General features: G+C 43.4%; 3 protein-coding genes across 4 annotated transcripts; 1 reads left to right on the top strand and 2 right to left on the bottom strand.

Annotated features, from left to right (window-relative positions):
• Positions 1-31,009: 31,009 nt before the first annotated feature.
• NASP (nuclear autoantigenic sperm protein) lies at positions 31,010-47,957 on the bottom strand. The gene is made up of 15 exons (XM_066625693.1): positions 47,896-47,957; positions 44,950-45,006; positions 43,844-43,954; positions 42,576-42,656; positions 40,782-40,885; positions 39,039-40,001; positions 36,139-36,209; positions 34,631-34,707; positions 34,465-34,538; positions 33,863-34,051; positions 33,422-33,588; positions 32,775-32,831; positions 32,619-32,690; positions 31,631-31,759; positions 31,010-31,168 (listed from the first exon to the last, which is right to left on the bottom strand). The coding sequence occupies exons 2-15, from the start codon at positions 44,997-44,999 to the stop codon at positions 31,124-31,126; spliced, it is 2,190 nt and encodes a 729-aa protein (XP_066481790.1). The 5' UTR covers positions 45,000-45,006; positions 47,896-47,957; the 3' UTR covers positions 31,010-31,123.
• A 7,478-nt stretch (positions 47,958-55,435) lies between these two features.
• Positions 55,436-84,715, bottom strand: AKR1A1 (aldo-keto reductase family 1 member A1). Its single transcript, XM_066622882.1, has 9 exons — positions 84,639-84,715; positions 76,025-76,117; positions 69,800-69,919; positions 67,728-67,879; positions 66,940-67,135; positions 60,410-60,609; positions 58,758-58,830; positions 56,713-56,799; positions 55,436-55,589 (listed from the first exon to the last, which is right to left on the bottom strand). Exons 2-9 carry the CDS (start codon positions 76,109-76,111, stop codon positions 55,524-55,526), a joined length of 981 nt encoding a protein of 326 aa, XP_066478979.1. The 5' UTR covers positions 76,112-76,117; positions 84,639-84,715; the 3' UTR covers positions 55,436-55,523.
• Positions 84,716-92,893: 8,178 nt separating this feature from the next.
• Positions 92,894-105,811, top strand: PRDX1 (peroxiredoxin 1). 2 transcript variants are annotated; one of them, XM_066623827.1, is made up of 6 exons: positions 92,894-92,990; positions 97,361-97,523; positions 100,100-100,253; positions 101,390-101,512; positions 102,663-102,793; positions 105,394-105,811. In XM_066623827.1, the coding sequence occupies exons 2-6, from the start codon at positions 97,418-97,420 to the stop codon at positions 105,477-105,479; spliced, it is 600 nt and encodes a 199-aa protein (XP_066479924.1). In that variant the 5' UTR covers positions 92,894-92,990; positions 97,361-97,417; the 3' UTR covers positions 105,480-105,811. The 2 variants fall into 2 exon arrangements, with proteins under 2 accessions (XP_066479924.1, XP_066479925.1); XM_066623828.1 differs by having other exon boundaries at positions 92,942-92,990; positions 97,357-97,523.
• The last annotated feature ends 315 nt before the right edge of the window (positions 105,812-106,126 follow it).

Here is a 106,126-nt window from a genome sequence, read left to right as displayed (position 1 = left end):
ATCTTATAGATTAACAGATGTATTGCAGTATGAACTTTTGAGAACTATATCAGACTTGATCAGATGCAATCAGACTTTATATCTATCAGACTTTATCAGATGCAACTTTATCAGATGCAATCAGATAAAAACTTAGGCTACATTAAATTTGTTTGTAAGGTGCCATAAGACTCTATGTTGTTTTAGTGGGATAACACAGCTGTCCCACTAGAAAAATTGATTAAAGGTTCTTTCATACCACATCATACCAATTTTTCCAGGGAACTTTCCCTGAAGCTACTAAAGGTCCAAACTCTCCTTGCATGTTCTGAGAGCACATAAGATGAGGAGGATGGTCTTAACCCTTTCCAGCTTATCTTCTCTTCCAACTCCATCACCGCAGCAGCTGCTGCAATCCTTTTCTTGAATGTTCTCTTGGGCACTTGGGAAATGGGCACAATCCTAACCAACTTCCCAGCAATGAGGTAAGGGCAATGCAACTCTTAGGTAAGGGAACAAACATTGCCTTACCTTGAGGGGGCCTCTGTGACTGCCCCCCCAACTGCAGGATGCAGCCCATGCCCCATTGGCACAGCTATACCAGTGCTGAAAAGTTGATTAGGATTGCGCCCTACCTTGCTGTTTCTTGTAAAGTGGCAGGATGGAGAAGAGCAGGATCCAGAAATTTACAAAAAACCATGGAGGAGGTACATGCTGGTGGGGTGTGTATGTGCAGACAATGGTGCTGGCAATGGTGCTCACATGTGGTGGGGTGCCAGCACTGCCATGTATGTTCTTGCACACAGGCAGAAAAGGGCAGCAGAATTTGGGGGGAGGTGGCAAGTCGGCTGCTGTTTTGGGAGGCAGATTAGCTCAGGCCACTTCTAAATGTGGCTGCCATTCTTTGTTCTCTTGTAATTATAATGACCAACCTACATCATCAATGGAGAAACTCTTTGTCTGCAGAAAATAGTAGCTTTGTAGGGAGCAGGAAGGATTTTCTTCAGGAAAATGGTATGAGGAAAAAACCTTCCCCTTCATTGTGATTTGTGGTCTCCTCAACCCAGATCAGCATACACAGCATAGTGGCTAAGGCTGCAATCCTGTGCATACTTATCAGGAAATAAGTAGACATACATAGGATTGCACTGTGAGGCACTAAGCTGAGAAGCTGGTTGTCTGTGGTTCAAATCTCCTCTCGGCCAGAGGGACACTTCTCTCAGCCTCCACTCCCCCGCAGCAATGTGGAAATAGTAATATTTGTTTAACTTACAAGGTTGTTGGAAGGACAACTTTAAGATAAAACACTTTGAACACTCAGCGCTATACAAATATCAAGGATCATTTTTAGACCAGCCCCCTCCCCCCTTTCACTGCTGCATTTTCTTTAGAAAGAGAGCATACCCAGCTTACACACACACACACACACACACACACACTCCTTTAAAACACATCTAATGTAATATTTTTCGACTCCGACTGACCGTGTGGTGAGTGAGCGGAGAGGGAACAGCCATCCAGAATCCTCCACTGGATGCTTTGACACTGGGAGGGGCCAATAAATAGCTAGGAATGTGAATTTTTTTTTAAACTGAGCCCATCATGCTGCAAAGGGAATATACATAGCTGTAGCAAGCAGTCTGTGAAAGAGGAGGAGAGAGGAATGAAAGAAAGGCTCACCGCATTTGCTTGCTCTTCCCACCCTCACATCAAGGCAGCCTGGTGTCTCAGCTGCAGCAACTGGACTTGCAGGCCTCCACGCTGTTGTCTGAGTTTGGCTAAGCAGCCAGCTGCCCTTTAGTGTGGCTCCCTTTGCACAGAACCTAGAGATTTAGAAAAACAAATACTGTAATAACTAATACTATACACTAGCTACTTTTGTATTCCTGCCCCAAAGCTAATCTGAGCCAGAGCTGGAATAAAGAGGAAAGTGATTCTGAAACAATTCTGCATAAATTGTTCAGAAGAAGCAGGCTCACTAGCTGCGTCCTTCCCTTTAGTCCAAAAGCAACCTCTTTTTTTCCTGCTCTGTTCAAGTCACCGAACACTCTGAACTGCGCTCTCGCATATCCACTCTGCTTGTGTTCTGGTGTAGCACTGGAGCATACCTTAATGGTCTTGGACCACTTGTCATTCAATTTTGTTCATAGTCATTCTGATCATTTCTCATTTTTTTAGTTCTGGAATTTGTTGTAGAATGTCTGATTGAAATGGGGGAGAAACAAAGTTGAGGCTAGTTCCCAAGTACAAAAAGGAGTGGGGTGTGTAGCCTAGGTAGGTCAAGCAGACTGGGGCTGCAATCCTATACACACATTCCTGGGAGTAACCCCCACTGAATTTAATGGGACTGACTTTTGATAGACATGCATAGGATTGTGCTGGGACTCAATTCAACTTTCTGGCATTTGCTCTAGTTTGCCTCTTCGTTAGTCTCCAGTTTATGGTGGTGGCTCACTTGAATACCATATACTGTAGTCAGAACTGTCTTGGTTTTGCATGTTGTATAGATATCATGTAGTGTGACAATGAAATACTCTGATGACTTATCAGATCCTTGAAGAGAAATCTCCTCCTAAGGTGTATAAATGCATACTAGCAGTTTTTTCTATGACTTCCTCTCATCACATATTACTTATCCTTACATTTATGCAATCAATTACTTTTAGCATTCTTTCTGTGCTCCCTTAACACCTAGCTGGATAATGTATTTGCTTCTGTCCAGTCTTTGCGCTGCAAACTGCTTGTATTCATTCAGCTTCCCCCTTTCACTGCATCTCTTCCCATTTCTTCCTATACTCCCTTCCTGGCTGTGGCACTGGCAGCACCCAGAAACAGACATCACAGGCTCCTCCATGCTCTTCCAGGTAAACACCATGCCCAGTTTGGCCTTTCTTCTGTATGTGTGTGAGAAGATTACCTCTTATCTCTACCAGCACAGCTTTTGTAATGGCTGAGCAGTGGTAAGACAATGAGATACTGCCTGGCCCTCTTAGCCCCATAAATAATCATTGTGTGTCTGATGGTGCTAGAAAACATCCTTCTGCTGGCCAGAGGAGCCACTTCATGGTTTCCTGAACACAGCCTGTTTGCAGAAAGAATGGATCCAGAAAGCACACTGCTTCAGGCAGGGACAGTCCAATGTGATCAACTGCCAGACCCAAAGCACCTGCTGTGAAACTCAAAAAACTGCATAGAAGGCAACTATTCTGCCCCCTACCTCATTACCTTGTTCCTTCCTGATGTGGTCCCTTTAAACAAATCAGGAAACACATAGCACACTGGGAGAGCTTCCAGCATGTCCCATACTTTCAATTTTGTTTAAAGGATGAGGAAGGTGATTCAGTAGGAAAGGGGATCTGCACAGCTTGAGGGGGGGAGTCATGTGTGGTAACAGCAGCAGCAATACCCTATCCCCTTACCTCATTCTTTCCTTGCGCAAAACAAGAAGTGGCAGAATTCATAATGTGTCCTACACTTCCTGTTGTGTTTACAGGGACTCTGAGAAGGAGTAACATGAGGAGGGAGGAGGCTGGATTGCCCTTCCCAATCTGCTTCTAGCAGATTGGAGTAGTGCTGTCCATGGCAGGTTGAAAGGAGGCAGCTACAGACTCAGGGTGAAATGTATCCTCAGTCTGTTTGCTACTCCCCACAACCTGCCACTCCATGTAAGCAGCATTGATTGTGTCATGGATGGACCAGCTGTGGCTTCAGAAGTGGTGGTGGTAAAGGGAAAAGCTGAGATGTCATCATTACTCTGAGGCAACTGAGATGGGTGTACTGTTCTCTTCCTTAAAGGAGCTCTGCAGCTAGACAGCAAGGTTCCTATTTGGTGAGAAACAGCCATGTGTTCGCATAGGAAGACAGTTGTAAGGATCTATTACAGTTTTGGAGTATACTGGTAGTAGACTTGCAAAAGTAAACATTATCTGCCCAAAATTCTCTGTCACTCCATCTGTTACAGCAGGATGACCTGGGCCTCCTGTACACAATCTTTTCCAACAATTGTTATATAATGACTAAAGTATGTCTTGTGTAGCTCCACCTCCAACCATGCAAACAACATTGGGCCAATAAGATGTGGGACGCTACATCAATGTATTCACTTATTCAGCTGGTCCAAATGGCAGTCTGAAGAAAGACATTGTGGCTGCCTGATTTCTTTTCATAATGGATGTAGAGACTCTCCCAGCCTCAAATCATATCCCAGAAAAACACTGATGCAACATCACATAGGACCAGCACAATCTCTTTTCATGAACCTGGGTTCCTCCCCCGTCTCATAGCCTCCTTATTGCTTTGGTTACCCCCACCCAAAACCCCAGCCAAGATTATTTTTCCTTGTGAGCGTCTTTGTCTTTTGTTTTGGTTTATTCTCTTCTATGGTTTTATATGTTATCATAATGGTTATAATGTGTTTCTCTACTTGTCATGTTCTAAAATGTTTCAAAACTAATAAACATCCCTTGTTTAGAAGAACAAAATTATTTCAGGGAAGGAAAAACAGCTCTCCAGAGGCCACCGCTTCACCATGAAAACTCCAGGCAGCACAAAGGAGAACTATTGGGGTTTATCCTTGATAGAGTGAAAGATGCCCCAATGGGAGATGGGGCCATCCGATTGACAGGCTACTATCAGAAAACTGGCCAGGTAGGGAACAAATGAGTGGCTATGTCATGAATTGGCAACTAAACCAGCAAATGGTCATTATGGGGTAATGAGAAAAACTGATGGAACCATCGTAGAGCTTCTCACAGTCACAAGGAAAGTATTTCATAAAACCCACTCAAATCATTTGAGCGTGAGCTGTACCGTCTGCCTTTTTTTTTTTTTTAAATCTCCCTCCAGGTGATTGGCACCAGGGACTCAGGACTGAACTACTGCACTGATTCCATCAGATCCAACATCAAACATGGCTACTTTGTATTTGGAGAGCAAGAGGTACTACAGACCGAGTGTTAGGTTTGAAAGTGGGGAATAGATTTACATTCATGTTGAGCTATGAAAGTCACTGGACAAGTTAAAGTCACCGGACAAAGCCTTGGACAAGTGAATCTATTTCAAATGGTTGTTTTGAGGATAAGAATGAAATTAGGCAAAATTACTACCTGCCTGAAAAGGTCACAGAAGGATGCTCTGGTTCACAGATCCTCCTGTGAAACGTGTTATGTGTGGGTAGTGCCATATGCAGTATCAGAAAAAGGTACTATAGGAGGCTATTGGCAATATGACTATAGGTCTGTTGAGGTGTACATAATTTTCATATAGAATCCAGGTTCAGTCCTTGGCCTCATTGGGTAGTTCTGGGAAAGACATTTTTCCAGTGTCACTACCTGCTCCAGTTCTTGGGCATGTAGAAGTATACCTACCTCCTCTACCCACATAGAATTTCTTCCTGCATCTGTGAAATAGCATCCAATACTGACCTATGCATGGAGAGCATCTCTTGAATCTGCTAACTGATACAGTGGGATGCAGTGCTGTTCTGGGCTTGCGAAGTCCCTACAATGTACTTTGAGATTTGCTGAACCAAAGCAAAATCTAAATTACTTTTATTCAAAGTTGCTGCCTAGTAACCTAGGGGCCAGTAAATCTGTTTCTGCAGGGTTTCCCCCCCCCCCATATTTTACATCCAGAAAAATCCACTGTACTACCTTTATAAGCCTACCTGAAAAGATAAGTATAGATACTACACTTGTGTTTGCACCACACCTTTTGTTCCAGTCTCTGCATCAGCAACTTTCCTAGGTGAATTGCTCCAGCCCTGGATTTCCAGCTATCAGTCCCGTCTCCCCCCCCCCCTTTTTTGGTAAAACATGGACTTTGGGTCCTCCTAAAGTGAAAAGCAGTGGTAAGTTGTGCCCAGACCAAATGTCACCCACTCTTAGGGTGCAATTCTAACCAGCTTTCCAGCACTGACCTAGCTGCAATGCAGCCCCAAGGTTAGGTAACAAACATGCCTTTACCTTGAGGAGGCCCCCTTGACTGCATCCCCATTGCAGGATGCAGTGCATGCCACATTGGCACAGCTGTGTCAGTGCTGGAAAGTTGGTTAGGATTGCGCCCTTAGTGAATGAGTGTGCTGCACACACAGGCATGGGAATGGAAGGTGCTGATGGCTGTAGCATTGACGCATAGTATCCAACATAGCTCCCTTCTCTCTCTTGTAGGTGACTTTCTGGGATGTTGTGCCACAGCAGGACATGATCCTTGTTGCTCGCTTTTACCACTGGCCTAGTGGGACGATGGCACCTGCTCCCTGGGACAAAGGCTTCAAGCCTCAGCGTCAGCCACTATTGAGGAGCGAGGAGTGGCTAGCTGCCTGGGCTGTGCTCTGGCTGACCAAGCTGCCTACATCCCATCAAGTGATGCTTGCAGGTAAGCTGCAGGCATTTTGGGTGACCTGGTACAAGATTCCTGCTAGAGGAATTCTTCTTCATACTAGCATAGCCAGTATCTCTGCAGGAATAAAGATCTCACTGCTCTGCTCTGCAGGCTCAATCAAGAAAGGAGAGCCTAAGAGGCCTACCTGGAACACAGGCACTCATACACTGACTCTGTACCATAGCCCTGTGCCTTCTGTAGCAGCCTTGTCAGCCTTGGTAAGTCTCCTGCAGGACAGTACTCCAAGAATACTTAGGTAGATAGGGCACAGCACACCAAGGTAAAATGCAGAGTAAAATGCTTGGATAGTGTAAAAGCCAATGATGGGTCCAATTCCGATGTTGATTTTCACTGCCCTGCTTCAGCATGACTTTTAAAACCTGGCTGTGTTTAACATTTCATATAAACTATGTAGTTATTGTAGGATTGCCAACTCAATCATATCTGTGTTTACTCTGAAGGGTGTAAGCCCCATAGTTCAGTAGGGTTTACTCCTAAGTGAATGTGCGTAGGCTTGCAACCTGATCATGTCTCCATTCTGCTGTGTGTGTGTGGATCCTGTGTTTCTTAGAAATACCTTCTCATGTTTTCCTCCTGTTCCATTCCTATCAACACCCCACTGATGCATCCTTCAGCTATCAGATCAAAAGCACCAGGATTTCAAGAAGTATGGTGATTCCACCCTGAGGCTACACATCTTTAGTACCCAGAAACCAGAGCAGCCTTTTCCACCAGAATCACCACCTCCCCTTGACCCTTCGAAGACCTGGCCTAATGTGAGTCCTTGGGACAGACCCCTCTGGCAGAAGAAACAGAATCCCTTTCTTTAGAATAGCACATAGGAACTCCTTCTGCTTACACTGTTCTGGTTTGCCCCAGTTGGCTTAAGAAATACAGGAGTTATATGTGCATTGCTTTCAGGCACAGTAAGATAAGTGGGAAGTCTCTGCTTCACAGCTCAGCTATGACATTGGAAGGGTTGCTTTAGGCAAGGCCATCTGTCTCTCAGCCTTCACTCCCTGCCCAGTATTATTCAGAAAGACTGTAACTGTTGGCTGAGTGCAGAGCTACAGTTTTGGGGAAAACTTCATAATGCAGGGGCTTGAGGGGGTGTTTATAGTGGAGAGGAAATGAGGAATCCCCCTCCTTCTGAAAATGGAAGGAAGTCCTGCTGGGGGAAGCTGCTTTGGGAGGAGTGTTTGCAGGGGGGACTCAGAGGGCATGGGAGGGATTCAGTGCTTTCCCTCCCAATTCTTCCCTGAAAATGTTTCACTTTCATGTGATCCCTGCAAAAGCAGATTTGGGAACAGGTGTTTGCCAAGTCAGCAAACACACTCACTCTGAGATGATGTTTGTGAAGTGCTTTAGGAAGTCAGGAAAAGCACTATGCAAGTACTAATTCATTTGTAATTAACATATATATAAAAATGTACAATGCACGTGTGTGTTTTATATGATTCATTTCTTGTTTGACTTGCTGGGGCTCAGCATGGTATATGAAACCAGTCTCATCCTACTCACTCACTCACTCACTCACTCGGAAGTGTTTCCATTTGTTCTGTAGAGCTGGCTTGCAAGGTATCTGTCACAAAGTTTATGGGTTGTCCTTGCAGGAGGCTTTCATTCATCATGTCAGGGAGAGACCTTCTGTGGAGCCCTTCAGTGCCGGAGATGGCTTTGACCTGTACATTGATGGATGCCGCTTTCTGCCAGATAATGTCACTGTTACCAGGGTTGCCGCTCGCATCTTCACCAGTGGTTTCAGCCAGTAAGGAAGAATAGATTTCTGCTTTTCCCTAAATTCTAGGCACCCTCCACTCCTCTCATGAACATATCCTGCTATATGTATAAGTCTTGCCAAAAACTTGCTCTGATGTTACCTGTGTGATATGGAAGCTGCTCTTTCTGACATTGCTTGGATAACATTAGGAGCCTTGGAGAGAAGCCTATGATATGGCTCCTTCTCATGCTATAATTACTCCAGTCTTGAGAGGGCAAAGTCACTGTGAGCAGCAGGCTATGTCATGGACTTCTTGCATATAACATGAGGCTCCTGATGTTATCCGAGTAGGGCAGGAAAGAATAATGCTGGAGTGGCTCCCCTGCCATGAAGATGACATCAGAACAGGTCCCTAGTCACCCAGCAGATGTGTTGCATGACGAAGAAGTGCATAACTAGTATATTGGTGTAGACTCTTGTCCCTGAATCAAGTTTTGTATTTTCAGAGATTGAAAAAAATATGAATTACTATTGCATTGTGTAATCCCTTACTTAGAGCCTGACCTGAATTGGTACAGTCCAGGAAGAGTTTTATCGCTTCATCTGGTCTTTCTGTGAGTTAAGCCCAAATTAATGTAGTTGAAGTATTTTGAGCACTGAGAAAAAAGTATCGTATAAAAATTATATGAGAAGGAGGGAGGGAGAAAGGAGAATGGTACTCATGAAGAACTTCATGATACCAGATTAGACAATCTCAGTCCCCTGACACAATTGCAGAACTGTCTCCTTATAGTCCGCATATGTAAAGAGGCAGACATCGAAAGGCATACTACATATTGAGTGTATGTGTGTAATTTGCCATTGCTTCATGAATATCTGTGAATTTACATGAACCAAAGGTGAACATCATTCAGTCCATAAAGCCAGTCCTCTTCCCCTTCCAAATGGACTGCATGTCAACTTTCACCCATTTATATTTTATGGTGTTTTGTTGTTATTGTTAACAAATGATCAGAAATACTCAAATAGCTCATCATTGTTACACTAACACTCTGTGTTCATAGAATAATGCTCAAGTTTAATTGATAAGAACATAAGAAGAACCCCACTGGATCAGGCCAAAGGCCCATCTAGTCCAGCTTCCTGTATCTCACAGTGGCCCACCAAATATCCCAGGGAGCACACAAGACAACAGACACAACCTGTGTCCCAGTGCCTTCCCCTGCATCTGGCAATCAGAAGCAGCCTGCCTCTAAAACCAAGAGCTTACACATACCTACTATGACTTGTAGCCCGTAATGAACTTCTCCTCCAGAAATTTGTCCAATCCCCTCTTAAAGGCATTCAGGCACCATAAATACTTCTTGTGGCAAAGAGTTCCAGAAACTAATTACACACTGGGTAGAGAAATATTTTCTTCTGTCTGTCCTAACTCTCCCGACACTCAGCTTTTGTGGATGTCGCCTGCTTCTGGTGATCTGCTCACTGTTTCTGGTTCACTGTACTCACATTTAGCTTAGGTGAGCAAGGTCTCTCCCTGATTTGAAAAACAAGTAGATTTTATGTACAGGCTTTCTGTGAAATCTCTGATCTAGTCTTCATTCATTACCTCTTGTTTTGGTGCCTCAATGGCTGTGTCCTAGATCCTGTGAAGGGTTTTGCTTCAGGCTATGGTGCTTGGAACATAAGAACTGCTTGATTATCTGTTCTCATGGGAAACTTCACAGTTAAGTTTATGTCTCTGCCTTTTCCCTTTCCCTTTCAGAATTGGACCCGATATTTCCACTGGAATTGACTTGAATAGCAGTATCTTTGACCCACTTTACAACTACTTGATTGAAATCCGAGAGCCAGTGATACCACCCTGTGCTACTCTCCTATTGAAGGTTAGTGCCAGGTCCAGCTCCCCAGATGACAGATACACAAAGATCATTTGTGGGGGAGAAGGGCAGGGAGAGTTAATGAAGAAGATAGGGAATTTTCTGTACCTGCAATTGAGAGTGGTGACCAGCTCTGGTGTAAGATAAACCGGCCCAACCCCCAGAACTCTCACACACATTTGGGTGTGGTGTTCCACTATCACTGCCTCTGCCTCCTCCCTCTCCTTGCCGACTAGGCTACTTAGAAAAACAACAGGGTGGGCAGGGGAGAGAGGCAAGGCATGGCAATTCGGGGCCTGTTCCTTTACCTTCAGCTCCAGCACCACACCATCCTATTTTAAGTAAATAGGATGAGCAGAGCATGCTGGGAGCACAGAGAAAAGAGGCAATATTGGAGCAGAACTAAGGGGAGGGGACAGACACTAGAACACCTTCACTCTCCTAACCCCAGCAGTATCTTTTCTAGTGGTTGTAGGCTGGTGTTCTTTTGCATCTTTTTAGATTGTGAGCCCTTTTGGGACAAGGAGCCATTAGATATTTGATTTTCTCTGTGAACTTTTTGTTGAAAAGTGATATATAAATACTGTTAATAATAATAATATCATCATCATCACCACTCTGTCTCTCCTTGTCAACCCAGCTGCTTTTCTAAGCAAGTAGGCAGTGGCAATGACTTGTTTTTCCTCCAATGCTGCTGGAGGATACACTTGGCTGACACTGCCCCAATTCTCTTTTTCAAGCGGAAAGATGATTAGAACATAAGAACAGCCCCACTGGATCAGGCCATAGGCCCATCTAGTCCAGCTTCCTGTATCTCACAGCGGCCCACCAAATGCCCCAGGGAGCACACCAGATAACAAGAGACCTCATCCTGGTGCCCTCCCCTACATCTGGCATTCTGACTTAACCCATTTCTAAAATCAGGAGGTTGCGCATACACATCATGGCTTGTACCCCGTAATGCTCTGAGCATGGGAGGATGGAGGCCAGAATGTTAAACCAGATCGGAGTGTAACACCTTGAATATGTAGTGGTTCTTGAAAGAAAGAACCTTCTTTCAATTTGTAAAAATCCCTGCGTGGATTTAATAAGCCTGCCTATGTAAACCGCCTTGAATAAAGTCTTGAATAAAGACCAAGAAAGGCGGTATATAAATACTGTATATTATTATATTATTATTAATGGATTTTTCCTCCAGAAACTTGTCCAATCCCCTTTTAAAGGCGTCTAGGCTAGACGCCAGCACCACATCCTGTGGCAAGGAGTTCCACAGACCGACCACACGCTGAGTAAAGAAATATTTTCTTTTGTCTGTCCTAACCTGCCCAACACTCAATTTTAGTGGATGTCCCCTGGTTCTGGTATTATGTGAGAGTGTAAAGAGCATCTCCCTATCCACTCTGTCCATTCCCTGCATAATTTTGTATGTCTCAATCATGTCCCCCCTCAAGTGTCTCTTTTCTTGGCTGAAGAGGCCCAAACGCCGTAGCCTTTCCTCATAAGGAAGGTGCCCCAGCCCCGTAAACATCTTAGTCGCTCTCTTTTGCACCTTTTCCATTTCCACTATGTCTTTTTTGAGATGCGGCGACCAGAACTGGACACAGTACTCCAGGTGTGGCCTTACCATCGATTTGTACAACGGCATTATAATACTAGCCGTTTTGTTCTCAATACCCTTCCTAATGATCCCAAGCATAGAATTGGCCTTCTTCACTGCCGCCGCACATTGGGTCGACACTTTCATCGACCTGTCCACCACCACCCCAAGATCTCTCTCCTGATCTGTCACAGACAGCTCAGAACCCATCAGCCTATATCTAAAGTTTTGATTTTTTGCCCCAATGTGCATGACTTTACACTTACTGACTTTGAAGCGCATCTGCCATTTTGCTGCCCATTCTGCCAGTCTGGAGAGATCCTTCTGGAGCTCCTCACAATCACTTCTGGTCTTTACCACACGGAAAAGTTTGGTGTCGTCTGCAAACTTAGCCACTTCACTGCTCAACCCTGTCTCCAGGTCATTTATGAAGAGGTTGAAAAGCACCGGTCCCAGGACAGATCCTTGGGGCACACCGCTTTTCACCTCTCTCCATTGTGAAAATTGCCCATTGACACCCACTCTCTGCTTCCTGGCCTCCAACCAGTTCTCAATCCACGAGAGAACCTGTCCTCTAATTCCCTGACTGTGGAGTTTTTTCAGTAGCCTTTGGTGAGGGACCGTGTCAAACGCCTTCTGAAAGTCCAGATATATAATGTCCACGGGTTCTCCCGCATCCACATGCCTGTTGACCTTTTCAAAGAATTCTATAAGGTTTGTGAGGCAAGACTTACCCTTACAGAAGCCATGCTGACTCTCCCTCAGCAAGGCCTGTTCATCTATGTGTTTTGAGATCCTATCTTTGATGAGGCATTCCACCATCTTACCCGGTATGGATGTTAGGCTGACCGGCCTATAGTTTCCCGGGTCTCCCCTCTTTCCCTTTTTAAAAATAGGCGTGACATTTGCTATCCTCCAATCTTCTGGCACCGTGGCCGTTTTGAGGGACAAGTTGCATACCTTAGTCAAGAGATCTGCAACTTCATTCTTCAATTCCTTAATAACCCTTGGGTGGATGCCATCAGGGCCCGGTGACTTATTGATCTTTAATTTATCAATGAGGTCTGAAACATCATCTCTTTTAACCTCTATCTGACTTAACTCCTCGGTTAGGAGGGGCCGTTCGGGCAGCGGTATCTGCCCGAGGTCTTCTGCCGTGAAGACAGATGCAAAGAACTCATTTAATTTCTCTGCCATCTCTAAGTCTCCTTTTATCTCCCCTTTCCCTCCCTCACCATCCAGAGGGCCAACCGCTTCTCTGGTGGGTTTCCTGCTTCTAACATATTTGAAGAAGCTTTTAGTATTCCCCTTAATGTTGCCGGCCATGCGTTCCTCATAGTCTCTCTTGGCCTCCCATATCACCTTCTTACATTTCTTTTGCCACAGTTTATGTTCCTTTTTATTCTCCTCATTAGGGCAAGACTTCCATTTACGGAAGGAAGCTTCCTTGCCCTTCACAGCCTCTCTAACTTGGCTGGTTAGCCATGCAGGCACCCTCCTGGATTTAGTGGAACCCTTCTTTCTTTGCGGTATACACCTCTGCTGGGCCTCTATTACTGTTGTTTTAAGCAGCCTCCATGCACTCTGGAGAGATTGGACTCTTTTTACCCTCCCTTTCAACCTCCTTCTAACCAGCCTCCTCATTTGAGGGAAGTCCGCCCATCGGAAGTTAAGGGTTTTTGTTAGAGATTTGCCTGGTATTCTTCCCCCAACGTGCACGTCAAAACGGATTGCAGCATGATCACTGTTCCCCAATGGCTCAGTAACGTTTACATCTCTAACCAGGTCCTGCGTACCGCACAATATTAAATCCAGAGTCACCTGTCCTCTGGTGGGCTCCGTGACTAGCTGATCTAAGCCACAGTCATTTAGCACGTCAAGAAATCCGGTTTCCTTATCGTGACCAGAACACAAATTGACCCAGTCAATATGAGGATAATTGAAGTCCCCCATGATTACAACCCTGTCCCTCCTTGTCACCTCCCTGATCTGTTTCCTCATTTCAAGGTCCCCATCAGATTTCTGGTCTGGAGGTCGATAGCACGCCTCCAGTATTACATCGCTGCACAAGCCTGGTAATTTAACCCACAGAGATTCTACGGTGGAGTCGGACCCACCTTCAATCTCTACTTTGCTGGATTCTATCCCTTCCTTAACATAAAGGGCCACCCCACCTCCAACACGCCCCTGCCTGTCCCTCCTGTAGAGTTTATAGCCCAGGATTGCGGTATCCCACTGATTCACCGCATTCCACCAGGTTTCCGTTATGCCCACTATGTCAATATTTTCCCTTGTCACCAGACATTCCAGTTCTCCCACCTTTGCTCGCAGACTTCGGGCATTCGCATAAAAGCATTTATACACGGAATGCCCCAGGATGGGCTGCTTATTTGCTCCTTTGTCCCTGCATCCTCTCATTGTGCCAAACCCGTCTATCACATCCCATCACCCTACCTTTCCCAATTTCTTCTCCTACCCTGCCTTTGTCTTGTTGTTCTCTAACCTCCCCATCCTCATCCCATAGGGATGAGGAGTCCCGAACCGGATGCCCCTCGGCTCCTGTCGGCCTTCCCCCAGGGATCAGTTTAAAAGCTGCTCTGCCACCTTTTTAATGTTATGCGCCAGCAGTCTGGTTCCATTCTGGTTCAAATGGAGCCCGTCCCTCTTGTACAGGCCCCGCTTGTCCCAAAACGTTCCCCAGTGCCTAACGAATCTAAACCCCTCCTCCCTACACCACCGTCTCATCCACGCATTGAGACCCCTGATCTCCGCCTGCCTAGCTGGCCCTACACGTGGAACAGGTAGCACTTCAGAGAACGCTACCTTTGAGGTCCTGGCTTTCAGCTTCCTGCCTAAAAGCCTAAATTTGGCCTCCAGGACCTCCCAGCTACACTTGCCCACATCGTTGGTGCCGACATGCACCACAGCCGCTACCTCTCCCCCAGCACTATCTACTAGCCTGTCTAGACGAGAAGTGATGTCCGCAACCTTTGCACCAAGCAGGCAAGTCACCATGCGGTCCTCACATCCGTCGCAAACCCCCCTCTCTATGTTTCTAATAATCGAATCCCCCACTACAAGAAGCCTCCGACCCCCCTCCCGCCGAGGAGTATCCCGAGTGCGCTCGGATACGGGCCCATCCCCTGGAGAAGGGGTCCCCCTTAGGGGATTGTTTCCCTCCTCTCCAGGATGACATCCTCCAGTCCCGAGACTTCCCACCCGGGCAGCCGAGGAGCTGCACGCCTGAGGTTGGGACGAAGCCTGATTGTCCCCGGAAGTTTCCCCACAGTCCTCCTCTGGCTGCCTGCACTTCTCCAGGTCGGCCACCAAGGCTTCAAGGGAGCGGACGCGTTCCCTGAGAGCCTGGAGCTCCTTGCACCGAGGACACACCCATGACTTATGCCCCAGAGGCATATAATCATACATGTGGCACTCGATGCAGAACACTGGATAGCCCCCACCCTGCTGCTGGCTGTCTGACTGCATAGCTTTTTTGTTGTTGTTGTTGTTTTATTTAGGGGTCCTTTTAAAAACTGTACACTGGATAGCAGCCCTTTTCTCAAGGGAAGAGGAAGGGCAGTGTATGCGGCCCTGGCCTCCTCACCCTGCTGCTGAACTTGCCCAGATGCTAAACTCGTGTGCCTTACCTGGAACTTAGTTCCCGAGGCACTGGGTTCCCAGAGGCCACACGCATCTGCATAGAGCCTCACACGATGGCCCGCCTAGCTTTATACTCCTGGTTGGCTCCTCCTCCCTCCTCCCTTCCTGATTGAAAGGGGGCTGGCCTTCCCAGGTGAGTTTACAAAAGCTCAGGAAGGCAAACGGCTGCTGATGGGCGTGACCTACTCTGCAGGCTCCTGAATGGACTGCTTGGATTAGCCTAATGGGGCTCTTAATGGGTTGGGAATTGGCCCTTCCTAGGTTCTTTCCCTCCTAGTTCTGTTCTCTTAGGCTGGACTGTTTTTGTTACCTCAAGCTAGTTTTTATTTGGGTTTGTTTAATTATTTATTGCTCTCTAGATCCTGTGTCCCAATTTACTGACCTGTTTAGGTTATGTTCTAACTTAGATTAAGTTTAACCTGGGTTAAGTATAGGTTTAATTTAAACAAGTAGAAAAACCTGCTTTCCACTTTATCCTCCTCCCTTCCTTCGATTAGGTGCTACCTTAGGTGCAGCTAACTTTCAACTTTGATTTAAATGCCTGACCCTTGGGCTCTTACTCACGAGTAGGACTCTGCTCTTACTCACAAGTAGGACTCTGCTCCTGCTCAGAGTAGACCTATGTACCTCCCTTAGGTGCTAACTTTCAATTTTGATTTAAGGTTGCTTTAAAGGTAAGGTTAAGGTTAGAAGACAGGGAGTTAGAAAGACAAAGCGTTAGAATGAGTACACTTACCTCCTCCTCCTGCTCCTCCTCCTCTCCTTCTCCAAATCTCAGAGGTCTCCTTGCCTTCTCCTCGCCCAGATGCTAAACTCTTGTGCCTTACCTGGCACTTAGTTCCCGAGGCACTTGGTTCCCAGAGGCCACACGATTAGAGAGTTGATTGAAGTGGCTTGGCAGGCTGAGGTGTGTGTTTGTGTGCCAGTGGGTAGATATGAGGTGAGTGAGGCTCTTTGTCAGTTCTCAGCATGTAATTAGTTTGTGGAACTCTTTGCCACAGGAAGTAGTGTTGGCATCTTGCCTGGATGCCTTTAAGAGGGAATTGGACAAATTTCTGGAGGAGAAGTTCATTATGGGTTACAAGTCATAGTAGGTATGTGCAAGCTCTTGGCAATCAAGCCTCTGATTGCCAGATGCAGGGGAGGGCACCGGGACGCAGGTTGTGTCTATTGTCTTGTGTGCACCCTGGGGCATTTGGTGAGCCACTGTGAGACACAGGAAGCTGGACTAGATGGGCCTTTGGCCTGATCCAGCAGGGCTCTTCTTATGTTCTTATCCCCTCCCCCCAATTTGCTACTCAAAATGGCCATTTCAATTAGCCTCATTGCTAGGCTAGCCCTGGTGCTGATAATGCATCTGCCTGCTGCCCACCCCACATCAAACACCCAGAATAACTATGGGCTCAATCCTAACCCCTTATGTCAGTGCTTTCCAGCACTGACATAAGGTCAATGCAGCTGTGGGGTAAGGGAACAAACCTTCCCTTACTTTGAGGAGGCCTCCGTGAGTGACACCCAACTGCAGGATGCAGCACATGACCCATTGGCACCCCTGTGCCAGTGCTGGAAAGTACTAACATAAGGGGTTAGGATTGCACCCTATGGGTGCATAGGATTGCACCCTATGCAATCACAGCAAAAATGTGATTTATCTCTCTTGATACTTCACAGGTTTATTCCATTGATCGCTTAAGCTCCAGGCTTATCCTGATTGGCTGGGCATCTCTCAATCTTTTTGTGGAATCTGGAACACACACAGCTCCTGAACCAGGGGCCAAGGGGATCCGGGTAAGTCAAGTAAAGAGTTCAGGGGAATCAGCCTAAGTTCTGGAGAATGCTACAGAAGTAAGCTGCAGACTCTCATTGGAGCACATGACTTGTTGCTCTGGTACCTGGCAGCAGGAGGGTTCTGGCAAGCTCCAAGCAGAAATACCCAATATAACTGGTTTCTTATCTGTGCCTGGATACCCCACTAGACAATGTTACTCTCCCTTTACAGCTCAAATACAGAGGGGGCAGGGGGGTAAAATACATTTCTCGGGAATATATTAAAAGGATGACTCATGACCAGCTGATTTTCCACTCTTAGTATTGGCAACCTTCAGTCTCGAAAGACTCTTGTATCACGCTCTGAAAGGTGGTTCTGGAACAGCGTCTAGTGTGGCTGAAAAGGCCAATCTGGGAGTGACAATCCCTTCCACACCGGGAGCAAGTGCAGTCTGTCCCTGGTCTGTCTCCCTGGCTATGGGCCTTCCTTCTTTGCCTCTTTGCCTCAGACTGTTGGCAAAGTGTCTCTTCAAACTGGGAAAGGTCATGCTGCACAGCCTGCCTCCAAGCAGGCCGCTCAGAGGCCAGGGTTTCCCACTTGTTGAGGTCCACTCCTAAGGCCTTCAGATCCCTCTTGCAGATGTCCTTGTATCGCAGCTGTGGTCTACCTGTAGGGCGCTTTCCTTGCACGAGTTCTCCATAGAGGAGATCCTTTGGGATCCGCCCATCATCCATTCTCACAACATGACAGAGCAAAGCTTTGCCACTCTTAGGGCAAAGCTATTACAACAAGTACAAAGCAAAAAAGGAAGCCCTGTGATTGTAACTATTGTTTCTATCAGGTCTCCCTAAATGATGGTGCTCATCAGCTCCGCATTTTTCACAACAGTCCCTGCCCAGATCAGCCCTTCTCTACTCATAATCTGACCATAACAGGCCGGTAAGCTTCTCCCCCTGTATTCTTTCCAAACTCTATCCCACCTCACCTTTAAAATTAGTCTTTCCTAATAACTATTCTCTCCTTTTCTCTGTAGGTATGTGCCCTGTGCAACCTTGCTGGTGAGGATTTACAAGGCTCCTGTAAATTCCAGCCATCAGACCTTGCAAAGAAACATGGTCCCCCAGAAAAACTGGGCCAAGCTGGGCCTATTCCAACCCCGGCCTGACTATTCTGACAGGGTCTATTACTCAGACTCAGCCAAGCCCACTGCAGGAGAAAGCTGCTTTTATGAAGCCATGGCTAACAGGTGAACAGAGCTGGTCCTGGAAGAGTATAGGCTTAGAGACTGAGCTAAGAGTCCGAAAAGGACCCCCTGCCTCTGCCGTGAATTCATTAGGTGGCCTTCTCATAGTTTAAGATCAACCAGTGGGAGAAGCTGTGCTTGAGATGTTACACTTTTTTGAGTTCTTGGGGAGCCTGAGGCAGGGTTTAGTCACAGCAACTGTAGGAAAACATTCCTAAAAAGCCCTGCCAGACTCACACTTTACAGAATTTCAAGCATCATTGTAGTAAGCTCTTATTTTTCAAAGGTTTTAAACCAGGGGTGCTCACACTTTTTTGGCTCGAGAGCTACTTTGAAACCCAACAAGGCCCGGAGATCTACCAGAGTTTTTTTTACAATGTTCGTGCCATCATAACATATAACATTTATGTGTACAATGTATGTTGGTGTACCTTGAGCCCCACTGAGTATAACAGGACTTACTCCTGAGTAGACATGCCTAGGATTAGGCTGTGAGGCTGCAATCCTAGCCACACTTACCTGGGAGTAAGCCCCATTGAGTACAATGGGGGCAGTGTTTCCTCCCAGAGGCACCTGAAGGGGGGGTTGGTACTCCACGATCTACTCATTTTGCCTCGCGATCTACCGGTAGATCGCGATCCACCTATTGAGCACCCCTGTAATTTAAACTATTAAATATTTTTTCAATTTGCTTATAGTTTCAAAAAAAGATAGTTACTATTTAATGATTAATTTATAGCAAGGTCATTTATCAATAATCATAACAGAACCAATCCCCTACCCAGCTATTTCTGCTGATCTTTGCTGGCCCCTCATCAAGCCACCTCTAAATAGCTCTTTATACTTCTGGTGGCTATATTTCTGGTGAACAAAACAAATAATGTAGTGTATTATTCTCTCGTGGTATGTATCTGGTTCAAAATTCTTAATTGTGCAGGACTTTGATTGCATGTAATGAGTTATTATGTGCCGAATAAAAGAGGCTTTGTGGGTTTATCTAATGCATTGACCTGTGGATTAGAAAGGTTCTTTTGATGTGAATATGGATTATGGCAAGAGAAAATTTGAAAAGACAATTCATGGATCTATCTATATATAGAAGTAAGAACATGACAAACTTCCTTGTGAATATGAACATAAGAAACTGCATTATACAAAGTACGTGCATTAGTCCATCTGTTTGCATTGTCAATTGCATTGACAATCCTAGGACCTTCTACAAAGCAAGTACTCTTCAAATGAGCTATAGCCCATCCATAAATGCACTTTGGCTGAAAATAATTTTAATACTGAATGTATCTACTATTTATTTAAAAGATTTTTACCCTGTCTTTCCTCTTTCTGAGCAGATGCCCAACTTGGCTTACAATTTACAGCTAAAATATATTAAAAATAAAAAATAAAATCACAAAAAATAAATGAAACCATTTGGAGGAGGGCGAACTGTTTACCACCAAGGTACTGCTACAGATGCACAGGAGGCAGACAACCTATCACCCAAATGCCAGACGGAACAAAAATGTTTTGAGTCCTTGCCAAAATACTATGATGGACAGGGGTAGATCTTAATTCCCTGGTAGGGATTTCCATAATTGTGGCACCGCTACCAAGAAGGTTTGCCCCTGTGCCTATGCAACTACCCCCATGACTATACCCCGTATTATCACAGGTTTCCTAAATCTGTACCATATTGAGAACCATAGCTTTTATTTCATATAGGCCAGCTGTTTCAGTTCGGGAAATTGTTCAGGAGCTTGCTGGATATAACAATAGCCTAATCACTAATGAGGAGCTCTCTTCCTGGATCCACCAGAAGCTAAGCCGAGTACCAGGCAGCAGCCCACAGCCATTCAACCTCACCTATGTCTCCAGCTACATCACAGCCTATGGTGTCAAGGTGATTAGCAGTCATGCTTATAGTAATAGCATGGCTAGGGCATAAAGTACTATATACTACTAGATAGTATACTAAAGGAGCAATTCTGTGTAAGCTGTTCTGAATGTAAGCATCACTGACTCCAGTGAGTCTTACCAATGGACATACATAAGTTCAAGCTGCAACTATGCTGCACCAGCATGATGTTTTTTGACAGTCACATCTATAGTGTTGCGTTCTTTTAATAAGCAGTCTTTTGTAATGTCTGCACTTGAAAACAGAGTTGCCAACTTTTCAGCTGGCTTCTGCAACTGTCCTTTTAAGCACGAGTTTGAACTACAGGAATTTACAAATGAAGCTTATCCTAGCATAAATATTATCATCTGCTAAGATCAAATTTATGCTGAAGATACAGCTATAGAGGCCAGCAGGGAAGCTGTCAACCCTACTTGCAGACTCGCACACCCATGTGTTTTTATACATAGCTGATGGAAGCCCTCTGCAGTCTTGGCACACTGTTGCCATGAGGCTGTACATGCAACATTTTCTATTTAAATAAGTACTATTTCTCACACTCCCTTTCCTGCAGTTGAATAAGGTACAGATTTAGTGAAATAAGCCCAGGCATTCTGATGTATGTAACTTACCTTACTGCTGCTATATTTTCCCACTGCATACTATTAGTACCAAAGCCCTTGTCAGTAACAAATTTTATTTAACTTTGCTTTAGCACAGTGTTTCTCAAACTGGGTCAGGCCCCACTAGGTGGGTCCCCATTCATTTCAATATTTTATTTTTCATATATTTGACTTGTTCCTACCATGGTATGTGACTGCATTTGGGGAAATGTTACAGATCTGTACTTTTAAGAGGCTACTCTGTATATGCTTTTAACAATGATAGTAAATGGGCCTTACTCCTGGGTAAGTGTGGGTAGGATTGCAGTCTAGGATTGTTAAAACTCTTCCTGCTTGATGATGTCACTTCTGGTTATGACATCACCAGATGTCATATTCCATATTAATATTCCAGTGGGTTCTGACAGATTCTCATTCTAAAAAGCGGGTCCCGGTGCTAAAGTTTGAGAACCATTGCTTTAGCAATATAACATGAAGAAATGCTTCCCCATATTCACTGTACTTACTGCTTATAATAGAAGAGTCTTAACATTGCAAAACTCAACCCCAGAGTCATGAATGAGTGGAAGATAATTAGCGAAAACACAAGATTCCGTAAAATAAATTTTCAGGCATTCTGAAAAGTAATCTTTTGAATGTAACTACTGCAGTCTCATGTGGGGCTGAGGATGCAACCCATTAAATCACTAGAATGGAAATAAGGGAAGGCTGCCCATCGCTGGCCTCCCCCCACCCCCGAGTGCCTTCTTCCCACCTCCTCTCCGCCCTCCCCAAAGTCTTGCATCGGCCCAGCCTTGCATATTTGGCCTCCACGCGCTGGCGCGGCTTGCTCGTGAGGAGGGGCAAACATGCTTTACAGCATGTTTGTGACCCTCCTGGGCCAGTGCAATATAACTACTGCGGTCTTATGTGGGGCTGAGGATGCAGCCCATTAAATAACTAGAATGAAAATAAGGGAAGGCTGCCCACTGCCCGCCTTCCCCCGCCCCAGAATGCCCTCCTCCTGCCGCCACCCACCCCAGAGCGACGCAAGGCTTGCCGCACAAGCCATCACAGAGGCCGTATTAGTTCTGCATGTGCTGGCGCAGCTTGCTCATGAGGAGGTGCAAACGTGCTTTACAGCATGTTTGCAACCCTCCTGGGCCAGCGCAAGGGATTTACACCGGTCCAAGTTCTAAGACTTTTTGGCTCAGCTCCCTATTTCTTTAAAAACTGTGTCAGCATTAGCAGTTTGCTGGTCAGAAACTAATTTAAAAGGACCACTTTGAGAAGGGTAGCTGGCCAAAGCTCAACCCTCATGTCTTTGACATGGCTTGCCAGCAGGTCCTATTGTGTAAAAACTATCCCTTCCTCTGCAGCATGTTTTTATTTTTAAGCTGGCAGCATTTTTCAGGGAGCAGGAGTTGTTGACCTTTAATGTAGTAGGTATATTAAAAAAATTGTTAGAACAGAGTGTGAAGGGAAGGCTTATCCTCTGCCTTGCCCACTTTGCTCAGCTGCTTTAACCCATTTCTGCCCAGCCCACAGGTGTACACATTTGGTCCCAGTTGCGTATATGCAATGTTGGGCAAAGATGGCTTAAGCAGTTTTTGCCTTACCTGACTCAATTCTGTAATGCTTCAGACTGCAGATAGGGACTCCCATGAGTGAATATTTTCTCATTAAACAAATTCTGCACATAGAAAACTGCCATGACAAAGACATGAAGTGGTGCCGTTGAGAAACAGCTTTATTACTTCAGCTAAGAGAATGAGGCCTTTGAAGCTTTTGTTGTGTGTACTGCCATTTAATTTAATTTCATTGTTTTGTTCTAGTTTGCAGTGGACAGAGCCATGAATTTACCCTGGTCTGGCTTGACTATGGCCCACTTCTGCTTTAACCCACCTGGGGCATTTTACTTTGGGAGCCAATGGCTGAAGTATGACTATCCCATCTTTGTTGAGGAGCTTGATATAAACAGCTACCAGCAATGGCCTGCATGGCTTGATGGATTTAAGGTATCACATCTTGTGGAAGTCTCCAAAGTACATATAAGAACTACCTTATTGAAAGGCAACAATCCAGGGATGAACCCATCTACATTTTAAAATTGGTTTATCTTCTCTATATACCTTGCCTTGTTTGCTATCTACTGATCACTAATGAGACTGTTTCAGGTCTAGTAATCCAGATCTCCAAGATGAAACTAGAAGATCATGAGCTGAAGTTTGAAGGAAAACTAGCCCTAGAAAAACTTAAGCCCAGTAGAAAGGCTTGCTATCTGTATTCCTGAAATTAGGCTGATGGTTCCCTACTGCTCACTCCCTCCAAACATCTGCTCAGATGTTTATTTGTGCTGTATACTGTAAAACCCTACCAGCAATCCACAAGGTTTAGATGGACATGTTAGCAAGGTTCAGCTTTTCCATCGCCTGCTCCATTTTGGAAATGTACTCCCTTTGCATTTTTGTATACACTGGCCAATGATTTTCCTAGGGAGAAGTAACAGCTAGGCTGCTACAGTTTTTGTATATACCTTGCCCTCCAATCCTAAGTCAAGACACAAGATTCAGACAGGGAATCAAAAAGATTCATTTTGAAGGAGGCTGTCTGCTACCCTGCACTGCTAGTAGTTTTAAACATTATATTCCAATAGTGGGAGTACAGTATATGAAGGCCTTTGTTGCTAGTGACCAGAATTAAATGTATAGGCTTCTTTAGAACAATTATTGCCTTCCCTTTTAGGACCTACAATTTCTGCTTTTCAGTCCTGTCCTCATAGGGTCTACCATGAATATTCAACTGTGATTATTCAGCTGTATGAAAGTGTGGTGAATCCAGCCCGAGATACTGTGGGTCAAAATGAAGATGTTCGAACAGCACAGAGAAAAGCCATGCCAAAGCGGGACCAGTTACTTTACACTGTGGGAAGTGAGGCATGGACTGCTCTCCAGGTGTTCTCTAGAGGTTACTGCAACTTTGGCATTTACCAACTGCCCCTATATCAAGGCTCTCCCAGCCAGGTATGAGCAAAAACTATTAACCAAAGTCTGGGGCAAGGTGCATTTTAAGAGTCTTTACAGATATAGCTATATTTGGAAATTGTTCAACCTAGTTTCAAAACAAGACACTATTCTGAAGATGTGTATGCACATCTTAAGAAGCATGCAGATATGCATGTATATGGTACAGTGTATTTACTTCCAAAAATACCCATTCATCAGAATTTTGGCATTTAGGGAGTGTCCATATCCTTGCTGGCATAGACAAGAGTTTCATGATTTGCTCGCAGCATTGGTACATCTACAATTTACTTCAAAGTGGGAAATTGCTAAACTCATACTTTTTGCTTTCATCTGGAGAGTACATTTCAGTAGTTACATCAAAAAAGCATTAAAATGTGAAAGCAGCTTCTGTTAAGGCAGGAGGCTTCTAAGAATTTCTTTTATGTTACAAGGCTTCAGACCATCTGGCCTCAACACATCTTAAGAACATAAGAAGAGCCCCACTGGATCAGGCCAAAGGCCCATCTAGTCCAGCTTCTTGTATCTCACAGTGGCCCACCAAATACCCCAGAGAGCACACAAGACAACAGGCACAACCTGTGTCCCAGTGCCTTCCTCTGCATCTGGCAATCAGAAGCAGCCTGCCTCTAAAACCAAGAGCTTACACATACCTACTATGACTTGTAACCCGTAATGAACCTTTCCTCCAGAAATTGTCCAATCCCCTATTAAAGGCATCCAGGCAAGATGCCATCAATACTTCCTGTAGCAAAGAGTTCCATAAACTAATTACACAGTAGGTAAAGAAATACCTGTATTTTCTTCTGTCTGTCCTAACTCTCCCAACACTAAACTTTTGTGGATGTCCCCTGGTTCTGGTGTTATGTGAGAGGGAAAAAAGCGTCTCTCTCTCTCCCCACTCTGTCCATCCCCTGCATGATTTTGTATGTCTCAATCATGTCCCCCCTCAGGTGTCTCTTTTCTAGACTGAAGAGGCCCAAACGCTGTACCCTTTCCTCATAAGGAAGGTGCCCCAGCCCAGTAATCATTTGGTTGCTCTCTTTTGCACCTTTCCATCTCCACTATATCTTTTTTGAGATGTGGCAACCAGAACTAGACACAATACTCCAGGTGTGGCCTTGCCATCAATTTATACAATGGCATTACAATATTAGCTGTCTTATTCTCAATGCCTTTCCTAATGATCCTGAGCATGGAATTAGACCTCTTCACTGCCACCGCACATTGGGGCAACACTTTCATCGAACTCTCCACAAGGACCCTGCGATCTCTCTCTTGATCTGTCTCAGGCAGCTCAGAACCCATTAGCCTATATGTAAAGTTTTGATTCTTTGCCCCAATGTGCATGAATTTGCACTTACTTACATTGAAACGCATCTGCCATTTTGCTGCCCAGTCTCCCAGTTTGGAGAGATCCTTCTGGAGCTCCTCACAATCACTTCTGATCTTCAGCACTCAGAAAAGTTTGGTGTCATCTGCAAACTTGGCCACCTTGCTGCTTAGCCCTGCCTCTAGGTCATTTATGAACAGGTTGAAAAGTACAGTTCCCAGGACAGATCCTTGGTGCACTCCACTTTCCACCTCTCTCCATTGTGAAAATTGCCCATTGACACCCACTCTCTGCTTCCTGGACCTCAACCAGTTCCTAAACCAGGAGAGGACCTACCCTGTAAGAACATAAGAACAGCCCCACTGGATCAGGCCATAGGCCTACCTAGTCCAGCTTCCGGTATCTCACAGCATCACCAAATGCCCCAGGGAGCACACCTGATAACAACAGACCTGCATCCTGGTGCCCTCCCTTGCATCTGACATAGCCCATTTCTAAAATCAGGAGGTTGCGCATACACATCATGGCCTGTACCCCGTAATAGATTTTTCGTCCAGAAACGTGTCCAATCCCCTTTTAAAGGCATCCAGGCCAGATGCCATCACCACATCCTGTGGCAAGGAGTTCCACAGACCAACCACACACCGAGTAAAGAAATATTTTCTTTTGTCTGTCCTAACTCTCCCAACACTCAATTTTAGTGGTTGTCCCCTGGTTCTGGTGTTATGTGAGAGTGTAAAGAGCATCTCTCTATCCACGTTATCTTTCCCATGCATAATTTTGTATGTCTCAATTCATGTCCCCCCTTCAGGTGTCTCTTTTCTAGGCTGGAGGCCCAAACGCCATTTTGGCATTTGGCCTTTCCTCATAAGGAAGGTGCCTCAGCCCAGTAATCATCTTAGTTGCTCTCTTTTGCAGCTTTTCCATTTCCACTATGTCTTTTTTGAGATGTGGTGACCAGAACTGGACACAATACTCCAGGTGTGGCCTTATCATAGATTTGTACAACAGCATTATATTAGCTGTTTTGTTCTCAATACCTTTTCTAATGATCCCCAGCATAGAATTGGCCTTCTTTACTGCTGCCGCACACTGGGTTGACACTTTCATCAACTTGTCCACCACTACCCCACGATCTCTCTCCTGATCTGTCACAGACAGCTCAGAACCCATTAACCTATATGTGAAGTTTTGATTTTTTTTGCCCCAATGCGCATGACTTTACACTTTCTTACATTGAAACACATCTGCCATTTTGCTGCCCATTCTGCCAATTTGGAGAGATCCTTCTGGAGCTCCTCACAATCACTTCTGGTCTTCACCACTCAGAAAAGTTTGGTGTCGTCTGCAAACTTAGCCACTTCACTGCTCAACCCTGTCTCCAGGTCATTTATGAAGAGGTTGAAAAGCACCGGTCCCAGGACAGATCCTTGGGGCACACCGCTTTTCACCTCTCTCCATTGTGATTGCCCATTGACACCCACGCTGTTTGCTGGTCTTCAATCAGATCTCAATCCAGGAGAGGACCTGCCCTCTAATTCCTTGACTGTTAATTTTTCTCAGCAGCCTTTGGTGAGGGACCGTGTCAAATGCCTTCTGAAAGTCCAGATATATAATATCCACGGGTTCTCCCGCATCCACATGCCTGTTGACCTTTTCAAAGAATTCTAAAAGGTTTGTGAGGCAAGACTTACCCTTACAGAAGCCATGCTGATTCTCCCCTCAGCAAGGCTTGTTCATCTATGTGTTTTAAGATTTTATCTTTGATGAGGCATTCCACCATCTTACCTGGAACTGATATCAGGCTGACTGGCCTATAATTACCCGGGTCCCCTCTCCTTCCCTTTTTAAAGATTGGTGTGACATTTGCTATCCTCCCATCTTCTGGTACTGTGGCCATTTCAAGGGACAAGTTGCATATTTTAGTCAAGAGATCAGCAACTTCATTCTTCAGTTCCTTAATAGCTCTTGGGTGGGTGCTACCAAGGCCCAGTGACTTACTGATCTTTAATTTGTCAATTAGGTCTGAAACATCTCTCTTAACCTGTCTGACTTTTAACTCCATGGTGTGGGGGGGGGGCTGTTTGGGCAGCGGTATCTGCCCGACACCTCCTGCAGTGAAGACAGATGCAAAGAACTCATTTAATTTCTCTGCCATCTCTAAGTCTCCTTTTATCTCCCCTTTCCCTTCCTCACCATCCAGAGGGCCAACCACTTCTCTGGCAGGTTTCCTGTTTCTAACATACTTGAAGCTTTTTTTATTCCCCTTAATGTTGCTGGCCATGTGTTCCTCAGTCTCTCTTGGCCTCCTGTAGGAAGGTGATACATTTCTTTTGCCACAGTTTATGTTCCTTTTTATTCTCATTAGGGCAAGACTTCCATTTACAGAAAGAAGCTTCCTTGCCTTTTATAGCCATTCTAACTTGGCTCATTAGCCATGCGGGCACCCTCCTGGACTTAGTCAAGCCCTTCTTCCTCTGCAGTATACAGTTCTCCTGGGTTTCTATTACTGTTGTTTTAAATAGCTTCCACGCACTCTGGAGAAATTGGACCCTCTTTACCTTCCCTTTCAACTTCTTCCTAACTAGCCTTCTCATTTGAGGGAAGTCTGCCCTTCAGAAGTTCAGGATTTTTGTGTTTGATTTGTTTGACACTCTTTGCCCTAATTGCAGCATGGTCACTGTTCCCCAATGGCTCAGTAACACCTCTCTAACCAAGTCCTGAGTGCCACACAATATTAAATCTAGAGTTGCCTGTCCTCTGGTGGGCTCTATGACTAGTTGCTTTAAAGCAGTCATTTAGTCATTAGCATTTAGTCATTTAGCATCTTGTCAGCAATAGCAAGGATTACAAATGGAGTATCATTTCTGGCTTTATCAGTTCTGTCTGCTTTTTGAGAAGCAGAGGCAGGAATGATGAGCAATTGTTTGCAGCTGCCCTGCATGCACCATGGCCAGTTTGCTGGGACTCTCTCCATATCTTTTTCAATGTTAAACTCAATGGCAAGAAAGGTAGATAGGTCAGTTGCTCATACTCAAGTGAAAGAATGAGTAAACTCAACTATTTTACTAAAGTGCATTTGTTTTTCCCTGAATAGATCATCCTGCATTCCTTAGCTCAAGGGAAATGCAGCGCTATTATGAACAGCCTGCACCATAAAAAGATGGTGAGTGATTCAAACACACATGCAAGTCTCCATAGAGACTTGGAATGAGGACCTCAAGTTCATGAAAAGAACAACATGGTGTTAAGGGAAATACCCCCTTGACAGAATGCTCCATTCTTTCCTACCCTCTTATATGGGCCAAAGCACTCAAGAGATCTGCCATACTGCAACCAAGACAGAACAAAAATGGTCCTGTTAGCAGAACTGGGATAAGACCTTTACTTGAGCCCTTGGAGTCACTGCTGTATACCATGGACCTAAGTAAACCAATCACATGTAGTTTCTCTATAAGCCCTGTTTAAATTTGAGGCAATATAGACCTGGAGACCCATTTAATTGCTCTTGTGCTCTCTGAAGTGACACCTCAATAGAAGCAGCACTGCTGAAAGGGCAGCCCATGTTATTAGGCTCTCCCAGAACCCCTGCAATGTCTGTCACCCCTCTTGGTTTGCCCCTTTGGCCATTGCTCACTCTGAGGCCTTCCTCTGTCTCTCCCTCCCAGCCCCTTAGAAGCAGTACTGATGAAATAACAGTACAGGGAGAATTCAACATGCAGTCCACATGTTAGCCTGGCTCTACCACACTGCCCCTTCAGCAGTGCTGCTTCTGACTTTTGCAAGTCAGCAGCTGATGGCTGTGCTGGAAGAGTCCAATCATCATGTGAACCAAACCAAGCTTCTAAGAGCTGTATCTGGTCCACAGGTCTTGTTTGTCATGTCTGCTAAAGATGTCATCTTACTCAAAGATACTTGCAGTCCAAGTGTGGACTGTCTTGTCCTCCCTCTGCCAAGAGTTGCAGTAACAGTGTATATTGTATAAATTTAAGGAAAATTGAAATTCTCCTACAGATCCAGCTGGTACCAGGTGCATCTGTTATTGTGCGCATAGCTGATGGAAGGTGGGACGAAGGAGTTTCATATACAACACAGGTAAATGTAGTTAGTGCTATGCCTCCTTATAACCACTATTCTACAACATAGGTGTACTGTCCTAGAGACAGTAACTATACCAACAGTAACTCAGATGATAAAGACTATTCCCCATTAAGCCATTATATTCCATTCAGACTTGTCCATTTCTACTGCCTCAGGATACTGATGACTCCTACCTTCCAAAGAAAGCTCTGGGTCTGTACAGCAAGGAGCCATCTGGCATCAAAATTGCAGAATTAATGCCACAGGAGACATCACAGAAACAGGTAAAGGACTACAAGCCCAGTCTGATTAGTGCTCAAATGAATGCAGCAGTCTAAACTCATCATGACATAAGTTCTATATAGTAACTTCCAATGCAGTGTTTCTGATACTCTGGGTCAGGATGCACCAGTGAGTCGTGAGACTGACAAGCTGATAGCCGACAAGAAAAGTGTATTGAGCATCCAGAAAGCAAAACTGAGCCACTGTACCTTGTTCCATTATGAAGGGGAACGCAAGGCCACCAGAATGATCCTTATCCTCTTAACAAAAGCTCCAGCAGGGGGGACCCCCCCCCAATAGTAAAAAATGATAAAACAGGCTTGACTGGCTGATAAAGTGAAACTGTTTTTAGTCTCAAAGATTAGGTGGTTCTCAGTGTTTTAAAAAGTGGGTCCCAGTGCCAAAATGTTTGGGAACCACTGTTCTAATATATCCTGATCTGATTATCTTCACTGCAAGGTCTATGCAGAAATTAATGTAATGCACTGGATATTATTTTGTCAACAGCCATTATGGTCATTCCTCAAAGCTGATTCTGGTATAAGCTCAGTTCTCACTGCTGTTTATTATTATTATTATTGTTTGTTCAGTAATACCTTATCCTGCATGTATGGTACCAAATTAATGTTAACAAATTTCTGTTTTATTTCAGACAAGGCTATTGGCTTTGGAACAAATGTGAGAAGCAAGCTGGCATTTGCCATACAATCTGTCAGCATGAACACATTGTTTCACTGCTCATTTTATCAGAAGATACATGCTAAGTTTATCACTCCCCTGATTAGGAAACTCAGGCCTGTCTGACAAGGGGATAGCCAAGGAACTTCTGAAGCTAACCTGCAGTCCACAAGGTGAAGTGCTAGTTTCTTGGCAACTGCCTGCAAAACCCACAAGGGTATCATTAGTTGCAAGAAAAAATTCTAATGGTCACCTTTTCTGTTTTCCTGTCTTTGGTATGATGTGTGTTTAACTGTTAAAAATTTTTAAATTTTGTTTGACACAGGCAATGTTGCTGTGTTCTGTCTACGCTGGCCTTTGACTGTATTAATAAAATTGACTGATCTGGCAGCATTTAAAAAAAACAACACTTTACTGTGCACCTCTTTTATATACCTGAAATAAAACTGTTAACTGCATTATATTCCTGTTCTTAATCAGATTTGCTAGTTGTTATAAGTCATTTGCATTCTCTTGTTCTGCCAGACTTCCTGTCCTGCAATTTTTAAAGTTCAGTTGCTAATTTAATATTAGCATTGTGTTAGTCCATTCAGAGCAGGACGTTTCAAAATAAGCACAGAGAAACAAACCCATAACTACTACACTCAAGTTTCTAGTCTGACATACCTCACTCACCATTGTCCCATAAATACTACCTAAATGGTTACCAATCCAACTTCAAGCTTGCTGTACCAGTGTTAAGACTTGCAACAGCACTATAACCGTTTCTTGGAAACCACCCTAAAATAATCCTCAATTCAGCTGGTGTAGAAATGGTTGAGGCAAATGCAAAGGTCAGGTTATTTGAACAATGCATACCCAAGCATTATATATGTATCAAAATAAGGCAGAGTTAATGTTGAGTACATCTTTATTGAATAAAAAAAGTTGCCAAAAGTGAAAAAATACATTATATACAAAACCCTTTGTCCTTAGGAGGGAGGGAGTGTCCAATATTAAAGAACTATCATACAGCACTTTGAACGGTTTCAACTTGTGGCCTTTCTTCTGTCTGTAAAGAAAAAAAATAATTTAGTATGTTTGTTTCTTTTACCAGGCCAGTAAATTCATGCAACTTGTCTAAAGGATATTCTTAAGCAGGGCATTAACTGGTCACGTAACTTGGCTGCATTAACTGGTCATGTAGCATTGACAGAAGCCATTATCCAACAAAAAATGAGTTTTGTTGCACTTCAGAGTTATTGTGCAGAATACCCTGCCCAATAGCACTTCAGAAAGGCAAGTGCTTTCCAAGTATTAAGAGTGCTGCTATCTGCAAATGTACAGAAATATAGTCTAGCAGCTAGGACTTTTCAACTAAGGCCAGACACAAACTGCAACATGCATTCTAACATGGGCAAAACTCCCAGTTTTAAGTAGTGTGGGAGAGAAGACCAGCAGGCAATTAAAGCTAAGCAGGAAAGGTATGCCTGGGAAGGGAAAATATACATATACTCCTGACTCAACTGCCCACCTCCTCTTCCATTTTCTCTGCAACCTCATTTCCACTGGGGGCAGCATCACCACCACCATTGACAGCCGGTTCTGGTTTAGATTTCTTAGCTTCATTGTCTCCCTGTTGAGTTTCTTCCTCTGGTTTCCTCTGAAGACAAAATTGTTTAGTCTTCACCAAGTTCAAATTCAAAGTCTTAATAAAAAACATCTAGGTGCCATCGTGCATGGCATCAACTAATGATTGTCAACTGGATTACAGTAAGATTGTGTGTTACAGGCCACAGCAGGATATAGGGTGGGGTGGTGGGAGTTACATGGTGCATGCTGTTCTAACTAGGTTCCCATCACTGTCAATTTAGAAAGCATCACCATGTAGTTCTGGAGCTACCTAGCAGCTTACACATCAAAGCTTTTGTCTGCCAGGACTAGAAATGAACATTAAACAGATTGCAAAACAGATCAAACAGCATCTCAAGTAACATTACCTAATTTCTAACACAATACTATAGGATGCATTGCTCACAACTTTCACTGTAGTAATCCCTAAATACAGATGCAACTAAAAAAATGCAGGTACATGGCTCATTTTGGAATGGTTTTGCCTTTTTTTACAATTCTCCATTTCCACTTGAAATAAGGGAACTCAGTTCAGCCTGGCTTGTTTGGTTGTGAAGTTCAGCTTCTATGGATTCCATACTACCTTTTGCAATCTGACCGCTACCATCAGTCAATTCTGCAGGTCCTTAACACAGCCAAGCTCTCAAGTGCCTGCAGGACCCACAATTAAGCTCTGAAATTAAAACCAGAGTGGGTCAGCTAGGCAATGAACACCACAAAAACCATCAAAAGCTACCAAGCAAGCAGGATGGTTCCCAGACTGATTGGCTCCCAGTGGAAAGGATCATATGCAGGATTTGTAGACTCTTAAGCTAAGCCTATCTATTGCATGCCAGTGATTATTACATTTTAATTAATTTATTTAATTTTATAGTCTAATGTACACATACCTTTTTTCTAACAAGATGAGAGATGTCTGTAATACACTGAGATGCTCCATCAGCTGTTTGTCCAACTGGGGTCTATTTCAAAAAAGCAGAAAGTGATTATCAAATATCACAATACAGCAGCATTAAACAGTCTGCTCTTGGGTCAGTGCCACTTACTGTTGAAGCCAAATTGCTTTCAGTCCCTTGTGAAAAGCTAGACGAAGATCCACCAACCTGGGAACAAAGAGATCCATCAGTCGCCCATGCTAGAAGCAATCTGGCCACCAGAGCTCTAGAACCCACATGGGGAGAAGATGCTTGTTGGCAGTTTAACTTCCACTATCACCTATGGATCCCCTACTTTTAGTCTGTATTGTGAACAGGTACACATTCTTGAAAGTTATATATAGTAATCACACACTTGTTTTGAAGTTAGTAAAACGTATGGCTTGAAAAGCTAGTCTGCGAAGTTTTTGTGAACAGATTTCCCGTGTCATACCTTATGGGCAAAATTGCAAGCTGCTTTATGTAAGAGCTTGCACTAAAGCCAGCCACTATGGGTTTCATGATTTACCTCAGACCAGATGCCAAACAATTGTTTTGGAGTTGAAAAAACTCCCTGTGAACATAGGCTTTTAGACATACCTGCCTAGCTTTACCTGCAACTAAAAGTATTTAGGCATCTTCCCCCTGCTCCCAACATTAGCTTTCTTGCTCCATCTTGACACAACAATTTGCCATTTTACAGTTCAGCTTTCAAAAGCCATGTGCTTGCTTTAAGACAGTCATTCTTACTAGTACAAGTTCAACAGAACAGAACTCACCAGAGTTGCTTTCAGAGCCAATTCAGCCACTCTTGCACTTTTCTGAGACTCCTTGGAATCCTCTATCTTTTCTTTAATTTCAGGAAGCAGTCCCTTGAGTTCTTCAATTTCCTTCTCATCCTCAGCTGAACCCTCCCCCTTTGCTTTTAGCCGTTCTGTCAACATTACTAGAAACAGGGGACAAAATGTTAATTTTTTTGCAATCAAGTCAGTTCTGGCCTTTTCATCATATTTGTGGGTCCTATCAGACACATTGCCCTCCTAACAGTCTTTCATTACAGACTTCACCTGAATCCTTGAAACAGAATTATGCAAGACCACCAACATTGCACTAAATGTTTAGATTCCTTTACATAATATGGGTACTAAAACCTCCACTACAACTGTAGATATTTTAACTAAAACTGCACAAGGTAGACTGAAAAATGCCAATATACTTACTCATTCTTTTATCAATTACTTCCATTGATTTGGTGAATTGCAGTACTGCTTCATCATACTGATTGTTATAGTGATAGGCCAATCCCAGGTGGTAGTGAGTCTCTGCAAGAAGGCGGTCATGAGACTCTAAATATTTCTGCTGAAGCGTCAGACAGGAGTGGAACTCTTCTATAGCTTGGGTGTAGTTTTCTGCACAAGATATCAAAGTCAAGAGATAACTTTTCAATACATACATATTCCTCTAGTTTATTCTCAATCATAACTCCATTTTTCCATTGAATTGAGCTTTAAGCAAGCATATATTTTGAGGCATACAAAAGGAGCATCAGGACAACTACTCCATTCCCTAATGCATACAATATGCATAGGATATTATGCCAAGAAATAGGTATGTTCAAGATACGGAAATTTTAGTTAATGCTCAAGTCTGAGCAGCTGCCAAAATTGGAGCAAGTGTTAATCACTTTACCTTCACATAAACATGCTCTCTGATGGAGACCTTATAGAATAGGCAATGCACATGCAAAGTAGTGCACAGATAATATGCAGAATACTATTAGTAGTTAGTCCTCTGCATGCCTGAGCAATTTTAAAGTAGTTACCAGATTCGATGCTAACTTCTCCTAGTTTTAGGTGAGCCTGAGCAGCATGGAGCTGAGCCTCTTTAGTGTCCTGTCTAGATCAAGAAGGCAGAGTTAGCCAGTTTGTCACAGCCCCCGAACACTGATGCTTAATCAACATTAACATTAATTCATTGCCAAGACATACCTTTTGTATATTACTTTTGCCAACTCCAGCATATCCCAGGCTAGTTCAAGGTTGCCAACTTCATCTTCTTCACTCTCCTGAAATAAAGTTATTTGAAAGTTGAACTAGAAGCAACAGATAACACACCTGCTCCCTATCACCTAGGCGAAACAGCTGCAACATGCAGCAGAAAGCAAATAGATTTTTAGAAAAACAAGATTAACCCCAAGTAGGAAATCTAGCAGTATACACAGTTTTCAAGTGTCCCACAAGTTTCCCAGAGATAACTCTGGTCTCATATACTGCAACCTTTGTCTACATTAGGGATCTCCAAACCCCAGACCACATCTGGTTCACAGGACAATTGTATCCAGCTAGCTTGTCACCCTGCCACCAGTCCCCACCAAGAGGACTGCTTGACAGCCAGGGCCTCACCGCTGCACTGCAATGCAAGGAGTACACACCTGTCATGGCTGAGAGCCAGTCCCCAGGCTTGTACTGACTCACAGGAGCCAGGAATGAGATGGGTCTGGAGTTTCAGCAACAGGTGCCAGGCCTCAAATGAGGCTGGGTAGTTAGGTGGAGGGGAGGCTCACTGGCTTCTTGACTATGGGGCAACTTTGTGCTCAGGCAAGGGAAAAACCTGTAGCAGCAGCCGTGAACAACTGGTTCCTTTGCCTTCTTTTTTTGGGGGGGGAGGAAGAGTGAAGGAACTGGGAGAGTGCGCACACACACACATATGTGCGCATGTGAGAGAGAGGAAAGCCGAGTGGAGTTCAGATTAAGCTCAGGAGTAGAATTGGAAGGAGGAGGGGTTGCTACATAGCTGGGGCAGGGTGAAGGACCCCAGAGACCTGCAAAAGAAAAACCATGTCCTCCTTTCCGCTGGGAATGTTCTTCTCTAGTGAAGTTTTAACCTAACAGCAAGCATCCATCCTCCCCTCTTCCATTTTCTCTTCATCCCTCATTTCTCAACTAGTGGTTTAATTACCAAATCACTTAGATAGCATTATCAAAATGCTAGGAAAACTATATTCCTTTCCAACAAATGGGATTCAGGTCAAGTATTCTTGTAATGCAATTCCCATATTGGAACAAGTAGAGAAAAAGATCACTTTGGATCTTCCAACAGCTGTAGTTCTGGACTACTTAAATTCCCTCCCATACAGTCTTCACATTCACAGTAGTCCTACCAAAGTAATCAACTTTTCCCATGCTTCCTTCATGGGCATGTTCTGCTTGGATAGGAGGTAAAGCATTTGCAGGGATCAAGTTTCAGATTTATTTAACAGTCTAAAATCCCATTCCAAGAACACTTGTAGCAAGAATGGGACTTCACTGTCAACAATCAATTTTTCAGGTGTTGTATATCCTATCTGAGTAGAGCCAAGCCTAGTACAATACTCTTCAATTATATTTGTTTATAATTATTTGTGACCCATTCAGAACTACTAGAGATAATTGTTTCATGACAAAGTTTGAATCAAGTCTTGTAACAAGCTGTATGCTTGTTCAAGTTTATTCTTTACCTTCTCTTCAACAGCAGAGTCATTTTCTCGGTCTTCCTCAGCTTTGTCATCATCTTCTGACCCTTCTGCCTCTACAAGAAGAATTGCTCATTAACATATACTGATTTTACTTTGCTATTTCCATTTCATTGATCTAGTCTCCCCACTTCCAATCTACAAGTGCATGTTGCACAGTCTGCAAGAATAGATAACTGTGGCAAGTATGCCTACACAAGAGTCCTAGTGAACGACAGATTTCATTTCAAGTCTAGGTTATTCTAGTACACTGTGAAGACTTGCCAGGTCACTTTACGGTGAAATTTCTCAAAACTTTTGCACTCTGTGCCTCTTCTACACTTACTGTAGTTTCCAAATTTCCTCCCCAATTTGTGTATCAGAAACGCTGCTAGAAGTATACAGAACCCTCATATATGCAGTTGCAAGCATTCACAAGTATCTATGGATTGGAGCAGTGATCTAACATTGGAACTACAAGAGGATCAAAACAGATGACCTATATTAAGCTGCTGAATGAGCCTATCCAAATATTTAATATTTCAGCTTCTGTGGTAATCAGCTTTTTCTTCAGTTCTTAGGAAGGTTGTGGAAGTTCTGAATCTTTATCTAAAAAATGATGACTGGAGGGACAGAAATAAACTTAACCCAAACAAAAGACGGAAGTAGATGAAAGCATATCTTATGTAAGATTAAAGTTTTTAATAGGGCTGTATTCCTCCTTAAAACTCAGGATTACAGTTCAGTGATATGTGGATGTTCTGTGAAACAGTGCCTTTTATCAACCACAGTCACCAAGTCTGTTTGGAGAATTCCTTCCTTAGGGAAGCTAACCTGCTTCTACCTTTGCTTATTTTCCAGCAGATGCCTAACTTAGAGGGTTTTTGAAGATTCATTCCAATTACTGGATTTCCAGTTTTCCCAGCAGTTTGTTCTGGGCTGCCCTCTAGTGTGTTTGATCTGTACTTTATACAATTGTTCCCTTTAACTATATTGTGTGTTTAATATAAATCAAGACAGGACATGCTTTAATAAAACTGATTCTCTCCAAAACCTAGCTGGGGAAGGTAGGCATGGCTCCCATAGCTCTTTGCCCTTCTGTATTTGTATTGTATTGGCAACCTTCAGTCTCGAAAGACTATGGTATCGCGCTCTGAAAGGTGGTTCTGGCACAGCGTCTAGTGTGGCTGAAAAGGCCAATCCCGGAGTGACAATCCCTTCCACACCGGGAGCAAGTGCAGTCTGTCCCTGGTCTGTCTCCCTGGCTATGGGCCTTCCTTCTTTGCCTCTTAGCCTCAGACTGTTGGCAAAGTGTCTCTTCAAACTGGGAAAGGCCATGCTGCACAGCCTGCCTCCAAGCGGGCCGCTCAGAGGCCAGGGTTTCCCACTTGTTGAGGTCCATCCCTAAGGCCTTCAGATCCCTCTTGCAGATGTCCTTGTATCGCAGCTGTGGTCTACCTGTAGGGCGCTTTCCTTGCACGAGTTCTCCATAGAGGAGATCCTTTGGGATCCGGCCCTTCTGTAATCTCTGTGAAAAACATACAGTTTTAATGACTGCTGGGAAGAAAGTAGCCCAGCGTCTTTTTGCTATGGAACAACTTCCAACCCCTGGGTATCTTACACATCGCAGAGGCCCACTTCATAACCCAAGAATCACTGACCTATTCTAGTCCTCTTCTGCCTTGTACTGCTGAATGTACTTTCTGCATGGGGCTGATCATGAAGTTGAAAGCATTTAACTGTCATTATCTGACCCTTTGCTTCCTTGACACAATGTATTTATATAGGAACAGAAAAGGTCAGTAGAAAACTAATGCTTGCACAAGCAGCATTTTTTCCGTTATCAATCCATCCAGTTTGCCACTCAGGAACTCTAAACAACCAATTTCTAGGTGTGATGTATGTAGCTTCCTAGAGCAACTGATCAATATTTAGCACTGACAAACTAACATCAATAAATTCAGACAAGCTAGCTCAAGATAGCTACTCTTGACTTTTGGGAAAAAGATGGATCCAACATTTACTACAAACTATTCACCCACTCTGAGAAAACAGTGCTTAATAATCCACGTGATTAGAAGCAGCAATTTGGGACTGCAGGCAAGACCAAGATGTTTGTCAAGCTTGGCCATTGCAGTAGCTATCTGATTCAACAGTCAATAGCTGTTTCAGTAGACACAGGATTACTGAGCCAAATTCTTGTCTAATCAAGAATTTAAAAGTTCTAAGATCAAGTTCATAGGGGACATAAGCAAGAGGAAGTATATGTGAACCCTGAAATTAGAACACAGCAAGGTTGCCTCTGCATTTTATCCATGATTTTTAGTATCCTTTTGTCAAATAGGTGCATTGACAATAGCTTATGTTACAGCAATTTCATATAGTTTAAAGTTTTACCTAGATAAACATTCAAGCCATTATAAGGTATTAACAGCAATGCTGAAGCAAGAGAAGCAGCAATCAAAAGCTATGAAGTTTGTGCTACTTAGCTAGCTGCAGTCCTAAAACAAGCTAGATACAAGTTCTATAAAAGATCTGTGTATAGAGGTCCATTAGCCCCACTTTATTTCAGTGAATCTTGTTGCCCAGGTGTCACATTAGAACATGAAAACTATGCTCTAAAAATTATTAAACTTGCACTAACACAAAAGCATGCAGTGAATATCCATTCAGCATTGTCTATCAGCCAGTTTTCTATAATTGCCAAATAGTTTCTATAATTGCCAATAGTTTTGCTAAAACTTTTAGTTTGAACATGTGAAGTCTTTGTTTGTCACTCCATAAGTGTTCCCTGTTTGAGCCCTTCTGTTAGTCTAAGACAGAGAGAAAATTCTGAATGGATTAATTTTTACTAAGGATTAGCTCTCTAAAGTAATTCACCCACAAGTGTCTTCTGTCCCTGTTACCTTCGCCCTCTCCCATCTCGTCATCCTTTTCTTCCTCCTTTTCTACCTTAGCAGCTTCAGGGTTTTCTTCAGCATGTACTTCATTGGATGGCTCCGTGTCCCCTGCAGGAGTAATTTCATTTGCAACTGAAGATACTATTTCGCTCAAAATCAAGGGCTCTTTTAACTCTTCCTTTTCTTTTGAATCCTTCACCTGTTCTGCACCAGTCTCCACTTCCTCCATCTTCTTAATAGCTGGCTCTTCTTTCTCTACTGTTGGCACTATCTCACCTTCAATTTCCTCAACAGCTTTCACTAGTTCTTTTTCTTCTACTGCCTCATCTGAAGCTTTTACCAATTCCTCTCCTACTGGATTATTTTCTACAATAGTCTCTGCCTGCTTTTCAGCAGCCAGATCTACAAGTTCTTTTGCCTCTTCTTCCATCTTTTCCAGTACACCTGCCTCAACTGGTTTTTCATTCCCACTTGTTTTTTCTACAGCCACTGGTTTTGTTTCTACAGCCATATCTTCCCCAGGTGTTTCTGTTGCTGCTGGCTTTTCTTCCCCAGCTGACTTTTCTTCAGCCACAGTATTCTTTGCAGATGCATCTTCTTCAGCCTCTTCTGCTGCTACCTGCTTCTCATTCCCAGTTGTCCCTTCTGCAGCCATTGGCTTCTCTTCTATAGTAGAGATATCCAAGTCTACCTCTGCAGCTACTTCACTGGCTTCTTGCTTGTTTTCCACAGCCATCTCTACCTGCTTTTCTGCTTTCTCCTGTTCTTCCTTTTCCTCTTTATGAGTTGCTTGTTCTGCATCTATAGCTTCCCATTTTTCTTCCTTAACTTCTTTCATTTCTGCATCTTTGTTTTTCAGCTGTGTTTCAGTTTCAGTCTGTGCCACAGACTCTTCTTCAGTTTTTCTGGATTCCTCCTTTTCCCCCATGGCATTATATACCTGCTCTCTTAATTCCTCCCTTGCTTCTTCTACATGATTAAGGAAGATCAAGCACAAACAAATCTTCGCATTTAGTGATAAGCATTCAAGATCTTCACATCCCACCCTCGGTCCCACTGATGTTTTGTGGGCAAGCCACACCATTCTTGAATTCAATCCTTTTGGATCTAAGCAGGGACCAAGTACTTTGCCTTAACATTCAAGGCTTAAGAGGCTGCGCTAAAGCAATGAGGTGTATGCTAGCGAGAGCCACAGCCAAGCAAGAGATGCCAAGCTTTGTCTACATGAAACATTATAGGGGGAGCTACCAATTAGGAGTATTGGGGAGGAGTTTGAAGATAAGCCATCCACTCCCTTAAGAGAATTTGGCTTAATAGAAACACCAAATAAATTTAAGCAGCTACCCCTGAACTATAAAAATCTAGGCCATGTTGTGCTATAAGTAATCTCAAGTTCTCAATTCATGCTTAAAACATTGGCCCCATTAGTTCCCAAGGACCTGAAAGGGACAGTCAGCCAATAATTTTTAAAAATATGAAATGCAAAGCTCACATAGTAAAGATCAGATGGCTGGATCTAAATCAGATCTCAAATCAATAACTTTGGAGAAATACTGAACTTTCAAATGAGCCAATTTTTAGAATTCCTTACAAAACATATTGGGTCAATTTTACAGTTTAAATCTCTACTAAATTACTTTTGTTTCAGTGTGAAGATTTGAGTCACCTAGGACAACAGCATCATCATTATTCACCTAGAACAAACATAGCTTGGCACCTCCAAGATGTGTTAAAGACAGCTCTACATACCATCTATATTATCAGCACTTTCTACCATTGAATCTTCTGCTTTTTCTTCCTCTTCTTCCACCTGCACTCCTTCTAAGGCATTTCCCAGCACCCCATTTTCCATTCTAGAAGAGATCAGTATAACAAACACTGTTGCTCTAGCTGTTCAGCATGCATATACATGCACTAATAGATCAGATGTCTAACTGAACCAATGTTTTCTGAAGAAATTTAAAGACATACCACTGAAACACTAGTAAAATGAGCTTCGGCAAAAAAGCCATTACTGAAGATTTAGAAGGTAGCTGACTGGGGGTGCAATCCTAAACGGCGGTTATGCCGGCATAGGAGGCCCTGGAGTGTTGCAAACGTGCCGTAAGGCATGTTTGCGCCTCCATGGGCAGGAGCCGCGTCAGCGCATTCAGATACGCCAACGCGCAGAGGCAGGCAGAAACCGCGGTGGCTCCCGCGCCACCGCTTGCGTCAGCGCGCTTGCACCAACACAAGCAGCAAAGGTAGGCATGGGCTGGGGAGGGGGTGTTCCTGGGCAGGGCTGGGACCCGGCTGTTATGCCTGATCTCAACCTCCATCCCCAGAGAGAACGGAGCAGCTTCTAGTCGCTCCGCTCTCCTCGGACTTGCACCATCTCTAGAGATGGCACAGGTCCGAGGAGACCCATTGGGGTGCACAGCCCTTACCCAGGGGTAAGGGGAAGAGCTTCCCCTTGCCCCTGGCTGAGCCACTGCAGCCAACAAAACTGCGTTGGATGCAGCGCAAGCCTCCTGGCTTGCCTGCTCCAGCGCAGGTTTGGATTGCGCCCTGGCAGCCTTAAACTCAGGTTTTAAGAACTCCAGAAGGCACCTTCACCTGGGTAAATGGACAAGAGGATGGAGGAAGAGGCAAGCCAAGTCCAAAGTTATGCACACAATTTTTATGGAAAAATCAGGAGATCTAGATTGCTTACAACATCTCAAAAAACCTCAGGGACATGGTAGAAAGCTCAGTGAATTTCAGTCTGCTGTAGCAATGGGACACATTCTAGGTTAATTCTTCTACACAACTCTGAAGTGCTTACTTCAGCACATTTAGATCACCATATAGTCAGGTTTCCCTTTCCATGTTTACTTGTAAAGATGGAGCTAAAGTTGAAAATGTGCTCAAATATGAGGAATAACTGAAGAGGTTGCCAACTTCAGCAGTCAGTTGAGCAAGAGACACATGCAAACAAATGTGCAGTAGGGAGAAGTTCAGCACTGGAATCAACTGCACTGCAGATAGAAGAATCAGGACACACTAGACAATCTAACAAATTGACCACAACAAAACACTGTGATGCCATTAACTTCTAAGGCTTTCAAAAGCATTAATAAATGCACAAAGTCTGTGCCAATAGCTACAGTCACATTGTATGCGCAGCAGTCATCTGATGTGATCATGCCTTGCTTTGACTTCATAACACACTATGCTGGAAGCCTATTCTAGTCATCCACAAGGATCTTATTCAAGGCAATTAGGTTATAGAATTTGTTTCCTAAAGTCTCCCCACCCCCTCACATGTAATATGTGATAGCACTTGCTGCGCTGGCTTTGCTTTAGATTTTAATTGTTTGTTTTAAATTTTTATGCTGCATTTTATATACGTATTAGTTTTGAAAACTGCCTTGCTTTGGAAAGGTGGGATATAAATGTTTTAAATATAGTGCTTATGCTATTAGACTTATGTTACATGTCCATTTTCATTGCTCCCCAGGGGAACTCAACTAGTGAAGCCACCAACACCCACTTTTGGCCCACCAGTGGGACACATTAGCTTACCTTGCCAACTCCAAGAGAGATTTCCCATAGAAAAAGAAAGCTTCTGCACACTCATTTGCTGTTTCACCATACTTCTTACCCCTAAAAAGAAATGTTTTTACAGATTAACGTTCTTAGAATATTAATCCTTGAATCTAGTAAGCTAAGAAGTTACAACAGTCTAAATTTGAATAGCTTCGGAAGACACTTTGTAAGTCACTTGTTCTTTGGATACTATATCCCAGTGGGTCTCAAACTCTCTGGGAGACAGTGAGAGCCTGTAAGTCTCTGCTTAAGGGACGAGGGGAAGGCAGTGACGCAATGCCCAGTATTGCTCTGCTGTGGAGAGGCTCAGGGGGATGCTTCCACTCACCTTACCTGCAGCAGCCTCCTAGGGGTCGGAGGACCCTGGCACCAGCCTCAGGAAGGTTCTCATGCAGCGCAGACCCCTGCAGAACACGATCATGACCACTTTTGGTTTTGTGACCAGCAAGTAATTGTGATCGTGTTCTGCAGGGGTCTGCACTGCATGGAGAGCCTTCCTGAGGCTGGTGCCAGTTTCCTCTGAACGCAGGAGGCTGCTGCAGGCAGGGGTGAGTGGAAGCGCATTCCTGTGCCCTGATCAGAGGCGCAATCCAGGGGATTGCATCTCTGCCTTCCCCCCTCCCTCCTTAAGGGGGCAGAGCCCAAGGCCCTCAGGCTGGGGCATTGTGACACCCCAGTTTGAGAACCACTACTATAGCAAAAGATACTCAAAACAGACTTTGACTTAAGGTCACATTTTAAATGTTGCATGAAGATCAATATTAAAGATTATACCACAGTTATGCTCAAAAACTTAGAAGTATGGTTGACCCCCCCCCCCCCGAAACTAGGTATTATTTGCATATGTTGGGAAAATTGGCCTGCTCTATGCCAATCGGAAGATTACAATTTGTTACTACTGGAAAATTAAACAGTAAGATGCACTGAAACATTCTTTGTCAAATTTCAGGGCAAGTTAAAAGATCTAGTATACACTGTGATTAACAAGATTTTTGCCCATTAGACATATTGAACATTACCCTTTATTATATTAGTATTTCCAAGATAGGGTTACAGATGGGACATAATGCAAAAAGCAATTTGAAGCATTTTGCCTCAAAATATACTCAAATATACAGAATGCAGATAGAATCACCCAGAATTGTATACAATAAACTGTATAGAACTATGTCAAGACATAGTAAAACACATAAACTGCAGGTAAATACAGATTTGACAGAAGGGTACAGTATCCCATTACTTACAGTAGGCTAGCCGCTTCTTGGAATGCATTAACAGCAGCTGGAATATTTCCCATTACCAGGTTTTTCTGACCCAAGCCCAGTAGTTTCTTGGCTTCTCCATCGATATCCAGGCTGGAGACATGAAGGCAGGTTGGTTAGACACAAGTTTAATTTGAGGAAATAGAGAAGTTGTAGAGTAGGTCAATTTTTACTCGAAACTGCTTTATTGTAATTAGTCAGTAAGTACTCTAAAGTTGCTCTTGTGCTTGTCCTGCCCCTTTAAAAATACTGCTCATGGTAAGAAAATGTATATAAAATGTTTTATAGATGGTACATGACACGAAAAAACAGGTAAAAATGAAACAGAATATATCAAATAGTTGTTGGAAGTGTAAATGTGTGGAAGGAACGTTTTATCATATGTGGTGGGCATGTAAAAAAACGCAGATTTATTGGAGAATGGTAAGAAATTTAATACAAGAAATTGTTGGATTTACTATACCATTGAAACCTGAATTATTTTTGCTCAATATTACTTTAGCTGTTATAGATAAAGAAAACAGTGTGTACTTAGCTATTATGATTTTAACCATTGCGAGGATTTTATATGCTAGATATTGGAAGGACTTTAAAATACCAATGAAAGATGAATAGAGAAAATAATGAATGTGGTGGAAATGGATAGACTTACAGAAATTTTGGCTCACCAACGAAAACCGACACAAATTGAGCAATGGAAACCCTTTTATGCTTGGTTGAAAATGAAGTTTTAGAAATATATGACAGGGCATTTAGATGATTGTACTACAAATATATTATATTTGATATGAGATAGATGAATAAAAATGTTATTAAGAGGTAAATTTATAAGAGGAAATTGATTAGGAGATATGTAATGATTTATTAGTTTTAGTGAAATATAATGATATATGATTTCCTGCACCCTTTTTTGTGTAGTGAAGTGTGTTATGCTTTTTGTGTTATGTGTGTTTTGTCTTTGGAAAATATTAAAAAAATACTGCTCGTGGTCTACTGCAGGGGACTCCTGCCAATTTTGTTGAAAGAACAAGCGTTGTAATACAACATCTCAAAACACACTATGTTTATAATTTTGACTGCCACCTTACCTCTCAGTTTTGTCTGACGAAGTCGAGGGAGCAGCAGATTCTTCTGCCATTCTGAAACTGAAGATCTGATAGTTAGGAGAGCTAAGAGCACTTAGTTCTACCTAACAAATTAGAACACAGACTTTTAAATATACTAATCACTATGGCATCTACACTCAAGTATGCTATTACTTAGACATTATTCTCTTCATAGACCTACTAGTGCCTACAACTGACACCTACCCCTCCTCTTTACACAGAACTGCATAAAGCTGCCAGTTCAACATCAATACTATAAATGAGAGTGGAGAGTGTGGTCAGATTTGTGAAAACGGAAAACTATTGATTTTAAAGTGCTTAAGCCTTTCCCTACATGTGCTAGCCTGTCAGAATTACTTCTGGAATATGATCTATGAGCAGAACATTAAGATACCCCATTCATGAATAACTGTGTGTATACACAAGTCAATTACAAGAGTCCCCTTCCCCCAGTCACAGTGCATGCCCAGCAACTACTTCTAAACATTAGCCTATTCCTGTGGTTATAAGAACAGCCCCACTGGATCAGGCCATAGGCCCATCTAGTCCAGCTTCGTGTATCTCACAGCGGCCCACCAAATGCCACAGGGAGCACACCAGATAACAAGAGACCTCATCCTGACCTCATCCTGACACCCTCCCTTGCATCTGGCATTCTGACATAACCCATTTCTAAAATCAGGAGCTTGCGCATACACATCATGGCTTGTACCCCGTAATGGATTTTTCCTCCAGAAACTTGTCCAATCCCCTTTTAAAGGTGTCTAGGCTAGACGCCAGCACCACATCCTGAGGCAAGGAGTTCCACAGACCGACCACACGCTGAGTAAAGAAATATTTTCTTCTGTCTGTACTAACCCGCCCAACACTCAATTTTAGTGGATGTCCCCTGGTTCTGGTATTATGTAATTTTAGCCTTCTTCACTGCCGCCGCACATTGGGTCGACACTTTCATCGATCTGTCCACCACCACCCCAAAATGGTTCTCGCACATTTAGCACCAGGACACACTTTTTAGAATGAGAATCTGTCAGGACCCACCAGAAGTGATGCCATGATTGGAAGTGACATCAAGCAGGAACATTTTTAATAATCCTAGGCTGAATCCTACCCACATTTACCAAGGAGTAAGTCCATTGTTAAAAAGTCCATTAACCATTGTTAAAAGAATATACATAGTAGTTTGTTAAAAGTACAGGTCTAACATTTCCCAAAAGCAGTCACATACCATCGTAAGTCTAGTATATTAAAAATATAATATTGAAATGAATGGGGAACCAACTGAAATCGGCTCGCAACTCACCTAGTGGGTCCGGACCCACAGTCTGAGAAACCCTGCTCTATTACATAGTACACTTCCTTAAAACATTTCTGCCCAACGCTGCCTAATATGCAACAGGGATCAAATGTGTACACCTGTGGGCTGGACAGAAATGGGTTAAAACAGCACAACTTCTGAACACCTTTGCATCAGCCACACTTCAGGACACATACCAGCAATTATGCTTAGTTTTCTGGCTTCAGATTCCCAGTCAGTCATTAATTCGGTGTTGCACCCATTACTCACAAATTGTTGTTAAGACATGGAGGGGGAAAAGAATTATGTTGTACAACATCCAACGTCCTTTGAGGAAGAGGAGAAAGAGTGCAAGACACTGTATGTGTACCAGAAAACACCATGCAGAGTTACACCCAGGGAAAAATCCAATCTGTGTTTCCTCAACTGCTTCAGGCACTTGCCTCAGTTTCCTTACTGGAAAATGAGAGCCAGGCCCTTTCAGATCTATTATAAGCAATTCAGGCTACAGTGCTGTGTGGGGAGGCAGGTGAGGCAGAGCCTCCCCGGTGGAGCCCTTTGGAAAGCGCCACTGCCGTGTGAGGCACCCAAGCACCCACAACCCACTTGGGTGCCTCACATGGCGGTGGTGCTTTCCAAAGGGCTCTGCCAGGGAGGCTCTGCCTCACCTGCCTCCCCACACAGCACCGTAGCCTGCCATGCACACCTTGCTGATTTCTTGACACTTGACAAGCTCCAGCCTTGGGGGGGAGGAAGGAAACCTGGACAAAAGTTCAGTTTACACTACAGTTACTCCCAAGTGGAAGCTCCTGGAGCCTCCCCACTAGCTACACCTGGTGAGCAGAGCAGGTCTCCCAGGAAGCAGAGGCCCCCAGCTCTCCTCAGGGCTTCCCACAAGGACCTCCTGGCACCCATAGGAGCCTCCCAGCCCCCTCACAGGGCGCTGTGTGGAAACTGCTCCACAGAGGTGCTCCTCAAGACGTCGTGCGAGAAAGGGGAACTCTCAGCAGCCCTCCTGAACAGAGCAAGCCGCAGAGGGCAGAGACACTCTGAAAGGCTTCTCCCCGCAGCGCTGAGGGCACCAGAGGGGGGCGGCGCCAACTCCCTGAGGAGACAATAGGCTCCCTCCCCCTCCCCCAGATCTTTTGGCGCCAAATCTCAACGGCCGCCTTTGACAGGCGGCCACCGAGGACCACGTGACGGCGTTCTATTCCCGCCTCCTTTTCCTCCCCCCGCCCCTGTCTGGGGTTGATAGGCACTAAAAATGGCGGCCCAAACCCAAGTCCGGTCACGTGGAGTCTCGGTTGGAGCAGAACCGCCTCCTCTTTTCACTATCAACCCCCCACACGCGCGCCGCGAGAAAACGGCACGTACCAAACCGGGATACGGGGGGGGGGGTTCCTAACACTAGCGCTGGGAAGAACTACAAGGGAACTGCGGGCACCGCACGCGCTAACGCGGAGGCGAAGAAAGCAGCGGGCGCTCCGAGAGGGCATTACTTGTGGTGCCGCCACCGCCTGTTCCACGACCAAGCCTACCTCCGCCGCTTTCCTTACCAGTCCCCAAAGAGACAAAGCCCTGACTCGAACCCCCCCATTCCCGTCGAAGGTCACCATAATTGTACGACTCACCAAAAGACCCCAAAGCAGAGACAACAAGCAGCAGACAAATGCAGCCCACCGCCCCTCCAGATGCTTATATAGCCCCCTGAGGACACGCCCCAGCGGCGCGAGGCACGCTCTCAGGGTAAAATGACTACAATCCCCAGCATGCTCTGCGGCCGCCGGGCCGGGCTCCTAACGCGCCAGAGCTAGTTCCAAGGCATGAAGGGGAATGTAGTCTTCTGAGTGATGCCATTTGTGTGTATAGATCCCCTCCCCCGAGCCTCGCGAAGTGTGCTTGGCATTTTGGGATCTGTAGTCCTAGGATTCATAGCACATACATCCTCCTACTCTCAAGGACTGCAAGTCCATAGCTTGTAGGCAGTAGTAATAGTCAAGCATACAGGGAGGTCCTGTGAAATAAAAGCACCTACTGTACCCACAGAGCTAGTGGCACTGTGGAAGACTGGATGCCTTCTTTACCCAGTGTGTGGAACTCCTTGCCACAGGATGTGGTGATGGCAACTGGTTGGATGCCTTTACATAAGAACCTAAGAACAGCCCCACTGGATCAGGCCATAGGCCCATCTAGTCCAGCTTCCTGTATCTCACAGCGGCCCACCAAATGCCCCAGGGAGCACACCAGATAACAAGAGACCTCATCCTGGTGCCCTCCCCTACATCTGGCATTCTGACTTAACCCATTTCTAAAATCAGGAGGTTGCGCATACACATCATGGCTTGTACCCCGTAATGGATTTTTCCTCCAGAAACTTGTCCAATCCCCTTTTAAAGGCGTCTAGGCTAGACGCCAGCACCACATCCTGAGGCAAGGAGTTCCACAGACCGACCACACGCTGAGTAAAGAAATATTTTCTTCTGTCTGTACTAACCCGCCCAACACTCAATTTTAGTGGATGTCCCCTGGTTCTGGTATTATGTGAGAGTGTAAAGAGCATCTCCCTATCCACTCTGTCCATTCCCTGCATAATTTTGTATGTCTCAATCATGTCCCCCCTCAGGCGTCTCTTTTCTAGGCTGAAGAGGCCCAAACGCTGTAGCCTTTCCTCATAAGGAAGGTGCCCCAGCCCCGTAATCATCTTAGTCGCTCTCTTTTGCACCTTTTCCATTTCCACTATGTCTTTTTTGAGATGCGGCGACCAGAACTGGACACAATACTCCAGGTGTGGCCTTACCATCGATTTGTACAACGGCATTATAATACTAACCGTTTTGTTCTCAATACCCTTCCTAATGATCCCAAGCATAGAATTGGCCTTCTTCACTGCCGCCGCACATTGGGTCGACACTTTCATCGACCTGTCCACCACCACCCCAAGATCTCTCTCCTGATCTGTCACAGACAGCTCAGAACCCATCAGCCTATATGCGAAGTTTTGATTTTTTACCCCAATGTGCATGACTTTACATTTACTGACATTGAAGCGCATCTGCCATTTTGCTGCCCATTCTGCGAGTCTGGAGAGATCCTTCTGGAGCTCCTCACAATCACTTCTGGTCTTTACCACTCAGAAAAGTTTGGTGTCGTCTGCAAACTTAGCCACTTCACTGCTCAACCCTGTCTCCAGGTCATTTATGAAGAGGTTGAAAAGCACCGGTCCCAGGACAGATCCTTGGGGCACACTGCTTTTCACCTCTCTCCATTGTGAAAATTGCCCATTGACACCCACTCTCTGCTTCCTGGCCTCCAACCAGTTCTCAATCCACAAGAGGACCTGTGCTCTAATTCCCTGATTGTGGAGTTTTTTCAGTAGCCTTTGGTGAGGGACCGTGTCAAACGCCTTTAAAAGGCGACTGGACAAGTTTTTGGAGGAAAAGAGGCTGGCCAGGCCTGACCCCTCTCCTCTGACCATTAGCAGCAGCTGTAAGCCGATTTAGCACTTCTCAGCCTTGGAATCCAGTGGGGTGACTGAGGGCCCAATCCTATCCAAATTTCCAGTGCCGGTGCAGTCACAATGCAGTCCAGAGGAAAGGAAACAAACATTCCCTTACCTGGAGGAGGGGCGGGGGGAGGAGGCAGCAGGGTTGAGGGAAGGCAGCGGTGCGATCCCCAGGATCCCCAGGATCACACCGCTCAGGGGGCTGCAGGGGCTTGGATGCACTTACCCAAGCCTCCTGCAGCCTCCCCAGGGTGCAGGGAGCCCGGCACGACTTCTGGCAGGGCTCCCTGCAGCAGGGAAAGTGGATGCGGAGCGCCAGAAGTCGCCAGAAGACGCGCCAGGCTCCCCGTACCCTGGGGAGGCTGCAGGAGGCTTGGGTAAGTGCATCCAAGCTCCTGCAGCCCCCTGAGCGGTGCAATCCTGGGGATCGCGCTGCTGCCTTCCCCCCCCCACTGTCTCTAGGCTGCCCCCACCCCTTAAGGGGGCAGAGACCAGGGCCCTCAGGCTGGGGTGTCACGACGCCCCAGTTTGAATAGCACTGCCTTCAGTGTTAAACTTTTTTTCAATTTTGTACTACCTGAAAAATTCAGCATAAGCATTCATGGGCTACAGTGGGATCTCAGCATCCATGGATTTAACTCATCACAGATGCTTTATGTCCATCAGATGCATGCAGGTTACCCACTTCTCATACAGAATTGCATAACGTTATCAGTCCTCAGTAGACAGAAGAACAAACTACAATAGTAAATCTCCACCAGGTAGGATAAACAGACGCAAATCTGACATAAAACATGGTGATGTTCAGAAAAAAACAACAGATGAAACATTTTGGATGTCCAGGATGCTCCAATGCTGACTGGAGAGTCACTGTTTTGCAGAAATATTTACAAAGGGAAATTCCAGCAAAATCCTGCTGAATTAAGAGTTTATCAGGAAACTAGACTTGTATTCTTGAGCAAAGATGAAGGCTTCCTGTCTCATTTGAATCAGATCTCATGCATTTTACTTCATCTTCTTGAGCAGTCACTCATCACATTTCTTGCTTTGCATGGAAACGTCAATCACAGCTTTTAGCTCTAATAGGTAGCCATTATTCTTTTAGCAGCATAACCAGAATGATTACTGTTGTTGCCGATCATCATAGTTTACATAATAATGGTCACTGACTTTACTTCTTCCATCCCATAGCCTCTTGATTCCATCTTTTACAACTTTTTTTCTTTTGTCTGTCCCCATCTGTGTATCTACAACTGACCAGTGAACATTTTGCTTCATGCATATGATGAGGTGGATTAAAGTCCACAGAAAGCATATGCTAAAATATGGTTAATGGTTAAAATGCTAAAACTGATTAATCTTTAAGGTGCTGTTAGATTTTTGAGCTCAACAACAGATGCTTGTAATGAAAGGGAACATTTCTCTATGATGAGTACTATCAGCCTTGCAAAAGGAACCTGCCTATCGTCCTGTGGATAATGCAAACGTCCAGTCATAAGAAAGGTTGCCAAAGCTTTTAGGATAAAAACTTGATGTATTTGTAAACAACAGATTCTGTTTTTTGCTGTTTCTGCTCTAGGGCTGCAAACCCATATAGTACACATATTCCTAGGGGTAAGCCCCATTGAACAATAGGACTTACAGCACAATTCTATGTATGTCCACTCAGAAGTAAGCCCCATTGAGTTCAGTTGAATTTATCCCAGGTAAGTCTGTACAGGATTGCAGCCTTACCTTTGTTGTTAATGTATAGGATTACATAGTAGGAGCCTTATGTTTCCCTAGAAGGCTTCATGTAGGCCTCAGTGACACACAGCCCAATCCTGAGCTGCCCGCAGCGCCCATGCTCGGCGGCTCCACAGAGGGCTCCCGCCAGATCCTGCACCTCCTGCGCTACTGCAGGAGGCTCCTTGGGAGAAGGGGACATTCGTCCCCTTCCCCTGAGTAAGGGAAGCAGCCCTTCTACTTACCTGGAGTAAGTGTAGAAGGGGGCAGGGCTACTCGTCCAGCTCCTGGACCTTTAACAGTTGGTACAAGAGGGAATTTCAACAGGTGCAACTTGTCATCTCACAACTGTAGCTGCTGAAATTCCCTCCTCTACACAATTGTTAAAGGTCTGGGAGCCCTAAAGTTGAAAAGATTGCCACATCTGCTTTAGTTTCTTGCCCAACCTATAATATCATAAACCCACTACCATTGTCCTCTCTTGTAGAATTGTATTCTTGGGATGGGGGAAAAGGTAAGGGGATCAAGGATGGATTCCCCCTAAGAGTTGCTCTTTAATATTTCCTCCATGTGTTTGAGACTGTTAGTCAATGTTATTCCTCCCTAAACAGCAGGGGTTGCTCTCTTGCCATTTAAGTGCTCCACAACCACATCTGCCCAAGTGTCTCTTCTGCCTAATCTATGGTTCCTTAAAATGAATAGTTAATTTCTTGCTTCTGATCCCAGTATATGGAAGTGGGAAAGTATTTATGTACAACAGTTTATCATCTGCAGATGGTTCCTCTGCCACAACTCTGGCTTATAGTAGGCTCAGTTGCCTACTGTTCCTATTTTTGTTGTGGTAACAAATACATCTGCAATAGTTATGAATTGTTAGTTGCCTTGCAAGAATATTGGCCCAAAAATCGTCAAAATGCAGTAAGTAAATAGGGAGATGAAGCCTTGTACAGGGAGAGTCTGGTCATTGAAGCTGTTTTATGTCTTTAAGCTTTCGGTGTGATTAATGTTACTGTAAGGTGAACAGCTGTGTCTTCCAACCAGTTCATTTGAGTTGTCATAAGCCATTGGCAAAAACTGTAGCTGCATGTACCACCAAAATGGCTTGATGGCTTCTTGTGGAGTTTATAGTAGACCTTCTACTTTGCTGCAACTAGTTTCACATGAACCAAAAGAACATTCTAAAACAGTGGTTCCCAACCACTGGTCTGTGAGGTCTCAGGGGAAGAAAAAGATTGAAGGTGATCATTTCCAGTGTCTCTCCAAGTGAGCGCCCCCCAACAGACCACTCAAGTGTCGGCTGTAGCTATAGATCAGGGGTGCTCACACTTTTTTGGCTCGAGAGCTACTTTGAAACCCAGCAAGGCCCGGAGAGCTACCAGAGTTTTTTTTACAATGTTTGCGCCATCATAACATATAACATTTATGTGTACAATGTATGTTGTTGTACCTTGAGCCCCACTGAGTATAACAGGACTTACTCCTGAGTAGACATGCCTAGGATTAGGCTGTGAGGCTGCAATCCTAGCCACACTTACCTGGGAGTAAGCCCAATTGAGTACAATGGGCCTTACTCCTGGCGTTTCCTCCCAGAGGCACCTGAAGGGGGGGGGTCGTCGGCACTCCAAGATCTACTCATTTTGCCTCGAGATCTACCAGTAGATCACGATCCACCTATTGAGCACCCCTGCTATAGATAGTCCATTCGCCCTTGCTCTTGCTGGGCGGCTCTTGCTGAAGGGCCAGCTGTAGGAGGGTCCATTCTCCACCCTTTCAGGTAGTCTGTGGAAGAGCATTCACTTGGGGAGATGCTTTCCCATTGACCACCAGAGAGGGTGGAGAATGCACCCCCCCTGCAGCTGGCATTTCTGTTTTCTCACCAAGTGCTCACCCATGGGCTACCAAATTGAATTGTATTTTTTTGTGTGGTGGGGATAGAGGGGGATGCAGGTGGTCCAAGCCAATTCCAATTTTTGCCTCAGTGGTCTACAGGCTCCTAAAGCCACTATTCTAAAATATCAGAATGAGTGACAGGAAGATGTTTTTCTGCAGGATGGTAAGATGAACAATAACATATTATTGATGGTTGCTAGTCACTGACCCCTCTACTGCATAAGAACTTTAAACTTTGGATTACAGAAACATTATTTCTTCTGAATTTTGAGCTTTATGTTTAGGGGAAATCCTGGAGCTCGCAGTAAGAGGGAAACCAGAAAATTAAATGCTACTACTGTATATTATCTTATGGCATAAATGTGTTGGATGTATAAAAAGCTCTTCCTGGATGGGAAGGAAGGCCTTGGTATCCCTGGCCTTTTCATTGCTGCCTTCCTGCTTTATACTGGATTTGTGTACTGGATTTGTACACATCTGCTGCTTTCTAAATTTACCCCTCAAAAAGAAAGCACAAAAAATTAATAATGGAATAGTTTTGTAGGTTTAAAACCCTTGCTCAAGCATGAAGCTCACCAGGTGACTTTGAGCAAGTCCTTATTGCCTAGCCTAACCTACCTCTCAGAGTACTTTTTTTGCATAAAATGGGGAGAATCCTGCTGATACCACCTTCGAATTTTGTTGTATTGCTTCCCAGTTCCTTTGTCTTGATGTCATCGTACACAGCACTCAAATTACAAGAGGGCATGAAGGTTACCAGACCCTTTGCCTTCTGTTTTTAGAAAGCTAAGGGGAGTCCTTGCTTTGACCAAAAAGTACGAGGCAGGAAATAGCTTTTGTATTTCATGATTAAAGGCCCTTTTAGCTTTCCCCTGTAATTTGGGTACTGCTTGTGTATCTCAGAAGTTCTCAGGACACCTGTGACCAAGTGCACCTAAATCCACATATTTCCACTAGCATTTTACTCAGAGGGTTAAATACTAGAGATCTAATGAACAAGGGATAAATTAAATTTGGTCTTGCAACAGCTCAATAGTAAGCTCTGGAGCCACAAGCAGGCCCTTTACACTATTTATTCAGGTTTGAGGCTAAGCATCCTGCAGACTGACATGTGCAGTTGTCAAACAATAAATAAGTTGCTTTCTAGCAAGCAAAAAATCAATCTAGTTTCTTTCAGTATCTCTTTAAGTAGGTAAGACCCAAAAGGTAGTGCACAACATAGAAGAATGCTCCAAGCACAGTGTGTTGAAACCTCTGTGTTTTTTAATGGCACATGTTTGCCAGAAGATGAGGGTAAGATAGCTTTACAGCTCATCAGACAAACTACCTTATAGCAATTTGTCAGTAGTATGTCTTATAGCCTAGACATGTGATACTTCTGCTAAGAACAAATGGTGAATAACTTATTGCCTTTGAACAAGAAGAAGTTGCTACAGTACATTCATTAAAACAGCTTGTTGCAATACATGCAGGTTGTATGTTCCTACTATAGCTACTAGAAAAAGGAGTTAACTTGAACACTGCTGCCTCCATCTCCACTATAAAGCATACAGGTAAATGGCTTAGAAAAGATTGTTTTAGCAGGTACAACTGAAATGGAGGACATTTTACATGATCCTATTGACAGGTCATACTGTGCTGGTGGCTTAGTTAACAGATAGGACCATACAGCAGAATGATTTTCAACCAGCTCTAGAAGCTACAATTATAGTATGCCTATTCTTTTGATCAAAACTTTACTCATTGCAGGTGTTTGTGATATTCGAACATATTAAAGGTCAAACTAACATGGCTGTCCTGGCCTAAGCACTTAACTACTATTTGTGGATCAAGTCAGAATGTGCATGTTTATAACCTACAAGTTTATCCTTATAAACTTCCATAAATAGGAGCAAGGATCTTAGCCCAGGTTTGTAGAGAACAATCATATTTTTCAAAAATCCTACCAAATTGTTTTAAATGCTGTGGAATTTAATATAACTACACTTTTTATCTTTCTGCATTTACAGAAACTACTGAAGACTAAAAATAAAATATCTTACAGAAAAAGAGCATTTTATTTGGAAAAATTTTAATGTAATAAATGATGACAAAGGCAACCTTGAGTGAAATTTTATCTTCTGTCTTGTAAGATGCTAGAGTTTAATAGGGCTCATTGAAGGGATAGAAGGGGTGTCCAGCATCCCTTGCTACAAGTTTGCCTCCAACCTGTGAAACAGATAAGGACAGTCAAATCAAAAGGAAACAGTTATTACTATTATTCCAGCAAAAGAATAGCACTTATGAGGGAATTGTACACATCTAGTGGCAAAATGGCCAATGATATTCCTTTGGTAGCTTCTAGAACAGATCTGTCTGTATGCTGTAATTGTTAAGTAGTATCACATTGATTACAACAGCAAGACCAACACCTGCTCCATAGCTACTGTTTAGGCTTCTGTTGAAGCACCACTGCTCTCAGTTTTGGGCTCTGTTTAACCCATTTTTGCCCAGCCCACAGGAGTACACATTTGATCCCTGTTACATATATGCAATGTTGGGCAGAAATGGCTTAAAAGCAATTGTTCCCAAACTTACCTAGGTCACAATACCACTGTAGCCTCTTCTTCCAGGCTCAGCTGGGTGCTGCCATCCCGGATCTCATGAAATCTTGCTGTAATCCAAGATGGGAGCACCCAAGCCGTGTTTCAGCTTAAAGTTGAAAGCAGGCTAAAAACTAAACCCACAAGACTTTCCAAGGATGAAAAGTCATGTATTCCTTTCACGCTTTACCATCAGAAAGGGAAAGATTTGATCTCATTCACATGGAAGAAAAATCCTTTGCCTCTTAGGGCCACTTCATAAATAATGTATGGAGTGTCAAAATGAACTTCTGGAGCTACATGCAGGAGTCATAACTTTTTTGAAGTAGTTTGCCACATGGATCGGCCTGATTTAATAGAAAGGACAGCATGGCTGGTGTGGGAAATCTATACAATTAGGCCTATCTGGGTGGTAAGCTGTTTGCCATTATTACAGCCTTGACCCCTGTTTTGCAAGAGCACTTTATAGCTTCAGCCACACCACCTGCATCACATACAAAGCAGCCTCCAAGGACCTTTTGAAAGCAAGGGCAGATGGTGGTAGAAACAGCTGTTGCTTACACAATGGGTCACTCCGTATTCTGCTTAGGTTGTTAATATTCAGTCTTGAATAAGAATTGCCAAGAGTGAAACTTCAAAGTCTGAGTTTGACTGATCAGGTATAACATGGAATTCACTCCCAGAAGAGTTAAGAGACAGTCTCAGTCATGACAAAAATATCTTATACATCGCAGCAGAGACAACATTACCGTAACCATTGGCACAATGTATCTCCAGTTCTTATTCAGACTCCCAATGTAGGTCATCTCTTCTGAAGTCAGACTGAAGTCAAACACCTAAAACCGGAAATAGATATTTTATTGCTTATTTAAGCTGTGCTTTTTCATTTGTACCAATCCGCAAGTCTCCCTACTCTTACTCTCTTGCTACTACAGGTGTGTGCCACTTGATGGGGATAGGGTTCTCCAATCCCTGTTATGTGATTAGGTCATTAAACAAACATTCAGGCCAATCTAGTGCCTTTGTTGTGTAAACAGACACTCCCTGCCAGACACTAGCTGGCTGCATAAGTGACTGGAGACAGAGGCTCTATGCAAAGAAGAAGCAATCTTTGTTTTGTAAACAAATACTCTACTGCAGGTTATGGGAGATCTGACTGCCTCATTAAGAACCTATTTGTTGTGCTTTGACAATCATATATGCAGTTGTCATTAAGCGAGGCATGCCTGTATTACAGTACACTCTTATATAGAGCACTTTGTTACAAATTTGTTTAGCTTTTTTCCTTATCATTGCACATAAGAAGAGGCAGCCCTTCAGACACCCAAGTCTTAAGCCATAAATAACTTTAACAGCCCAATTAGATAACAGCTTGGAGCCAGTGCAGCCAAAGGAGCAATAATCCAGCAGAATCAAACCACTGAGTTCCCATGACTACACATGCTGCTACATTCTGCGCCAGTTGTGGTTTAAGGACATCTTCAAGGGCAGCTCCAGATACAGCATATTAAATAATCAAGTTGTGATGTCACCAGTACAGGGACCACCATGGTCAGGTCTGTCTGAATCAGGTATGGCAGCTGTTGGCACACCAACCTACTGTACTTACTGGAGAGTTAGTGGGTGTGCCTTCCACAAACCAGCACCAGGTAACATGGCAGACCTGGCAGAAACATAGGCAGCTGCACTACTGGAAATGCTTCAGGGGCTTGCTGCCTTAGTGAAAACTACTTGTAGATTCCTCAAAAGTAAGCAAAAATGGTGTTTATTTCGTGGAGTGGTTTTTTGTGTTTTGATCTTAATATTGTTTTATATCATGATTTGAGCAGAAATCATCATTATTTTGCATACTGTGTTGGTATTTTACTGGGGGTGGTATTTTTTCACAAATTTTTTCACAGAAAAAATGCCACCCCTACTCATATGTGTTTCTGCCAGGTCTGCCACGATGCCAGGTGCTGGTTTGTGGAAGGCACACCCACTTACTCTCCAGTAAGTACAGGGACCACGATTCCTGTGGCCACTTCTGGTGTGTTCTTAGAGCCTCTGAAGGGGGTCTCTGGGAGCTCCAGGGCTCCTAGGAGCGCACTTTGAGAAATGCTGCTCTGAAGTAGAGAGATCAGATAGGAATCAATATAACTTCTGGGACAACAGTAACACCTGTTAACTCGGATAAAAAGAACAAAATAAGGAAACAATGTTTTTAAAATATTTATTTCTGCCTAGACCTTTTGTTTAAGTCTTAGAAAATATCAAAGAGATTATGATCACCTAATTTAAATCCAAAAGAAAAGTACATGATTAGAACAGTGTTTGAACTATAATTTTAAAAGAATACATTAATACAATGACATAGAAACATTTCAGGTCCTGTTGAAAGGGAGAGTAGTGCTGGAAGGCAAAATCTCTACTGCAAAGAAAACAGATGAACCGCAAACAGATGGTAATGATCTAATGCAGTGATGGTCAGCTGCAGCAGACTGAACATGCAGGGTGCAAGGATAGGATATGGTGAACCAGTCCTCCAATCTCTAAAGATCAAAGCCACCCAGAACAAGCCCAGGCCTGGTGGGTGTAACATCCAATAGAAAAAGAGAGGAAATAATCTGCTGTAGTGTGTGGGTGCAACAAAGATTAAATTGGAAAGTGTGTCTATGTAGTTTTACATGTCCAGCAAGCCACACCATTTGACCTGTGTACAAAATTACTAAGAAGAGAGAACTAAAGCTTTAGTGCTGCTAGCCAAGATTTCCCACCCTCTGCTTTTGGAAGGCCAGCAAGAGGCCTCACTCACCTGGAGATTTTGTAGTATCCGTGCAGGGGTAACGCTCTTAGGAATGACAACAACTTTGCGCTGTACTTGCCACCTATTACAGGGTAAAAGAAAAATTGTTTTTATCCCTCCACACAGCTCAATAAAAACCCAAAATAGTTTGTCTTAGAATCATAGAATGTTAAGTTGGAAGATGGATCTTTCAAGATCATCTAGACCAACCCCCTGCTTAGTGCAGGCAACTACTTTATCAGCCCTGACAGCTTCCATTTGAAAATTTTCAAGAAGCCAGAGCCCAGAACTCCATGAGGCAGAATGTTCCAGTGCTAGGTAACCATTCCAGTTAAGAAATTCTCCTAGCACCTAGCCTAAATTTACTCTCTGTAGTTGCAATCCAGTAGTTCTTTTCAAACCATTGGTTCTTGTCCTGCCCTCAGGAACTGCGGGAACTCCTCTTCTTTAGTCCTTCAGATACTTAAAGATAATTATATCTCCTTTTAGTAGTCTCCAGCCTAAACATACCAAGTCCTTTTAACAGTTTGTCACAGATGGAGGGGTCTGGAAACCAAGTGCTGAAGTGCCTTAGTTGCCCTCCTCCAAACTGGCTTCAGTGCATCAATGTCCTCCCTTAAAATGCAGTGCCCAAAAGTGGACAAGGTATTCTAAGCGAGGTCTGACAAGTGCAGAACAGCATGGAATTATTACTTCATGCAAGTTGGACTCTGCCTCTGCTAATGATGTCTTAGCAATGCACTGGCTTTTTTTTTTTTGCGCAACCACATCACATTGCTGATTCATGTTCAGCCTGTGGTCCTCCAAGGCTGCAATCCTATACACACTTTCCTGGGAGTAAGTCTCATTGAACACAATGGGACTTACTTCTGAGTAGATATAGGATTGTGCTGTAATGCATCCAGATATTTTTCCACACATGCTGCTGTTGCCCCATCCTGTACACAATGTACAATGTACCAAATCCTGTACATCATATACTTTTCCCCAAGTACACGATGGGGGAAAAAGCTTGGCTTGGCAGCAGCACATGTTAAAAAAAAATCTAGGTGTCCTGACAGGGATTAGTACATGCCATAGCCACAGCTGCTATCCTTGGATTCATCAGACTTTTTGTATCTTCCAAGGTGCCTTTGGGGCTCAGGGCTAGACATGGTATCACCTCAACTTTTATCACCATGGAATCACCTTTAACTTGTATCAAGCTCCACACCAGCTTGCTTGAAGTTAATCTCAAAATGGATTCTCACAGTCAACGGCTGCTTTTGAAATGTTGGGTCTACCTAAGCTTTGGAGTTAATGAGCCTGCAATAAAGCAAAGACTGATATCTTGAAATCTTCTCCCATTCTAGTGGGAGATTCTCTAGTTTCACTTGTGGGCTTCTGCTGCCTTTGGTATCTCAGCTCTTATGAAGAACAGAGACGGCAAAGTAGGTGTCCCAATCTCCAATGGGGGGGGGGAACACTTCCTACAGTTCACCAAAAGCTTTCAGCATTTAGAGGCCAAAATTTTGTTTATAAGACATGAGGGAGAGAATTGAAAGTACTTTCTTGATGTAAACAATTGCAACAGATAATTTGGCCTACTGTCATAGGGGGGCATGGTTTATTTGCCCTAACCAGCCCTCACCATTCTACTACCAAATGCAATCAGTTATTACCGAAGGAGGATCTGAGCAGGAGATTTGTTATATTTTTCTGCCAACTTTTTAATCCCAGGTTCTTCTAGGAGCACAGGCTCATCTGGGTGCTTCCACATCCGATCAGGTGAACCAAGGGGACTGTAAGCAGTTACCACCAGCCCTCGCTGATGGCAGTGAGCTATCAGCTCATTCTGGGCTAGGTAAGGGTGACATTCCACCTGTTAAAGCAACATAGGATAAGTGAACAGACTGCTACAAGAAATAATGAACAATGTTTTTCAAGGAAACATCTCTGGCACTGGGCAACTAGGTGAAGTGGAGGCCACCAAGAAGACTAACAGCATTTCTTCATGGACTATTTCTCAGTGTAGTTCCTGCTCACAGCTTACCATCCAGATTGAAGAGAGGCACACATGGGTCAATTCACATAGGGGCAACATATTCATGGCATTCTCAAGCCACAGAATTTCTGTTCTTAGATGCCAAACCTCCCCTTTCTAGCATTAAAAAAAATTAAAGAAAGTTAAAGCATAAGTGCAGAAGAGACAAATCTGGGCAAAAGGTATGACTAACCAAGAAAGATGGATTAACTGCAAACAGAAGAGTGTACTCTCAAACACTGCCAGTTCCTTATCTCTACCTTGCAGAATTTCCTGTAGTACATAATGATCTAGCTGTAATCTTCAACTGGCTTAGTCTGCATTGGTTCCATTGACTTTAATGAATCATCCTTAGTACAAATGACATATAGAATTTCATCTCTCTGAAGATGGCGATTTTGTAAAATCAAGCCAAGATCAAGGGCTGCTACAATGGTGAAGTAGCTCGAACTTCTGGAAATACTTCTTTTGCTAAGTAATGCAATATTTAGCTCCCTGCCTCATTTCTCAGGCACCTGATCTCAATGATTCTCATTACCCTACAAAATGCATTCTATTGCTTGACTTTTATTTGCAAATAATCTAAGGAATGCAGAAAGACAGGTTATTGCTGAATCAATGCTGCCAGGAGAGGTTTTATTTTTACAGCTATTACTATTGCAAAGGATCCATGAGGCACGTCACCCAAAATCTGCAACCTGTCTGTACCACCCTTCTCACTAAGGTAGCGATTTTCAACCATTTTCATCTCATGTCACACTGACAAGGCACTAAAATTATCTTGGCACTCCATGTTGTCCGTGGGAGGCTCACATCCCCCAATGGCCCTGCTAATATACGACCCTCCCCCAAACTCATAAGAAAAGCCCCACTGGATCAGGCTATAGGCCCATCTAGTCCAGCTTCCTGTATCCCACAGCGGCCCACCAAATGCCCCAGGGAGCACACCAGATAACAAGAAACATCCTGGTGCCCTCCCTTGCATCTGGCATTCTAACATAGCCCATTTCTAAAATCAGGAGGTTGCATATACACATCATGGCTTGTAACCCATAATAGATTTTTCCTCCAGAAACTTGTCCAATCCCCTTTTAAAGGCGTCCAAGCCAGATGTCATCACCACATCCTGTGGCAAGGAGTTCCACAGACCAACCACACGCCGAATAAAGAAATATTTTCTTTTGTCTGTTCTAACTCTCCCAACACTCAATTTTAGTGGATGTCCCCTGGTTGTAGTGTTATGTGAGAGTGTTAAGAGCATCTCTCTATCCACTCTGTCCATCCCCTGCATAATTTTTTATGTCTCAATCATGCCCCCCCTTCAGGTGTCTCTTTTCTAGGCTGAAGAGGCCCAAATGCTGTAGCCTTTCCTCATAAGGAAGGTGCCCCAGCCCAGGAATCATCTTAGTTGCTCTTTTGTACCTTTCCACTATGTCTTTTTTGAGATGCGGCGACCAGAACTGGACACAATACTCCAGGTGTGGCCTTACAATCGATTTGTACAATGGCATTATAATATTAGCCATTTTGTTCTCAATACCTTTTCTAATGATCCCAAGCATAGAATTGGCCTTCTTTACTGCCTCCGCACACTGGGTTGACACTTTCATCGACCTGTCCACCACCACCCCAAGATCTCTCTCCTGATCTGTCACAGACAGCTCAGAACCCATCAGCCTATATGTGAAGTTTTGATTTTTGTCCCAATGTGCATGACCTTACACTTACTTACATTGAAATGCATCTGCCATTTTGCTGCCCATTCTGCCAGTCTGGAGAGATCCTTCTGGAGCTCCTCACAATCACTTCTGGTCTTCACCACTCAGAAAAGTTTGGTGTTGTCTGCAAACTTAGCCACCTCACTGCTCACCCCTGTCTCCAGGTCATTTATGAAGAGGTTGAAGAGCACCAGTCCCAGGACAGATCCTTGGGGCACACTGCTTTTCACCTCCCTCCATTGTGAAAATTGCCCATTGACACCCACTCTCTGTTTCCTGGTCTTCAACCAGTTCTCAATCCATGAGAGGACCTGTCCTCTAATTCCCTGACTGTGGAGTTTTTTTCAGTAGCCTTTGGTGAGGGACCGTGTCGAACGCCTTCTGAAAGTCCAGATATATAATGTCCACGGGTTCTCCCGCATCTACATGCCTGTTGACCTTCTCAAAAAATTCTAAAAGGTTTGTGAGGCAAGATTTACCCTTACAGAAGCCATGCTGATTCTCCCTCAGCAAGGCCTGTTCGTCTATGTGTTTTGAGATTCTATCTTTGATGAGGCATTCCACCATCTTACCCGGTATAGATGTCAGGTTGACCGGCCTATAGTTTCCCGGGTCCCCCCTCTTTCCCCCCTTCTTTCCCTTTTTATAGATCGGTGTGACATTTGAGGGACAAGTTGCATATCTTAGTCAAGAGATCAGCAACTTCATTCTTCAGTTCCTTAATAACTCTTGGGTGGATGCCATCAGGGCCCGGTGACTTATTGATCTTTAATTTATAAATGAGGCCTGAAATATCTTCTCTTTTAACCTCCACTTGACTTAACTCCTTTTATCTCCCCTTTCCCTCCCTCACCATCCAGAGGGCCAACCGCTTCTCTGGCAGGTTTCCTGCTTCTAACATATTTGAAGAAGCTTTTATTATTCCCCTTATTGTTGCTGGCCATGAGTTCCTCATAGTCTCTCTTGGCCTCCCGTATCATTTCTTTTGCCACAGTTTATGTTCCTTTTTATTCTCCTCATTAGGGCAAGACTTCCATTTACGGAAGGAAGCTTCCTTGCCCTTTACAGCCTCTCTAACTTGGCTCGTTAGCCATGCGGGCACCCTCCTGGATTTAGTGGAGCCCTTCTTTCTTTGTGGTATACACCTCTGCTGGGCCTCTATTACTGGTGTTTTAAGCAGCCTCCATGCACTCTGGAGAGATTGGACTCTTTTTACCTTCCCTTTCAACCTCCTTCAAACCAGCCTCCTCATTTGAGGGAAGTCTGCCCGTCGGAAGTCAAGGGTTTTTGTGAGAGATTTGCCCTGTATTCTTCCCCCGATGTGCATGTCGAAACAGATCACAGCATGATCATTGTTCCCCAATGGCTTAGTAACATTTACATCTCTAACCAGGTCCTGAGTACCGCACAATATTAAATCCAGAGTCACCTGTCCTCTGGTGGGCTCCATGACTAGCTGCTCTAAAGCACAGTCATTTAGCATGTCAAGGAATTCGGTCTTCTTTTCGTGACCAGAACACAAATTGACCCAGTCAATATGAGGATAATTCAAGTCCCCCATGATTACAACCCTATCCCTCCTTGTCACCTCCCTGATCTGTTTCCTCATTTCAAGGTCCCCTTCCAATTTCTGGTCTGGAGGATGATAGTACGCGCCCAGTATTACACTGCTCCTCAGGCCTGGTAATTTAACCTACAGAGATTCTACGGTGGAGTCGGACCCACCTTCAATCTCTACTTTGCTGGATTCTATCCCTTCCTTAACATAAACAGCCACCCCACCTCCAACACGCCCCTTCCTGTCCCTCCTGTAGAGTTTATAGCCCAGGATTGCGGTATCCCACTGATTCTCCGCATTCCACCAGGTTTCCATTATGCCCACTATGTCAATGTTTTCCTTTGTCACCAGACATTCCAGTTCTCCCATCTTTGCTTGGAGACTTTGGGCATTTGCATAAAAGCATTTGTACATGGAATGTACATGGAGCTTATTAGCTCCTTTGTCTCCGCATCCTCTCACTGTGCCAAACCATCTATCACATCCCATCACGCTACCATTCCCAATTTCTTCTCCTACTCTGCCTTTGTCTTGTTGTTCTTGTTCTTGCTGTTCTTGCCACTCCTGTGGCACACCTGCAGGTCACTGGCAGAACACTGGTTGAAAAATCGCTGCCCTAAGGGGTAATGATCCTGGCTACTCAACAGCATGTTTGGTATCTGAGAAATTGCACAATCCAAACAATTCACAAGGAAGCTACAGATTCACAATGACAGTAAACTTGCAAACTGTGTGCCATCATACACAAATGTTGCTGCAAGAAATAATGTTGAATTAAAAGCTGCTGTGAACTCACACCTACAGAGGAGTCTGCCTGATTCATCTCTATTATGATTCTCTACTCTAGACTTTTTTTCCTTCCCATCAACCTCTACAGGGAAGTGGGTAATTTTACAGGTGTGTTACAAGTATTAAATCACTCCTCATACAGAGATGCAGCAAAATTTCATACCACCTTAGGCATTACTGCCTCCTATTAACCAGCAGGCACACCCATGAACAATGACAGATAAGAACACTGGAAGTGTGCCCCATTGAGAGAGGGTCCTTCCTACCACATTGTAAAACAATTCCACGTGAAGAGTAAAGCACATCTTCAGTTTAATCTAGAAAAGAGGTGTGTCTCAACTATCAGAAGTTTGACAAAACATGAACAAGGGTAAAGCTACTAGCAGTCCATTTTAGAATTTTTGGATCTTGTTGGAATTCCGACAGACATCAAGTAACAGTGTTACCCTCACAGTATTCCAATGACCATTTCAACTGAATTAATTTTGAACTCAAAACTACTATGGTGATTGGATCAGGAACAAGAATGGGAGTCAGAAAAATTTCAAGAGCCTGCAGGCAAGCTAGAAACTAGAGCCACAATGACCTGAGCACTAGGAGGTAGAAGACATTTACAGCCCAATCCTGAGATGCATGGGGTTGCAGTGGCGCTGAAAATGGCTGCCGCTGCATCCAGTGCACTCCAGGCAGCTGCCGGCGGCTTCTCAGGAGAAGGGGACTTTTCATCGTCATAGCTGGGACTTTCATCCCCTTCTCCCAGGTAAAGCAAGCAGCCCTGCAATGGGGCTACTTGATTCTCCACAGAGAGCCTCCGTGTCAGGCGGTGAGTCCAACACGGAGGCTCTGGATCCGGTGGAATGAAGCTCCACCGGTCCCACCTTCCTCCCACCCTGTTCCCTCCCCCCGAAATGCCTCCTCTCTGCCCTCCCTCCACCTCCCCCCACCCTGGAACACCTCCTCGCCATCTTCCTCCACACCTCTACCTACCTCACCACTGCTCAGCAGTTTGCGTAACTGCCAAGCAGTGGAGCTCCGGTGCTCACCTGGCAGTAGCCCAGCGCCAATCAGCACTGGGCCACCACCGGCCGAGCACCAGTGCTAGAGTGACTGTGCACCAGTGTGAGCCGGCGCGCCAAGCTCAGGATAGGGCTCTTAACCCATTAAAAACCTGGAAAAATACTGTATACCACACCCAAAAATCAGGTCAGACAATTAGAAGCAGAAAAATAGGACTAAAGATGGGAGGCGAAAATAGAAAAATCAAACTAGATTAGGAAGCACAGGATCTGACAAAAGGTTCGAATTAAACTAGAAGTCTCTGCTTGCAAGTCAAATGGAACAAAGAGTTTGGATTGAAGTGGAAAACTTGCATGTTATGGAGCTACCCAATGATCACATCTCTTTGGTGAGAAATTTGTCAGAAAATATTCCATTTTTTTTTTTCTTCACCAGCTTGCTGGGCTAGAAGGAGCATCATGAGCCACTGAGGAAAAGGCATGGGAAGAAATGGATTTAAAAACAGTTGTTTTGAAGTAAAGAAAGTCTCACAAAAATTCAGGAAGGTCCTGATCTAGCTTGGCCTTTAGCTATACAGCACACAGCAGAAATTTTTCTAGTCACTACAGGAAGATTAAGCCTCCTAAAATTCTGTATCACACATCTTCTTTTTCTCGCTCTTATGTTTTCTACATTTTATCAAATAATAATGCTTTTGTTCTTTCTTACGTTGGAAGACAAGGAACTTAACAGGGAAGATGCACCTTGAGCGATTTGCAGGAGTTAAAGTTGGCAGCATTTTGCACGTTTGAAAACACCAAAAAAGAGAACATGGCCATGACATAGTTCCTTTCAATAACTCTATAAAAGCTACAAGTCCCAACTGCTTAAATTTTTCTCAAAGATGGAAGATGTACAAGCTTCCTTCTCAAATCCTGTGTAAGACTGCCCACACTGCAGGTACACAAATTTTGTTGTGGTTCCTTGGCACAACTCTCCTTCTTCCAACAGAAAAAGTCATTCTTACAGCTCACTTTTCTCTCTCCTCCATCAAAGAAGCATAATCCCCCAAAGCAATTGGCATGCTCTCCTTCTGCTTTGCCTTACCTGTAACACAGCAGGCTTAACAGAAGCTATGCCGATGATATCATCAATCTGACGGCTATTGAAGTTAGATAATCCAATGGCCTTCACTAGGCCTTTTGTCACCAGCTTCTCCATGGCCTTCCAAGTTTCTTTGTAGTCAGTGTAGTCATAACGCATTGTGCCATCAGGATTCTTGGGGAAGAGGTTATCTCCTCGTCTAGTAAGCAGTACCAAAGGAAACATATTTAGTACAGTCTTCGCGCAATTAAATCCATTGCAAGCCCTACTGTGTGTTAATGCACATTTTGCATGATCAAGTACAGAGTAAACATTTCTTTCCCTCTCATTTTACCATTCCCACTTACTGTATGGGTAACTGGCTTATGTGGGAGCAACTTTAACTTGGTACAATGCCATGCTCTGGGGTGTAACTGTAAATAGCAAATAGCAAGACCACATGGGTCTTTCTAACAAAGTCAGCATCCTGCTGAGAGACAGGATACCAAATTCCATGGGAATGATCACATGATCCACCATAACCACAAAGAAATCAGATGCATTTTGATCTCTTCTTAAACTGTTTCATATAAGTTGGAGGGATGCAGCAGGGATGCTCCTTACCATCCTGTCACTAACTCAACTCAGTAGGAAACCATTCACTAAAAAAACATGAAATGCCATCAGGTACTGCAGCAAGGAATTCATATTTGTATAAAAGCTAACAGGCATCCATAACCCTTCCATGGCCTCTACATTGCTATATTGTTCAGTGCTCTTATGCTCCCCATTTTCTTCCTATAAACACTCACTCAAAAGCATGTGGCCAGTGCATGAGATAGAGATCCAGATAATCTAGTTTCAAGTCTTGCAGAGACTTCTTTAAAGCTGGCTCCACGTCTTCTGGGTGGTGCTTGGTGTTCCATAATTTTGATGTCACAAACAGTTCTTCCCTCTTAATAGGCTTCAAGAAATAAAGGGGGTTAGGAAATCATAATTTGGACTTCACCCCAGTTATCCATGCATTGGTTGTATCTCCTCTGGAGTATTATAATGTGCTGTGCATGAGGCTGGCCTTAAAGGTCATTCAGAAACCTCAACTAGTGCAAAATGCAGCTACACAATTGCTGGCTAGTACAAAATGCACAAATTATTTTATGCCAGTGTTTTGTCATCTGCACTGATTTTTGCATTGCATTTCTGAGTGAAAAACCAAGGTGCTGGTTTATAGCTTTAAATGTTTTGAGATCAAAGTATCTGAAAGCCTGCTTCCTCCCCACACAGACCAGCCCGTCCCTTAAGATAATCCAAGATCATCACTGCCAGCTGAAAACTGTTTGGCAGCAATGTGGGAAAGGGCCTTCTCTATGGAAGCACCCAGGTTACAGAACTCTCTCTTACATGATGCAAAGTCAGTCCTTCCTTGGTTCAACTTTAGCATCAATTGAAAACTTTTCAGTTCCATTCAACTCTTGGTTTATGATTTCTGCTATGAATTTGCTTTCTCTGTTGCTGTTTTTTGCTGCTGCTGCTGCTATGGTTTCATTTTGCTTTTCTATTGGTATCTTTTTTTTAATATTTTTAACAACTGTATAGTAATTGGTGTTTTTTGTAAGTTGCCTTAAGCACCCCTTCTTGCAGGGGGGAAATTGCAGGACATACATCTTTTCATAAATAAATGTGTTCAGAAATATTTAAAAACAAGTGAAGACATTTGGCTGGGGAAGAACAACAGTTAGGGCCATCATCACACTGCATGTTCTTTAGTTCATGGAAGTTAAGTACATTATCCATGCATACATGATTCAGTTTTTTCTCCCATTCCAGACTGGTGGGGCACCCCTCCTGGCTAAGAAGAGGGGGATAGTTGCCAATTTAGCATGGAATGAAAGCTTCATTCTAGATAGACTAAGGATTGATTATTCACAGAGGAAATTGTACAACCTCAAGGTTTTTCAAGTATAAATGTTACCTCAATATCAACTTTATTAACCTTTTCATTTTAAACCAAAACAGAACATATAGACACTATCAGGAAACAAAAATACTCCCAAATCAAAACTAAAGCTTCCAAGGTACAAGGTACATTTCAAAGTACAGCAATCCCTCCGTTGACACCAGGTATTTGTTTCTGAAAAGCTGAGCGCTATCTGAAACACTGTAGGAGGCATCATTCAAGGAAACGGATGCTGATTGGCCAGAATGTGCTGCTCCCATTGGTTACAATGTCAATCATATAAGGATAAAGAGCGCTGTGCGCTAAAGGAAATAGCATTATCAGATATATTACTGTATTTGAAAGTTTGCTTCAAGTTTTTCCATGTTTCAAGGTAACAATTTCAGCTAATAACCCAATATGCAACCTCGTATAAACTCTCTCTGGTTTGACACTGACAAAGCTGCCATGTGCAAATTATACACAGAACTTGAAAAGTGTCATGTTTCATGATATATTTTCAATGCTGATGATGCTCTTCCCTCGATTAAAGCTTTGTGTGTCATCTTTGCTACAAGCAAGTGAAATGAATTATTATTTTCTGCTCTTAGAACAATTAGAGTATGCTAATTGCTGGTAATACTGGAGAAGCTTCATTTCTAGGGGCAATATAGCAACTGCATCATTTGAAATTGTGTTATCTGGTAATTATTTGCAGCAACAAAAGGTCAAACAGCTATAGCACAGGCAGAGTTTTGAGCCAAGAGAGAGAGTCATGACAGAAAACACAAAGAGATTTTGTCTGTGATAATCATAGGTTTATATGAAGAGGCTATTGCAAGGATTTCTTAGTAAGCAGAGACCAATCTGAAATAAAACCTAAAACACTCTGGGCCTTTTGCCATCACTTTTCAGCTGAATCCATATTTATTTCCAGTTCCTTCTTACCTTGTCAGCCCCGACAATTTCCTGGAGACAATCGCCTATTTCAGCTTCATTACTATAAGCTGTAGCACAGTCAATGTGGCGATAGCCTACGCCAAGGGCATGTTTGACTGCCTCCTTCACCTGAAAGCACAGAACAGAGAGATCACTGACTGAACATGCCTACTTTATTTTAACTGGGAAAAAGGCTATTCTAAATCTACAACTACCAACAAAATTAATCTGGTCCAGTCAACCTTTGCCAATGTGGGTTGGGTAGCAGATGATGAGATGGTTAGACAGGGTCACTGAAGCAATGAACATGAATTTGGACAAACTCTGGAAGTTAGTGGAAGACAGGAGGGCTTGGTGTGCTATGGTCCATGGGGTCATGAAGAGTCGGACATGACTTAATGACTGAACACACACAGTTCTGAGAGAAACTAGGAAAGACTCAGATGATAGAAAAGTTCACTTTAGGGTGCTCAGATAATGGAGAATAGTAAGGGGATGGTTGCCTTAGTAAGGGGATAGTTGTGGGAATGACAAAGCTATAGAGAATCTAAGTAGCATACTGAAGAGAAGCAGTACTGTGTGTGCTGCTCAGTCAGTTCAGCCTCATTGTCCATCCCCCCCATCAAGAAAGTCTTTGTTAAGCGGGAAGGCAGAATAAATGGAATAAAGTGGGTTGAACAAAGCAGAAGCATTCCTTTTATTATGACCCATTCTGGCATACAGGAATACTTGAGAAACTGTACCATGTTGATAAACATAGGATACAATCCTATCCACACTTATTTGGGAGTAAGCCCCATTGACTATAATGGCACTTACTTTTGAATAGACATGCAGAGGATTGGGCTCTAAGAGTGAAGTACTCTGCTTGCAGAGTGCCAGAACAGATGGCAATCAGCTATTTTTCCCCAAGGAACACTGGTCCATCTCCACAGAAAAGCTGGAGGAAATGTGGGGACTCTTTAAAACCCACAGAGCTCATTTCCTCTGAAAGGTGAAAAAACTACACACCAGGCTGTGACAAAGCAACAATTTCATTTTCAAGCAGCAATGGCTTTTTCACAGCCCATTCCCCCCAACCCAGCATACAGACAAGGCAATACACACAGTAATGTATAAAGAATGGATCATTTCATTATTATATTAGTTGCTAATGAACTGTGTCAGGTTCTACCAGTCTATCAATCCCAGTTCTGAAATACAATGCAAGAAGAATTTATTGGAATGTAATTTGCTAAACCTGGTCAATGTACATCCTGTTCCTCTTGATAGGTATGTTAATTTTCTTACTTCCATGGGCAGGACATTCAACAAAGAAATTCATCTAGGAAGGCACTGACAACATACTAGGGCGGGGTGCCAAACTTGTTTCATACAGAGGGCCGAATAGCTTTCGTGATGCCTGCTAAGGGCCGGAAGTGATGTCATTTGGCAGGAAATGTCATTAAACAGGTCTTAACCAAAAATAAGCACTTTTTCTCACTTAGGAACTAATTAGCTGCAAATGACAGAAGAGAAAATACGCAAATCTTGCCCAATTTTCATGTTGGCTGCCCTTTCAGCAGTAACTCTTTAGCACTGCTCAGCTGCTGAGAGCCTAAGGGCCAGATAAAAAGCTTCCGCAGGCCACATCCGGCCCCCGAGCCTTATGTTTCACACCCCTACACTAGGGCATACTCTCCAACATGACTCCGATACGAAGACAAAGTCACACAGGCCAATTCCAAAGCCACTTTCTCAAAACTCTTATTCTTGTTTTAAGAACAGCCTTGCAAAGAAGAAAACAATTGCCAGAAATATAAACATAAGGCAATATTAGCAAAAGGACATAAAGAGAAATGAATTCAAGTTCTAACTCTGTTCCAACTAGCTAACCAATTTAACTACCCTCAGCGTTGGACTGCAGAGATTCTCAGAAAACTCACTGGGGATTACGTTGCCTCATAAATTGTCTCTCTGATGGTTTCACTAGCTTGCTTGCTCCAGTAAGCTACTATGAGTTATATAAGAATCAGGAAGAGGACCTAGCAAGAATCAGGAAGTAGTTTAATAATCCAGAATAGAGGACATTTTAGCTATCAGTCTACAAGTCACTATCTACAAGTCACTATCTACAAGTCACTATCAGGGCCACTGATAGTTGGTTCCACTATCAGGGGTTAAGTCAGGGGTTCTTAAAGTTGCTGTGTTTAATAAAACAAGTCCATCTAATAGAAAGAGAAAAACAACATTTTGCAGAGGCTACAGAAAAAGTCATAGCAGGAATAGTAAATTTCCAGATCTTTCATTTCATAATGGTCTAGCATGTTCTGCTTGAAAGCAGGCAATACAATAACCACAAAAGGAGATAAGACCCTTTGGTTTGCAGATTCATTAAAAAAATAGATCAGAGACTCTATTACCTGTCAGATTTAATTTCCTTTAGGTAATGAGAGACTGGGCAACAATTAAAGCATTTCACAAAACCCTCTGATGTTCCAAAGAGCCATCTGAATGAGATCAGACTCTTTTAGCCACAATGATAAAGCAATTCCAGTTCCCCTGCCCTAAGCTCAACTGAAGGATCTTTCCTTCCTCTTTTCTAGGTGTGATTTGCAGTCACCACAACCATTCTGAAAAACATCGGTAGTTACTAAAAATAAACCATGAATGGCTCAGCTTATGAAATTCTTCCTGTACCAAACCCTAAGGTTAACACAGTCCTGTCACTACAGAGAAGGGGCAAGCAAGTACTTGACAGTAAATCCACTTTAGCAGACATCTCTAGCTACCTTTAAGAACTTAAAAATATTTAATGATGTACTTTGTTTCCACTGGCAGCAATTTTTATTAAGGAGCAGGAGAATCAATGTGGGTGCCAGTCATTCGTTAATGGAATGAGGACTAATGACTTAAACAACATTATGCAAAAATGTCACCAGTGCCGTCATCCACTATGAACACTGAAAGAATCAGAGTCAGCAAATGGCATCTCAGGGAAGCAAACCTGCTCACTTAATAGGGCTTATAAAACCTGAGCAAGAAAAGGGCATTCTTCCCTCTTCTTCCATATCTCATTTCAGCAAAGCAGAAAATCATTCAGCACAAACACTAGCCATAGAAAGTTGGGGGGGGGGAATGCCATGAGAGGGGCCTGCATGGGAATTCAATGCAGATATTTCCAATTGACAGCCAGTTGGAGAAACATGGCTATACAATAGAGATTTGCTCAGGGATCCTTTGCAAACCCTATGGGTTGGATTAGAACTTGAATTCGGGACTCATGGACTACATCCCAACTCTCACTCAATTGGATCAAAGTGAATCACAAATCTACATTACCAGCAGACACAGATACATACCCTGGGCTTAAGATATGACATGCCTACTCCTTAGCTTCAAAAATTTTATCAGTTTATTATTATTTCTATCTGTATATTTCTGATGTAAAAAAAGATGATTTTGTGATGATGTTGGGATGAATGAACCTATTCTACATTAATAAAGGTGGTGATGGGAGGAAGAAAAATGGATAAGCTGGTACAGTTCATATACATATTTACATTATCCCTCTTTTCTCCCCCAATGAACCCAAAGCAGCTATTCAAACAAAAGAAAAGTGTATTCAGACAAAAGTGTCATCATTGTCAATGACTACCCTGGGAGTCAGAGGCTATGTTGTCAAAGGTGGACCACACCTTAAAATCAGCCTCCAGTGAATCATCCAGAACCATCAGACCAAGGTTTTAGAGGTCTCCAAGATAAAAATGTGAAAATTTTACTTATTTTCATAACCATTAGGGACTAGAAAACTGCTCTTTTAAGATGAAAGCTGCAGTTTTCAAGAACCCATAATCTATGCCCTGTTCCATAACAGCATGAACTGAATAGGCATAGCCACACCTACATACTATGCCGTATGTCTATAAAAGGTTCTGCACAATTATTAACCAATTCAACTTGTAGCAAATGATTAAAAGGTTTCGTATTTCATTTGGTAATCTTTAGAATCAGGTTTAACAGGAACAGGCAGTCCTGGTACCTTCAATATTTAGAAAGCAGACATAGCTTCAGGATTCCTAGGAACACATAGCATAGTTTATGTTTAAGGCATCTTTAAAAAACCTTTTTAATTAGGATCCCAGAGACCTCTCCAAGAACTACTTAAGTCTGGTATGGACTCTCAAGCTGTAAACAAGTATAATCAATTCTGATTAGGTATGTAGTGTATTTTAAAACATACCAAAGGCCTTTGCTAGCATGCACATAATAAAAACACATTCAAAAAAGGATTAAAACTTTATATTAAAAAGCCTACAAATAAAGAGATATGCTCACAATTAATGTGTGGTTATGACATTATTGTGATGTGATTAAACTCAAGGGACTGATCCTATAGCCTGCTACGCTAGCAACAGGGCACGCAAGATCAGGTATTTCTGTTGTCTATTGGTACAGTGCCATGTGGTGTTGCATTGTTAACAGAAGCCAGCCCGAGAGCGGGTAGTGTAAGAGCATCTTCCCTTGGCACTATTGTGCTAGGAAAAGCTTTCTTCAAAGCACCATCACTGTGGCCTTAAAGAGTCATTGTGCTATACCAGAATGAGCACCTGAATATCTTCAGGACCATTTTAGCTTGATAACCATTTGTACTCACATGCTGAGAGAAAAGGGAAATGCAGAGAAAAGGGGGTGGCGAAGGAGTTGTCTATCTAGCATTTGCACAATTGCTGCCTTTATGATGGTTGTTCTTAAATGAACACATGTATCAAGTCAATCTCGTGCTTAATGCTAGGGAACTTATTGCACTCTTTCCATTCCACTTCAGTTCTACTACAACATCCAATAAACTCCCTGGGGCGGTTAGGAAACATTTGCATTGTGTTTGTTTTTTAAACACGAAGCAAAACTGAAGACAAAAATCAACCCTAGCTCAGCAATAAATTCAGATACTGAGACAGTATTCATGATAATTTGAGGTTCTGTATGCCCTTGAGAAGGCTAGCATATATGCGTGGGAACAGCCAGCAAGCAAATTAAAGCCAGCTTTGCCATTTTACACATACTGCCAACAATAGCACCCCTCTGCACATAAGGTAGAGTCTGCAACTTCTCTTTTTTGTGAAGAGGTTCAGTAAAGAGAAATCTACACTAAAATGACTAATCTGGCATAAACTTTGCTTGGCTATAGCTCAGGATGGGAACTGAAGAAAACTGTCTTTATGACTGTACATTTTTGCTACTGCCATGTGTCAAAAGTAAGATTGCCAACTCATTCACTAGCCTTTGCCTTGTGCTTTTTACAGCCTGACATGCAGAAATTCAGCAGGTAACATTTTCTCTACCCTTCTTCTGTGACAGGAAAAGCCATTCAGTTGCTTAATTCTGGTTATGTCAGATTTCTGATGCAGGCCCAGGACTAGTACCAGTAAAATCGATGGCAGTCCTGGTTACAGGCTTTGTGTTCTGGAATTCAACTTACATCACAAGGAATTATAAAGCAGGAAGCATTCAGCTGATAAAAAACATTTGCAGAACCTGTGTCAAGCCTTTGTTTAACTTAAAGTTATGACAAACTAAAACAAACTCATGCACACAATTTGTATCCTTGTTAGCTTTTCATCAGACCACCATATTCTGTTCTGAGTAGAACAGTTACATCTATTTTATGGGGATTATTCCCCCCTCCCCCATGTAGGGAAATGGCAGGAAACAGGCTATTACAATAATTTTTACCACGGAGCAGGTGGGTAGATAGGTGTTGTCTGTGGTTAGGTGCTAACTTGGAGCAGATGTATGTTAATGCTGAAAAAGGAAATGAGAAATGGTGTACAAAAAAGGGGAAAAGTAAAGTGCATACACAAGCCTGTGAGGCAGCACCAGTCCTTTAACCATGACCAAGGGACAGAAAAACATTGTGTGTGCCAAAGCTATGAGACTCCCCTTTCTTGCGAATCACAGAATGCATCTGTTTTTTTTAAGGGGGAGAGTTTTTAAAATACAGACTTGAATCATTTAGTACCCAAGCTGCTTGGTTTATCCCCAAATGGCTTCCACAGACAGTCCCAGCATCATCATCTCTGAGTCAGGCACAACTGCATCTGCATAGGGGCTGGTGAAGTTAGGAGTCGACCCTTGAGCTAAGAGTATTCCCAGACAATATGCAGCCAGTATTTTCATGCCGGACTATTAAATGCCAGGCTATTAGATTTTTTTCTATACTTTGTTCTCCCAAACACCAAATTCATTGCTTACCTGCCCAGCTTCACTCTTCCAAGTGCCCAGTCCTACGAGAGGCATTTTTTGCCCAGTGCAAAGTACAACATAATGCTCAGAAGACATCTTTACCTAAAGCAAGTGTAATTTTAAAAACGTTAGCCTGTGATGCTATTCCAATCCGTTTCACGACACAAAACACAATATCATGCAATAGATGCTACTATATTCTAACAATTCTGCTATGTCAACAATGAATTCAAAACCATTTAATACAAGTAAAAACAGGACAGATTATTAAATCAATCAATATAAGAATCCACATCCAGATACAATCAGCAAATGAAATGTCCTACTTATGGAGGAAAATCTCTTAAACATAAGTAGTATTGTCCTATTATCATCCTACTCAGGTGTCTGGTCTCCTATATTACCTTAGTGAATTTCCCATAAGAATCCTTACACTGGTTATTTCAGTTCATGTGACCATCTTTGTGATTTAGAGCTGCTAGTCAATTCGTTCATAACTACCGTGTTTCCCCGAAAATAAGACCTACCCCGAAAATAAGACCTAGTGTGTTTTTTGAGAATTGCTGAAATATAAGATCTACCCCAAAAATAACACCTAGTTGTGATCAGGGCCAGGAAGGAGGGGCAGGGTGGACGGACAATGTGAATGTGACCGGGAACAATGCACTCCTGCACACCACCTAGAAAGCTCCTGTTGTGCTGTCTTGGGCAGAGGGCGCTGAGGAGGAGTTGAAGCTGGAAGCAGCAAGTGAGGCAACCCTACCTACTGGGCTCTGAGGCTCCCTACACTTTCCAGGGAGTAAGTCCCATTAACTATAAAGGGACTGACTTCTGAGTAGACAGGCAGGCAGGCATCTGGCTGGGCGCTAAGAGGATATTTTTGTAAGGTATATTTTTGTACATGAATGACTGTGGATTGTTGGACATTAAAAAAATAAGACCTACCCCAAAAATAAGACCTACCCCAAAAATAAGACCTAGTGTGTTTTTTGAGCCCCCCAAAAATATAAGGTAGTGTCTTATATTTGGGGAAACATGGTAGTATTTTAACAAATATGCCTTTCAGAAAGGCTAATCATCAACATTAATTGCCCCTCCTTATGGATTTTTGGGAGTGTTTTGTTCTCCCCAGCACCTTCTATTTGCAGCAACAACAGGGGAACTGGATGCCAGGCCACGTGAAACAGTATTCCCATTTGAGATAGTTCAAGGAAACAATTCGTCCCTCCATTTTTAATATTTGAAGCTGCCTTGAACCGATTCATCGGCCCATTGAGAGAAACTGTTTCTTCAGTGCAGAAGTGGAGGGAACTGGCTCCCACATCCCAATCACAGCAGCAGAAAAGCTCCCACTTAAACCCTCAGCCTGGGGGGTGCAGTTCACAGTTGGAAAGAACAAAACTCCATTCTCCGTCTCTTTTTGAATTGCTGTTTTTTCACTTCTTCATTACTGTGAACTACACATCCCCCCATTGACAAGACTAAGGTGAAACCTCTTTTTCCTAAAACAGGGTAGGATCATTAAAAATGTTCTGAACATTTTAATATCCTGGAAATAAGACTCTGCCTACTAGTCTACACCAGGATTGCTAACTGGCGTTACCAGGCGATAATGCATGTCTCCTTTCCTCTGTTAATTTCAGCTAACCTGGTTGCTGTTAGACATGGCAGCCAGCTAACCTTGTTTTTTTCTGGTTAGTTGGCAATCACTACAAGCCTTCAGAGAAGGAAATCATTTTTGAGCTTTCAAAATGCTCTTTATGAGATCACTCTGCATTTAAGGGGTGGTACCATCAGTCCAGGGCCCTCAGGTCACTACTAAACCCCAAGATCACCTCAGTGTCCATAGCAGTCATGCAGTGGTAGTAGCATGGCTCTTTGGGGAACCTCCCAAATGGGAGGAGGGCCCATGGAAGACAGTTTGCCAAGCTTCCCCTGAAACCTAGACTGGCCCTGACTGTAGATCTAGTTGCAGGGTGGTGGGGGGTATTGCCCTTGTGGACATCAAAGATAGGGTGTCCTTAAATTAGGGATACAGCTCAAGTTATTCTTTGCCAAGTAGGAGAACTTGTTTTGTTCAGAAACGGATGTTGTGAACTAGAGTTTAAAATGACTGAGCGAGGAAGTTAAGCATATTATTCCCCAAGGGTAGGCTCACTCTTCCCATAACACACACAGACCTAAAATGTCTTTTCAAACTAGATTTGAGAACACATTTTAAGTCTGTGCAGCAAGGAAATCTGTACAGAAGCAAGTGGATAGGTCTGTACCGGCAGCTTCCATAACTTCACTATCAGTCATCTTATGATGAAGTGTAAGGTGAACTCTTGGTATGTGTCAAAGCAATGGTCAAAGTCTAATTTCATAGCCGAAAGCTCCAGAGTAATACAATACTTGATTATCATTCTCACATATATCCGTTGTCCAAAGATTGTAGGTTATAAACAATGGTATGAATACATGTGTCTTTGTAATAAGCAGTTCAATTATTCAGATAAAACTGGCACATCTTAAGTACAGTTTTTCCATGTAATAGTTTCATGGCCAGCTTATCAGTTCTCTTGCCATAGCACATAAAGTTGCAAAAAAATATGAACCCCTAACAGCACTACCCTATTTTTTTCCCTTGTTGTGTTAGCACTAGATTTCATTGCCACTAAGGGAAGGGAAAATTCTATGGCCATGCACCTCAAGGCAAAAGGCTGTCAGCTCTGGCTTTCCAGCACTCCTATTCTCTCCTTACACCAGGGGTGCTCACACTTTTTTGGCTCGAGAGCTACTTTGAAACCCAGCAAGGTCCGGAGATCTACCAGAGTTTTTTTTACAATGTTCGCGCCATCATAACATAACATTTATGTGTACAATGTATGTTGGTGTACCTTGAGCCCCACTGAGTATAACAGGACTTACTCCTGAGTAGACATGCCTAGGATTAGGCTGTGAGGCTGCAATCCTAGCCACACTTACCTGGGAGTAAGCCCCATTGAGTACAATGGGCCTTACTCCCGGCGTTTCCTCCCAGAGGCACCTGAAGGGGGGGTCGGCACTCCTCAATCTACTCATTTTGCCTCGCGATCTACCGGTAGATCGTGATCCACCTATTGAGCACCCCTGCCTTACACAAAAGGCGGCCCCTGCTGCTACAGTTGTACCCAGGTCCCTCTGGCCAGAATATGCAGCTCAGCCCTCTGTTGTTCTAGATACCATCTAAGGCTACATGAACCCATCACCTGGTCTGTGTAGAGTGCAAGACCACTTTGCAAAAAGGCAAGTACTATACAGATTAAAACTCAGTAATCTTTCAACTCAAATCTGTATCACAAATTTAAATTCATTTTAGCCCTTTGGGATGATTTTTTTGGAGTTCACAGTAACATCCTTTTACAGCCAGATTCTATTATGATTACTGAGAAACAAGTCCCACAGAATCCATTTAGACTTATTCCAAAGTACATGCACATAGAATGTTATAGCAGAAGTTAATCAAAGACGAACATCTGGCAACGTGACCTATAATTTGCTCTGCTAGCTAAACTGTAAAGAAAATTATGCTTCAAGGTTCCAACCCTGTCAACTTCCTCAGTTTTTGCTAGAATCAGCTAGTTCTGTAGGACACTAAATACTTCCTGAATTAAAAATACCACATACATGATACAGCTGAGATAGGCTGAAAGTTACACTCCCTTTAAAGTATTACATTTCCAATAAGCAACAGTCATTTATTTGATATTGCTATCAGGGAAAATTAGCTTATATCTCCAGACCCTATGAACTGACAATGGTAAGGTATGAAAAACCTGTCTCCTTTCTAGGGAGTTGCATAGCCTAAAGGAACAAATCTTGTCTAGACCACTGGGTTTAATGAAGCACTTCCTCTTAACCCACAATTCTGAAATACTATGGAGACAGGAGCTGAAAAAGCTTATAGGGAATGCTTTTAATGGGACCATTAGACTGGCACATCGCTCAGGATATCAAGACCATTGCACAAGAGCATGTATGAGAAAAAATGAAAGCACTGAAGGATTTCACACTGGATTGTATGTATCCCCAGTTTAGTTATTATAACTAAGGAAGTTAATCCTGACTAAGGGCTCAATCATACCCAACTTTCTAGTGCCGATGCAGCCACCATTCAGCTTCAAGGTAGGGAACAAATGTTCCCTTACCTTGAGGAGGCCTCTGTGACTGCTCTCTCCCCCACAATAGGATGGCAGTCCATGTCCCATTGGCCCAACTGTATCCATACTGGAAAACTGGCATAGCAGTGCCAATGGGACATGTACTGCATCCTATAGTTGGGTGTCACTCACAGAGGTCTCCTCAAAGTAAAGGAATGTTTGTTCCCTTACCTCAGAACTGCATTGTCCTTATGTCAGTGCTGGAAAGCACTGACACAAGGGGTTAGGATCGCGCCCTAAATGTAAGATACAAATAAAACTGTGATTATATAGTACAGGGGTGTCCAAAGTTTCTGGCAGGAGGGCCACATCATCTATCTGACACTGTGTCGGGGGCCAGGGAAAAAAAAGAATTAATTTACATTTAAAATTTGAATACATAAGTATTTACATAATATGTTTGTAAATACATAAGTATACGTAAATGAATATATTAAAGATGAACTCATATTAATGAATGAAGGTCTTGCAATAGCTCAAGGCCTATAAAAGGCCTTGCACAAAGCAAGGCTGGCCTTTCCTTCGCTGCTGCTACTGCATCACAGACATGAAACAGCAAGCAGTGGAGGAAGCCCTCATCCCACAGCTCACCCGAGAGGTCAAACAGTCGCCCTCATGCTGAGAGCAGTTGCATTGAGCCAGTGTGGGCTCCAATAAATCTCTGGAGGGCCAGAGGCTCATTGGAGACTGGGGGCTCCCTGAGGGCCACACTGAGAGGCCTCGAGGGCCGCATGTGGCCCCAGGGCCAAGGTTTGGGCACCCCTGATATAGTAGGTTGTATTTACAATTTCCCTCTTTCTAAAGGCTTAGCACAAACAGCTTTAACCCAATGCTGTCAAACTACGTAGTTTCATACAGCAGGCCAAATAGCACCTGCTGAGGGAAGGAAGTGACATCATTAAGCAGATGATGGCCAGAAATAAGCACTTTGTTCTCACTAGGAACACATTAGCCACAAATAACAAAGAAAATATGCAAATCTTGATAATATTTTCAAGATGTGGGAGAACTCAATTATCAAGCTGAGAGAGCCCAATTATCATGTGGGCTGCCCTTTCAGCAGTACCGCTTCTGGTGAGGCATCATTTCACAGATCAGCAGCTGAGAGGTGCTCTGTCAAGTGATGCCTCAACAAAAGTGGTGCTGCTGAAAGGGTGGCCATGTGATAACTGGACTCTCCTAGTACTTTGGCAGTGTCTCCCATTCTCACCCCTCTTGGTCTGCCCCTCCCCCCTCCCAGCGTTTCTTATCTTCTGAGGCCTCCTTCCACTTCTTCCTCCCAGAGCCTCAGTAGAAGTGACACTGCTGAAAGGATGGTGCTGGGAAAGCCCAATAATCAAAAGTGCTGGATACAGCCTGCCGGTCTTACACACCAGTTTAGCCTGTATACCAATATAGTTGTGTTTTGCTTGAAGCAAGTCCCATTGAAGTCAATGGACATTTATCTCAAGCAATTCTCCACAAATTCTAAACACACTTATACGAGACCCAGTGAGTTCAATGGGACTTATTTTTGAGTAAAGATGCTTAGGAATGCATGGTCAATCTTATTTCTGCAAAATTGTTGATATTTATTTAATTGGGTTTATGGATGCACAAGGATTTGTATTCTATTTCACTGCTTTCATTTCTCTCCCCCACCCCACTCATACTTTCCAGATACTTTCAGGGCAGATAAGGAATGAAAATGTTTTGAGGTTTAGAAGAAATAGCACATGAAAATTTTGGCATTAAACATATGTGCATACAAAAGACACATACAACAAGATACGTCTAGCAGCCAAATGAGTGAATTGTGGATTCAGCAAGAGTATTCAACCAAACAGTGCACTTCAAATAAGACATTCAATCCTGAATGCAAAACTTTAACCCAGGGGCAAGTTAGCAGGCACTGCTCAGGTTACTGATTAAGAAATACCAACAGTTCCACCCACCTGATACAAGTACCATTTACAACAAATCAGTGATATACAGCTTACAGTACAGAGATGGCAAAATGCAAGAATATGGATTTGAAGCATAAATTATTATTAACAGTATTTATAAACCACTTTTCAACAGAAAGTTCACAAGTTTACAGAGAAAATCAAACAACTAAAGGCTGACACTTATTTTTTCAAGACCAAAGGCTACATATTTTTTTCATGCAGTACAATAGTACCTTAGTACAATAATTTTAGAGTAGTTGCTGGATCTAATCCATTACTGTGTTTATAAATGTTATCAGATTCACTCTCATAACAGTTCTCCTGTAAGGTTGTTCATTATTTTTATTTTTTGCAGGCATAGAACAGGTTGGTAGGGGCTTGCCCAACCCAATCTATCTAGGGCTTAACCAGAAGTTGGACTAAGGACTCCTAGGAATTTGTCTAAACCTCTAGGCAAAACCACACTGTTACTTGCTCTGAAGACAATTTTCACTTGTTTTGAGAGTTGGTGTGGTCCAGCAGATTAGATAGTAGACTAGGAAAATCAGAGTTTAAATCCCAGTTGAGTCATGACCCTGCTGTTGTAGAATAGGTCAGATCACTGCCTATCAGCCTAAGTAATCCATATGTAAAATGGGATTGTGACTCCCTTTATAGGGATATTGCAAGGGCAACACCACTTGAAAGTTGCAAAACATTTTGCATATTAAGGCTAATAAATAAATTTTTTAAGCGATAGCTTCAGGCAATACTAAAAAAAAGGGACACCGAAGTTGGCAGGAAATTAAATTCCTAATTAATGAATCAAGATTACCAGTTGCTACTAATAGAAGCAAGAATTTATTTACAAAATAAGTTTATTTATACACAGCTTTCTTCATCCATGGTGCAGTTCTGCTGTCAGATTACACATGGAGAGGCACATTAACAGGCCCAAATCTTGATTTTGTGGTCAACTGAAAAAGCATTAAACACAAACACTTGCAGCAGCAGCATCTATTATGATCTGGGGCTCTAACATCCAAAGTGGGGGAGGGGGGAACCTCTCCATGAACCGAAAAGAAATGAACTAACACTAAGACTCAGGGAAAGAGATGTAGTTACATAAAAACAACGCTGATACAACAGCTAAGACTCCAGAAGCATCTAGAATCAGCATATTTGGACTTCACTTGGTGTGTGTAGAATTTAAGGATAAACATACATAGGACTAGGTTGCAACATTATTTATAGACCAGTTCTCCTAATCACTTTACCCAGAAAAAAAAAATTCCCAAAGCAATTACACTTGCTTTGAGGCAAGTTATATTTCAAACTGCAGTCTTAATCTATTCACTTTTACTCACTGAAATCTGGGAGCATTACTTTGAAGCCAATATACATAGATTGGACTGCACACCTTATTAATGCTTTTAAAAAACATTTGAGTGGGATTAATCCTAGTTCACTCAATACTCTCTTAAATGGCTTCTGGACTGAAATAAAAGACAAAAGCATTAAACTTGTTCTGCTGCTTTTTCGCTTGCTTTTCTAATTTCAGTTTTAAAAATAACTAAATACAAGTTGAGTCAGTTCCACAGTAACAGGAGTGGTAGGGCTTGTTCATACAAAGAATTACCTCCAAGCTCCTAGTTACAGGATGGCTATCATTGACCAGCAAGTTGCTTACAGTTCTACACAGAAGCAATGCACAGTCCTGGCAAGAGACAAAAGTTTTGCAACCAAGCGTGGTGTAAGGTATGCACTTACAGATCACACAATCAGGGATACCTATCATACAAATGGGAACACCTACATTTCAAAACAAGGACTCCAGCTGCAAACTGTCAAACATGTACTGTACCTTCCTTTTAATTGCCTATTCATATATTTCAGCAGGCATTACTACCAAGTATTAAATGTCACTATCAACACATACAGCAAGAGGTAGGTGGAGAATGCAAAAGGCATTTTCATAAGCCATTACTGCATCCACTCCGTGCAACAAGCAGACCCAAGAATGGTTTTCGGTGCTAGCAGTGGCATACAGGGATGCCAGCAAGCTCATAGCCTACCCTAGTATGTCGTGCAGCCCCAAAACTCTACAAGAGTTAGTTACTAAGAAGTAAACCTCAAGTAAATCTCCATGAGGTTTACTTCCACAGGCTCTTGCATCCAACTCGAAAAGTAAGTCCCACTGGACCCTCGTCCTACGTTGCACTAACATACTTCCAAGTAAACACGGGTGATCTCGTGTTGCACATCTGAAACCACGACTGATTGCACTTCCAGGCCGATGGGTGCACAGCATTCAGCTGTAAGGACTGGGTGTGTGTGACCGTTTTTCTCCTGCTAAACGGAACTGGAAGCTTCGCAGTAGCACCGGGGGGACGGGACACAGGCACGTTGCACGACCCCCCTCCTTCAACCACACAGCTCTGCTGCGCTTCCACCCCACCCCTGATGATACAGGGACCTGCAGACGCAAAGGGCAGCGCTCGCCTGCACTTCGGAGAGCCACAGCGCATCACTCACCCCGCGCAGCTCTGCAGGCTCTCCTTCCCTTGTATCCGACTGCAAGAGACAAATGTGGCAAGTCTCCACTGGAACGCTTCCGTTTCCGGGTTTGATATTTAACTGCAGGCTTCTCAGCTCCTTGGCTTTCCCAGCTCACGTGGGCTGCTGCATCTCCCCTGCTGCCCCTGGAAAGAAGGCATCTGGGGCCAGGGCCTGGAAGCAGAGAGAGCACTGGAAGGCATGTGGTTGGATTTTGGGGTTTCTCCAGGACTATGCACAGAGGGCTTTTGGCAGCAAGAAAAGAAAAAAAAAAAGCACACCAGTGTGAGGTTCCTTCTATATTTAAAAACAAACTCTTTTGCTTTTGGAAATGGTGACCCTACTTTCAGGGTGACCAGGTGTCCTAACCACAAAAAAGGACAAGGCACACCAAAATGTAGGACATCAAGAAAATGTAGCACCTGACAAAATAAAAGCTAAAAACACTTGTCTATTGATTTCATGGGTTATTACTATAATATATACTATATTATTACACTGTATTATATAGTGTATATTATATAATGTACATATATTATGTACATGTAATGTGTACATATTATATACATAATATGTATATATTATTAAGTTTAAAACTACATATAATCTGTTACATACAGTATAACTTATTTAAAAGAAGGCTATGCCCTGCCTGCAGGGGCCTGCTCACAAGGAAAAGGAGGACATTTTGAGCTGAATTCTATCCAGTTTTTCCAGCACCAGTGCAGCTATGCCAATGGGGCATGCGCTGCATCCTGCAGTGAGGGTGAAATCATGGAGGCCTCCTCCAGGTAAGGGAGCATTTGTTCCCTCTCCTCAAGGTTGCATTACAGCTGCACTGGCATTGGAAAGTTGGATAGGATTGGGCCCTCTAGTTCTTTTCCAGGACACAAGACTAAAGAGGACATGTCCTGGAAAAAGAGGATGTCTGGTCACCCTGTTTGTTTTTCCCACCAGCAATCACAGTTTGGAGAAGCTATCCAGAGTAACCTTCACAGGGTATGAACCACACACTCTGTCACCTTGTGCCAGGGTCTCCTTGCAGTTCAAAAATCACCTATCTGTGCATTATCACATGTGACAATTTCACGCACAGCTTTTTGCTGCATAACGTAATCAGAGGCCATGTGCCCAAAGCAAAAATCAGATGTTGATCACTTGATGACTGCAACATCAAGTGATGACTTGCAAGACATCACTATATTATGCAACAGAGCTTTTCTGTCTCCTCACATCACCTCTAATGCTGTCTAGTTCACTTTCACTTCCAGTGATCAACTGTATGTAAAGAAGTATGCAGAAATGATATTCCTGGACATGTGAACCAAGTCCTTCTGTGGAAAGTATTACACATGACAATTTATACACAGGTAGAACTTCTGTAACATGTGAAGCAGGCCAGGACACAGCAAAAAGATGATTAATCCAACAATTTAACATATATTTATTCAGGTGAGAAAACCACGGTTGTGTATCAGAATCAGAATCCATGTTGTAAGAAAAAAGTTCAATGTTTCATTCTTTTTTTTCAGAGCTTCATCAGGGAAAATGTGCCTAGGCAGGATATGTTGCTAGAGAGCAAGCCAGAAATAGTAGTTAAAAACCTGTACCCTCCAGGTGCTTAGAGTTCCATTTTACTGCTGCATTCTTAAAGCAAACTCAGCCTAATCACAGTATCCCATCTCTGCTGGAAACCTCTTCCTTATAAAGCTCTTTAATGTCTGCTCTTTTTAGGAGTGGAAGCCAGGTATTCCTAATATGTAGAGCCTCTCCTCTAAGCACCTGGAGTGTACTGGTTTTTTAACTGCTGTTTCTGGCTTGCTCTCTAGCAATGTGTCCTGTCTAGGCACATTTTCCCTGATGTAGTTCTGAAAAAACAGAACAAAACATTGGTCTTTTTTAACAATATGGGTTCTGATTCTTTGACACAACCATGGTCTTCTTACCCAAAAAAATATATCTTAAATTTTTGGATAATTGCTGGCCATGAAAACCTACAAACATGTAAAATGATGATTATTTTTATTACTGGTAGAATGCCTGTGATTACAACAGGCAGTGACTGGAAGGAGGATCTATGTTGCAGAGAATGCTGGCACCAGTGTCTGGGCAGATTTTAAAAACTTCTGGATTGGAACTTGAACATTTTGTCTTATGGGGGCCACTGAGAAATTAACTTGTCCTATTTCTATAGCCAAGCCCCTTTATCTGTGTGCCCCAAAAGTGCAAGAAAAGACTGAACCTGGAAATGTCATATACTGTATGCTCAACCTTATGACAGTGTGGGACCACACGGAACTGAAGTTTGCAAGGACTCTGAGGCCAAAGGGTGCATGTTTAAAACTACTGAGATAGTCATGAGTCCCCACTAAAGACAATATACTGCCCATGTGATTAGACAACTGGCATTAGCTATAGTGGTGGTTAGCCTGCTGCTATAGTCTATAGTTGTCACTCACAATTAGTTAAAGGAAATAAGGAAATACTTAGAGGCTGCTGTGGATGGCTCTCTCTCTCACACGTTCCTGTTTCTATATGGACTTTGAAATTAATTATACTGCTTGTTATTGATTAATGTCTCTCAGTATTGTTTTTTGCTCAGAGCAGCATTTTCCCAGTGGTGAACTGCAATAGTATTTTGCAAACTCATATGAAAGAAAGTTAAAAATAAACACCCAAAGATAACATGGTAATATATCCTGTATAAAATTATATTTTAAAAGGGATTAAACTCAGTTACAGGAAATTATTTTTGAAGCAGGATCTGAGTTTAGTAAGATTCATTTCTCAGTCAGAAATGAGTCTTACTAAAGAGAGCAGGCTGTACATCTTGTTCTTGTTCCACTTGAATTTTATAATCCCTACAGAATTGTGGTTATTCTGAAGAAGTTTCAGTGTCAAGCTTCATTTCCTGTAATACTTTCATAATATTTGCACCCATTCAAGCAGTTCATTTTTTTGCTAATAAAATTGGAATAGCTTCCATGAGATGACATTAAAATGAAAATACTGGTTTAAATAATAGGCAGCCTAATCCTCACCAACTTTACAGTGCTGATGCAGCCATTCAAATAGGGAGCGTGATGCATTCTGCAGTGGGGGGCCATCACAGATCATGGAAGTTTCCTCAAGGTAGGGGGAACGTTTGTTCCCATACCTCAGGGTTGAATTGTGGCTGTATCTGTGCTGGAAAGTTGGTTAAGATTGGAGCGTCAACCACTAGCAATAACAACTGGGATTTAAGACAGGTGTTGTTTGCCTCTGATGTGATTTATTGTTCCACAAACCTTTGTGATTGGTGCATTCATTTGGCCGAAATCCAGTAATCTTCAAGGCACAGAAGCAAATCCTCATTTGGGCACTCACATGAGTACTCCCCCATGATTTGTTATTTAGTTCCTGGGATCAGTGTAAAGAAGAAACAACCCCAAGGAAAAGAACAGAAAAGTTGCATAGAGAAAGAAGCTGAAAAACTAGGAAAGAGAAACTTACAACCCAATCATATTGGGCCTTGGTGCTGCCACAATGCATGCTCCAGCAGAGCAGTGTGCTTTTGGGCCCAATCCTACCAGCACTGATGCAGCTGCAATGCAGCCTCTAGGTGAGGGAACAAACATTCCCTTATATTGAGGACTCCATGGCTGTCCCCCTCCACCTCAGGATGCAATGCATATCTCATTGGCAGGGCTACATCAGCGCTGGAAAGTTGGATAGAATTGGGTCCTTATGGTAGTTGCAAAGTGAGACCTGACATTCCATGCAGCTGGGCTACCACCACAAGCAGTGAGCAGCTGCACACCTGCAGCCACTGGAAAAGCCCCTGTGCTGGCAAGTAGGCATAGGGGGTGGGTGGTGGGTGGAATAAGGTGGAGAGGGGGAGGAGTTGGGTGGCGAATAAGGCAGGGGAGTGTTGAGGAGGCAGTATCGGCAGGAGTGGCTCCACCGATACCCTAATCCCTTTTCCTAGCCTTGATCCACCTACCCAGGTCCACTTAGACTTGTGACTGCAAAGTAGTTGGTACAGATCCAATTAGAAAGTGTTCCAACTTAAGTGTTGCCTTACCTCAAGGAAGCTTCTGGGACTGATTGGTACATTCTATTGGTGTTTCTATGGATGTTGGGGGAGCTGCTGAGGGAGCAGCAGGCAGGATTACACCTCTGTGGAGTTGTCTAGGCCCCCACTGTACCCTTCCCCTTCCCCTTTGTGCTGGATGAGTTTAAGATATGGCAAATGCTGCTTGGACATTGTGCCAGGACACCAACACTATTTGGACATGGGATTCCACCTTAACTGAGTACAAACCACGTGATGTGTGAACTCCATGCTCATGTAATGTACAGAACAAGCAATAGGAACATGCACATATTTAAACTAAATAAGAATAAAGTAAGCAGGTAAATGTGATTTCACAGATGCCAACAAGAGCTCTTTATTCTTCATTCTTCCTTCTACACTGTCTTTTTAATTCATTTATATACAACAAGCAATGGGGCATAATCCCAAGTAACTGTGAATAAAACTGCAGATTCATTGATCCAGTCCAAAAATATGTAACTGTACTTAGGGCCCAATCCTATCGAACTTTCCAGTGATGATGCAGCTGCAATGCAGCCCCCAAAGTAAGGGAAAAGATATTCCCTTTCCTTGAGGAGATTTCCATGAATGCTCCTACCCTATAACACAGCTGCATCAGTGCTGAAATTTGGACAGGACTGGGCCATTCAATTCTGTTTAAATCAATGAGACTCCAGGATATTCAGACAACTGATTTGTCCCATTGACTTAAATAAGGTGTAGGAGCAACTTACATTCTCCAAATCTAGGCCAGAGCATGCAGTGTGCTTTTGCAATCCATATCTCATTTGTCTTTATAATAATCCTATGTGGTTAGCTGTTACAATTCCCACTACACAAGGCATTGCATCTTAGGGTTTGGTTCAGGTAATCCAGCAACTATCAGTGCAATCCTATGCATGTGTACTCAGAAGTATTGCTCCCTTTAAGCCGTGCAGGTTCCCAGCTCAAAACCCAGCCAAGGAAAGCTCAGCACAGCTCAGTCTGGCATTCCTGTATAAGTCCAGCAATGACATCATTGCTGTGTATCCAGAAACACCACCATGCTTCCAAAGGGATCTATGCAGTGGCACAGATCCCCTAGTGGGAATATTGCTTAGAAGTAAGTCCCACTGTGTTCAATAAGGTCGACCAGGTAAGTATCCATAGGACTTCAGCCTAAGAGTGAAAATGGAATTTGGAATTCAGTTCACAACCTACTATCATGAACTTCTAATTTAACAGACTAGTACTGGGGAAGGAATGTATATTAATGCCTAAAGTCTGTTAAATCTGAATGTATTCATGACAATGGACATGCACAAAACATACATTGTGTGACTAATTTTTAAAGAAGCAGAAAATGTTCATTATTTTCAGTCTAACTGTAATAAATTGACTGCACTAATTTGTTTTAAATCCATTGGAGGCATACTCCAACGTTTAAAAGAAATATAGCGACATGAGGAAAGATGCCTCCCCAGTATGAAAACTTGGACAGGGAGGAGGAACCAGACATGCACATTTATATGTTTAGTGTGTGCAAGTGGTTGTGGCTCAGATCAGGGCCACCACAGGAACTGCGGGGCCCAACTAGAAACTTTTTTTTTGTGGGGCCCCTGGTTCACAGTCAAAGTCTGTAGAATCTCAGAGATAAAAATAAAATATATTATAGACTTTATATCCCTACGGTAGAATGGAAAGCAATCAGAATGTGCGCTTAAAAAGACCATATGAGTTAATGGACCAAATGGATCTAAGTACATTTCAATATAACATTGCATATAAGACTAGAGTAGATTACATTAGTGCGGAGCCTCCTTAGGGGAGAGGCCCAATTGGGAGCAATTGGTTCAATTGGCTTAAAGCCAGCCCAGGCTCAGATGTATTTTCTCAACCAGCCCTATGTACTGTACTGTACTTTTTTTTTTTAATTCCCAGTGCTCTAATTCCAACTGACAACAGCTCTCCATAACTGTCTTCAAGCAACGTCCTTGAATTCTAAACTACCTAGAGATATGGTAACATTACAGTACTAACTGAAGCACACCTCCAACGAAGTTAAAGATATCCTGCTGATGTTAAACCACCCATTGTTGCTGCAGGGTGATCATGGTAAGTCTTTGATAATATACAACAAAACATATACTAAACTACATAAATCTAGCCTCACCTGGCACTTAGGAAGGCTTACAGCTCAATCCTTAGCTTCCCAGCACTCACTGGAGCAGCAGCACCAAAGCTGCTACCGCTGCATCCAGCAGGTGCCAGGAAGCAGCCGGAGGTCTCCTCTGGGGAAGGGGACTTTTGTCAAGTCTGGACCTTCTGGCTTGATGTGGAGTTCAGGATATGGCAGAGCAAAGCTCTGCCAATCCTGCTCTCCCCCACTTCCCAGAGGCTGTACTGCCGTCTGGCAGCTTCACTTACCCCAGCTAGTGGCATGTCTTCCTCTTATCGGCACTGGGCCTGGCACCAGCACTCCTTACTCACCAGGTGCCATAAACATGCTTTACAGCACATTTATGGCACCCAGCACCAACACTAGGGCTCAGTGCTGGTGGTGCTGGGTGACTTTAGGATTGAGCTTTCTGCATATTGCCTTGCTAAGAACAGATAAGTCTTAAATGAGCACATTTGAAAAGTGTTGCCACCTTTGTTCTTTTAATAGCACCCTCAGGGCCCAATCCTATCCAACTTTCCAGCTCCGGTGCAGCCCCAAGCTAAGGGAACAAATGCTCCCATCCCTTGAGGAGGCCTATGTAACTGTCCCCCCACAGCAGGATGCAGCACAAGCCCCATTGATATAGTTGCACGGGCCCTGGAAAATTGGATAGGATCGGGCTCTCAAGCAGCTATGTAGCTGCTAAAGCTCAATTTTCTTTTCAATGAGGCTGCCGTTAAAGACACAGGCAGAAAAAGAGTTGTAACTCCAACTTTTGACACTACATGTCCCATTGACTTTAGTGGATGTTTTTGTGGGAGGATACTGGCAAGATCAGTGCACACTCTGTGAGTTTGTATAGGCGGATTACAGTCTGATTTTCTAACTGGCAGGAACATGGTAGTAGCTTGTGTAGTGATGTGTGATGGTGGGGAATTGTGTGAGATAGTCAAGCAACCCCCCCTCCGCCTTTTTGGTAAACAGTGGCTTATAAAGAAAAGCTTGAAGAGAGGGAGGTTCTCCCTCCCTCCCTGGGACTAGATAGGCCTTTGGCCTGATCCAGCAGGGTTCTTCTTATGTTCTCTCTCTGGGACTAGATAGGCCTTTGGCCTGATTCAGCAGGGTTCTTCTTATGTTCTCTTACTACAGCCCATAGTAGAAATCTCAGGGCCCAATCCTATTCAACTTTCCAGCTCTAGTGTAGCCACAATGCAGCCCCACGGTAAGGGAACAAATGTTCCTATACCTTGAGAAGGTCCCAGTGACTGCCCCTCCACCATAGGATGCAATGCACACCCCACTGGCACAACTGCACCAGCACTGGAAATTGGATAGGATTGGGCCCTCAGTCTCCCAGCTGCATCCTTCTGTATTTCTCTCCCTGCCAATCCCTTCCTCTCACCCTCATTTTGCCCCTGTGCCAGTGTAAAAATTATGGCTCAAGAAGAAAAAAAAATACCACCTGGCTATTTCATAAAGCGCTGTAGGAATGTACATGAAGAATGGGAGGAGAACATGTGTACAATATCTTGCACTTATGTGATGCCACTTGGCCCAGATAGGCGCAATGCTGCTCCATTCAAATTCTATGCCAGGCATACCAGCTAGGCAAAAAGACGGAGGGTTTCCTCTTTGCATAGTAGGAATGACTCTGCACTACACAACTGGGAAGGGTTTCCCCGCAAGGTTTCAACGAAACGTCTGCAATCGCCTTCCCCGCCCTAATTTGCAGGGTTCTAACTTGCAGCATGAATCATGCCCGCGTCCAAGGCAACCAGCAGCACTGCAACCCAGATGGGAGTGTGAGCATGGCACAGGGGCACGTTCCCTAAGAAGCCCCAAGGCACCCTCGCCTCCTCCCATTCATTCGCCGCTCCAGACGTCCCATCGCCACCGAGCCGAGACCCGGGAAAGGGCCAAAGTGCAAAGTCATGCTGGCTGTGCAGCTACTCAAGGAGGGGAGGGGGAGGGGGAGGAGCCGAGGGACCGGTTCTTCGTCTTCAACTGGCGCTCCTCGCGAGATTCTGGAAGGTATAAAAGCCCACGGGACGCTCGCCGCAAGGGCTGCATCTTCCTGCTGCTGGCGAGGTCGGGAGCATCTTGGGCACGGCTGGAGGTCAGTGCCCGCGTGGGCGCATTTTTCTGGGGCACGGCGGGAGGGTTGCAGTAGGCGGCTGCTCTCTTGCAGACGAAGCTCTGGCTTCATGTCTCTGGCTAGTGCAGGAGGAGGTTCTATTATCTTGCCTGGAACTTTACGGGTGTCTGCAGTGCAAGCTGTGTGTAGGCTAATTGGAAGTCGTGCAAGAGCCCAATTCTACGCATGTCTACTCAGAAGTAAGTCCCATTATGGTCAATGGGGCTTCCTCCCAGGTAAGTTGTGGATAGGATTGCAGCCTGAGAGCCCAGTCCTGTTCACGTTTACTCAGAAGTCAGTCCCATTATGGTCCATGGGGCTTACTCCGAGGTAAGGGTGGACAGGATTGCAGCCTGAGAGCCCAATCCAATGCACGTCTACTCAGACGTCAGCCCCATTATAGTCAATGGGGCTTACTCTCAGGTAAGGGCGGATAGGATTGCATCCTAGCTTCGTTAAGCTGGGATGTGCTTGATGTTTCTGGGGCTGGTAAAGCACCAGAACCACTTTGCCTTCGGAGGTCTTGGCTGGCCCTGTTCCCACTGCTGCCTGGGGTGGAGGCGGAAGAAAGAGTCTGGCTGAAGCCACCCAAAGGTTGCACGAGCAGCAGCCTGTAGGCTGGGTGGGGAGCAGCTGCACTGCCTCGCGGAAGTAGGAGGCCATTAGAAGTGTAATTGGGTTTAATCGCCCTGCTTCGATGGCACTAAGTGGCTGGAGCTGAGAACTGGGAGCGCCCCATGGCGTTGAGGAGCATCTCCCCAGGCCTGGGTGGGCAGACTTTCAGCTGTAGGGCTCCTGGACCTTTAGCAATTGGCGAGAGGAGGGAATTTCAGCCGGTGCAGCTTGTCACCTTTGAGATGACAAGCTGCACCGGCTGAAATTCCCCCTTCTATACAATTGTTAAAGATCCAGGAGCCCTACAGCTGAAAGTCTGCCCACCTCTGCTCCAGGCACAGGGAAAGAGGCTGGCCTGGCACAGACTGGAGAGGCTGTGCTGAGATTCACCTCTGCTCTCAAGCTCTTGAAGGCTTTTTGGCTTGTCTGGCATGGGAAGTGTGGGAGTGAATGATGTCTGCAGGTCTCATTTCACTTGCTAGAATGAGTCCCCTTGAATTCAGGAGCATCTAAGGACAGGCATGTTGCAGAATGGTTCAGGGGGGCAAAGGCAAACGTGGTTTGTAAATGTTTCTCTTTGAGGTTGAACCCTATGAAGTAATGTAATGGGAGTCTTTAAGGCTGTTGTTTAAGCAAAGGATTTAATCTCCACAGGGCAGGTCTTAAATCTTGGTACTGTAGCTCTTAAACCTCAAGAGAGGGCTTCCCAGATTGTATCTAGGTTTCCAAATTGCTGGTTGGAACCCATCAGTGGGTCATGAACAAAAGTCTGGAGATACTGTTTTCTCCCAATCAGTTGGCAACCTTGCTTGTTAGTCTAGAGCAGGGGTGTCCAAAGTTTTTGGCAGGAGGGCCACATCATCTCTCTGACACTGCGTTGGGGACTGGGGGGGGGGGAAAGAAATAATTTATTTACATTTAAAATTTGAATAAATTTACATAAGTTTAGATAAATCAATATATTAAAGATGAACTTATATGAATGAATGAAGGTCTTGCAATAGCTCAAGACCTATAAAAGGCCTTGCACAAAGCAAGGCTGGCCTTTCCTTTGCTGCCACTACTGCATCACAGACATGAAAAAGCAAGCAGTAGAGGAAGCCCTCATCCCACAGCTCACGCGAGAGGTCAAACAGTCGCCTTCACTCTGAGAGCAGTTGTGTCGGGCCAGTGTGGGCTGCAACAAATCTCTGGAGGGCCAGAGGCTCATTGGAGACTGGGGGCTCCCTGAGGGCTGCATTGAGAGGCCTCGAGGGCCACAAGTAGTCCTAGGGCCGGGTTTGGGCACCCCTGGTCTAGAGCAGACAAAGCTGAGCCTAGTCTGTCATTTGCAGTCAACTAATGAGTGAGAACAAATTGCTTATTTCTGGTCATGACCAGATAACTGATGTCACTTCCTGCTTAATGACATCACTATCGGTCCTAGGGTGGGTCCGTGAAAGACTTTCATTTTAAAAAGTGGGTCTTGGCCCTAAAAAATGTTTGGGAGCTCCTGATTTAGAACTCTGCTTTGGTGCACTCCTCTTGGAGTATGGGAGGCGACTGACTGGTTTGAATGCAGATGGGGAGTAGTTTCAAAATCTCCTGGTTCTGGGAAAGCTTAAGTGAAGCTCCAGTTAGGAAATGAGGTGTGTTGTGGACTTCACTGGGATTCACAGCATGAATGGACATTTTGTCCAGTGTCCATACATAGACACTTGTGCCCTTTGGTAAAATGAATATGGGTTAGTGGCATTAGCAGAAAGTGGGCACTAGCATGTGGCACAATGAACACATGGCAAAATTACTGGCCTTTGTGGTGGATATTGGTCCAGCAGTACTTTTTTTAATGCATTTTAAGAGTTTGTGGAAATGATGTGGACATGCAGTGGGAAGTGGGTCACTCAATACCCGTGTGCTACAGGTAGAGGTGTTTGAAAATGGTTTTATTTTTTCACAGATTTTGTGACTTGGAAAAAATGGAAAAGGCAGAAAGCAGTATTGTGTTTTTATTCTAAGTTCTCATTCCAAGTTCTCATTTTTATTTTTAAATGCTTTAAAAGTGTACTAGATAGAAATAATACAGGCACTTGCTGCACTTGCTGCACTTGCTGCCCCTGTATCACGCAACTGGAAAAGTAATCTGTTTTAATTTCTGGAAAACATCTTGAACACCAAAATCTGGTGTTACAAGTGTTTAACAAAAGTACCTCTAACTACAGGCAACTGACACTAACTTCCGTAACCACATTTCTAGAAAACATTTGCTGTTCCTGGCAATAAGAGTTGACACTGGGAATTGTATCTTTCCCTGCAACAGAGAATTCAGGTTTAAGTACTGTCCACACCTATCTTGTGGTAAGTGCTGTCCACACCTTTCTTGGTAAGCTGCTGTCACTCATCCTAGACAGCACTGATCTAGGTGGATCCATGGTATGATTCTGCAGAAGGCAGCTTAATGTGTTCAGTGGACTTTATATAACACACTACAGGCATTGGTAATGCTTTGTGTACATTATCCCTGGGCTGGTATGTCCTCTCCTTCTCTGTCTCCCTCCCTGCCCCAGCTATCATGCCCTCATTCATTCTTTCCTACTGAATACAATGGGACTTGCTTCCAAGTAAGCATGTATAGAATTGTGCTGACCTTACAAATGGATGGCTCTGCATACCTGCCTCTTCTGTACCCCCTCCTGTTTTCTTGCCTTGTTATCTCTTTGGCTGCTCTTTCCTGCCTTCCTTTTCTCACAGTGCATTCTCCCCCCACTGTCATGTACTCTCGCCTGTAGGCAGTTTGCTCTGCAAGGGAAGATAAACAACTTTATTTGACTCCTCTTGGTATGGCTCTTCTTTTTTGAGAACAGTTGCTCCTTTTGCTTCCTGAAAAAGCAAGACAGGCATGGGAAGGAAAAAGAAAAGATCACCCACCAACTCTAGTGTCCACTGTTCTCACTTGTTTCCTTCTGTCTTGGGATCAGCCTTTGCCTTTTCCAGAAGCAGAAAGGAGGGGGAGCTAAAGTGCTCCACTTGCTAATGCCACAGAACTGGAAATCTTTGACAGACTCTGATGTCCTCCTACAGATACCAGTACCAACCACTGTGTGTTTGCAAGGGGAAAATCAGGGGGGTGATGGTGGCAGATAAGAAGAGCAGTCTGTCTGTAAGATGTTAAAAGGTGCAGTCCTATACTTGTGAATAGCTTTTCTTGTAGTTGATCACCCTTTAGTGGTAAGGTTGCCTGTTTTACCTAGCTGTAATCAGAGTACACAGATGCACTTCTCTGATAATGTTCAAGGACCTAACAATACCAACTGCATAAATTTCACTGAAGTTCATATTGTATGAGGAACTTAAAGATCTATTTAGAATACACTTGGTGGTGTTTTAAAGATGTGGTACTGACCTTCTGGGAAGAGGATCATATGCACATGAGGGTGGGGGGAGAACTCCACTTTTACCCTCTGTTCTTGCTACACCATCCAGGGAGTTTGTTGTAAAAGTGCAAATAGTCTGCAGAAGCTTGTAGAAAGTATGTAGCATATTTGATAACCCCTCCAAGAGGTAGAGATGACTTGACTTCTAAAATATCATGGCTGTGCAAATAGTGAAGAGTCTCTTCATGTCAGGCTGAATATTGAATTCCTTGTTTCTATACACTTACACAGATATTGTAGTAGCTCTGATAGATTAAAATGCAATTTTTAAACAAGAAAGATTTGTAAGTTAGCATTTACTAATTGGTTTCTCTTTTGAGACAGGAGAAGGTCTGAGCCACAGAGCCTTAGAAGTTTCACATTTCTCAAGCTCTTGTCAGAATGTCCTCAGGAAAGGCTCACATTGGGAAACCAGCCCCAGACTTCCAGGCCACGGCTGTTATGCCTGATGGGCAGTTCAAAGACATCAAACTTTCAGACTACAAAGGTGAGTTCAACAGAACGTGCTGGATGGGAGTGGGTAATATGGAAAAAGTAGCTGTAGGTAAAATCCTAATTTCTAGGGGTTTGGATTGAAAACCTGATTTCCTTTTTTTGAATATCATGAGTTCTGTATTTAGAGTAAGAAAATCGGGTGTTGCAAGTGCAGCATTGATATGCTAGGGAGTTGGCAGCATACATTTCAAAATGGCTTATGAGTTGCCTATTGCAAAATGTAATGATTCCCAAGGCTTGATCAAAGTTGATCTGATCAATCTGATTTCTCTCTCTTAGCTTAGCTCCAAAAGAAGCACATTAGTCTTGCAAGGAGACTCCCTCAAATTACTATATGAGCCCCCTGTAGGAAACTACATTGGTCATATGTGGTCTGAAAGAAACAGTTTTGTTCTGGTTACCTGCTGGTGATGCTTGTGTGCCATAGGCAATTTGAGAGGTCTAGAAAAATTATCATGGGCACTCCTGGCTGAGTCAAAGGACTAAGTTTTTAAAATTTAAGAGTTTGCCACATGCTTTGGCACCTATTGACTTGAAGGGATGCACAGTTCCTTTGTGGCCTGTATCATGCCCAGAACAGAATTTGCAGGGCATCCTTTGCCAGCAGATAACCACCAGGGTGGGCAAGGGAACAGAATTCCAGGGCTTATCTATAACAAGAGCATTCAGGTGTTGCCGTGGTCACTTTGTCCTTTGCTGAGAAGCACCAGGCTCAGCAGGAGGAAAACTGAGAAACGTGCTTAGGAATGCATGTTGATATCTAGGTCATTGCTTTTCCCCAAGGGTTCTCTGAGAGACTGCATGGCTCATGTTGATAAAGTTATGATCCTATGCAGTTTTGACCGGGAGTAAGCCCTTTTGAGCACAGTGGGATATACTTCTGAATATTTTTATTTTTATTAACAGTATTTATATACCGCTTTTCAACTAATAGTTCACAAAGCGGTTTACAGAGAAAAATCAAATAACTAAATGGCTCCCTGTCCCAAAAGGGCTCACAATCTAAAAAGATGCAAATGAATTCCAGCAGACAGCCACTAGAACAGACACTGCTGGGGTGAGGTGGGCCAGTTACTCTCCCCCTGCTAAAAAAAGGAGCACCCACTTGAAAAAGTGCCTCTTACCCAATTAGCAGGGGTATCCAATTAGCAGGGAATTAAAACATATAAGCTAATGCTCCAGTATCCCATTTTTCATTGTTTATACATTCGTGTTAAAAACTATTGCAATCCTTTCCAGAGGTTGACATGAAATGAGCTAGATCAGCATTTTGTTTTTGAAAGTGTGCTCGCAGGAACTCCCTGAGACCCCTTCAGGGGCTCCACGAACACCCTGTAAGTGGCTGCAATCTACCCATGCCCAGTTTGTTCCGGCACTTGGGGGCTCCACATGACTCTGCCTGTGCTGGCAGAGCTCCCTGAGACTCCTTTTGAGTATGAAGGGGCCTCCAGAGACAAAATATTTGAGAAACACTGAGGTAGATCCTAAAGTTCAAAAAGGAAATGAGATAAAAGGGGTAATGAAGAAATCAAGTTGATTTTTTAAAATGGGGCATGTTTGTGGGAGGTTATCATGATGAGCTCTTGGACTTAAATGTACCACCACGTCACTAATAACTGGGAACTTTTATGCTTTTAAGAAGCCGTGGTCTTTATCCCTCTCTTTTTGTCTGATTGTTCTGCCTCTTACATGTCACTTTCCTCGTCAGCCCTCTCCACAACTTACTTCATGATGGATAGTACTGGAAGGAAGCCCTTTATGTTTCTGGTTTCTCCCTGCTATAGTTTTTCCTGCATTTCCAAATCCAGATTCCTATTTCCTATGCAATTTAAATTTCAACATCTCGGATCCACCTACTGTGATGGTAATTCTAATGGTTTAAACGAGGAGGAGGAGCAGTGGGCCAAATGCTAGGTGACAGTGTTGCTTCTGCTCTTTTCAGCTAACGCACCAAGCAGGCAATCACTGCAATGAGATGTGATCTGAACATAAAAAATATATTCTATATAGTATTGATGTACAACAAATCAAGCCTTTGCTTGCAAAGAGGGAGGTGTTTCCATGCTGCTAGTACAAAGTGTAGCAGTGAGACTGATGGCCCACAAGTCAAATGCAGTCCATGCAGTTGCCTGTTGGTGGAACAGACATTTGTCTATTCCACCAGCAAGCAACTGCCTAGGCTGCCTATGTTTCCTACTGCAGTACATGCATTATCATTAAAGCGCAGTGCACAGACTTGGCTTCCTTAATACTTGGCACTATATATTCCTGCAAGGACAGGTGCCTGCCATCTCCCAGAGCACCAGAGCCTGGTGCTGCTGGCAGTAACAGAAGAACCTGCCTTAGCACTTGCACTGTTCCATATCTGTGTCATACATTTCCTCTGTCAGTTTAGCATGCAGGTAGTGAATGGCTTTTGTTAAGGGAAAGGTGGATCAAAGAGAGCAACTGAAGCAGTTGCCACTAATGTTTGGATGAAGGAATTTGTTACTCAGACCCCAGACTAATTTGACTGGGGAGGGAACCTGTACCATTTCCAGAAGACTAACTTGGTGATTTATTTTTTAGGCAAATATGTGGTGCTCTTCTTCTATCCTCTTGATTTCACCTTTGTCTGTCCAACTGAAATCATTGCATTCAGCGACAGGTCTGAGGACTTCAGGAAAATCAGATGTGAAGTGATTGGTGCTTCTGTTGACTCCCACTTCTGCCACCTTGCCTGGTAAGAATGTTTGGGCTTCAAGCTTTGTCTTCTTTTTCAACAGGCCCCTGTCCTACAGTAGAAAAAAGGTTCCAGTTCCCTTGTATGGGTGAAGAGAGCTGCTGCTAACACATTACTTGCAGACTTGCTCTGCAGATCTTGCTTTGTTCCCACCACGGTCACATCCCATATGTACTGAATTGTGAGTAGGGAGGATTAAACACCCTGCTGCTCACATGGAATGAACTTTTATCTTGGTGCAAGAAAGGGAGTTGGAAGAAGGGGTAGTAAGGCACTTATCCTCAGTCTTGTCTCATGGTGAACTTTGTCACTTGGGTTGTGGAATACAAGAAACAGACTTGTATCATGTCAGGTAATTGGTCCATCTAGCTCAGCATTAACTGGCAGTGATTCTCCAGGGTTTAAGATAGGGATTTTTCTGTGCCTTACCCAGAAATATCTGGAACTGAATCTGGCCATAGGCATGGTATGTTAATGGAGCAGTACCCCAAGGCCCAGTATCATTTTTACTGTGGTGATAAGAAGGAACCATGTGGTGCCTCACTGGATATACATGAGTAGTGGGGAACTAGACCACTAAGAAATGGCTCCTGCCATTCCGGTTATATGAATTGGGCCTTACTAAGTGAGTTAAAAGACTTTCAACTGAGTGTTTGGAACTGGAGACTAACCTTATTCAGGTGTTGTTTACTTGGGTACACCCTGGGAATGGGAGCAGGCTGGCAAGCCATGATCCCTGGTGGTGATGTACTTGGTAACCACATCTCCCTGCTATCTCCAGGTACAGCGTTTGTCTAAGGAGGAAAGTGCTGAACCCAGGGATCCTTTTTCACCCTGTTTTGGAATACTGACTAGCCAGCATTCCAAAATATGGAGAAAATATCCTGAGGCTCAGTGCTGTCCTTGGTGTATATAATGACTGAAGAGGGCTAGGTTCTTGGGTTAATGTCCCTTAATGAATGCAGTTCTAAAGCTCCTGACTGCATCTGTGTATTGGTTGCTTCAGGAATGATCCCATTCCATGGCAAGTATTGTGCTTTTTGAAAGATCTGTACAAAAGAGCAAGTTTATTCTGAAAATTATGTGGTTTTTTCTTGAAATTCCTGAAATACTATTCTATTCCTACTTGTTTACAGGATCAACACTCCTAAAAAGCAGGGTGGTCTAGGCAGCATGCGTATTCCCTTGGTGTCTGACACAAAACGTGTAATTGCTAAAGATTATGGGATACTAAAAGAAGATGAAGGTATTTCTTACAGGTAAGGTCATTACAGCAGCTTCCAAATGAATTGTGGCTCAGAACATAACTGCCTGATCTTCAAATTTGTTCTTGTACACACATCACAAAACCTGAATTTTCAATATACCTTAGTGTGTTCTCATGTTACTTTTTTCCCTTCTGGTATATGAAAGGAGAGAACTTGGGTTTCTGTTTGGTTTTTGTTCTTGTTAGCTGGGGCAAAGAGTGGAAATGTGTGAATAAACACAATACCAAACTAACTAGTACCTGGTGTCTCAATAACTATTCCTATCTCAGTTCAAAGACTGAAACATGAAAGAATCGGTTCCCGCCCCTCTCAAAGTCCCTACTTAAGGAATTGTGCTTTTCCAAGTCTGATCTCTTAATTAAGTTTCCTCAGTTTGACTCATCAGAAATAACATTAACTGTTTTCACCAGTAACATTTATGCAATCTTTCTATGAATATCCTGTAAATACTGTTTTATAAAATAAAAGTAAAAAAAATGAAAGCTTCAGGGCGCAATCCTAACCCCTTATATCAGTGCTTTCCAGCACTGGCATAGCTATGCCTATGGGACGTGTGCTGCATCCTGCAGTTGGGTGTCACTCACTGAGGCCTCCTCAAAGTCAGGGAATGTTTGTTCCCCTGCCTCAGAGCTGCATTGCCCTTATGTCAGTGCTGGAAAGCACTGCAGGAAAGCAGTGCTGGAAAGCACTGACATAAGGGGTTAGGATTGCACTCTCAGTCAGTTGAATTTGTGCAAGGTCTTGGATTTTAGCTTGTATTATGAACTTGCATAACTCTGGATCTTAATGTGGCATAAAGCAGAGCTTCAGCATTTTAGCTTTATGCTGAAGGACAGACTTTGTTATACTGTTATAGTGTCCTAAACATTCAAACTAGAGGAGTCTAGGCATGTGTCTTGACCTTCAATGCTAGAAAGTTCTGGTTTTTTTAGTCCTTTATGAAATGTGTTGTGTGTAACTTGCAATTCTTGCCAGAGAACAGCTTTATGGCACAGCTTTGTTTTACTTCTAGAATGCCGTGTTTGACCTGAGTTCTTACCAAAAGAACTGAAATTGTGTAGAATACTGAGTGCTTAGCTGTGCTTTGCATGCTGTGTGCTTAAACTATTTTGTTTCTGACTTGTACCCATCTCTCTTTAAGGGGTCTCTTTATCATAGATGATAAAGGGATCTTGCGTCAGATCACAATCAATGATCTTCCTGTTGGTCGCTCAGTTGATGAAACACTCCGGCTAGTTCAGGCTTTTCAGTTTACAGACAAACATGGGGAAGGTAAGATTGTCTTGGTCTATACTTGCCTGGTCTGTTTGGGAAACTCACTAGTAAAAGGGAGAGTTGTCTATAAAATGGGTTCTTGTTTAGAATGGTTAGACATGCATAAATACAGACTTGTTCAGATGTGCCATCATAACACTTTTGTTCTTTAAGCCATTTCTGCCCAGTGTCCCTTATATGCAACAGGGATCAAATGTGTACACCTGTGGGCTGGCAGAAATGGGTTAAGCAAAGGCAATATGGCTGTAAGATGATTTGGAATTTGAAGAACAAATGCCAAAGAGTCTAAAACATATTATTCAGTTTGTGAATTATATGCATTTGGTTTCTTCCCCAGATACTATAGCTTTTGCATTTTCCCCTCAAAACAAAGCAGGGAACAGCACTGATAGAACTGCAAAGGCAGACAAGGCTTATTTGGTAAAAGGCATACCTTTTTCCACACAAGTGTGTGTCCCTGACTTGGCTTGGTGCTTGAGTATTCTGGGGCAGTTGATGTAGAAGGTTGTCTTTGGCAGAAATGATGGCTCTCCATACATGAGCACAAATTTTGGTTGGCTAGGGGTTACTGTGGCGCACAAAGTGCCCTTAGGTGATCACAAGAAGGATTTAATTGGGAACAATGATGTAGGAATACAGAGGGAGCAATGAGAGCCCTCAATTACCTCAAACACTCAGCTACCCTTGAGCATTGCAGTGTGGAGATAAGAACTCTTGCATCCTTTATAAGTTGCAAAATTCTATCTCTGTCCTCCTACAGACTGATCGGTCCCATTACAAAGCAGCATTGGCCTGCAGTCCTAAGGGTGGAACCAGACTGGAAACGTGCATTGGTTACCAATTGTGTTGCACTGTGTTGGTCCAGTTGATTTATCACCGTGTGAAACATGAAAGCATGATTACACTTCTCCTCCTGTCTCACCCACACTTTGACCACATCAAGTCAACTCTGACTGCCTCAGTTGGCTAATTGGGGTACGACAGCTGGAATTCACTGACTTCTACTTGCCAAATATCCTGGGAAAAATATGGTGATTACTTCGGACTGTAGAATAGTGCCCCATAAATAAAAAGCCAGTTCCTGGGCACTATCTTTGTCATCCTCTAGATTGGTTCAGGCAGGGCTGGATAGATGGAAATAAGCTTAATGCTTGGTGGATCCTATTTAGTTCTGTGGGACAAAGAGCATATAGTACGACTGACAGTGAAGAGGAAGAATTTCCTTACCCATGAAAATAAGGTCCTTGGGAGCAGAGGTCAATCTTAGTTATTTACAGTGTTCCCTGAAGCTGTGTTGCTGCTCAAAGCCCTAGGAAGCAGAGCTCTGTGCAGTTCAGATCTTGGTGTTGCTGGAAGTCTGGTGATAATACCGGATGTCATTGCCATGCATCTGGAAATGCCACAGGGCTCTTGCAACTAAAGGGGTCTGCTCATTAGTATAGACCCCTGAGAGGGATTATTGGTCACTATGCAAAGTTTGTTAGTGTGTGTTTTCTCCCCAATAAGTGAATGGCTGTTCTATTCTTTAGAGAGAATGGGAAGTGTAGCAGTATGGGTGATGCCAAGGCTTCCCCAACATTAGATAGGCCTGTCTTCTGAGCAATTTCTATCAGGGTCCAGTGTGGCCTTTATATCATTCATACAGCCATATTGTGTGCCTCCTCTTGACCCCACAGCAAACTTGGCCTTCTTCCCCCTGGGTCATATTGGACATTTTGCTAGTAATATGTAAACCTAAAGTGTGAGTCATGATACAGTGTGACGAGAAGTAGGTGGGGTAGTGCAAACTAGGGAAAACCTGGTTCACAAAATCTTCCACTTGTCATTGATGCAAAAGTATCAGTAGCTCTAACGCTGTTGCCACCACCATGGCAAGAACCAGGGCATGTGAAGGAAGGCCTCAGCTCAGCTATGACTGAAATAGTGTTGGAATTGAGCTCAATGGGTTCTGAAACAACAGTAGGAGGAATTTATTCCAGTGGAAGAAACTCCATTTCTCCATCCTAGCCTAACTCTACCTGCAAATCTGCTTTGCTTATGTGAAGGGACAATCCTGGGCTGAACTAGAAAGAAGGCATTCTCCTTCCCATGTGGAGCTACAGTCACCTGCAGTTCCAGCCTAAGGGAGATGCATTGCCCAAGCCCTTCTACTGTGCTTGATATAGAGCTGAAGAAGCAGGTGGCTGCTACTACACTATAAAACAACTTCTGCCCTCATTTGGTTTTGGGATCTCTTCATCTTACCACCTCCACTCCATTCCTTTACTTCATTAACATCATTCTCTTGCACTTGCCCATTTTTCTCCCTGCTCACATTTTTCTTCAGTTATTTTCTGCTTTCCCTCCTCATCCTCTTCACCCTTTCCATCATTTTTTTGGTAACTTTGCTGATTTTCTTTAAGGAAGCAAGTTGAGTACAAAGGGGCAGACTGGTAACACTGGGCCATCCAGTGTCAAGAGAATGAGTGTTGTAATCCTGAGTATCCTTAAAGTAGCCCAGTTATTGCCAAACAGATGCAATGTATGTAACTGATTTCTTGGCAACTCTCTTCAGCCTGCACTTTAGATTAACTAAAATGTAATATTTACAATTTCAGTGTGTCCTGCCGGCTGGCAACCTGGGACTGACACAATCAAGCCTGATGTCAAGCAGAGCAAAGAATACTTCTCCAAGCAGAAATAAATATACCATTTTGTGGAGTTTTTTGTACAAGGAAATATTCTATCACCTATGTAACAGCAAAATGTCTTTGTTGTTATTTAAGGGAGTAACTTGTAATGTGAGCCAAGAGCTTTGTTTGCAATTTATAAGCGGTTTGTTCTGGGTTAGTCTAATTGATTTTAGTAAAACTCTGGGCTAAATGGATTAAATACATTACAATGGCTGTCAGATTTTGACAATTGTATGTCCTTGTGATCCTGTCCTTAGTTCACATGAACACCAGTGTTGATGCATATAGAACATGTATTTTCTGGTATTTTGTATTGTCATTAAATTTCTGGGTGAAACTAGAACTGTGTCATTCATCTAGTGTTCCCAAAATGATATGAAAATTCAGATCTTCTGAAGGCAGATCTTCTGAAGACCAGATGCAATGGAGGATAGAGTGCCTCCATTGTATATAGAAACCTTTTAACCATTGTATATAGAAAAGGGAATTTTGGCAGGTTCAGCTCAACATGGAAGGGCTTAAAAAGCTGCACCTGCCAAAATTCCCTTCTCTTAACATGCAACTCCTAATCTGGCCATGAGGGACTTGCATGAATTCTGTCTTGTCACTGATGGGGATAACTGAGAAAGATAGGAAACTGACCAGAAATCCAGTTTCT

Source organism: Tiliqua scincoides, chromosome 4, assembly GCF_035046505.1.
Source record: "Tiliqua scincoides isolate rTilSci1 chromosome 4, rTilSci1.hap2, whole genome shotgun sequence".
NCBI classification, from domain to species: Eukaryota; Metazoa; Chordata; class Lepidosauria; order Squamata; family Scincidae; genus Tiliqua; species Tiliqua scincoides.
Note: the sequence above shows the minus strand (reverse complement) of the source record. Positions and strands in the feature narration are given on the sequence as shown.

Bases quoted from the DNA above. Each gene is read 5' to 3' on its own strand.
- PRDX1 (XM_066623827.1), top strand. From the start codon at position 97,418: ATGTCCTCAGGAAAGGCTCACATTGGGAAACCAGCCCCAGACTTCCAG. The intron at 97,524-100,099 runs GTGAGTTCAACA...TTTATTTTTTAG, and splicing joins CAAACTTTCAGACTACAAAG to GCAAATATGTGGTGCTCTTC. The intron at 101,513-102,662 runs GTAAGGTCATTA...TCTCTCTTTAAG, and splicing joins GATGAAGGTATTTCTTACAG to GGGTCTCTTTATCATAGATG.
- NASP (XM_066625693.1), bottom strand. From the start codon at position 44,999: ATGGCAGAAGAATCTGCTGCTCCCTCGACTTCGTCAGACAAAACTGAG. The intron at 43,955-44,949 runs GTAAGGTGGCAG...TCATGTCTCCAG, and splicing joins TCGTCAGACAAAACTGAGAG to CCTGGATATCGATGGAGAAG. The intron at 34,052-34,464 runs GTAACTACTTTA...TATCTTGTGCAG, and splicing joins AGAAGTTAGCATCGAATCTG to AAAACTACACCCAAGCTATA.
- AKR1A1 (XM_066622882.1), bottom strand. From the start codon at position 76,111: ATGTCTTCTGAGCATTATGTTGTACTTTGCACTGGGCAAAAAATGCCT. The intron at 67,136-67,727 runs GTGAGTGTTTAT...ACTGCTTACTAG, and splicing joins CACTGGCCACATGCTTTTGA to ACGAGGAGATAACCTCTTCC. The intron at 60,610-66,939 runs GTAAGGCAAAGC...TTGCTTTAACAG, and splicing joins TTAAGCCTGCTGTGTTACAG to GTGGAATGTCACCCTTACCT.